Source organism: Diospyros lotus, chromosome 7 (assembly GCF_014633365.1).
Source record: "Diospyros lotus cultivar Yz01 chromosome 7, ASM1463336v1, whole genome shotgun sequence".
Classification (NCBI taxonomy): domain Eukaryota; kingdom Viridiplantae; phylum Streptophyta; class Magnoliopsida; order Ericales; family Ebenaceae; genus Diospyros; species Diospyros lotus.
The window spans coordinates 30699471-30843649 of NC_068344.1; the positions used below are offsets into that span (position 1 = coordinate 30699471).

At 36.5% G+C, this 144179-nt stretch overlaps 11 protein-coding genes across 18 annotated transcripts; 4 read left to right on the forward strand and 7 right to left on the reverse strand.

Moving 5' to 3' along the window:
- Positions 1-4426: 4426 nt before the first annotated feature.
- On the forward strand, positions 4427-31812 carry LOC127806633 (1-acyl-sn-glycerol-3-phosphate acyltransferase BAT2, chloroplastic). Of its 4 annotated transcripts, XM_052344043.1 has the most exons (9): positions 4427-4441; positions 4976-5175; positions 5259-5305; positions 25358-25436; positions 28637-28831; positions 28932-29338; positions 29497-29598; positions 30140-30428; positions 31024-31812. In XM_052344043.1, the coding sequence occupies exons 2-8, from the start codon at positions 5109-5111 to the stop codon at positions 30350-30352; spliced, it is 1110 nt and encodes a 369-aa protein (XP_052200003.1). In that variant the 5' UTR covers positions 4427-4441; positions 4976-5108; the 3' UTR covers positions 30353-30428; positions 31024-31812. The 4 variants fall into 4 exon arrangements, with proteins under 4 accessions (XP_052200003.1, XP_052200001.1, XP_052200004.1 ...); XM_052344041.1 differs by lacking the exon at positions 4427-4441 and having other exon boundaries at positions 30137-30428; XM_052344044.1 differs by lacking the exon at positions 4427-4441 and having other exon boundaries at positions 25370-25436; positions 30137-30428.
- Positions 31813-33275: 1463 nt separating this feature from the next.
- LOC127806409 (transmembrane 9 superfamily member 9-like) lies at positions 33276-45745 on the reverse strand. The gene is made up of 7 exons (XM_052343675.1): positions 45386-45745; positions 36044-36208; positions 35846-35955; positions 35645-35750; positions 35387-35499; positions 35134-35284; positions 33276-34773 (listed from the first exon to the last, which is right to left on the reverse strand). The coding sequence occupies exons 1-7, from the start codon at positions 45530-45532 to the stop codon at positions 33616-33618; spliced, it is 1950 nt and encodes a 649-aa protein (XP_052199635.1). The 5' UTR covers positions 45533-45745; the 3' UTR covers positions 33276-33615.
- A 2611-nt stretch (positions 45746-48356) lies between these two features.
- On the reverse strand, positions 48357-56115 carry LOC127805508 (uncharacterized). Its single transcript, XM_052342269.1, has 7 exons — positions 55726-56115; positions 55423-55464; positions 53613-53695; positions 53407-53509; positions 53088-53301; positions 49013-49107; positions 48357-48924 (listed from the first exon to the last, which is right to left on the reverse strand). The coding sequence occupies exons 1-7, from the start codon at positions 55865-55867 to the stop codon at positions 48668-48670; spliced, it is 936 nt and encodes a 311-aa protein (XP_052198229.1). The 5' UTR covers positions 55868-56115; the 3' UTR covers positions 48357-48667.
- Positions 56116-57993: 1878 nt separating this feature from the next.
- LOC127806166 (leucine aminopeptidase 2, chloroplastic-like) lies at positions 57994-67274 on the reverse strand. Of its 4 annotated transcripts, XM_052343261.1 has the most exons (11): positions 67256-67274; positions 63505-63606; positions 62536-62950; positions 62231-62425; positions 61800-62025; positions 61413-61539; positions 61163-61258; positions 60003-60080; positions 59773-59833; positions 59015-59202; positions 57994-58469 (listed from the first exon to the last, which is right to left on the reverse strand). In XM_052343261.1, the coding sequence occupies exons 2-11, from the start codon at positions 63568-63570 to the stop codon at positions 58341-58343; spliced, it is 1581 nt and encodes a 526-aa protein (XP_052199221.1). In that variant the 5' UTR covers positions 63571-63606; positions 67256-67274; the 3' UTR covers positions 57994-58340. The 4 variants fall into 4 exon arrangements, with proteins under 4 accessions (XP_052199221.1, XP_052199220.1, XP_052199222.1 ...); XM_052343260.1 differs by lacking the exon at positions 67256-67274 and having other exon boundaries at positions 63505-63671; XM_052343262.1 differs by lacking the exons at positions 63505-63606; positions 67256-67274 and adding an exon at positions 63346-63405.
- Positions 67275-77394: 10120 nt separating this feature from the next.
- On the reverse strand, positions 77395-83222 carry LOC127806165 (leucine aminopeptidase 1-like). Its single transcript, XM_052343259.1, has 10 exons — positions 82910-83222; positions 81935-82349; positions 81633-81827; positions 81203-81428; positions 80818-80944; positions 80569-80664; positions 79414-79491; positions 79183-79243; positions 78419-78606; positions 77395-77873 (listed from the first exon to the last, which is right to left on the reverse strand). Exons 1-10 carry the CDS (start codon positions 83114-83116, stop codon positions 77745-77747), a joined length of 1722 nt encoding a protein of 573 aa, XP_052199219.1. The 5' UTR covers positions 83117-83222; the 3' UTR covers positions 77395-77744.
- Positions 83223-89457: 6235 nt separating this feature from the next.
- On the forward strand, positions 89458-95901 carry LOC127806802 (uncharacterized). Its single transcript, XM_052344320.1, has 5 exons — positions 89458-89675; positions 89923-89983; positions 90588-90692; positions 94600-94948; positions 95629-95901. The coding sequence occupies exons 1-5, from the start codon at positions 89535-89537 to the stop codon at positions 95648-95650; spliced, it is 678 nt and encodes a 225-aa protein (XP_052200280.1). The 5' UTR covers positions 89458-89534; the 3' UTR covers positions 95651-95901.
- A 2994-nt stretch (positions 95902-98895) lies between these two features.
- Positions 98896-103767, forward strand: LOC127806847 (uncharacterized). Of its 2 annotated transcripts, none has more exons than XM_052344385.1 (5): positions 98896-99972; positions 101721-101778; positions 101876-101959; positions 102092-102233; positions 102851-103009. In XM_052344385.1, the coding sequence occupies exons 1-5, from the start codon at positions 99504-99506 to the stop codon at positions 102875-102877; spliced, it is 780 nt and encodes a 259-aa protein (XP_052200345.1). In that variant the 5' UTR covers positions 98896-99503; the 3' UTR covers positions 102878-103009. The 2 variants fall into 2 exon arrangements, with proteins under 2 accessions (XP_052200345.1, XP_052200344.1); XM_052344384.1 differs by having other exon boundaries at positions 98901-99972; positions 102867-103767.
- A 1558-nt stretch (positions 103768-105325) lies between these two features.
- Positions 105326-115262, reverse strand: LOC127806497 (probable WRKY transcription factor 32). Its single transcript, XM_052343839.1, has 5 exons — positions 114947-115262; positions 114736-114800; positions 112250-112947; positions 111964-112122; positions 105326-105929 (listed from the first exon to the last, which is right to left on the reverse strand). The coding sequence occupies exons 1-5, from the start codon at positions 115203-115205 to the stop codon at positions 105590-105592; spliced, it is 1521 nt and encodes a 506-aa protein (XP_052199799.1). The 5' UTR covers positions 115206-115262; the 3' UTR covers positions 105326-105589.
- A 7754-nt stretch (positions 115263-123016) lies between these two features.
- Positions 123017-127261, forward strand: LOC127806417 (probable purine permease 5). Its single transcript, XM_052343700.1, has 2 exons — positions 123017-123278; positions 125971-127261. The coding sequence occupies exons 1-2, from the start codon at positions 123254-123256 to the stop codon at positions 127023-127025; spliced, it is 1080 nt and encodes a 359-aa protein (XP_052199660.1). The 5' UTR covers positions 123017-123253; the 3' UTR covers positions 127026-127261.
- Positions 127262-130275: 3014 nt separating this feature from the next.
- On the reverse strand, positions 130276-133753 carry LOC127806418 (eukaryotic translation initiation factor 5A-2-like). The gene is made up of 5 exons (XM_052343701.1): positions 133580-133753; positions 132245-132367; positions 132040-132096; positions 130895-130969; positions 130276-130752 (listed from the first exon to the last, which is right to left on the reverse strand). Exons 1-5 carry the CDS (start codon positions 133700-133702, stop codon positions 130648-130650), a joined length of 483 nt encoding a protein of 160 aa, XP_052199661.1. The 5' UTR covers positions 133703-133753; the 3' UTR covers positions 130276-130647.
- A 3610-nt stretch (positions 133754-137363) lies between these two features.
- On the reverse strand, positions 137364-140831 carry LOC127806742 (probable LRR receptor-like serine/threonine-protein kinase At2g24230). Its single transcript, XM_052344225.1, has 2 exons — positions 140539-140831; positions 137364-140435 (listed from the first exon to the last, which is right to left on the reverse strand). Exon 2 carries the CDS (start codon positions 140145-140147, stop codon positions 137577-137579), a length of 2571 nt encoding a protein of 856 aa, XP_052200185.1. The 5' UTR covers positions 140148-140435; positions 140539-140831; the 3' UTR covers positions 137364-137576.
- Between the last annotated feature and the right edge of the window lie 3348 nt (positions 140832-144179).

A 144179-nucleotide genomic window follows, 5' to 3' on the forward strand; every position in this document is an offset into this window, starting at 1 on the left:
TTAAGAAATAATTTTTTAAAATAACAAAAAAAATGTGTTTTTAAAAATTTTAAAATAAACACTCAAAATATAAAATTAAAAATTAAAACATGAAAAAAGACCATCACTCTCTCGCAAGCACACGCACACAAGAATTAAGAGTTTTAAATGGGTACAAGGCCTATAGGAAACAAAAGTATACAAATAGCTTTCTGTGATGAATGAATTTTTATTTTGTTGGGCATTGTTGAAAGGGTTATGCTATTTGTACATTATTTATATATATTTTGGAATATATAATACACATAAATTACATAAATAACTCAAGGTGTACACAATGATATAACAATAGCATTTTTCTTGTTGAAATATGATTCACAATTTAGACTCTTTTATTTGTTCGAGTGTAAGATGTTTTTTTTTAAATATATTTTTTAGCATTTAGCTGACAAAAGAGATAAGAAAATGTTTTTATAATGAAAATATTTTAATTACATCAAAGTTAATAAATTATTTTTTATTAAAACATTTTTTGTGTATTTAAAATTATATTATATACACATACAATATGTGCACATATATGCATATACATATATATAAATACTTACATATGTATGTAAGGTTGCAAATGAGCCGAGTAAGTCATAAGTGGCTTAGTGCTTTACTCATTAAAAACTCATTTGAGTTTTTTCGTTAAGATGGTAAATGAGTTGACGTTAAGTTTAATTTAAAAACTTGATTTATAAATGAATCGAATTTAAATTTAGTAAAACTCAACTCAATAACTTGCGAACTGACTTAAATAGAGACTTGTCAATTGGCTCAATTATAGACTCACGAGCAACCTTGATAAGAGATTTGCAAGCATGTTTGATTATACGAGCTGAATCGTTTAGAGGTTCGTGAGCAGACTCGATTATTGGCTCATGAATATGGGTGAGCATAAAATCGGTTTAACCAATTAAACCGAATCGAATCGACCGGGTGGTTATCCATAAAATCAGTTTGATCGGTTCGGTTTGGTTATCCATGGTGGGCGGTTCGGGTTCGATTAGTGCTTTGCAAAAATTTCAGGTAATTGGTTCGGTTCAATTATTTGGGCAAAAATACCCGAAAAAATAAACCGATCTGCGCTAATCGACCCTTGCTGACTCGCGCTGTTGCTGCTCAATTCTGTCGGTCCATTCAACTTTCATAGCATTTCTTCTTCCTTGAGAGCATCACACCCTATAGCCAAGCCGAGAGAGAGAGAGAGAGAGAGAGACCGACCGCCTCACAGACTCCCCCACCTGTCGTCAACCTTCACATCCCCGTCGCCGTCGAAGCCGAACGCCTTCGTCGTCAGTTTCTCCCCCACCCGACCCAACACCCAGCCCCCCTCACTCATCGTCGAAGCATCAACCTTAGCCTTAGGTCTTTGACGGCTAACCCTCACCTCGCCATTGATGCATCGTCATCCTCGTCAAACCCAAACGAGCCCTTCATCGTTGGCGTCGAAGGCTCGAAGTATCAACCCTAGCCCCACCCCCCACCCTGTCGAACGTGACAACAAACCCTAATCCATTTCACCTTCCTTATCGTCAACATCAACAATTTGGTTGGTTTCGCCAACTTGGGAGTGAACGATCTTGTGGGTATCGTCGTCATCGATTTGAGAACGTAATACGATTTCGGCAACTTAATTGGTGTGTGGTTTTGATTGTCATGTCTGATCTAGTTGGTAATACAATTTGGTTCATTGATGCTTTGACTTTTGCGAATTCGTTGTGATTTGGTTCGTTGTTTCTCTTTTGCGAATTCGTTGGTATCACTAATCTTAATCGTCGTGTGGTTCAGATTTGCTTAATCAAAAGAGTAAACAAACAACTTAATCGTCATGTGATTTGTTTCGTTGATGCTTTGACTTGGCTTTGCGAAGTCGTCGTTTCTCTTTTAATTTGTAAGTGTATTTTTGTTTTGTGTTTTGTGATTTGATTTCACATTTGGTTCTGTTTTGTGATTTGCTGTTTGTTTAGCCTATAGATACATCATAATACATTCCATGTACCTATTGGTTTTCTTCTGTTTTTTGAGCAATCAAAACAGAAAAACCCAAGAAAGGGAAAAACATGACCGGGTATTATTGCTATTTTTAAGCATTGTTCTTCGATTGTGACTACGACACTATGTTTTGTTTTTCTAATATTAGTGATTGTAATGGAACAGGACACTATGACTTCATTCAAAATGGCGTTAACGTTCTCATCTTGCAATGTAAGTAAATCAAATCATATAGGATTCCTATATGATTTGATTTTCTACAAGTTTTATTAGCAAACTGAAGTTTTTTAAAATGAAATTAAAGGCTGAAAGAGAATGTTACTTAATTGTTAAGATCTTACTTAGATTATCATATATGTTTCATTTATGATTGTGTTGTGTTTATTGTTTGGACGTGTTTAAATTAGATTTGGAATTAGGTTTATATGTGTTTTGGATTTGAGACAAATTTGTTAGGTTTAACGACTTAGATACTATTTCCAACTATGTGTCATCATTCTTTAAATATAAATTAATTACTTATAATTGTATTAAATTTAGATGGCTAGAGAAGCAGACACTTGTCCCACCACAAACATCCCTATGAATGATGATGATAGTTTAAGGCATACACCAATAGTATCATCAAGCCAACCTCAAGATGATAAAGGTGCAACATCACTAGAAAAGTCTAAGAGAAAAGCAATAAGATCTAGGTCAGATATATGGGATCACTTTACCAAATTTGTAAATGATGAGGGTCAGATTAAAGGAAAATGCAACTATTGTTCTAGGAACTTCAACTGTGATCCAAAAAAAAAATGGGACAACAGTTTTAAGGAATCATATGAGAACTTGTAAGAAACACCCTCATGTTATAGAATCTCATCAAATGGAATTACATTTGCAATCAACTACAATTGGGGGTGAGAAAGAGGGTAGTGATAGTATTGGTGCAGTGGTGAATTGAAAATTTGATCAAGTGTTCGCAAGAAAGGCTTTAGGTCGTATATTGATAGTAGATGAGCTGCCTTTGAAGTTTGTTGAGCGTGAGGGATTTAGACACTTCGTGAATATTATTTGTCCAAAATTTCGGTTTCCTTCACGTTGAACTATGGCTCATGATTGTTTTGAGTTATTCAATGAAAAAGGGTTGAACATGATAAATGAGTTAAGAAATTCTTGTCAAAGAGTTTGCTTAATCAATGACACGTGGATCTCCATTCAAATGATGAATTATATGTGTTTGATAGCATACTATATTGACAATACTTGGACGTTAAAGAAAAAAATCATAAATTTTTGTCTAATATGTAGTCATAAGAGTGATGCCATTGCTATGGCCATTGAGAGATGTCTGATGGGATGGAAACTCGATAGAGTTTTTACTTTGACAATGGATAATGCTAGTTCAAATGATGTTGTTGTGGGTAACTTCAAGAAAAAAAATGGCAAAATGGGATCTTAACAGTATGAATGGACAATATTTGCATATGAGGTGTGTGACTCACATAATCTAGTTGTACAACATGGGTTGAAAAATCTAAATGATTCAATAACAAGAGTTAGGGATGCAGTGAGATATGTTAGACAATCCCCAATAAGATTGAAAAAAATTCAAACAATGTGCTGAATTGAAAAAAATTGAATATAAGGGCTTGTTATCGTTGGATGTTGCAACTAGATGGAATTCCACCTACTTGATGTTAGAGACTGCTCAAAAGTTTGAGAGGACTTTTGAGAGATTTGATGAGAAAGATCCATGTTTTCAGCTTGATCTTAGTACAAGTAATTGGAATAATGATTCGCATCAAATTATTACTATAGATACGAGACCCAAGACAAAAGATTGGACGAAGGTCATAATGTTTGTCAAAGTGTTGAAACAGTTTTATGAGCTAACTTTGCGAGTATCGGGTAACAAATATGTCACCTCCAACACAGCTATTGAAATCACTCATCTTGAACCCTTGGCTTAACATGAATGTGTTGAATTTCTTGTACCACTATGTATGTGTATTTTTTCATTTAACTAAATTTTTCTCTTGAGCACCTTAATATGATGTTATAATCATTGTTCTTGGTTATTGTTATCTTTTTTGAAGAAAAAATTATAGAATAAAAAATATTTTAAAAGTGAAATAAATAGGAAATATGTAAAAAATAGTTAAAATTATAAAGGTTGGAATAAAATAAATAAAGGTGTATGCTAAATTACTTTATAATTTATATAATATAAATAGTATTATAAGTGGCTTGGATTGAGGCATTTCAATTTGAATTGCAAATTTGTAAAGCAATTTCAGCCTGCCAAAGATTTGGAACAGTTAGAGAAAGACTCATTGTCGTCATCGCCTCGCATCTCTCATCGCTGCATCCTTCGCTCTAGCCATCGTTTCTTCTCTTGTCGCCAACAGTTGTTGCATCCTCTACTCTCAACAAGGTATGATTGTGCTATTTTGAGACTTTTTAATTATATGTGATATCTATTATTTTGGAACTTGAGCTCGGACTATTTTAACTAAGCTCGAGCTAAAGCCCAAGTCGAACTTTCAGGCTTGACTCGATTGCAAGCCTTTCTCTTTTTTGTTTTTTTCTTCATTATTCCATCATGTCTTATTCTTGAGATGATCGCCCTTGCGCACCTCCCGCAACTCGTACTCTCAATTCTTGTAAAAGAGATAAATCACAAGTATGAAGCTTTGTCTCACTACACATGGCGAAGATCAAATTCACAACCCATTGGTGCAAGCACGACATATTGCTTGCCCGACAACTTGACTTGTGCCCCGGAGCCATCTCGTCTTATTCTTTTTATATATATATATAGATATATATATTGTGGAAGGCAATGGGGGCAATTTTGTCATTTACCATATAACCCGAAATAATTCATTACCCCCAAATAATATAATATTTATCAAATATAATATAAAATACTAATATATTCCGTCACTAATTTAATCCGTTCACATAGTTCACACAACCGGAATCAAAGGCTGGTACGCCGGCTCGCCGTCTTTATTTCAACTGTGGAGAGCGTTGGCAAACGCACCGACTGATAAGTTCCATGAGAGTCTAGGGGCCCAAGCTCTTGTACATTTACTCCGATGGAAGTCTCTTCTCCGTTGAAACCCTACCACTTCTTCTCCCGTCCGTTGAATCCACTTCGTCTCTGTAAGTCTCTCTCTCTCTCTCTCTCTCTCTCTCTCTCCCCCCAAACTGCGTTGTCTTAGCTTTGTTTTGCGCTCATTTTTCAGGTAGGCAAAAGGAAGCGAGGCTTCACTTCCCTATTTCTATTCAGCCGGTAATATGTAGATTTTTTTTCTTTACCTTCTTCGATTATTTGCTCTAATACCACTCTGTCCGTCGGTAATTCATTAGACTCATTCTTAGGGCAAACATTTTATTGTTTATCGATTTCACAATTCAAATGTGTCTGCGCACACACGTTGGTGTATGTTGATTAGCTGAATATAACGAGTTTAGAAGGAAAAGAAAGGGAAGCACAATCATATAATTGTCGATTACGAACTTCCATGCTTACACCTCAAATATGAATTCCAGTATCAGAATTTGGGAGTCATCTGATGTTTGGTTTGTTTTGTAAATATGAAACTAAGATACATGCTAGCAATGGGTTCCTATCAAAGGATTGGATTAACTTGATAACAGTTATTTACATACTTATCAAGTTATTTACATACTGATACTTAATTGATGAACATGTTTGCAATAATGATTTTGGAATATTGTTGTGTGTATAATTACTGCCTAATGCGGATAGCCAATGATGTGTTAAACTGATTGGCAGCGACAGCATAAGTAGTTGCTTGCTGAGAAAACTAGCTTGAGATAAATTCAATAATATGTTATTCATGTACTTATGATGAACTCTATCTATATTCTTGAGTGAGGGTATTTAATTTCTTAAGAATACATTATAGCTGATTAAGAAAATTTAGTTTGAAATAGTGCGTTAGTAATTAGTTTAAAACTTTTCAAGAGATATAATATAATGGAAACCGCATACATTGATATATTTTGAATTCTTGAAGAACAAGAAGGAAGATGCTCCCAAATAAGAGTATGGAAAGACGAAAACATAATATTTTACATTCAACGTATTTGTAATTTGTATTTGTTAGTTTCTTCTCTTATAGAGGTGCTTTTGACCACTCCTGGTTCCCCTATCTTCAGCCCATGTCTAACCTGCAAACTCTGAAGCTAATCCGTTATTATTTTTTTTTTTTTTCTGTAAATCAAGCTAATCTATTAAGTGTGGGAACAGATACTAAGCCATGAAACAACCTGTTAAAGCATACTCTGGAGACACTATCCCAGTTATTTTGACTTTGTGTTACAGGAATACTTATTTTCCAGTAGACAGAACAGATTGCAGTGCATGTTAGGCCACATAGTCTAAATATGACAAGGTAGGAATAGCATAACACTGTTGGGGATGTGTTGAGGTAGTTTAATAATGTGTTTTTAGAACCTGGAGAAGTGACTACACACAAGCAGTCAAATTATCTTTAGAAGGTTATACTTCTCAATTTAAAAGTTGTATTAGAAGTAGCCAAGTAAAGGAATTGAATCGTCATATATGTCGAGTCTCAACATGTGATTCCCATTGTATTCATTATTCTCAATGAAAAAGCTTCTTGTTAGAATTGGGAGCACTGACAGTTTGTTAATTCACCCAAGAAGTCAACAAATAACACTCTTCACTCTTTCAACTCACCAGTACTATCATACGACATAAACATAAATTAAAGAATTATAAAGAATAGAGTTAGAACAATCAAACCACACAATAGGTACTGAGAATTTATCCCGGTTCGAACTGATAAATCAGTCCTACATCCAGCCTTCAACAAAGAGAGCAATCCACTAATTTCTTGATAAAAACAATACAAGACTTTCACTCGCACAATCCCTTCCCTCACTATTACATGAGAACACTCATTGCAAGATTACAAGACTATCTCTCACACTAGCTTTCTCTCACAATCAAGCCCTCACACTTAACAATGAGAATGATCAGAAAAAAAAAAAAAAAAAAAAGATAATCGGCAGTCTCCTTCTCCCCCTTATTTATAGACATAAGGGCAAGATTTATAGAGAGAACTAACTGGGATAATTCTCCATATACCCCTCACTTAATAACATATTCACAATTAGCCTATTTACCTAATTGTCACTGCAGCATTCAAATACCTAACAACTGATATGTCTAAGTCCCTCTAGTTTTCCAGCCACTCAAACAAAACTGAATAACAATTCTCCACTATTTTGATTGAGTTTATGCTTCAAACCTGTCATCATCAAACTGCTCATCATCTGGACTTGCATACACAAGATCATTTACACAAGATAACCTGCAATAGTCTTAAACAATGGTGTAATTTAGCCTTAGGTACTACCTTAGTGAATATATCAGCTGCATGTCACAGCCTAAGGGGTAAACTTGTAATTAGTCCTCCAGTTAGTTGGGTAGTTACCCGGATGTAGGAGCTACTGTTTGTAGAGAAGCATAGCTAGCTGCACATGGCCACTTGGCTGGCAACTTGGCCAATGTAATAATCGTTTCTCTTATAAATAATGAAGGCTACCGAGGATGAGGATCATGTGAGAATTATGCACGGATCTTTTCCCTCCACTTTCCCTCCCAGGTTCTGCCTCTATCTCTCTCTCTCTCTCTCTCTCTCTCTCTCTTTCTCTCTTTCCCCTCCCTCAATTCCCTTTCCTGCCTAACCTTCCTTCTCTCAATTACGAGAAGGACCCTAAGCAGATCGAGGGTCTGACAATTGGTATTAGAGCCAGCGACCTGAGCGCGGAGGATGGCTGAAGGCACCAAGGCGAAGCAGACGGAGTCCAGATTGGATGCGGTGGAGGGTGGAATGCTGCAGTATCGGGAGCAGGTAGAGGACTGACTGGATCTATTGGAGCTGGGCATTCGTAACACCGAGGAGGAGATTAATCGTAGTCGATCGGAATACGCCACTAATTTGGATAGGACAGTGGACCGAGCGGTGACGGGGTTACAAGAGGAGATCGCAGGGCTCAGCCAACAGCTTAATCAACAATTGAGTGCTGCCTTAAGTCTCTTTGCTCAACACCCGCACGCCAGCTTACCCACCGATTTTCCCCCCAGAGCGTCTTCGGCGCCAATTCTCATGATGCCAAGAGAGAGTCGGAGATACCCGGGACATGGGGGGACAGACGAAGGAATGGAAACTGATCAACCTAACTTGAACCGTGGAGGAGGGGGAAATCACTTCACGTTACAAGGACCCAGAATGGACATCCCTTTGTTCGAAAGGGATAGGCCCCGATGGTGGATCAGGCGGTGCGAGAGAGTCTTTTACTAGTATCGGGTGGCTGAAGGAGAGAAGGTGAACACCGCAGCCGCGTACTTGGACGATGTAGCGGACGCTTGGTTCCAGAATTGGAGCCGAGACAGGATTGAATGGAGTTGGCCGGAGTTCGTTAATGGGCTCTGCAATCGGTTCGGGGAGAAGACCAGGACGGACGTTATTGAAGAATTCAATAAGCTGAAACAAAAGGGAACGATGGAGGAGTACCAGATACGGTTCGAGGAGCTATGATCACTACTGTCGCTAGCTCACCTGTCCCTGGATGAAGGATACTTTGTATCTAGCTTCATCAACGGGTTGGATGACTTGATCCGACCAACGATCAAAATGCTGTACCCCACATCAGTGGGGCAAGCTGCGGAACAGGCCAGACTCCACGAACTGTCCCTAGAAACCTTTGCTAAGAGGCATCGCCTGCCAACGAAAGGCGTGAAGGAGGATACCTCTTACACAGGGGTGAATAGAGGCAGCAACCAATCCTGGCCAAGAAACGGTACATCAGGAAGAAATCCACCGGCCCAATTACCCGCCAGGTCCCTATCCATAGAACAGAAGAGACAACTGGGACTTTGTTTTAGATGCGGGGAAAAGTATGGAGCGGGCCACCAATGTAAAAGGATGATGTTGACAATGGAAGGGCCGGGAGAGGAAGATAGGGATGAAGCTGAGGAGGAGGAACCAGAGGAATTGTCTATGCATGCGCTGCAAGGCCAGACCTCGGGCAAGGTGCTCAAAGTGCAGGGACTAGCAGGGAAGAGGGCGTTGGTAGTTCTCATAGACAGTGGTAGCACCCATAGTTTCCTGGATGAGGAAACAGCCGCTGCGTTACACTGCCCTCTACAGGTGACTGCCCCATTCTCTGTATTGATCACCAACGGCAGCCGGATGGTGAGTCAATCAAAATGCGTGGGGTTCAGATGGGTGATGAATGGGCATGAATTCACTGCTAATCTGCGAATTCTGAGGTTAGGGGGATGTCATGTGGTCCTAGGGGTGGACTGGATGCGAACGGTAAGTCCTTTGGTCTTTGACTTCAATACATTAGAGGTCACCTTTGACAGGGAAGGTCAGAAGATAACTCTGGAAGGATGCCAAGGAACAGGGGATTGCAAGGCAGTAACGGGAAAGAGATTGCAAAGGCTGTTGGAATAAGGGGGGACGGCCATAGGCCAGTTACATTCCCTGTATGCTAGAGAAGTGGATCTCGGTGAAGAGGAGGAGGTTGCACCAGGCCAAGGGAACAGTGGGAAGCAACACTGGGACAGATCTCCACTCACAACAGAAAATCAGGTACATTCTAATGGCTCAATTCACACATTGCTAATGGAGTTTGAGGATTTATTTGCCACACCTACCACACTCCCTCCATTCCGTTTCTTTGACCATTCCATACACCTTAAACCAAATAGTGCACCCATAAACCTCCTAGCCTACCGTTACTCCCCTCTACAGAAAGCTGAAATCGAAAAACTAATTAAGGAAATGCTGTCCAAATCCTTAATTCAACCCAACCAAAGTCCATTTGCATCTCCGATTTTGTTAGTAAAGAAAAAAGACGGGTCATGGAGGTTTTGTGTGGATTACCGCCAACTTAACTCCATCACCGTCAAAAACAAATTTCCCATTCCCATTATCGAAGATCTCCTTGACGAGCTAGCAGGAGCATCTATTTTTTCCAAACTCGACCTCACTTCAGGGTACCATCAAATCCGAATGAACCCAAAAGACTATCACAAAACAGCCTTCCGCACACACCAAGGACACTATGAGTTCTTGGTTATGCCCTTCGGCCTCACAAACGCACCGACAACCTTCCAAGCCCTCATGAACCATATCTTTGCCCCCCACCTTCAGAAATTTGTGTTGGTCTTTTTTGATGACATTCTAGTATATAGTACCAACCTCAACCAACATCTAACCCACCTACAGATGGCCTTTGAAATCCTCAAACACCATCAGCTCTATGTGAAGAGATCCAAGTGTACCTTCGCAGAAGCACAGGTGGAATATCTTGGCCATATTATCTCAGGGCAAGGGGTAAGTACCAACCCACAGAAAATTGCAGCTATGTCCCAATGGCCCAAACCCAAGACCCTCAAGGAATTGAGGGGATTCTTAGGCCTTACGGGCTACTATCGAAGATTCATACAAGGCTATGGAATGATCAGTAAACCCCTCACCAGTTTATTAAAGAAGAACAGTTTCTTATGGGGAGTGGAGGCTGACCATGCTTTTGTCTCTCTTAAAGAAGCCATGACCAAGGCACCCATTCTGGCACTGCCGGATTTCTCTAAGGAGTTTATATTAGAAACGGACGCCTGTGATTCAGGGGTAGGGGCGGTCCTAATACAGGAAGGTAGGCCGATTTCATACTTGAGTCAAGCTCTAGCTCCAAGGCATGAAGGCCTAAGTATCTACGACAAGGAACTGTTAGCTGTCCTCATGGCAGTGGAAAAATGGAGATACTACTTGGAAGGCAGATCTTTCACTATTTGGACCGACCATGAGAGCCTTAAATTCCTATCCCAATAAAGGGCTCACAATCAACTACAACGGAAGGGGATATCTAAGCTCATGGGATTTGATTATATCATCCAGTACAGGAAGGGGCGCGAAAATGTAGTCGCGAATGCTTTATCAAGAAGAGAAGCCCAGGGCAGTGCCCATGCCATCTCAGCGTTGATCCCAGACTGGGTGCAGGGCATAACCGCCAGCTATGAAAAGTTTAACTGGATTCAAAATTTACTGGTTCAATTGGCGGTACAGTCCCCAGGAGACTCAAAGTATACGTTAAAGGAAGGCTTGCTCCGATACAACGGTCGGGTAGTCATTGGGGAGGATGAGCAACTGAAGAAAAAAATCCTACAATCTCTACATGACTCCCCTATAGGGGGACATTCGGGACTGAATGTAACATATCACCGGGTGAAACAACTCTTCTATTGGCCAGGGCTCAAGAAGGATGTAATTCAGCATGTCATCAGATGTACCACTTGTCAACGATGTAAACATGAGCAAGTGCCCTACCCCGGCCTCCTCCAGCCCTTGGAGATACCCTCCCAAGTGTGGGAGCAGATAACCATGGACTTTATCAAAGGCCTGCCCAAGTCTGAAGGCTTTGACACCATAATGGTGGTGGTCGATCGGGTCACCAAGTTTGGTCACTTCATTACTCTAGCACATCCCTTCACGGCTATTGAGGTAGCCCGAAAACTTATGGACCATGTGTTCAAGCTCCATGGCGTGCCACGAGCCATCATATCTGATAGAGACAAGATTTTCACTAGCCAATTTTGGAAGACCCTACTGCATGGACTGGGCATTGGGTTACGGTTGTCATCAGCTTATCATCCGGAGACCGACGGCCAAATAGAGCGGGTGAATCAATGCCTCGAAACATACCTACGATGCCTATGCTTTAACCGACCAAGAAGCTGGAATAGGTGGATAGCTTTGGCCCAATGGTGGTACAACACCAATTACCACACTGCCTATAAGCGGACTCCTTTTGAAGCCCTCTTTGGATATCCACCTCCCATAATTCCCGCGATCATACATTACAGCCCTGCAGAAACTACAGCGGATCAATACTTACAGGCCAAACAAGCAGCCTTGCAAGTTATTAAACAAGAGCTTACTTCAGCCCAACATCGCATGAAACAGCTGGCAGATAGGCACCGCACGGACCTCAACTTCGAGGTAGGTGCCGAAGTCTTTCTGAAGGTTAAGCGGTTCCAACAACATCTGTTTACCAAGGGGCCTATATCTAAAATCAGTCCTAAGTATTATGGACCCTTCAAGATTGTCGAAAAGATCGGACCAGTGGCATACCGCCTACTCCTTCCAGAGGGTGTGGGATTGCACCCAGTCTTCCATGTCTCTTTATTAAAGAAAGTGACGGGCACCACAGCTGACGTCCACCAAGAGCTACCAGAATTCCAGGACGATCTCATTGTTGAAGCAGAGCCTAAAGCCATACTGGAGAAGCGGGTGACCTACACAAACTCGGTGCCACTTACACAAGTTCTAGTGCAGTGGATACATTTGCATCCTGACCACACAACTTGGGAATACCTCCCTGATCTCCTACAGCGGTTTCCACGGGTCGCTAGTCTCCTGTAATTTCTTGGGGACAAGAAATAATTCAAGGGAGGGGGAGTTGTCACAGCCTAAGGGGTAAACTTGTAATTAGTCCTCCAGTTAGTTGCGTAGTTACCCTGATGTAGGAGCTACTGTTTGTAGAGAAGCATAGCTAGCTGCACATGGCCACTTGGCTGGCAACTTGGCCAATGTAATAACCGTTTCTCTTATAAATAATGAAGGCTATCGAGGATGAGGATCATGTGAGAATTATGCACGGATCTTTTCCCTCCACTTTCCCTCCCAAGTTTTGCCTCTATCTTTCTCTAATTCTCTCTCTCTCTCTTTCTCTCTTTCCCCTCCCTCAATTCCCTTTCCCGCCTAACCTTCCTTCTCTCAATTACGAGAAGGACCGTAAGCAGACCGAGGGTCTGACACTGCATTATCCTCACCAGCCACCTTAATTAGGTCTATTTCCTTTCTTTCAAGTATCTTTCTAATAAAGTGGTACCTCACATCAATATGCTTTGTTCTCTCATGAAAAGCTTGATTCTTAGCTAAGTGTATTAACACTTTGGCTGTCACATATTATGGTAGCCTTAACATCTTTCCCTAGGAGTTCACCTACTATACCCTTCAATCATAAGCCTTCTTTTATAGCTTCAATAACAGCTATATACTTGACCTCAGTGGTGGAGAGAGCCACTACAAATTGTAAATTGGTTTTCCAACTAATGGTTGAATTCCATAGTTTAAACACATATCCTATAGAGGATCTCCTCTTATCTATATTCGCTGCATAATCAACGTCAATGAACCAACAATGGTACAAGAAATTCAACACATTCATGTTAAGCCAAGGGTTCAAGAGGAGTGATTTCAATAGCTGCATTTATTATAGGCATATTTCATCTAAGATCTCCATATATCTCCTCTTGACATGTTGATTGTAAGCTAATCACATGTGGAAGTCCAAAGTTTAAAGCTGAAGTTGAAATTAGCCTTTGAAATGAAGGAGTTAGGATAGGCTAGGAAGATTCTAGGAATTGAAATCTCTAGAAATAGGTAGCTAAGGAAGGTCCAGCTATCACAAAAGTCCTATCTTGAGAAGCTCATTAGGAAGTTCCATATGCTCGAGGCAAAGGAAGTCAATGTTCCTTTTGCTCAACATTTTAAGTTGTCCCACATGCTATCACCGAGTGATGAAGAGAGAATGAGATAGATGAAGAAGATTCCCTATTCAAGTGTTGTAGGTAGTCTTATGTATTGCATGGTGCGTACAAGGCCAGATTTAGCCCATGCCATGAGTGTTACAAGTAGGTTCATGGCTAATCCGGGGAAAAACCATTGGACCATCGTTAAGTGGATATTTAGGAACCTAAAAAGAACAATCAATGTGGCATTAGTTTATGGTGGAGTTAGTTTAGATGAAGAGCCTAACATTCTAGGGTTCATTGATGTTGATTATGTAGCGGATATAAATAAGAGGAGATCCTCTACATGATATGTGTTTAAGCTATGGAACTCAACCATTAGCTGGAAAACCAATTTACAATCTGTAGTGGCTCTCTCCACCACTGAGGCTGAGTATATAACTATTACTGAAACTATAAAAGAAGCCTTATGGTTGCAGGGTATAGTAGGTGAACTCCTAGAGAAAGATGTTAAGGCTACCATAATGTGTGATAGCCAAAGTGCTATACACTTAGCTAAAAATCAAGCTCACCATAAGAGAACAAAGCATATTGGTATGAGGTACCACTTTATTAGAGAGATACTTGAAAGAAAAGAAGTAGACCTAATTAAGGTGGCTGGTGAGGATATGCAGCCGATATATTCACTAAGGCAGTACCTATGACTAAGTTACACCATTGTTTAAGACTATTGCAGGTTATTTTGTATAAATGATCTTGTGTATGCAGGTCCGGATGATGAGCAATTTGATGATGACAGGTTTGAGGCAGAAACTCAATCAAAATGGTGAAGAATTGTTATTGTGGCTGGAAGACTAGAGGGATTCGAACATATCAGCTGTTAGGTATTTGAATGCGGCAATGATAGTTAGGTAAATAGGCTAATTGTGAATATGTTATTGAGTGAGAAGTATATGGGGAATTATCTTAGTTAGTTCTCTCTATGTAAATCTCGCCCTTATGTCTATAAATAAGGGGGAGAAGGAGATTGCCAATTACCTTTTTTTTTTTTTTCCTGATTATTCTCATTGTTAAGTGTGAGGGTTGGATTGTGAGAGAAAGCTAGTGTGAGAGATAGTCTTGTAATCTTGCAGTGGGTGTACGAGTGATATTGCTGTAAGAAAAGAGAAAAGGCTTGTGAGAGAGAAAATCATTTGTAATCTCTATGAGCAGTGAATTCGTGTGAAAGAAAGGGATATGTTGTATTGTTCGAAGTTGGTTTCTAGTGGAATTGCTCTCGTTTTGGTGGCTGGATGTAAGGTTGTTCTTGTGGCCTGAACCAAGATATATCGCCTGTCTTCTTGATTGGTTTGGTTGTTTCTTTCTCTATTTTTCATTCCTTTAATTTTGTTCTTTCAATTTCTTATTTCTGTTGATTGGGTTGATTTTGGGTGAGGAGTGTGAGAGACTAGCATTTGTAAACATTGATTGAGTTGTCTAAAGCGCGCTCCTAATCCTAACACTTTTGTTTTGTAAATTTCATTTTTAAAAAAGATGAATTTCTTGTAAGGTTTTGTTGTCAATTAAATTCAAGTCCCATGGATTTTGACAAATTGTGTCATTTGGATTTTCCTACATTTGATCTCCTCTTTATCAATTTTCACATCCCTCTTTGACTAAGATATAATGCAAGAAATTGAAAATAATTGTAAGGTGTCCTCAACATAGTGTGATGATCTCATGTCTTAAAAACAATCGCTATAAGGTGTGATTCACCCAAGATCTTATATACCCATATAGCACTCGTCTCTAATTCATGCGGGATGTGATATTTTTTTCCACCTGATCATGTAATGCCCTTGCTACTCCAACTCCTGCTTTCTCTAAGGAATGGAATGGCCTACAATAGCTTGTGTGTACCTTAATTTTGGTGTCTTTATTGGGCCCATAATAGTAGTAGACAAATAATGCATCGAAGTCTTACTCAAACACCACTTTGTCATGGGCCACATTTCAGAAACAATTACTTTTTTGTGACACTTGAATGTCAAATGGGGACTTAAGCTATGTGCTACGTGGCTCACTTGAGGTTGAGGGAGTAATAGGGTGGTAACAATTGGTATACAAGCTTTTGGTTATAAGGGTTGTGTGGCTTCTACAAAGTGTAAGCAAGCTAGGGTGCATTGTCATTAAGGGCACTATGTCAAACAAGAAGAAAATCTTACACCACTGTGGTCCAAGAGCAAGACCTTTTGAGTGGGAGGAATCTACACACCTGATCCAAAAAGGGTAGCAATAATTCTTTAAATGTTATTGGTGCTTGGAAAACTCAACTTTTAATGGTGGAAATGGTTACAGGAGATCAGTGAACTAAAACGCAGCCTAGGCGGTGCTGAGGCGCTAGGCGGTCGCTGGCCTCCGTGATTATGGCCAAATTGGCCACCTTAGGCATCAGCTCGGCTAATCGGTACCGAGCGGCACCTAGGCAGCCAAGGCGGACGCCTAGCCGCGTGAACTGCCTGGTTGATTATGGCCTAATCGGCTGCGTGAATCGCTTGGGCTGCGTGAATCGATTTAGTATAAATTTATTAAGGTTTTTGTTTCCCCTTACCCGTTACCCCTTCTCTCTCGTCGATTTCCCCTTCTCTCTCGCGCGCAACGCCATCGACTGTCTATTGCAGAGTCGTCGTCGCCTCTATCAGATCTCGTTGTCGCCGTCGCCTCTGCCACCGCTTGACAAGGATGGGAAAAGCCTTTGAGCTTACCTGTGGTAGCACAACGAACAGGGGGCAGCGATGGGATTGAAAGAGGCAAGTGACCATCGCTGTGATCGAAGGAGGCAGGTTTGAGAGAGAGAGAGAGAGAGAGAGAGTGCTGAAATTTGGGGGACGGGGGGTGGGGTGGGGGAGTGAGAGAGAGGGAGAGAGAGAGAGAGAGAAAATTTGCCCAAGGGGGAGTGAGAGAGAATATATTAAGAAAAAAAATTAAAAAAATAAAAAATATTAAATTTTCTAGGTGCCGCCTAGTCCCTGCCTAGGCGCTAGGCGCCAGGCGCCAGTTTGCCACCTGACTAGCGCCTAGCGCTTTTTAGAACACTGGGAGATGCTACAGAATAACTTGATATCCTTGAGAAAGACACTGAACATCATGTAGAAGGGCTCATAGAATTCAAGGAAGTTATTACTTTTATGGCACAGGAGGTTATCAACATAGGGCATCAAAAGCATTGGGCTTTTAAAGAGTGATGCTGATCAGTGAGGAGGCCTTCAGAAGTGTCACTATGACTATGGTAATGTTATCCTTCCAATGCAGACCTAGAATTTATGTAGCCAACCGCACCTAGTGGGATTAAAGCTCATGATTGTTGCTGTTGTGAGCCTTGACTGATTATGGTAGTAAACAGGAAGGCACAATGAAGAATTGTTAATATTGCCTGTTGGAATGAGATAACTCCATTTTTGGGGCTTGCATAGTAATATATAGGCTGCCAGGATAATTGTAACATCCCGCATTGAGCGATAGGAAGGATTAGAACAACTTACCCTGATGGGCTTATTCGAACTTCCCAGAGATCACCTATCCTTAAGCTTCCCCAGTTCAAGCACACTTAACCCAGGAGTTTTTTGCCTACATTCAGCCCAAAAGATATCCAGCTGGTGTTGTTTCATTTCTTACTTATCCTCGATATATACTATCATTCTCTGGGCTCTTTGGGTATTACATTCAACCCCCCTTGAGCACATGACGTTCTCGTCATGCGACCTTATAACTAGTCACAGATCTTCTCTCCTTTGGAAGCTGCTATCCTAGAAGCCTGCCAGGAGCCGCTCCTTGTTTAAGCCCTCGCGCCCCAGCGCCACTCCCCGCCCTCATCGGACCGCCTTCTCCAAGGGTCAGTTCTAATACAAAAATTGTCACGACCCCAAATTTTTTAGGCCGCAACTAAAGAATTTAAAATTAAAATACCTTACCTTACATTCTTCCTCACCATTCTTTTACATCATAAGAGCATAGCGAATACAACATCACTTCACATATACCCAACTCAATCAAAACTCCTAGTGAGGATTACAACATTAGATCCCTTGGCCCAGCACATCCCCAAAATCTTCACGGTCAGGATGACCCTGTACGCAACATCTATACATCGACTCCTTTAGGCCTCATGGCTCCATGGCTCGGCCACACATGAACCTAGAATGATGCAATAGCAAAGGTGAGTCACAAGACTCATCAAGCATATTGAAAATAAAAGGGCATCATAAGAAATTATATCCCGAAAGAATCACACGACTAGCCATAACAAGGATTCCCACATTTGCTCCCACGCCATGTCACAAGTTATTGCATATATTCATTATACTTCACGTTATATACCCATGTCAGGTTCCACGGGTTTGTATGTCACATATTCATAATTATCCAGATGGCTATTCGGACTAAGTTCATATTATATGCTGTGCACTGTCATGCACGTTCACACTCACCTTGCTTTTTACATCATATACGCCCTTGAAAGATTTCATATTATAATGCATCACATGCGCATGCTCAACAAAATATAAATAGCCCTTAGGCTTACGCTTGTCAATATGCTTAACAATATGATATACAACATCAAGACTCATAACATTCATCAATCATACGTCACCTTCTTTTGGCATGGTAGCACACACTTAACCTGCCCAGACATCACCGGCACAGCGATAACAGTGCCCTCGCTCAGAGACCGAGGGGACAAATACCCATCCCCATCATAAACCTCACTTGATAATCATATATACAATATCATGCATGCTCATGTGCAACTCACACTGTCATGTATATGCAAAGGTCTTTACATAGTTGTTATGGGAATATTTATTTAGTTAGTTCAATGCAAAAGCTCACATGTTCCACGTTATGCAAATCACGTTATTGAACACATATTTGTATGTTTCCAACACATTTATGACACAAGGCATTAACCCCATATTCATAAGTTAACATGTTGATATTTGACATGATTATATTCTAAAATACAATTATAGATCCCCTGTATGGGTAAATATTTACACCACCTCACCTTCAAGATTAGGGATACCTCCCGTTGTTACTCACATTATTGGCAAATCCAGCATATTTGACAATATTGAAGATTAGATGGAGGCTAGTCATTGACAGCCAATAGCTTTGTACCCCACACCCTTAATGACATACAAACAATATTAAACTTATGTATCTTAACTTAGTATCCCATAATCCTTCTTGTAACTTTTCATGCACGTTACCATTATGACCATTCACATAACTCAATAAACTCATCCAACGGACTCTTCTCTTACTTGAACCCCCATTTTTACATTAACCCCTAAGTTAATACTAGATAACCTCAACCACCCAACAAAAACTCAAGAACAAGACCAAACCCTTACACTACCTTCCCACAAGATGTCACAAAATCTTGCATGCATCTGAACCTAGTCAAGAAAGCATCATTCCCAATGGATAATAGGGTGAAACAAATCCTATTTTCATGCTGAAAGAGGGATTATAACAAAGCCAAGAACAGAAAATAAACTCATGGTTCATTACAGTACTTCTTTGCAAAAGAAAGGGAAAGGAAGCTTGCAAAAAAAGAAAGTAAAAGGAATGGGAGCTTGCCTTAAATTCCTCAACTTCTTCCTTTCTCCCTGCAACTTGCTAACTTCCTCTTCTTCAAATTTCTAGCCACCAACGTAGAGGCTTCTTTTTCACTTTCCAGCCACAGCCCAAGCTTCTTCTTCCCTTTCTCTTCTTCTTATTCCTTTAATTCTAGCTATTGCCGAGACTCCTTTTGTTCTCCCCCTTTGGCCAAGCTTCTCTCTCTATTTAAATTCTCCCAAGCCTCCTCACAATCACATCCTCATCATTTTGCACACCATTCCCATAATTAATACATGCAGAGGTTAGGTGCACTAACTTGCCCCCCCAGCCATGCCTTTCTCTGATAAACCCCATGCCACATTAAAACATAAGTCATTCCCAGCCACAGACATTAGGTAGCACCTCATTAAAGCATTTATTGGCCGTAAAGCAAGCGTGGAGGCAAGACACGTGGCTAGTCATCCGTATATCAACCCTTGCATTCGGATCTCTCCTTACCCACCCGTCCAAATATATCTTGACTCATCTAGATAGGGCTCCCACACATCTGAATGACCATTTACTTCCTTATTTGAATGCATCTTACACATATGCTTAATTTGAATTAAGAAAAGCCTTAATCAACTCAAACCATAACCAAAGTATGCAATATTATATATCAAATCGAAGCTCTTGACGTCTAGCTTATGACACTTCAAACGGATCTCAATTCGGACTAAAATATCAAAAGTTATGGACAAAACAGTGCAAGGTGCGCAGTGTTCTGTTGAGAAAGTTTCGAAATATAAGGGCCATGTTTTGAAATAAAAGTTTCTGTTTTGTATGTTTCGAAATATAGAAGGCAGGTTTCGAAATATAGGTTTCTGCTTGGCTATTTTGAAATTTTTAGCTCACGGACTCGACTAAACTCACACAAAACCGAAAACCTATGAACAAAAAACTCCCAAAACACTCACGACATTCCTTTAAACCCCTCACAAGTCCACCTTGCTCACTAACCCAAAAACTTGGGTCGTTACAATCTCTTCCCCTTAATAGAATTTCATCCTCGAAATTCGCATCGGGATACTCAAGTATCGAGGGATATCTACCTCCTATAACCACTTGACTCTCTTACGCAACACTTAAGCAGACTTCCATCACTTACTAAGATATCGGGCTCAGTTAGGACAATCGATAGACTAAAGGATACGGGCGACCGTTCGTGACCGGTCGGCTGTTCCTTACCATCGCTCGCCAGCCCACTATGCCTTCTTACCATTACTTTCCCTTCTAACCTCAATTCAATTTTGAAACCATTCATGGATATCTTGAAACTCTCTTGAATTCAAATCTATTGAGATAACGCTACTCTCATATCCTATCACTTTTCACTTGGAAACTATGTTAGGAAGCATCCACCATTCATATCCAAACTCTCATATCATTTCACATATATAATTCACATAGACTTACTATTCACCAGCCACATATATTACACATACCCTCATTTCTTTCTACATAGAACTTAGCCATAGCCCTTATTTTACAATATTGTCTTACGACCCAAAACACCACCCTCCTATGCAACGCTTCCCTCGTCCCCTTTAGCCCGGGACGTAGCTTCGCTTTCAAAGCCGGCAAGTTCTTCGTTATCCCCGACACTAGAGCGAGTTGATTCTATACCACGATCCTCGAACTCCCAAGCCACTAACACGGATGATAGTTTCTCAGAGAAACGCCCGATTCTTGTCATGTCCTTTTGGAACCTCCAGCTAGGCTCACAAAATTTCGCTTACTACTCCAAAGCCTGAATAAACTTACCGTATTGGAACAGGAGATTCACATCTTCCAAAACCATCTCCGCCACATGCCTCCAGAAGTTGTTCATAAACTTCTTAGTGAACAAGACCTGCTTCTGAGAAAGGCCCCAGAACTGCTCACCTATAGTAGATCTGAATACCTAGTTAACTCAACACAAGTAATTGATCACCATTTCATCTTGGTGTTGGGCACCTCCCATGCGACTGAGCAACTCATGCTCCCAGCTGTGCCACAACAATTCCAAGGCTCCCAAACCAACGTCTTGCATTCTGCGGCTCAACTCGTCGGGTTCCATACTAATCCTGAATCTACACACTAGGCCATTCGACAAATCATTAGGGAAAGAAACTACTTTTCCTAACCCGAGGGTTCCTATACTTCTTAGCCAAAACTAGCACCCAACGGCTAGACATCCCTAGAAATTCGCCGACACCTATGCATACAAGATCTTACTACTCCCCAGCCTCCGCTCTGATACCAAAATTGTCAGTTCTGGGGCTTTTTCAGAAGCAGATCATGTTCACTAAGAAGTTTATAAACGACTTTTGGAGGCATGTGACGGAGATACTTTTGGAAGATGTGAATCTCCTGTTCCAATATGGTAAGTTTATTCAGGCTTTAGAGCAACAAGCGAAATTTTGGGAGCCCAGTTGAAGGTTCCAAAAGGACCCGATAGGAATCAAGCGTTTTCCTGAGAAACTACCGTCTGTGTTAGTGGCTTGGGAGTTCGAGGATCGTGGTGTAGAATCAACTCGCTCCAGTGTCGGGGATAACGAAGAACTTGCCGGCTTTGAAAGCGAAGTTACGTCCCGGGCTAAAGGGGACGAGGGAAGCGTTGCATAGGAGGGTGGTGTTTTGGGTGGTAAGACAATATTGTAAAATAAGGGCTATGGCTAAGTTCTATGTAGGAAGAAATGAGGGTATGTGTAATATATGTGGCTGGTGAACAGTAAGTCTATGTAAATTATGTATGTGAAATGATATGAGAGTTTGGATATGAATGGTGGATGCTTCCTAGCATAGTTTCCAAGTGAAAAGTGACAAGATATGAGAGTAGCGTTATCTCAATGGATTTGAATTCAAGAGAGTTTCAAGATATCCGTTAATGGTTTCAAAATTGAACTGAGATTAGAAGGGAAAGTAATGGTAAGAAGGCATAGTGGGCTGGCGAGCGATGGTAAGGAACAGTCGACCGATCGCGAACGGTCGCCCGTATCCTTTAGTCTATCGACTGTCCTAACTAAGCCCAATTTCCTAAGATCCCTATCTAAGTGATGGAAGTCTACTTGATGCTTAAGTGTTGTGTAAGATAGTCAAGTGGTTATAAGAGACAGATATCCCTCGGTACTTGAGTATCTCGATGCGAATTTCAAGAACAAAATTCTATTAAGGGGGGGGGGGGGAGATTGTAAGAATCCAAGTTTTCAAGTTAGTGAGCAAGATGGACTTGTAAGGGGTTTAAAGGAATGTCGTGGGTGTTTTGGGAGTTTGTTCTTCATAGGTTTTTGGTTTTGTGTGAGTTTAGTTGAGTCCGTGAGCTAAAAATTTCAAAATAGCCAAGCAGAAACCTATATTTCGAAACCTGCATTCTATATTTTGAAACATACAAAACAGAGACTTTTATTTCAAAACATGGCCCTTATATTTCGAAACTTTCTCAATAAAATACTGTGCATCTTGCACTGTTTTGTCCATAACTTTTGATATAGAAGTCCGAATTGAGATCCGTTTGAAGTGTCATAATCTAGATGTCGAGAATTTCGATTTGATATATAATATTGCATACTTTGGTTATGGTTTGAGTCTGTTAAAGCTTTTCTTAATCCAAATTAAGCATATGTGTAAGGTGCATTTGGACAAGGAAGTAAATGGCCATTTAGATGTGTGGGTAAGGAGAGATCCGAATGCAAGGGTTGATATCCGGATGACTAGCCACGTGTCTCGCCTCTACGCTTGCTTTGCGGCCAAGAAATGCTTTAATGAGGTGCTACCTAATGTCTGTAGCTGGGAACGACTTATGCTTTAATATGGTATGGGGTTTATCGGAGAAAGGCATGGCTAGGGGGCAAGTTAGTGCACCTAACCTCTGCATGTATTAATTATAGGGATGGTGTGCAAAATGATGAGGATGTGATTGTGAGGAGGCTTGGGAGTATTTAAATAGAGAGAGAAGCTTGGCCAGAGGGGGAGAACAAAAGGAGTCTCGGCAATAGCTAGAATTAAAGGAAGAAGATGAGAAAGGGAAGAAGAAGCTTGGGCAGTGGCTGGTAAAGTTGCAAGTCTTAAAAGAAAATCATTTGAGGGATTTTAGGTATAAAAAGTTAACTATGAGAGAGAGTTTTAGAAATGTTTCAACTGAAAAGGTAATTATAAACCAAAAAGCAGTCTTAAAGACTTAGGGAAATGTGAAAAAAATCTATAAAAATAGTAAATATGTCATTTTAGAGCTGCTGACAAAGTTTCATAGCGATAGAGAATGAGGATATACACTTAGGTAGGTCTTTGTAAGGTGGCAATAAGTTAATTTTATAGCTAACCATATGTAGGTTTTTGTAATTATCCCTTACATTTTTCTACTTTGAACAGACTGAATCTATCTAGTCCAAGCAGCAAACCAAGAGCTCCTCTTAGTTCTAGTCTTGGACTATATCTTTTATCCTCATTTATTTGGATCTTTAGACAACTATCTAAAGCAGTTTGTATAACCCACACGAAATGTTTACTGTCCCCTAACCAAAGGGAAATTTCCTTGTACCATTCTAGCAAATAGCAATTTAGGGAACCCAACTAGATAAGAAATGCGTTCACATAATGTAATGCAACCCTAAGGAATTGTATCTGACAAGTCGATATTGGTGAATGATCATGAACTATCCATACCTTACTTAAAGAGAATGTGAAGGTCCTTCATTTTTCATAACTAGGACCAATGGTAAAGCCCAACGGAGCCAGTATTTTGTAGTGTAAAATAAGCACAGGTTTTTGGAAATCTTTTACAAAGAATAAAAAACCTGAAATCATCCTTAAATGAGAAAACTTCCCAAATAGAAAAAAAAAAAAAAATCTCTTTTCTAGTTTTTCATATTTAAACTGATTATTATAACACATATTTAGGATTTTTTTTTCTGTTTTCTCACAAAAATGAGGTGTTTTCTCATGTTTTCCAAATTAAAATCTTGAGTTTTCACCCCATTCAAAATTAATATAATTTTACTATTTTAATGTCTATATAAATAGTAAAAAAATGTATTTTAAAACTCATAAATAGCTAAAAATATTATAATATAAAATATTAATTAATAAAAATGAAGAAATAAATAATATTATAACATTTTCAAAATCAACAACATTAGTGTTATAAATAATAAAAATATTAATAAATAGTAAAATTGACTAATAAATATTTAAAATATTAATAATAAAAATATCAGTATTATAAAACAATAATTATTGATGAATATTGTTAATGGTTATCATTAATATTACTAATATCATGAATATTGTATTGATACTTTTAAACTTATAACAATAATAGATTAATATTTAATATTATAATATTATTATTATTAACAATGTGATATTGCATAATATAACAATTGAATACTTATTTTTTATAGCAAATTTGAACATTTTGTTTTTCAATTTTCAAGATAAAGAAGTAGTTATCTATATTTAATTTCAAATTTCTCTGGAAAAGAAAATTTATAGATAGATAAGGGGTAAATTGCTGCCACACCCCCTATGGTTTAGGCTTTTTACTTTTTGTAACTAAATAGCCCCTAAAGCTATGCTAATTAGATATAAGAATATTCTTCATGAGGTTGTCGTGTAATGAATTTTTGGGTGCCTTTTTGACTAATGAACTAGTAGCAATAAAATTGATGAATTGAGAGGAAGGTTGACAATGTTTTCAATTTGTAGTTTTGGTTTTCAATTTTTTGGGTTCAGATTTTTTTTTTTTTAGTTAAAAAAAATAAAAAATAAAAGAACTTACATGTTGTTTGATAGCTTTATTTTGTTTTTTTCTTTTTTTTCTTTCTTCTTTCTAACATCAATGGGAGTTGCCATCCTTTGGCAACTCGCAAACCAAAACTAAAGAGAGGTTGTCAGATAGAAAATGAAATGGAGGAAATCAGAGAGGTGACTGAAAGGTGGCTAAGGCCTATCATGAAAGGAGACAACAAATATATGGTTAGGTTAGGATAAACAAAATGAAACAAAACAAAATTTGTGAACTTTTCAGTCAATTCACAGATTTGTTGAGGACATTGCTAACACAAATCATTTTTTCTTATAGACATTCAATTGCCATTAATCTACTTAATGACTTTGCTATAGCGTGACCTGCAGTTATGCATTGGACTACATTTGGGTTCATTTCCAGTCAAACAGGCAATTTCCAGAAAGACAATTAATTGTAAGATTATGTCATTTATACATATAAATTTGCAATGTCTTTCGCCCTCTTGAATCCTGATATGCCTTGACCTTTTCACATTTATGATTTATGTATCGTACTCCCTTTTTTGTTTCTTTTTTTCTGCTAAGACATATGTAATGTTGGAAAACCATCCATTTCTTGCCCTTACTCTATCCCTGATTCCTTCATCTTCTTGATGAAATCAACCCTGAATCCATCTAGTTTTTTTGCTTTGGTTTTCATTTATTGTTTTTGTTTGTCTTTATTCTTGTTATTCTTTTTATTTTTTTCAGGGGGAGGATGAGAATGTTATGGTGGGTATGCAGCTATATTAGAAAAAAATATAAATAAAATTATTCATAATTAGGTTGTGGCAGCACCAATTGAAAATAAGATACTCAATTAAAATGGTTTGGAGCTGTGACAATAAAGACCAATAGACGCAATTGTGAAAACAGTGTATGGAATGGAACAAGTTTATAGGAAAGGAGGTGAAGGAGGAAGTCCAAAGAAAATTTGGTGGTGAACCTTGTGGGAAATCCTTGAACATGCCACAGGACATAATGGCCTTATAGAAGATATGGCCATGGATAGAGATGATTGAAAGAATTCATGTAACCAACTGCACCTAGTTGGAAAAAGGCTTGTGATGATGATGATGGAGGGGGGCACAGAGGAGTAAGGAAAGGAACAAAATAATTCCTTTGGTCAAGTCTTTAGATTTTTTTTTTTTAAATTTTGCTGACTAGAAATGCTTTAGGATCAAATTTCCATTTTCAGATTTACAAAAACTGTATAGGGCAATTTGTTTTTGAGCTTTCAAAGAACATGCTCATGATAATTAATTTCTGAAAATTGTTATTCCTAGGGTCACTAGATCAGATTTCTTAGACAAGAATTCAGCCACTTTCAACCGCACACCCTCACGAACATAATAAATAGAACAAAAATGGAATTGAAAGAATAAGAATGCACAAACCAAACATCTACAAGAACTCCAAGATTATCCTAGTTCAGATTGCCCCTTAGGACAACCCTACATCCAGCCTGAGAACCCTCCAAGAGCAGCCTTCTTTGATTCAGAAAGAATGATCATAGTACACCAGTTGCACCCCCCGATTTCAAGCCTTCTCTCAAGATTACAAAAGCTATTCTAAAATCACAGCCTTTCCTCTTTCTCGAGAAACAACTGCATTATGCGTTGTTGATGCCTAGCCCCCCTTCCCTATTTATAGAATATTAGGGTGATAATTCCTGGGCTATTACAAGGTATGGATATTACCGGTTTACCCCCAACTTAACATTTAATTACAAGTGGGGCCACCGCCTATCTCTACCCTCCAAAACCGCATAATAAACTATAATAATAACACTGCTATCGCTGCCATCAATACTCTAGACAAAACTCTTAACAATTATTGAACATGCCCAAAAAAACTGATGAAGCATGTGTTAAAGAATTAAATAACAGCTGCTTGCAGTTGAGCCAAATGGAGTCTGAGTAATAGAGAACTTGTAGTTTTTTAGGGCTTTAATTAATGGGTAAAAGAAAGGACCATAGGCCTGAGAATTGAAAAAAAAGGAAAGTTGTTTTGATCTCTGAACAAATGGGTGACTGGATTTTTCATAATACATCGCCAAACATTTTCCAAATAAATTGGTGCAGCGGCTTTGGTTGCTAAAGCATGTAAGCAAAATATGCAGGAAGGACTTGGTGTGATGTATGCTTGTTTAGTTAGTTTTAGGGTAGGGATCTGGTTGAGACACCATATTTAGTAGCATGAGTGGGAGAAGAATGCAAGAACCCTCAACTGTGCATCATGCGTGACATCAATTTCTAAAAGTATCAACTTCATTTAATTAAAAGTTGTTACATGTTCTATGGGTCATTGGATGACAGGCAAGTACCTGAAATAAAAAATTAAGAGATGTTGGCTGAGAAAATATTCTAGACTAGATATGGATTGCATGTGACACCAAAATATAACTCAACCCACAATAAATCCTGAGGCCATTAATTGAGCCATAATACTGTTAACTTTTAAAACATAAGAAACTGTGCTGCCAGTTCTCATAGTTGTTAAATTGACATTTGAGTTGTGAATTGATTTATTCATTTTGCTAATTGAGAATCGGGAATCAAATCGTAAATTTAGTATATATATTTTAAACTAATAAATATATAAAATTTAAGCATAAATCTCATATTACTCAACAAAAAATTAGAAATATTCATATAAAATATATAATATCCTCAAAATATATCTTTTAAGTACTAAATAAGTAAATAAAAACACATCAATTATTAAGATCATCATCTTCTAAGTTCTAATTAATCATCCTCAATATAAAAGTCATCATCAATGTCATCTTCTCCTTCAGTATTATATTGAGTATAAGCATATCCTCTTGCTTAGTTGTTCTTATTCTTTTCTTTTCTTTTTTGTCTTCTTTCTCCTTAGTATCAATCAATTTACTTTTTTCATCTTCAACGGCTTTATCATTTATTATTCTGTCAATCATTAAGTTCCTTGAACATACATAAAGCATAAATATCATTAGAAGATGAATGGGTGTTCAGATTTTTCTGGTTTTATTTCTAAATTTTGGTTTAATAAGATTCTACTTCACTTCCTATTCACCGATTCTTTTCAGTTTTTGATTCTCCTATAGATCCAAATTGGTTTAGTTCAAAATTGAATTGAACCGAATTGTATGATTCGAATTGTGAATCGTGTGATTCTAGCAACTATGCCAACACTTATGACCTTAAAATCAAGCTTGAAACTCAAGTTGGTAACTACCAGTGCTCTTCCTTGTTTTCATTGGATTAGAACTATCTTCACTCTATTCCTCTATAGCCATGATATAGGAATGGGATGTGTATACAGGTATTGTAAGATACTTTTGTGGTATCCCTCATGTTTCCATCGAGGGACTACTTGGTAATGAAATTGTTTGTGGGACTTGTGCCCTCACACCTAATAAATGTTTGACTTTTTTTTTTTTCAATTTTAATCATCCTGCTATGAACTTTTGAAATCACATTGTTGTTTGATTGTTGGTCTAGAATTGGATATCCGTTAATCTGTTTACTTCATGGTTTCTTCTATGGACATGCTGTAATCTGTTTACTCTACATGGTTTCTTCTATGGACATGCTGTAATCTGTTTCCTCTACATGGTTTCTTCTATAGACATGCCTGATAGCACCATATTTAGTCCAAGGAACTGCACAAAAGCAACTTGGTGCTCTTTTAACCCAGAGGACAAGGTTGCTAGATTCTATCATGATTCCAAATTACATAACCGTGATAGATTTGCAAGACGCATGGTTGTAAAATCTGAGCTTGTTGGAACCGGGACTCCTGACGCTGCTTACTCATTATCAGGTTCCTCATAAAAGGCTTTCATTCAATTTTCTGTTCCAGTGTCAACCTTGAAATTCTAATCATTTTCCTTATTCCACTCTTCTTTTTTCTGTATGTGCAGAACCTCATGTACTTTCAAAAATTAGAGGAATTTGCTTTTATGGAATTACAGCTGTGGTTGCCATTATTCTGTTCGTGCTGATGCTGGTGGCACACCCATTCGTACTCTTGTTTGACCAATATCATAGAAAAGCTCATCATCTTGTTGCCAAAATTTGGGCCCTTGCAACTGTCACTCCATTTTTCAATATCAAGTTTGAGGGGCTGGAAAATATACCTGTATCAGATGCCCCTGCTGTATATGTGTCCAACCACCAGAGCTTTTTAGATATATATACTCTTCTCACTCTTGGAAGAACCTTCAAGTTCATTAGCAAGACATCAATTTTTCTTTTCCCTGTTGTTGGCTGGGCTATGTATTTAATGGGTCTTATTCCTCTAAAGCGCATGGACAGCAGAAGCCAACTGGTTAGTCTTATTTTCCCCTCTTGATTTTTTTTTCGTAATAAAAATAGTTTGTTCTAGCAAGGTTCAATCTTTTTCCTCTTTTTTTCATAATTTCCTTTTCCAGTTTGCCAGACTTATGATGTTACTTTTCCATGTATTTTGTTCCCTCTCTGACACAGGAATGTCTGAAAAGATGTATGGATCTTGTTAAGAAGGGAGGATCTGTGTTTTTCTTCCCAGAGGGCACTCGAAGTAAAGATGGAAAGCTAGGTGCATTCAAGGTAAGATTAGTTCCTGATTCTCATTCCATCTTGCACATGTATACCGTCTAGGAATTCAGTCAAAATAAGAAAAATTTGATTTCATTGAAGAAACCTGACTTATAGCTTAGCAATCTTTTGGTATTTAAGAGACATGGAGGAAACTAGGTTCTCAACAGCATAATGAAGTAGGCCTTAAAACTTTTCTACAATCACAACTGCCATTTGTACTTTCAGCTAGCCAATGTTAATTTCATTCTTGCACCTTATTATCACTTCCTGTGTTTGTGTCTACTTTATTTGACAGATCAAGGCTGAGAAAAGAGCCTGACTTTTTGCAAGATTATGTACCACAAGGACTCATCTTTTAGGGTTATTTAAGGGAATGTAGAATTTGTTTTCTGTTTTCTTTTTTCTCATTACTCCCTATTATTTTCCTGTTTGATTCCATTCTTTCTTAATGAATAATTAGGGTTTTTTTTTTCTGTAACTTGGGCAATCTGTGAAATCATATTGTTTCTGCTAATTTGTCATTTTATCCTGCCGTTTTTTTTTGTAGAAGGGAGCATTCAGTATTGCGGTCAAAACTGGATTGCCAGTGGTCCCAATCACTCTAATTGGAACTGGTAAAATCATGCCCGCTGGAAGGGAGGGTATAATAAACAATGGATCTGTTAAAGTTGTTATCCACAGACCAATACAAGGAAATAATCCAGAAGAACTGTGCAACGAAGCTAGGAGCATTATAGCAGAGACGCTTACTCTTCATGGATAAGGGATGTGCTCCAGCTGTATAAAATTTGTCCTTTCAATAGAATATACAACAATTGTGGACAAAGCAAAAATATAAGGTATACCTTCTCTTTTCCCATTGTCCTGCACTGCTTGGTGTTTTCACTTTATCTTGATCCCTGTCATCATCTAACCTATATACTTCCCTCTTCCCTTGGGAACATATTCTTGTATGAACTGTTATACCTGAATCTGCACTTTTTTGTGGGTGGTAGGGAGAGGTAGAGTAATAATTTGCATTTTTTGTTTTGTTTTGTTATGGTAGCAGTCTGATAGGGAACCATTTGGTCATAACGGTATGGTTACTCTTTTGAGATCAGAACAGCCTCTTTACTTACCTACAAATATGACCCTCAGCAAGGCAAGGAGCCGCTTGCACTGGGAATGCCCTTTATAGTAGGAGTCTAGAAAAGATGCTCAAGAGCCTGAGAAAAGAAACTTGATATTTACAACTAATCAAATAGGTTACTGTGTGATATGTATTAAGGCTCTCTAGTAAAAATGGTTGTGGAACTGAACTTTTCTCCCCATTTTTGTTTCCTTAATGAAATATTTGTTTGTTTTCTTATCATCAACTCAATAGCAGTTTCTTTCGGGGCTTGACATCTTGTAAATTTTGTCCTGACACATAAAATGGCCTTCCTTTTTCTGCAGATTGTGCAACATTTCTAACAGTTATAGAGGATATCAGATTCTTTCTTTTTCCCTTTCTGTGGTGTCGAGGGAAAACTTAAACCTAAGATCACGGAATTTTGACACTGCTCCTATTAGTTTGGAATGACAAATTTTATCACCCACGTCAGAAAGAAATATATAAGCGGCATGGTCGTAGCTCAGGCTGAAATTGCTATCGAAATCAAAGTGTGGCCACAATTATGCTTTAGAGTGCTCTGACCGCATGGGCTTTGCTGATACCCTATTATGCCATCAAAGATGTTTTATAATAAGAAGGCTATTTGTAAAGATATTGATCCCTTTGGCTGCAATTAATGTACTTCATTACTCGCGCACTCCAAGCTTTTTTAGAAAGGGGAGAGGGGAGAAGAGTTGATGTCTGGCCAGAATCCAGTGTGATGATGGGAGAGGGAAAGAAGAGTTCTTATGATCTTACTGTTTGAATGGTACGGGATAGTGTAGCATTTTTATATTGTGTATAGATCATCCGAGTACCCAAATTAACTTTTTTCTTCAGCCACGCCAGCAGGTTGAAAATCTCATTTCCACCCGGACACTTGTTATTCTGAGTAGGATTCTCATTGGATCTAGGCCGGATTGTTCTAGATTCCATCCAATTCGAATTTGTCAAGGCAGTGATTTGATATTTGTAGGGATCAGTTTGAAAATGGTGTAAAAAATTTCCATTTCATTCCATCTTGTTATTTTCATTCCAATCCATTAATTCCATTTTTGATAGGAAAAATAAAAATTAAAAACATTGTTTGATTTTGTTATGAGCTGTTAAAAAATGAAAATAAAAACTAAAAAATAGTGTTTATTTTACTTGATGTATGGTCAACATTAAATTCATGTTTCGTGTCGTTGGAAACCCTTTAGACTAGGTGCAATAGTTGTCGAATTTCTGTTGGAAGAGCTTGAATCTACTGAATTCGTCACCAAATTTGCCTCAGTTCGTTGATCTACTCAAGTTCACAAGGACTTTAATTCGTCCTACCTGTTGAAGATAACTGGGTCTATTCTAATTGTCATCAAATCTGCTATGTATAGCTTGAAATTTGCTAAATCTGGTGAGTTCATTGTTGGATTTATTTTAGAATTCACTAATTTGGCAAATTCGATTTTACTTGAGTTCATTAAAAAAACTTTCAATTCTCTAGATCTATTATGGACAAACGATTTTGTTCTAGAGTAATTTGATCTAATGGAGTTTATTAGAAGAACGACTGAATCTAGTTGAGTTTATCAAAAAAGTAAAAAAATTATTCGAGTTCATCAAAATTATTACAGTTGTTAGCCGACTAGTGGTGAGGAAAAGAGAAGATGGCGAAGAAAACAAAGGCCACTTCTATTGTTTTCATTCTAAAATTTTGAAATAGAATGGAGATTTTGAAAACTACATCATTTTCAAATAAGTCCTAAGATATTTAAGAATATCAATGTCTAAAATTATTTCGAATAATGTGAATAATATTTTATATATCATAAAAGGTATAGGTATAACACAAATAATTTTTGTATAATATATCTTTTCTGTTGTATATTCTTTTATATTATACCAAACACTTCTTAAATATCAATGTCTTTGAATACCTTTTTTTTTTTTTTTTTTTTCAAATTTTCAATTGCTTTTTATTAAATTCAAATGTTCAATCAATCATTCACGCCCATTTAAAAAAAAATGAAGAAAAAGTGGGAGATTAGAACAAATAGTAATGTTACACAATTTTTGCTTAAAAAACTGACAAAAAAATTATAAAATATATTATTTCAAAAGAAAAAATTACAAAACCAAATGGAAAACTGGATCAATTCTTGTCAAGATAGATAAATGATGCCAAGCCAAAAGTAAAGAAGAATGCAAGAACTCTCATTAGAACATAATGGAATCAAAAGTCCTAGCCGGTAATGAAATTAGGAAGAAGTAGAAGTGCATGTTTAATTTTTTGGCAAGAGAGTCGGGTAGCAGTGCAGAAGAAGTCCTTGTAGTATAAATGGATCTAATTTAATACTGAATCTAATTAGGTTGATCCAAATACAAGCCCATTATGAATTGAATTAAATACGCATGTACATGTACAGAATTTTGCGGCTCAAATCCAAATCAAACATCTGAGTCGAGATTAGTTTAATATGTCTTCAAATTTAGTGCGAGCGAAGGAGAGAGCTACCTGAATTACTACAAGTACTAAACAAGTTAGCTGCATTAAGAATTTAAGAAGAAAAAGAGATTGTCTATCAAAGAGAAGAAGATTTCCTTTCATCACTTGAGGAGGGGGAATTTGCTTCCACCTCCTCTCATAATGTCTGAATACAGAAGAGAACAACAGTTGGAGGAAATAAGATGTGACCTAAAAAGCAAACCAAAAAAACAAAAATGAAGAACTACTAGGGCCAACGAGCCTGTATTGGGAGGGAAGAAGATTAAAAAGAACAAAATGAAAAGGAAAATCTAAAGATTAAAACCGAAATTACAGGGACATTTTTTGGGGGTGGGCTGAATGTCCAGCTTACGTGCATCCTGAAGATGATATATATTAAATTCAGCAATTTACCTTCAGGAAGCACCGCTTAATCAATCTTCACAGAAGAATAGATGAGCCTCGTAAACCAGAAACATGCGTAGAAACCAATCGTACCGGTGAGCACGAAAAAGGCATAGGAGGCGATCAACATGTAGCCGAAGTACAAGATCCCGGACACTGGCTTCGTGATCTGAAGCTTCGTGAAGAAATAGAAGGCGGCATAAAGGAAGAGGTAAAGCGCCGAGGATCCTGAAGTGAGGTACGACCTCCACCACCAAAGGTAGTCCTCGCTGCAGAGCTGGAAATAGCAGAGCACGATTGTGATCTCGGCACAAGTGACAACCAGGATGCCAAAGACGATGAAGAGGAAACCGAATATGTAATAGAATTGCTGCAACCAGATGGAGGTCAGGATGAAGAATAGCTCGATGAATACAGCTCCAAATGGGAGGATGCCACCAATGAGGATGGAGAAGACTGGGTTCATGTACCAGGCCTGTTCGGGTATCTGTCTAGGGATTTTGTTGGTTTTCACTGGATCTTCCAATGCAGGCTTCCTGAAGCCCACATAACCGCCAACAAAAACAAGAGGTACGGAGATTCCAAACCATAAGACTACGAGAGCAAACATAGTGCCGAATGGCACAGCCCCTGAAGATTTTTGACCCCAAATTAGAGCATTCAACACAAAGAAGATGGCGAAGACAATGGCAGGGAAGGTGACAGCTGTCCTGAGAGCAATATTCTTCCATTCCGCTCCTTTAAACGTCTTGTAGAGACGGGCAGCAGCATATCCAGCAAAAAGGCCCATGAAGACCCACAGAAGAAGCATGGCGGTCATCAAGCCACCTCTGTTTGAAGGTGAGAGAAACCCAAGAACTGCAAACATCATGGTGACAAGTATCATCCCAAAGAACTGAACGCCTGTACCAGCATAAACACAGAGGAGATCTGAGTTTACAGGAGGTCTAAAAACATCTCCATGAACCAGCTTCCATCCTGTCTCTTCTTGGGCTTCTTCCTGGGTCTCCAACTGATTGTACTTGGATATATCACGGTACAGTGTCCGCAGCATGATCATGGCCACCATGCCCGAAAGGAAAAGGACAATCATCAATGAATTGACAATTGAAAACCAGTGAATTTGATCATCAGCCATCAGAAGATAGGTATCCCATCTGTACGCCCACTTCACATCACTCTCCTGCATGGTTGAAGAGGCACAAGAATGAAGAATAATTAGAATGCTACTGGATGTTAGAGGGGAAGTGGGTAGACTGATCTTCTCTCCTTTCTCCTTAATTTCACACTTTTCTGCAAGATTGATCTTCTCTTCTTAATCTCACCTTTCCCTCTTCAAAAATATTTTTAAAAAAAAAAGTACTTTGATACGTTTTTAAACATCTCATATTTCTCACATAGAAATAGTGAAAAAACTGAAAAGTTAGCTTGATATGTTTTATTCTGTATTTACTTCCAAGGCAATAACTACAATTTCCGGGGACATATCTGACATCTAAAAATGTTACAAAGGTCCAATATAACAACAGATATAGGAGCTTACTTGAAACTCAACATCATATGTGAAGATAATTTCTTTCTTATCTTCGACCTCTTGCGGTGATTCTGAATTGATAACTGTCCGTTTTGCATGGGGATCACAAGTTGTCAAACGGGTATTGTCACTCCATTTGCCTTCATAATCATGTTTAACACTATAGGCACCAAAATACACCAATGTTATAACCCAAGCAACCAACCATTAAAGAAGATAACAAATCCAGGTGGCACAGTGAGAGGAGAAACTTGTGATGCACCTGAATGGTTTGACTTCAAATCCTACAATCCTTGCAGTTTCTGTCTGTGGGTCCTTATGAAACTTAACTGTGAAAGTCAAGTGATTATGAATAAAATACTTCTCCTCCTTGGTCTGGAAAAAAGTGTTAAAATGAGAATAAGAACTCCTGGCTAACATGATCCAGTCGTTGTAATAATATAAGTGGACAAATGGTGATTCTTGAAGTTATAGCAACAAATTGGAGAACAAGTGGAAATTCAATTCATTTGGTACTTACCCCAGCATACAATCCTTTCAGACCAACATGGTATCCATGTTGATACACAACAGAGTCCTGATCCAGTCTTTTCAAAGGAACAACCAGAGGAAGGTTATCCAAAATCCTGAAAGATAAACAAACATAAATGAAAGAGAATTTTAAAACTTGAAAAACTGCAATTTAATTCATATTCAAGATTCCCCCAAGAAGGTGCCTCACATGTTCACCCGATACTCATCATCTATCTTTTCCTTAAATTCCTTTGCAGTTTTTGCATTAAGAGTTACACGACAAACAACATTGCACATTTGAGGCTCTCTCATTTTAAACTGCAAGAAATTAACTCTTGTAAGAAGTCTCAGTGATGCAAAAGAAGGTAAGTAAAACAAACATAATCACTTTTGAGTAGAAACTGACCACATAAGGAGAGTTTTCAATGCGATCACCACGAAGAACTTCACCAAGATTTTCTGCACTGTCAACTATCTTATTTGGCTTGCAGTAAGGAATGGAGTAGTAAGAGTATGGAAGCTGTGTCTTTGTAGACGTGAGCTTGTTAACTTTCACCTTCAAAAGATCCCCCTGTAACAAAATGTGCATAAAACTTGTTATAGAGTTATAGAGTTGAAGAAAGAAGTTACTGCACTTTTTTATATGTAAAATATATTAAGAACTGCCAAAAGTGAGCAACCTGCAAATGTGAAGTAGACAGTGCAAAAGGTAGCAACAGCTGCAATGCCTAAATATCTACAAGATAGGAAATTCTCACCAAAAACTCAAAAAAGAAAAATACAAAGTGAAAAAATAACTTATTGTGAAAAGACCCCAACATGTACTTCTGTGTTAAGCTTGCCATTATAATTTGCATAGGGATGTCATAGATTTAATTTATAATTCTTTGAGTTGCCTTTTTGTGAGTTGCTGTGATCGTTGCTTGCAGTATCAAAGCCAATAAAAAAACAGGCTTAGAGGCCCTGCAGCATGCAGAGATATAAAAGTGAAGAGATTGTAATGCGCCCTGCAGCATGCAGAGATATAAAAGTGAAGAGATTGTAATGCACCCTACTCACATTGGCCTATGCAGGGTTCCACAGTGGAAGTTGTAAGAGTAGTTCCAGGTACATAAGAATGAGAGCTTTTTTGGGTGAGTTCCTGTGGTGCCATCCCCATAGTCAAAACCAAGGAGACTAGCATCAAGCTTTTCAGGCTGGATATGTACACTTCATTCAAGAAGAACAAAAGCATACATTCAAAGTATTAATTTTTTTTATTCAGTTGGCACATTGTCTAAATTATGGACTCGAGATAAGGAGGTATTTTCCTGCATAAAAATATTCATTGCTTTATAAATAAAGTGCATTTTATTTTTATTTAATGTTATTATGTTATATTTAGATCCCAACAGTTTCATACATTTTGGTATAGGAGAGGATTGGCTCACTGTTTACGGGCTTTCCTACAAATGGGCCTGAATTTTATTTAGAACCTCAATAATTGATATACTTGGGTCACTGTGTCATGCAACCAAGGGTAGTTTGGTCAAGGCCTTAAAATTATATATTTCATTTATGTATTTTTGCAAGCAATTAGGCGTCAGCAGCCGTTAGAAGGCTGTACTATGGTGGGGCCACCTTCCAGGAGGACCCCAACCGCTTATATATATGCAAGGGCCACACCCACACCAGGCATGCAATGAGGATATTCTAAATTTCTCTCTGTCTCTCTCTCTGATGACCCAAGAATTCATCTTGAAATTCTGCCAAATAGCCTTGTCAGTGCCTCTAGTACTGACAATTGGTATCAGAGCCACCAATCACTGGCTGAAAAACATGGTGGAAGGAACCCTGCAAGAAGTAGATAGAGTTGAGGTTGGACGTTATCAAAGCTAGTTTGAGGTAGAGCCACGAACAAGCAGACGAGAAACTATCAAAGTGGGAGTCCGAAATTCCTAAGAGGATGTGAGCCACATCCGAGCTGACGTATTGGAGGTTGAAAGAAGCATCAGGGAGGACTTCTCACATCTAAGAGAAGAATTCTCCCGACTAAGCCAACAGTTAAATCCTACACTAGCCATTTTCTCTAGGCAACCAAATGCCAACTTGCCAGTGGATTTCCCACCAAGGGCAGCTACGGTGCCGATCATTCCCAGAGTGAGGGGACGACAAGAGAGGGAAGAACGGGTGGAGCTTGCAGCAGAAGCAACGCTGAGAGGCAATGTGGTTAATTAGTCCAATACTCCCATGCTAAAGCTAGAGATTCCAGTGTTCAAAGGGGAGAAATCCAAATGGTGGATCAGAAGATGCAAACGCTTCTTCTACCACTACAGGGTGGCAGAGGATAACAAGGTGAATATGGTGGCTGCTTACCTCAATGATGTGGCAGATTCCTAGTTCCAGAGTTGGAGCGAGAGGAGGAATGAGTGGAGGTGGCCGGAGTTTGTGGAGGAATTTTGTGCCCGATTTGGTGAAAGCAATTTGATAGATGTGGTGGAGCAATTCAATAAGTTAAAGCAAGAAGGAATGGTGGAAGAATACCAAACCCGCTTTGAGGAGCTCAAATCGACACTTAGTCATGCTCATCCAACCTTAGATGAGCAATACTTTGTATCGAGCTTCCTCAGCAGATTGAATGACGAGCTTAGGCCAATGGTGAATATGTTGCAGCTTGCTACAGTGAGGCAAGCAACAGGGAAGGCATGGCTCCATGAGTTGTCTTTGGAGGCCTTTGTGAAGAAGCACAAGATCTCTCAAAAGGGATCGAGAAGGGGTTGGCATAGCTCTACGAGAGAAGGGTATAGAGGAAACAACCTGTAGGTGAATAGAGGAGGTTACGCACCAAGAGCTCCAATCCAGGCCACCCCAGTAAGGTCCCTCCCTCACCCTAGACCAAAAAAGGCAAATGGGACTTTGCTTCAAGTGTGGTGAGAAGTACACCTCAGGACACCAATGCCGGAAACACCTGATGCAAATGGAAGGGGAAGAGGATGAGGAAAAGGACGAAGCAGAAGAGAACTTAAAGGAGAATGAAGCAGAGGGTGAGGTCGATGAAGGAGAGGAAGAGGGACAAATTTCCCTCCATGCTCTAGAAGGGCAACCCTCAGAGAAGGTGATCAAGATTAAAGGAATTGTGGGAAGGAAGAGGCTGGTTGTGCTCATCGATAGTGGGAGCACACATAATTTCTTGGATGAAAACACAGCCAAGGAACTTGAATGTGTGTTACAAGCCACTATACCCCTATCAGTGATCGTTGCCAACGACCACAAAATGATCAGCAGGTATAGATGCCAAGGATTCACTTGGAGAATGCAAGGGTATGAGTTCTCTACAGGCCTAAGGATTCTACAGCTTGGGGGTGTCATGTAATGCTAGGTGTTGACTAAATGAGGATTGTGAGTCCTCTAATATTTGATTTCAACACTTTAGAGGTGACTTTTGAAAAAGGAGGAAAGACGTTAGCGTTGGCCGATTGCATGGAAGGAGGGGAGTGCAAGGCCATTTCAGGGGGTCACCTGCAGAGACTATTCAAACAAGAAAAGGAAGCCATAGCTCACTCGCACTTGGTGTATGCAGTGGAGGTGGAGGAAGGGTGTGCAAGAAGCGAGGAAAATTCAAGGGAGAGGATCATCAGTGGTTCAAGATAGAAGCCCTCACTAATTCTTTGCAAACTCTCTTGGTTCAAATTGAGGACTTGTTCATTGAACCTTCATCTTTGCCCCCTAATCGTCCCCTAGAGCACTCTACTTTAAACCTAATACAGAGCCAGTGAATGTCCATTCTTACAGATACTCTCCTTTCTAAAAGGTAGAGATTGAACATTTAGTTAAGGACATGCTTTCCAAAAACATCATCCAACCAAGTCAATGCCCTTTTGCATCCCCTGTTCTTCTCGTTAAGAAGAAGGATGGGAGCTGGAGATTCTATATAGACTATAGGCAGCTCAATTCCCACACCATTAAAAAACAAATTTCCTATCCCAATCGCCAATCATAGACGATTTGTTAGATGAATTAACTGGTGCAACTATATTTTCAAAGTTGGACCTCAAATCCGAATGGGTTGCCCAGATATACCTAAAACCGCATTTCGCACCCATCAAAGGCTATACAAATTATTGGTTATGCCCTTCGGCCTAACTAATGCTCCTGCGACCTTTCAGGCACTAATGAACCATGCTTTTAGTCCCTACCTCAGAAAATTCATTTTAGTCTTCTTCGATCACATCTTGGTATATAGTCCTACCATGGAACAACACCTAACCCATCTCCAAATCACCTTTCAAGTCCGCAGGTCTAACAAGTTGTTTGTAAAGAAATCTAAGTGTACCTTTGCTGAAAGAAAGGTGGAATACTTTGGGCACATAATAACAGGAGAGAGAGTCACTACAGACCCCAAGAAGATCATGGCAATGGTGGAGTGGCCAACACCCAAAACCATCAAGGAGCTCAGGGGATTTCTTGGTTTGATAGGGTACTATAAGAAATTTGTTAAAGGATATGGGGTGATTAGCAAACCTTTGACAAAGCTGTTTAAGAAGAACGGATTTGAATGGAGTGATAGGTCTGAAACAACCTTCAATGCTTTCAATGAGGCAATGACCCAAGCACCCATATTAGCCCTACTGGATTTCACCAAGCCTTTCATCTTGGAAACAAACGCATGTGACACAAAAGTGGGGGCAGAGTCCTAGTCCAGGAGGGGAGACCAATTGCTTTCCTCAACCAAGCCTTAGCTCCCAAACACTTGGGACTAAGACAAGGAGTTGATAGCAGTCCTCATGGCCATAGAGAAATGGCGATATTATTTGGAGGAAAGTCCATTTATTATCAAAACTGATCATGAGAGCCTCAAGTTCCTAGGAGAGCAGAGGTTGCACACTTAGCTACAGAGAAAAGGAGTGACAAAGTTGTTGGGATTGGATTATACAATCCAATATAAGAAGGGGAAGGAGAATATCGTGGCTAACGCACTATCAACAAGGGAGGAAAAGGGGGAGTGCCAAGCAATATCAGTGATAGTTCCAAATTGGGTCAAGGAGGTGTCTGGTAATTATGAACAAACACCATGGGCTAGACCTGATAACTCAACTGACAGTTGGACCATCGGAACACAAGGATTATACCTTGAAGGCAGGGCTCTTAAGGTACAAGGGGGGTTTGGTAATTGGGGAGGACAACCAGCTCAGAACAAGGATCCTACAAGCTCTACACTCATCACCTATTGGAGGACACTTCGGCTTGAACGTTACCTACAACAAGGTCAAACAACTATTTCATTGGCTAGGAATGAAAAAGGATGTTACTTCTTTTGTGTTGGGATGTACTATTTGCTAGAAATGCAAGCATGAACAAGTTCCATACGCTAGCTTGCATCAACCCCTAGAAATACCGAAGCAAGCATGGCAACAAATCTCAATGGACTTTGTGGAGAGGCTTTCGAGGTCTGAAGAGAAGAGCACTATCCTAGTGGTGGTGGACAGGCTGACTAAATTTAGCTACTTCTTAAGTTTAGCTCACCCCTTTACAACCCAAGAGGTGACTCGACTATTGTTGGATTTTGTGGTTAGGGTGCATGGTTTACCAATGTCCATCACCTCGAATAGGGATAAGGTGTTCGCCAGCAACTTTTGGAGGGAACTGTTCAAACAATTGGGGTTAGGGATGCACATGTCTTCAGCATATTGAGACGGATGGGCAAACCAAATGTATTAACCAGTGTCTTGAGACCTACCTAAGGTGTGTATGTTTCTCCAAACCCAAGAGTTGGAACCAATAGCTGCCCTTAGCCCAGTGGTGCTACAATTCTAATTACCATAGCTCCCTCAAAAGATCCCCTTTTGAGGCGCTATTCGGTTACAAACCCCCACTGATCCCAGCAATGATGCACTACTCACATGTGGAGTTATTAGTAGACTAGCATCTAAGGCAAAGACAAGAAGCCCTGCATATCAAAAGGAAGGAGTAGACAGTTGCACAAAAAAGAATGAAACAGATGAAAGATTGGAAAAGAAGCGAGAGGAGTTTTGAGGAAGGGGATATGGTGTATTTGAAGGTGAGAACAATCCAACAGCAGCTATTCGCTGGACAAACCCCATCCAAACTAGGCCCAAAGTATTTTGGGTCATTTAGAGTGCTGGCCAAGATAGGCAGGGTTGCTTACAGATTGCAACTCCCAGAAGGGGTGGGAATCCACCATGTCTTCCATGTGTCGCTACTGAAATGGTCAATAGGACCCCATGATTCAGTTAGCTCAAATCTACCAGTGTTAGAGGAAGACCCCCCAAGGGAGGCAGAACCCTTGGTCGTGCTAGACAAGAGGGTACTTCATCATAATTCTGTGTCAATCACACGGGTATCAATACAGTGGACCAACCGCCACCCGGACAACACTTCATGGGAATACCAAGTTGCTGTAAATTTCTTGTGGACAAGAAATGTCTTTAAGGGGAGGGGTATTGTCATGCAACCAAGGGTAGTTTGGTGAAGGCCCTTAAAATTTTATATTTCATTTATGTATTTTTGCATGCAATTAGGCGTTAGTAGCCGTTAGAAGGTTGTACCAGTGGGGCCACCTTCTAGAAGGACCCCAACTGTTTATATATATGTAAGGGCCACGCCCACAGAAGGCATGCAATGAGAATATTCTGAATTTCTCTCTCTCCTTTCTGTTACTCTCTCTCTCTCTCTCTTCTCTTTCTCTGATAACCCAAGAATTCCTCCCCGAATTCTGTCAAATAGCCTTGTCAGTGCCTCCGGTACTGACACACTGAAACGTAATTCTTCCATGTGAAACAATTATTAGTCAATAGAAGTTTACTGGATGTCTTTGCAAATATCTTAATGGAGGTCTTTGCAAATATTTTGGTGAATAAAGCCTGGATTTGGGTTTTTTCTGGGATTTATTTCTTTTTCTTTTTTTGTTGCACTTCTGAGGGGTTGTTTTTAACTCCCATAGCAAAGAGATGATACATTTACCAGACTACATCATCAATCTTTATTCAGCAGCTTATATTTAATATTTCCCTCCAAGCATCGTACAGGAACACCTTACTAACTTAAGTTGCATTTCACCAATCAAGAGACTCAAATTTGAGCCCCATGAAGTACTTACTACTTTTATCCTTTTGTTAGTAGCATATATCTACTCTTAACACAGCTTGAGATGTTAGAATTTGTTTAGTATAGCTGTAAGTTTCTGTAAAATGGCAAATATGTTTGTAAGGAAATGTTTCACTCTTATGTTTTATGTGTTTAAAATGTAACGGAAATGCCTCTTGGGTTATTTCCGGTTAAGTCATGTATTTTCCTTATATTTACATATTAGTCCTTTTAAGTTGTAACCGCCTCTATCTTTTATAAATAGAGGCGGGTAGGTTCTGTGAGGGAGAGCAGCAAGAGAGAGAATTCATATGTTGTATTCGCACATAGGAGTTGGAGAATAGAGAGAGAGCTAGTGCTCGGTCCTTTGTTTTCTTGAGAGAGGCTATAGATTAATAGCCTAAGTGTGTGCGAGGAAGAGATCAAAGAAGAAGTGTTGTAATCTTGTTCTTTGATAGTGGATTCTGTCGGCATCATCTGGCAGTCTGGATGTAGGGCAATTTCTTGCCTGAACCAGGATAAGTCTTCTTGTTCTTCATTGTTTCTGTTTTGCATTTTAATCTGTTTTACTTTTCTTTTAGTTTCTATCTCTATCAGGTGAGCATTTGGGTGAGAGAGAGGTTTTAATTGTGTGAGGATTAGATCCAAAACTCAACATGAGATATGTACAGAGAATTTTCAGCCTTCAACTCTGTAAAGCTGATGCAAATGTTTCTTCCATTAAGACAACGCTACACTCACGTTATTAACTACACTTAGAAAACAAAAGCCCATGCAACAAAACAAGACAAGATATAAAGGACTCGTTCTCTATGGGGAAGAACTCAAGAGGGAAAAGGTTCTGGTTTTCTCCCAAGAATACTCCACATATTCCTTAACATTAAAAGCCATTACCAAAAATCAACCACCTACAAACCATTTATCATATTATCAGAACACCAATGCAGGAATACCAGCAATGACACAATCTAGGATATCTTAGACAAAGATTTCACACACCAAGAAGCATCATTTCCACAGCATAAAATCTACTACAGTGTTATTACCTTTAACTAAGGGGCCATCTGACAGAGCTTTCAGTTTTCAATTTTAATTTTTAGGGTTCAATTTTGGTTTTCAATTAAAGAAACTGACATGTTATTTGACAACATTTTTTTTTTTTTAGTTTTAATCTTTCAGTTTTTTAAGGTTCATGTAACTGACACCAGGAATACCATCAGCCAGTGGCCATCAGCAACCTCAGAGGGGAAACACATGCTCGGGAAGAAGCCACTGTCACGAACCTAGGGCTCATGATAGGTTAAAAGAGGAATTGGGGAAGAAATCAGAATTGAAGGGAGGGGGAAATCAGTAGAAAGAGGGAGAGATATTAAGAGGAAAGGGGGGAGAAATAGTAGAGAGAAACAAGAGGGAGAATGGAGAGAGACGTAGAGGGAAATCAGATTTAAGAATTCATTCAATTCCAGCACATCCCCTTCCTACGGCAATATATATATAGCCTCACTTAGCTACTAAATAAGGCTCTCTAACCACCTAAGCTACAAGACAAAAGGGGAAAATAACAGAATAACAACACCCATGTTCTGTAACCGAATTACAAAAATACCCCCTAACTGTAATTGTAACTCAATTACAGCTTTGCCCCTATAATACCCAAGGTCTTGACAGCCTCTACCTCTTCTCTTCTTCCTTTCCAACATCATTATCAAGAAACTGAAACTAGGCCAGGTAGTGCTGCTGTGGATGCCACTTCTACCGTGTGCGCTTGAGGCTTTATGCAGCTCCCTCAACAGTGCCTATCATACCTGTGAAAGTACCTGACTTCCTTCGTGCCAAGTGATGCAACAGTGCCTTGAGTTCCCATCTCAACTGGGGCTGCTGCAGCCATTTTTTCAGGGAGCTTGGCAGTGGTGACGGTAGCAGCGCCAGCAGTTTTACACGGCAGTTTTCACTTCAGTGGAAGCAAGCCTGGTGACTCCCATGGGTATTTAAAAAAAAACAAAAAAACTCCCGTGGGAGTCGCCGGCGACTGACACCGTAGCTCGTAGGGTCACCAACTATCCTCCAGCAATTTTCTGGGGAGATCGAGTCGGCAGCGGCGGGAGTGTGAGAGGGAAGAAATGAAAATTGTGAAAGCACCTTTTTGGAATTTTTTCAAATTCTGAGAACGAAACACCATTTTCTATTTTTTGTCAAAATAGTGAAAACGACCACTGAAACCTTAAAAACCAACATCCTACCACACGGGCCCTAAGTAAACATCAAGATCAGAATAGTCACAATACAATGTCAAGAACAATATAAATTAATCACCATCATTAACCATTTTGGTAAAGCCAATATTAATAACGACATACTAATCAGGCCAATGGATCGATCTATCAATTTCAGAGGATGGATCCAGAGAGCTGCACAGGAAAACCACAACTTTTCCATAGAACAAGTAAATCCATTTCTCAGACCTAAAACGCGAGAAGCGAACAGATCTGATACTAAAGCGCCCTCGGGCAACGAAATCACAAGGTACCTGCACTAAGGCCAACCACAGAATCCAAAGATCCAACACCACGTCGGACCAAACACATCTTACCACACACATAGATCCACAAACACATTCATACATAAAAAACGTATACATGCATGAGTCTGTGCGGGGAGGACTTGCCTTCTGGAAATCTTCAGGCGCGACGCCAGGAAGGTAGAAGGAATGACCGAGGCGGAGGAAGAAGAAGAGGAGAGATACGGAGATCCAAACGTGAAATTGACGAGGAGCCCGTGCTCGACCGGCCATATTCGTCGTCACCGATCGCATTCAGGAGGCGCGTTGAGGAGATCTAGATCCAGATAATATAGATACAGCTATATATATATATGTTTGTGTGTTTCTGCTCGCTCCTTTGCTCTCTCCCTCTCCCTCTGTCTCTCTCTCTGTAGAAATGTTTCTGTCTCTATATAACTCCTGTTGATCTGTCTGTATATAAATACGAAATCTCAGTCTCTCTCTCTGTCTCTCTCTCTCTCTCTCTCCTTCTGGTTTCGGGGGATTCTATTAATAATAAAGGGGAGAAAGGGCGAGCTCAAAGAATGGGAAGGAGAGCTGATCCTGGCCGTTGATCAGTTGACGGTGCTCCCGCAACGGTGCGGATTAAATCAGGAATTTGGAACAGTTTACCGGGGCAAAATTATTACCAAAAAAAAAAAAGCGTTTCTGAATAAATGTAATCTTGAAATTAGAATGTTTTTACATACACTTTTAATTACTTACCTTTAATACTTTGAATCTTATGGTTCTTTTTTAAATACGTTAGAAACCAATTTAAGCGACTCCCATTACTAAAATTCAAATTATAAAAGATTGGAATAAAATTCATCCTTTTTAAATATTTAAATTTAAAATAAATTTACAATTAATGAGAAATAAACAAAAGAAACGTATTTTAAAATTTTTATCATTTTTTCTCTCTTTTTAAATTTATATTTGTATTATATTTTATATCGAATCAATACACCTAAAAGAGGCAAAATATTTCAAAACAATGAGTATTTTCTTCACTATTATTATATTAAATTTTTTTTCCTTGTTTGTTATTGTTTCTTTATTTTATTTTTCCTAAATTTCAATTTATGGGCAAAGTAGAGGAATTTGAATTTGGAAACCTATAAAATGTTCTAAAAGACCATCTTAGAACAAAAATAATGTGCCATGATTAGGTATGGATCTTTGCATAAGCATCATACAAGTGATCATTAAGATATTATATGTAAAGCCAATCCAAAACAACCCTAGTGCTAATGATGGGGGAGGATAATCTGTATTTTTTTTTTTTCTTTCAAGTAGAAGAAAGATATGGTGATTAAGGACACAATGTGAATGTGTTATTTTTAAGTTAAATTGTAAAGAATATTTTTGAAATTAGGTGAAATTATAAGGATTATTTTTAATGTTTAAACAGTAGCAATAATCTTATTTGTTGTTAAACAAAGCAATAAAAGACTATTTTATCTTTAATTTTGTTTATTTTCTAATTTTGAAAAATATAAAAATAGTGGTCAATGGTAGTCAACGACCACCGCTAAAGAGAGGGAAGGAATAAGTCTTAAATGGATTCGTTGCATCTACATCTGTGTTCATCTCTCAAGCCTCTAATAAAAGCAAATCTCATATTTTTGTTGATCTATGGTAAGAGGATAAAAAGAGAACAAAAAAATAATAATTTTATCTATGTTTGAATTTAAATGTAGGATCCAATTTTAACCGTTTAAATCTCAATTATTTTTATCTTAATTTGAATCAAATCCAAATGAGGCGACAATTGCAAAAAGACAATTCAATTGTCAAGGATGTGAAAGTTATATAAAGACAGTTTACATAAAATGAAAGAAGAAAACAAAAAAGAGACGCATCGAAAGAGAAAAAAAGTGATTGGTAGCATCAAGAGTGGTGATTCAATCACTAAAAAAAAGGGTGAAAAGAGAGAAGTTTTTAAATATAAAAATATTTTAATCATTCATAAATATTTAACTTGAGTTAACTAACCATAAGAAAAATAAATTGTAACATAATATTAAACTTCAAGAGTACCCCCATTATATTTTCTCAAACATCAAAATATTTGTTGCCATTATCTCAAATCTCAGGGCACCTTGTGTAAGTTAGAGAGGAAAGATTGGAAAGTTACATTTGATTGTAATAAAGCTGTGGAAAGAACAGTTCACATGCATGCCTCAAGATGTTTAATAAAAATCTGTTAAATCATTTAAAATCAATCAAATTGTGTTGACTCCGAGAAGTAGAATGAATAAAATAGTGGCATTACATGTATACAAACTATTTGCTTATTTTTTAATGTTTAAATAGCCAAAATTGAGAAACATTTTATATACAAACGGAGCTTAGAGTCTGGAAACATAAATACAAGAGACCCACCAACTGTTGCAAAGTGGGAAGCACATCCAAACAAAATATGATGCTTGCAAGTCACAGTACCATAGATAATAATTTTTATTTTATGCTGAATTTTCTACCAGTTTGGTGAGCCCTAGACATCTAAGTCAACTGTTAAATGGTCACTTAATGATCCACTTAAGAGTTGGAGGGTCCTAGTCATGTGGTTTGCACATCCCATCAATTCAAAGTGCCAAAATAGAGTGACGTTGAAGTATCAAGGCAACTAGCTAGTCCATTGTGCATGTGGAGCAACATCACCCAATGAAGAAGATTACTAGTTTGACATCATTGATTGAAGTATTGACTGCTCATCTTTCAATCCAAATATCTTTTGTTTTAGTTCAACCAACGGGAGAAGCTTGGAACAAATTCTTAATGATGCAATGAGAAACAGAGATCACAATTCATGTTGCTTCCATGACATCACAACAGTTCTTAAATGTACAAAATTTCCCAGCTTTCGTATTTATATATAACATTCCTCTTACTTTTGCATTGCACTGGCTATCTACATGGAATCAGTATGTTCAACATTTTTTCTTTTTTGACAATAAATGAACCTTGATAACTTACTTTTTATGACAAACCAGGAAAGACATCCAATAACATGTGCTGATATAACCCAGAAATTCATGAACTGGAATATATATGGGCCAGCAAAATTAAAGCATAAAATTGACAAAAATCCTGCAAAAATAAACTATTTATATTTCCACAACTGTTACCAATGGACAAATCACCCATTATCAATATTCTCAGAGACCGCCATGCATGCCTACATTACCAATGAAAATGATTGGACAAGAAATAGCTCATGAGCTTCCCTGCAAAGAACCCCCACTTAAAAAAGAAAAGAAAAGAAAAAAAGCAAGAAGAACGAAGGGGAAATGGGAGGAAAGAAGCTGCAGATTACCAGATCCATAATATTGGCCAAGGAGAGATAGGAAAAGGAAGAAGAGGGGGGGTAGGGGCAGAAGGATGGATGAATGAAATATATGATCAATTTCCAACTTGAGCAGGTGATTCAAGCAATCTCACTGTACGAGGAAGCATAAACTCAGCAAATATCGGATAATGAGATGATGGGTAATGCCCATCAATGTTGTCATTCACCACTTCACAGGATGCAACTGGCATTAGTGATCTGCCTCTGAAAAGAATCCAATCTATATGTAGATCCTGGGTTTGGCGATCCCAGCAAAGGCAAAGAGCTCTAAAAATTAACTTGAGGAATTCAAGAACTCCCTGTTTATTACCTGACATAATCAGAGGGAAAAATTTACTCACATTGCTAAAGTAATCCATTATGCATTTCAAAGAACAATGCAGAGATGAGATGTGTACCTTTAAATCCGTGATACGTGTGTATGAGAGATGCATTTTTTCTCACACGAGCATTGGGCCATGCATCCCTCATATCACCTACAACTCCATGCTCCCTGTACACAGGTGGTGAGAACCGATAATCATGTATTAGTTACATAGGAGGAAGCATGTACAACTTGTATTCCTTATAAAATTAAGGTTTCGTTTGGTCCTAGGACAAAAAACTTGAGGGAAGTAATATAAGAGAATCCCAGCTATTCTTCTAATGGACATCGTAACAGACTTTTTAGTCCAGAGAACTGAAAGTGAAACTTTTAACCAATTTGTTTTTTGATGTATCATCATGCTTGATATTTAAGCAGCCCCTAACAAAAACATATTATAGTTAATCAGCCAAACACTTCATGATGCAGTACTCATTCCATGGCTGTCGCCTAAGGCAGCATCTAGAGCAGAAAAAAGTATAAAGTTGGTAAGATTCTGATGTTTGGCAAACAATATAAAATCTTGTCCATGGAGAGCAGAAAATCAATCTATGGCTCCCATTGAGAATGAAGCCTCATGGAGATTAAAAGGCTGCCCCCAATGCACAAGGCTCCTCGCTTTGTGAGGGTCAATTTGTACGCACCTGTAACCTTCCGGTCACAAAGGGTAACCTTACTATGATTAGAAATTCTCCCACAAAATATAGGTGTAGGCAAGCAAGCATATCCTTGAAATTGTAAATTTCAACAGCATATCATCAATGCTCTTCATCCATGGCACTAGTTCCCCTTAGAAAGTCAAAATCGTTTTAGGGATGAATTATTGATACATGGTGATAAATGATATTATAGGCATTTGCAACTCAAGCAATAATCTAACTATTAGGTGACTTTATGGAATTTCTGATTCCCATTATATCATCTAGGAAAGCATCAAATGGTTGGCCAACATTGTCCCTAGTTAATTTTGACTATGGCAGTTGAGAATTGCTTCTTTTGTTGCACAAGTAAATGACATTGAGAATGATTTGAGATGGATACAGGATCATTATTAGTCAAGAGTGATGAGAAATAAGGATTTTAAGACTTAAATTTTTAGCCCCTGTTTTCCAACTCCAAATTTGTAACTAAAGATGTCCTAACATTTTATGCTTCAAAAAGTCAGAGCATTCATTTTTAGAAAATTTAGAAAAATATCAAAACAGATGTTTTCTAATTCATTGGTATAAAGTTGAAAAATTAGAAAACTGAGTTTTCTATTTTCAAATGGGAGATTCAATTATTCAATAGAAAATTGGAGTTGGAAAACAGAAAATGTTTTCTACAACTGAACAGACCCTTAATGTTTCATAGTGTTAGAATTATTAGTATTATTGTAATTATAGTATGTGTGTTTTATTTGTAATTAGATTAAGCCCATAGGTTAAGCCCGTAGATTTAAGGTCCATTATGCCTATTACAAATAACAACATAAGAGAGGCTAGTCTCTTAAGTTTTTCTCTCATAATTATTTTTTCACATGGTATCAAAGCCACCGGTGAGAAAAACCCTAGCCGTCGCTGTGTATCTTTTTCCAGCGACCTTCAAACCCTATCATTAGAACCACAGGTGAAGCTCTGTCCCATCCTGATTGGTGTCAGGCTATGTTATATGAAATTAACGCCTTACATTCGAATGGTACTTGGAATTTAGTGCCTTTACCACCAAGAAAGACTCATGTTGGTTGCAGGTGGGTATTCACTCCCAAAGTAGGTCCTAATGGCCAGGTGGAACATCTTAAAGCTCGCTTGGTTACCAAAGGCTTTACACAGATCTACGGCCTGGATTACAGTGATACTTTCTCTCCTGTTGCGAAAATAGCCTCTGTTCGCCTCTTGCTCTCTCTGGCTACCACGAGTCATTAGCCACTCTATCAGCTTGATATTAAAAATGCTTTTCTTCATGGTGATTTGCAAGAAGAGGTATATATGGAGCAACCACCTGGTTTTGTTACTCAGGAGAAGTCCAATATAGTTTGCAAACTCAAGAAGTCTCTCTATGGTCTGAAACAATCTCCATATACATGGTTTAGTAAGTTCAACATTGTGGTTCAAGCCTTTGGTCTCACTTGAAGTGAAGCTGATCATTCGATTTTCTATCACCATTCTTCTCCCTTATGTATCTACCTTGTTGTTTATGTAGATGACATTGTTATCACCGGGAGTGATCAAGTTGGAATACAAAAATTGAAGGAACATCTACATCAACACTTTCAGACCAAAGACCTAGGCCGACTTCGATATTTCTTGGATATTGAAGTTGCTCAATCAGGAGATGGTATCTCAATTTCTCAGAGGAAGTATGTCCTTGACATCTTAGAAGAAACTAGTATGATGAATTGTAAACCAATTGACACCCCAATGGATCTGAATGCCCGATTCTTACCGAGACAGAGGGAGCTTTATTCAGATCCTGAAAGATATAGGAGACTGGTGGGTAAGTTAAACTATCTCACAGTCACTCATCTCGACATTGCTTTTGTTGTGAGTGTGGTTAGTCAGTTCCTTAGTTCTCCACGTGATTCTCATTAGAATGTTATTATCCAGATTTTGAGATATATCAAAAGAGCGCCAGGTAAAGGGCTACTCTATGAGGATAAAGGACATAGATATTTATTGTTAGGCAGATGCAGATTGGGCAGGATCTCTTTTTGATCGTCGGTCAACATCTGGGTATTGTATTCTTGTGGGAGGAAATCTGGTTTCGTGGAAAAGTAAGAAACAGAATGTAGTAGCTGAATCTAGTGCAGAGGCAGAGTATCGGGCTATGGCTAACGCAACTTGTGAGCTCATCTAGCTTAAACAACTCCTACAGGAACTCAAGTTTTATGAAGTGTTCCCTATGAAACTTATTTGTAATAATCAGGCTGTCTTACATATTGCTTCCAATCTAGTGTTCCATGAGCAGACTAAGCATATTGAAATTGACTGTCACTTTATTAGAGAAAAACTGGTTGAAGACGTTATTGTTACAAAGTTTGTTAACTCCAATGATCAACTTGCAGATGTCTTCACCAAGTCTCTAAAGGATCCTCGAGTGGAATATATTTATAACAAGTTTGGTGCATATGATATCTATGCTCTAACTTGAGGGGGAGTGTTAGAATTATTAGTATTATTGTAATTATAGTATGTGTGTTTTATTTGTAATTAGATTAAACCATAGGTTAAGCCCGTATTATGCTTATTATAAATAACAAGCTAAAAGAGGCTAGTCTCTTAGGTTTTTCTCTCATAATTATTTTCTTACACATAGGATATTTACAATTTAGATTTATTTTATTGTGATTATCTTTTAGATTGTTATCTTTTGGTAGGTTCTATCTCTTATCGAGATGAGTATAGTTAGGATAGGATCTCATAATTATGTTATAGTTAAGAATGGTTTTTGTCTATAAATAGGCATACGATGCATTCAGAAAAAATACTGGTTTTGATTATTTAATACAGAGTTATTGATTTCCCTCCCACCCTTCTCCCTCATCTGACTTATAAGACAACTTCCTAAAACCCATATAAACTGTTATAGATCATGAGAAGTTAAGTTGAGGGCCAAATACACAAAGGAAGAAGTTTGAGAAGAGAAGCAAACAGGTTTCTCATCATATATTGTCAAAAAGCATCATTAATGATGCATATATTTTCCTGGCACCTCTAGTAAAAATGACCAAGCTACCATTTGTCCAGAAGAAGATAGGATTGGAGTGAAATGATAATATGAATACCATCACACAAGTTCTTTACCAAGTATAGTTGCTGCAGTCCAAATGAATCACAATAGAAGAAGCAAAAAAAAAAATGGGATAAACAGGCAGGCATTGGCCAAGCTGAGGAAATATCTTCAGGTTATACACGTACACAAACCAATAACAAAATCTCAAACATGAGATTAGTTTCAAGAAACCATTTCCCAAGCAATATTTATAAACTAAAGGATATATATAATTTATATTTTCTTTCAGGTTATCATAAAACATAAAATTGAATGCCACATTAGAACACAATTTCTGATATGCACCAATATAACAAGCACAGCCTCTTACAAACAATACCGCATGTTGCACATCATACCTTGATCGCCCAAGAAGAAAACGTCCAGTAGTTGATTCCTTTTGTGCGTTAAAGCCTCCACAGTATACCACAGGTAAGCTAGGAGGCAAAGACGCAATATGCTGCCATGTGAGTAAAGCACTTCGCCTGCGGGCGCGGGGACTGAACTCATCCATGTTTGTATTAACTATCTGAAATGAAAATCCTGGTGGCTCAACTCCTTTTAGTTGAAATGTGTAAATATTTTGTCAAGGAAAAAATGATTAAATATCATGTTCGCAAAGATGAGGAAATATTAAAACATGGTTTTAAGATATGAAGACACACTAGAAAAAGGATATTGCCCATGTGGCAATACATGGAACTTCAGCACCCCATGATATGCTTCCAGGGACTGAAGGTGACTCTGACAACCAAAAAGTTCCACCTTCCAGCAGCTCCACCTTCGTTAAATGAAAGGGAAAAATGTATTAAACACAAAAACATCCTTTCAACGTAGCAAAATTGTACAGTTTAAGCATGTTTAGAAAGGAATGGATCTGCTACCTTCTCCTTGTCATAAAAGATTGTGCAATGCTGATCTGAAGGTTCTTCAGATCCCTTTCTTGAGATCCCAAATTGATCATAACCTAGTGGAAATCAGCACCATCAATAGAAGAATTAATTTGAATATTAGGGCACTTTTAGACAATCGTGGAGGAAAATTTTCATTCCTTTTCAGTCACTCAAAAGTTCATGAAATAGGATTAAGATATTGTAAAATATTAGAATTACCTAAAAAAAGAAGCTAAACCTTAAATTAATATTACACAGCACCCTCAAAAAATTATTTGGAATGCCATGAGAAAAGAACACAACAAAATTGTTTCTTTTAAGGGTTCACAAACGTTTAGCTTTATGAACATATGCGAGCTCATAACGAATTCTATGAAAGATAAATATATTTATATGAACGTCATAAAATAAACTGTGAAACTGTAACATCAAAAGCCCTGACCAAAAGTGCTAAATGAAGTTAGCATTTGGGCTTATGAAACCAAGTAATAAACTCAAGACCTCCCCAGTAGACTATTGAGATGATCTGGATAATAACAAGCTCTTGGTCCTCACTAGGCCAAAAAATGTCATATCTCAATCTAACCCAAGTTAGTCTTAAACACTCTCCTGGCCCACTTCTTACTCAATAGTAGTCTTGGGTTAGCTATAATACTAATTTTAACATCAAAAGTTTAAGTTCTAACTGAAGTAAACATTTAGGCTCATGGTACTAAACAATATGCCCAACCCCTCTCCAATAGGAGTACCAATGTGAGACAGGTTTCCTGACAGAAATACAGAAGTAGTAATTATAAAAATTATTCAACACCGCTGTATGATGTCAACAACAATCACTGGAAACTATTTAACCCAAAAACAGTCCAAGATATTTGCACTAAAATTTATTACTAACATCTGCTTAACTCAATCCTGCAGAATCTTCAAAGCAATAAGTTGAGGTTGACATGTGATGGTTGCTTTGTCATTAACCATAGCACTTATGGAATCAATTTGTCCCCCATAACTGAATGGAGCTACAACTTAAAAAGTAACTATCACCATAATTTTCTAGGGAAGTGACAAATGAACTTAGGAGTCTGTCTAGTCACAAGTGTTATATCATGTATCATATCCTTAGTGGCACACTAAAATACACCAACTTTTGAGATAAATTTTATAAGTAACATAAATTTTCAAGCAATTGGATCACATACAATATACTCATTCAAAGCACCATAGTACCTCACGTTGTGAGAGAAGGAGAATGTTGCATAAGAGGAAGAAAATAAGAGCATGGAGAGAAATCATTACTATCCACTTTCCTTATTTGAACTTATGCTTTTACATTGGATTTCCTTTATTACACAGTTGTCCTTATTTCAACGCAGGTAATTTTAAAAAACTTGGAAGCACTCATTTTTAAACATTATTTTTCCTCAATTTCCAACTAAGTGTTAGTTGGATTTTCAGTAATTACTCAAGGTTTCACATCTTTCCTGCAAAAGTTTACTGATAGGTTTCCGCCATATTTTTGGCTCAACACTTGTTCATTTCCCACCTTCCCATTTCCCCTTATTTCTGGCCATTTCCCATTGCCATTTACCCTATCGTCTCCCATTTACCCATTCTGCTACCTCTGTTTCACTAGTTGAAATCACAAATATCATACAAGGTCAATAATTTTTCAAAGCAAGTAAACCGGAACCAAATTATGTTAAAATAACTCTACATTTCCAACAAAAAGAAAGGAATGCACCATTTTACATCTTTTGCATATTTACATTCACTGTGACCAAACAAAAAGCAATTAGGAAATTACCAGGCAAACCCTGCTGAAGATAGTCCAACTGAGACTTCACACCTAAAGCCCAACAAATCACAGACAAAATTATATGAAAAACAAATCAAATCATCAAATATAGAAAACCAATGACCAAGCATCATAAAGCAATAAGAAACAACCCAATAAACTTGTGATGAAACCCAGATTTCCCATTCAAGAGACGAACCAACGAAATAAAACCCATCTCAAAAACAAAAATAAAAGCAAACCCAGATCAACCATTGCAAGATTAAAGCAAAACTGCACAAGCAAGATCCCTAGAGAGCAAGCAGCAAATACCTTGTTGGGTACAGAGAATCATTGGAGAATAACTGGTTATAACGCTTAAACAAATATCCCTCCTTTTTTCCCATGAATTTGGGCTGTCTTCCGGCTGATCATCCAGAAGATTGAAAGCCATTACAGTGAGAGAAACACTCATTTTTACCCCCTCTTTATCTTCGTCTGGCGTATCCGTTTACATGATCAAATTTAGCAAATGATGATATAAACTCGCAAGGAAACAGAAGAGAGAACCAGCTTTTCGCTTGCTTTTTTCTCACTATTGCGATCTGGAATGTGAACTCTGTATTGGATTTGTTTGATTCAACGTTGTACAGCTTGGGTCCAAGTTTCGAAGCTCAAACAGCAAGGCAAGTAAACAGTAGCAATTTTCTAAAACGGAGAACTAACGCCGTGTTTGGAACTTGTTGAAGACATGTAACTCGGTAAGACTTAATAAAAAATTAAAAATTTCAAATATTTTTCAGTTTTTTATCCTTATTTTTTTATAAAAAATTATTTTTTAATTTTATAAAATATTTAAAAAATATATTCAAAAGTTAAAAGTTCCTAAAAATATTTTTTAATCTAAAAAAATATTACATGTATTCAAAAGAGAAGAGACGTGAAGATTTTTCTTTATATTTAATTTTGATTTGGGTTAGATAATAATGATATGGAAGTGATCTGAAAATTGTTGTGGAAAATTGTCATTTCCTAAATATTAAAATTAGTAAGAAAATTTTAAAATACTTATTTTAAGAGTTTTTCAAATTCAGTTCAATTTTAGAGAATTTTCTTTTCTAATCTCTATTTTATGTTTAAAAATTTTATATTTTAATTATTTAGTTTCAAATTCAATATTCTATTACCATTAAATTTATGTTAAAATCATGTTTCAACCATTGGTCATGTATTTTCACTAAGTTTTTAATAATCAATAATAACAATCATTTGAAAATTAGACAGCATAGTAATAACCTTGCCCATTTGCATGAGGAAGTGTATGGCTATGGCACAGCACAAATGGCTTTTAACCAAAGCAAATAGGGCATTGATTCCCCTTGTTTTGGCAATGGTTGCTCAGAGTGTACTTCGCTTTCCTATTTGAGCACCATCTCCACCAAAGCAATTTTCAAGATAAAATGCCAAAACTTCCCCCCTTATGCTGCTGCAACTACTTGTGTTGAAATCCAAAATGGTCTGTTCCTCTATCTTTAGTTTCAGTCTTCACAAGAGACTAAGACATTGAAGGATGAATCCCAGACAAGACAATAACATTACTTGGTCCAATTTTTATTGACGCCCCCACACCCGGCCCGACAGGACGTGAGAGGAGGTTAATCATGGTGACCTAGCAGGACACAGTGGCTAGATCCGAACTCATCGCTCACAAAGAGCCCCCCTCACTTTAGAGAAAGGTACCCCCACACTGCCGCTTGCGAGATTCAATCTTTGGTCTTGATCCAAGATTCACCACGGAAGACACTTTGTGCCCCCTTCTTGACCAACTAGGCTGTCTATGCGGGCAAGACAATAACATTTCTTAGATCAACTCCAAGCGAAGTGTCATCTAAGATGTTAATTCCATAATTATCGAGATGGCATCTCAAATTCAAAAATTTTTATTTTAGCAGATGTGGCATCCAAGGTTGTAAAATGATAGTAATATTCTTGAGGTGATAATTTTTCAAACTCTTTAGAGAGAAAAGGGAGAAGTGTCATTGAACCGTAATGTCATTTTTCTTTCAATAGTTACAATTCAATGAATTTATTTCAATTAAAAAGTTTTATAAATACATGATTTTGTGAAGAGAAAACTTACCAAAGTTTGAAAAGTCATTTAAAAATCGTTGTAAGTTTTAAGAATTATAGAAATTAACACTACTGACATTAACCCAATTTCTGTAACATAATAAAAAAACTTGAAGATAAAGATTATGAAAAAACAAGATTTTAATTTTTAGTCATTATTTATTATATTATTATTATTTTTGAAAAACTATGCATTAAGTTTGATTATATCTTTTAGTAAAAAATATTAAAATAACACTAATGTTTTGTCACCTATCATTGGAACAGAATTATAATTCAAGGATCCCATAACACTATTTAAAGTTGCAAATGAATGATTTGACATCCCAAAATGAATGATTTGATAACACTATTTAAAGTTGCAAATGAATGATTTGACATCCCAAAATGGCAACTCCCTTTGGAGTTGCTCTTACTTTACCACAGTAAACAGAAAAGAAGAAAACAAAAGAACCAAATTGCAAAAGGATATAGAGATTCAGAAGCTTGCCCACCAAATCCTTTCACCATAGATCCAACAACCCAGAAACAGTTCATCACTTGTATAGTTGTATCCAGAAACAATATCTTTCCATCACAGTGAAAGAGAAGCTTATAAAAAGAGAACACCAAACAATTCATAATTTACTTAAGTGACCCGCGAAGGGTTTAGCTGATGCCTCAGCTCATCACTGTCGAACTTTTCCTTTTGTAACTGTTTTTATTCATATAATTCAGGATCTTACAGCACCAAATCTGGCCCATTTAAGACTTTCTTTTACTGCGTGTCCATTTGCCGAGATGTCGTTGGCCACAGAGAACTGGATTTTACATCGTAACTATGACGAGTTTCTTAGAACCCATTCAACCAGGGTAGAAATACCAAATCCTGTGGCGGTTTTCTTTTTGTCGTTCCAGACAGGACCAGCCATGTCAATATGCATCCATTGAACCTTCTCATCAACAAACTGTAAAACAACAATTCAATCATTCCAAATTGCTCAAACAAGCGTCAAAGAAGAAGAAGAAGAAGAAGAAAGTTCTTAGTGCATTGCCATATAACGTCACACAGTTCAATAGATCTTGATGTCATTTCAGTTTCTTAATTGCATCTTCACTTTTTTGGGGAATAAAGAAACAGAAACCAACATTGGGTGCGGCGTTTTCATTTTCAGAGAAAAAAAAACACCACCACAATAGAGTTTTTGCTCATATCTTTGTTTATTCATCCGCTTCATCAACTCTTAACATCTGACAACAAACTAGCCACAGCCATCAACCCAGTATCTGGCAACCAACCATTTTTTTCACACATATTTAATAGTTTGATAAGTACATAATATTTCTTCTTGTCAAACATCATTTTAAGTTTTTATTTTTAAAATTTTGGAAAACGATGACATTGTCAAATGCAATGTTTGGTTTCTATTTTTGACAGAAAATGAAAACGAACACCGAAAAACTGACAGCAAAATCAAACCATTTAGAAGCAGAATAATAATTGAGCCTGTACCTGTTTCAAGAAAAGAGCTGCTGTAATGGCACCACCCTGACGGTCACCTGTGTTGACCATATCAGCCACTCCCGACTTCATACAGTCCCAATAACTTTCCTCCAAAGGCATCCTCCAAAGTTTTTCCCCACTGACTTCTGAAGCTACAAGTACCTCCTTTGCTAGGTCATCAGAAGGTGTAAAGACACCTGATTTTTAAACATAAGATTTCCATCAAGAAAGTTCTAGGACTGTCTATCAAGCAGTGCATTTGCCTCATATAAAAGTTACTGTATCATGGCCTCGTCTAGCTAAAAATCTCAAAAAGAACCCAAAATATTTCAGCCTTGTTCCAGATGTACCATTCACCTAAAATCTGAAACTCCTGCTTGCATGTACAGTTAAGTAAATATGCAAACCAATCATCAGAATCCCATTTACTGGGTCCAATTCTACTTTAATCAATTATAAAATTATTTGCATTCATCAAAGGTGCATCACATTTAGAGATATTGGAATCACCACAAGAGTTTTCCCAGCAAGTCTAACATGTTCTTGAATTAAGCTATCATGAAAACAATTTGTGGGACTTTGTACCACAAGCCCATTTGACTCTAAATAGTTACATGATGACATCACGTGCTTTCACCATAACAAGGATCACTTTTAACTACTATTGGTATTCACAGTTGTTTAATTTTTGTGTCATGCTCTGGCACAATACCCAAACTTGGCTGATTCCCACAAATGAGTCACCAAATTAATGTTTATATGCATACCTGCAATAGAAGGTCCAAGGGCAACTCTACATGCCCCAGTTAATGTTGCCAGATCAATTATCTGCAACACAATTGAACAAGGTCAACACCTTACTGAAATTAAAACTGAATAAACAAGGAGCAACTCATATGAAAAAGGTGAAAATATGGGACTATGTATTATGTGAAATATACAATTGTAAAATGGAAGGTCACTCGAAGTAGTGGAACACATATAAATAATTTCATACCTTCTCTACACCTTGGTTGCAGGCATATACCAGAGCATCTGCAAGTGTAAGTCTGCCTTCAGCATCAGTGTTGTTAACCTGGAAGCCAAACAACAATAATAACACCAAACCTTAATTCCACTGGAAGCAGTTGATTGAAATTTTATTAGTCGCCAACGGAATACAATATGGTCTACTTAGGAAAATAAGAAAGTACAAAAGCAATAAGAAAACCCATGAAACTTTCATCTGCTGATTCCGTTCATTGAGACTTTGTGCAGTGTATATAATGAAATCAAAAGGTGGTGATGAAAGCTGTGTATTTAACATGCTTGCTTGGAGGCCAGTATGGCTGGAGAATGAACAATTTGTCATCATATTATTAGATTGTCTTCTTAAATTGGCTCACAAAGGTGAAACTCGCCAACAAAAAAGAAACTCATCCTCAAATCTCTTTGGTAATATATCCTATTTTACCATTATTCTTTCTTCCCACACACTTTCTCTCTCCCCTTATCTCTCTGTGCTAACTCAATGTTTAACCAGACCTAATGGCCATAACAACAGTAAAAAAAAAGAAATTCAGATTTGAATATATTAAATCCCTCCTGCAGATAACAACAAAGGCAAAACTGAAAATCTCAAAGAAACCTTTTCTTTTTAACGACAATGGGCATCCCCAAAGTAAGCCATGTTGAAGAGTAAACCCTGGGTCACATGCACCAACCCACAACAGACACAGACCAAATAACCCAGGCTAACCACTCTGCTGGTGATCCGCTGATGCTAGAATTGGAATTGATAGTGTTGAGGTAATCACCCAAGACCTCCACCATTTATCCCACTTGCTGCTTTGATATCTCCAGGAAACTTCACTTCAACACACGGTAGTGGTACAAACTAGCTAGGCTTCATGCCAACTTGCCCTCAAATCATCTCATTCTCTAATAATTACACTATAGATAGTCATAAGCAATGATGCATATGGTATAGAATAAATGGTTGTATTCATCATTTTTAACCAAACAGAATATCATCAAATCAGACAACACATCCAAGTACAGATTCCTGCATTGAAATAAAACCTACAATTCCCAGGAAAAACATAAAAATAAAACATATATTGAACATGCATCCCCAAAGAAAAAGAGTTTCCCTGTTCTGGGAATGAAAGAAACTACCTCAATTGTCTTTCCATTTGAAGCTGTGACAATATCTCCAGGTCGCATACCAGTTCCGCTTATCATATTTTCACAAGCTGCAGCAATGAAATGAACCTGCAAGCAAAGGGTTCATAAGTCAAAATCAGTGCAAGTCATTAGATTTAGTTTTGCGGAAAAATGAAGTTAAGGACACAAATGGGAAGGAAAATGGATTTTTTTTTAAAAATGAAATTCAATGACAATATCACGCATTTAAGAAATAATTAACCTCTACTCCTTCTGGTTTAATTTGACCAATAGCTTTAGCTGCACCCAGAACTGCAGCTGAACCACCCATATCAAATTTCATGAGCTCAATGGAACAGACAGGTCCGGTCTTGATGTTGTAGCCACCACTAAAATTATACAATAATACAACAGATTTAGCCAGCAGATGCAGGAAATTAATAAATGCAATTGAGGAAGAGAGAAATCAGAAATATCTTATCACCCAGGCAACAGACAATGAAAATAAAAAAATATTATTCCTAATCTGTGTGCCAGGCTCATTCTGCATTCCTCGGTTTAAGTGGCACTTACCACGAGAGGAATCACACTCTCTTTGTGCAAGAGATGACTCAATAGAAAATATATTTTTAAATAATTATATAATTACCTGTCAAAGGTCAATCCCTTCCCTACCAAAGCTAGCTTAGCTTTTACAGGCACACTTGGAGGCTTGTAACACAGATGAATAAAATGAGGAGGATTTACTGAAGCAGCAGCAACACCTAGGTAGGAACCCATTTTCAACTCTTTGCACTGATCTGCATTCAAAATGGTTGCAGAAAGAACATCGCTGTACATGGAGGCGATCTTTGAAGCCTCTTCGGCCAATACCCCTGAGGTATAAGATTCATCCAAAGCAACATGGGTTATCTTACTCCAACCCAAACATCAACATATTCAAGGCCCTTTAAGATACTATCTTGGCAGGAAAAAAGATAACACGGAAGTGCACCTCATGCACACCATAAAGGGCATTCCACATAATTGTTGAAAAGTATAAAGCAGAAAACTGGCCAGCAAACAAAGATGATCACAAACCTGGGGTGAGTACATTCGCGGGCGCATTTACAAGCTCTCTCCCAAAAATTATCCCAGAGCAAAGATCTTCTGTGTATTTGAGCTTCTTTTCTAACTCGGGTCCAGTTCCAAAACCAAGAATATCCACAGATTTAAGTGTTGCCTTCTTTGACTCTGACTTAAACCTGTTATCTTCAAAGGTCCCCAGCGCAGTCCCTACAACATTTTGTCCATTCCAACAAATTCAAAGAAATTAGATGCCCAATCACGTGTACTGTATAAAATTCATAATTATCAAATTGATAGAGAAAAGAGTATAAAATCACCAGATGCTATAGCTGAAGCACTGCTGAGTTTTGATTCGGCAGAGAGCTCCTCAGGAGAGGCAAGCGCAATAGCCACATTACTTGCCTGGGTAGACTTTGCTGCCACTGCCACAGCCTCACCGAGACCACGATAGGCAAGAGCAGTTGAAGCAGACTGTCCAAGCCCAATTAACCCTATCCTTTTTGAGCCAAGACCAGGAAGCCTAAGAACAGTTGACTGTCCAGCTTTTCCCGTGAAATCCTCCTCCAAAGAAGCTTCAGCCAACAAACCGCCCAACTGGGAATCCAGCTTCTTCAGGATCGAGTTCTGGAATTTCAAGTTTTCATCTTTGACCATGTCTTTCTCGGTAACACCCACTGCAAGTATATCTCCTTTCCATTCCACCAAATCAATCTCTTTCGCTGAAAACGAGATCTTCAGGGATTTTCAAAAACACAAAATCACATATCTTGTATTTCAATTGTCCGCATAACGAAGTCTAGAAACAACATGAACGGAAACACATATCCATCCAATGACATTATAACAGGTGCCGAAAAGGTAAAATCAATTTCTTCCATAGGAAATGCCATAAATAGATGTCAACTAATTAACGATCAATCGAGGAGAGAATAATAAAAAGTATCAAGTCCGCGTCACTGACACAAAAATCAAATTGGGTTTTGTATGAGAGTAAACCCCATGTACAAAGATCATGTCTTCTTATAGGTCTACACCCCAAATCAACCAATCAAGGTAGCTAAAAACCAAAAACTTCAGCTTTTAAAGACCCAAATATATGAAACCACTAATAGCTCACATGCACACACATAAAAGCAAGCAGATAGAAAGACCCACAGACAGAATTCCACCATCTGTCGACTCAAGTCCAGGATAAACAGACGAGATTATCAGAATTCAGAAACGAACGCCGAAAAAACACAGGATTTATCAGATTCAGAATTTGTGCGCGTGTATAGATATTATACCTTGGGCGGTTCGATGTGAGCGGGCTGAGTGAGGCCGAGAGTGGCCCGGACGAGAGTGTGAGCCATGCGCCTCCCTCTGCGAGAACACTGTTGAAGTCTAAGGTTTCGTAGAATTGGTTTTTCTATGTATTCTTCTCGCTAGGAGGAAATCTTTACATATACTAATATACATGTTTGTTACAGAGATACTATATTAAAGGATTACATCAAGGCATATCAATCATGAATCCAAAATTTATTCCCTTCCATACATATCTCCTACCCATATGCATCTCTTATAATTTTGCTAATCATAAGGAATTCTTATACTCACACTAACATTCCCCCTCAAGTTGGTGCGAAGGTATCTTCTAAGCTTAACTTGTCCAGTGATTTACGAAGAACTTCAGCAGGAATTGCATGCGTTAGAATGTCTGCTAACTGCTCACTCAATCATATGAATGGGATGTCCACCAACTTCAGATTCAACTTCTCCTTGATGAAGTGACGGTCCGCCTTAATGTGTTTAGTTCGATCATGTTGCACCGAATTATTAGCTATTTCTCTAACTGCCTGATTGTCACAATATAATAGCATAGGTTCCTTAGGTTTGAAACCTATTTCAGTAAGCAAGATCCTAAGCCATAAAAGTTCACATATCCCATGAACCATGCCCCTATATTCTGCTTCTGCTGAAGATCTTGCTGTTACATTTTGTTTCTTGCTCCGCCATGTGACAAGATTTCCAGCAACAAATGTAAAGTAGCCAGAGGTGGACCGTCAATCAGTGATGTTCCCTGCCCAATCCGCGTCGGTATATCCCTTCACTTCCATATGTCCATGTCTCTTAAAGGTCAACCCTTTTCCTGGAGCCCCATTTAGATAACTCAAAACTCTCATTACTGCAGCCATATGGTCTTCACTTAGGGCATGCATAAACTGACTTACCACACTAACTGCATAGGCAATGTTTGGTCGTGTGTGGAACAGATAAATTAATCTCCCTACCAACCGTTGGTATCTATCCTTGTTTGTTGGTATTTAATCTGGGTAAATGGAAAGACGGTGATTTTGAATAATAGGGGTCTTCGTTGGTTTACATTCTAGCATACCCGTTTCAGATAAGAGGTCCAGTACATACTTTCGTTGTGATAAGTATATACCATCCTTGGACCTTGCAACTTCAATTCTCAAAAAATATTTCAGTCTTTCTAAATCTTTCATTTCAAATTCAAAAGATCAATCCAATTGTAGGCATCACATTGTAGCTCCCCTTGAGGACTAAAGGTGGATTGATTAGTACAGAAAAAATATTCTATTTCGGACAAGGTAACATCCATGCTAACATACATGCGGCAAGTAGAATGGTGGTAACACCTGTAACCCTTTTGGTGAGGATGGAAGCCAAGAAACACACAATGCACCGTACAAGGATCCAGTTTGGTGCGTTGATCCTTTTGGAGATGAACATATGCTACACACCCAAAAACTCGTGGATCTAAATGTAATGAAGATGGAATTGGAACATGTTTAGCAAGGACCTCTAGGGGAGTACGAAAAGAGAGAGCTCGTGATGGCATTCGGTTCATGAGGTAAACAACATAGGTAACGGCATCAACCCAATAATTCTGAGGAACACTAGCACCAATAAGAAGAGCTCTGGTGGTTTCAAGTATATGCCTATTCTTTCGCTCTGCAACATCATTTTGTTGCAGAGTGCGGGGGTAAGTAGTTTCATGGAGAATACCATTGTCCTGGAAAAACTTTGAGAGTTCAGAGTTAAGATATTCTCCACCATTGTTCGAATGATTTTAACAGGGAGAGAGTACTGGGTGCGAACCATGTGGTAAAAAATTGGAAATATTGCACGTACATCACTCTTGTGTCGTATAGTATACAACCACATCATTCGAGTGCAATCATCTACAAAAGTAATAAACCACCAAATTCTAGATTGAGTAGTAATTGGGGCAGGTCCCCACACATAAGAGTGGATCAACTCAAATAGGACTGTTCTTTTATTAAGACTTAAAGGATATGAAGTACGGTGGCTCTTAACCAAAATACAAACATTACACTAAGAGAAGATTCTGAAATATCACCAAATAAAGATGGAAACAATTTCTTCAAATAACCAAAGGAGGCGTGACCCAATCGATGATGCCACAAGTAGATATCCTTCAAGGTATTGCCATTGTGACTCTGAACTTGATGAACATGACTTAAAGCAACATCATCCACATAGTACAGCCCCCTCATCTTAGTACCATGCCCAATGATTGCTTGAGTTCGGATATCCTTAAGCAAGCAAAAAATGGGAAACATTAGCACAACACAATCTAATTGCTCTGTAATTTGACTAATTGACAATAAGTGATTTGATAGTGCAGGAACGAGTAAGCAATTATGTAGTGAAAGAGTGGGGTAAGAGCTATGGATCATGTGCCAATGATTGGGGTTGATTCCCCATTTGCAGTCACAACACTAGCCTTGGAAGGTGAAGTCATGTACTGAAAGAGAGTTTTGTTATAAGTCATATGATCCGTGGCCCCAAAATCAATGATCCAATCTGTATCTTGAGTAGTAGATGCAGAAAAAACCATGCCTGTTTTACCTGAGGTAGTAGGAGAATCATCCAAGGATATGCGGTTAATTAGAGAGAGTAATTCACTAGGTTCTGTGTGGTCGTTTTAGCCCTTTGCCATAGCAGCCATACTAGGGACAATATCAGTTGTATTGGCTACTTTTGCTTGGGCTGGACGTTTGTTGTTTCGTGCTTTATTCTGCTTTCGTTTTTCTAGAAACCAGTCGGGATAGCCATGTATTTCAAAACAAATATCTTTGGTGTGGCGAGTCCCATTGCAGTGACTGCAACAACTTATCTTTTTTTGCTTCCTCAACAGCTCGAAGGGTGCGAAAGTTGGATGGGGTGGTTTTGGAGACCATTGCCATGGATGATCCTTCACCAGCATCCATTTTTCTGAGCATTGTGACTTGATGTTGAGCCTCTCGCCGAACAATATTGAAGCATTCTTCGATACCTGGGACATGTTTCATTCGGAGAAGATCACTTCAGACATAATCAAACACCTCGTCCAATCCTGCAAGAAAGTCATACATCCGATCTTTCTGAATTTCCTCTTGCATAGTCCAGAGATCTGTGGCACATATCATATTGATTGGGCGTCACTTATCGATTTCTTGCCATACACTGTTCAACTCGGCATAATAAAGGTTGACTAGACGTCCATTCTGCTTTGTTCTCGTGGCCTTGCAACGTAGTTCATAATATTGGGGCTCATCAACCCTATCATAGAAAGTTTGGGTGACACTATCCCAGATTTCCTTAGCTGTTGATAGATCAATAAACAAGGCAATGAGATGTGGTTCCATGGTTTTCAACAGCCATCCTCTCACAATTGCATCTTCAGTACACCACTTTGAATAGCCAGAATTTTTCTCATCCACCTTTGAAGTCTGTCCATTCAAATAGCCAAGTTTATTCAGACCTGCAGCATGAACTTCGATCATACGTGACCAGATTTTGAAGTTTGTATCATTCAAGCTAAACCCAAATGGTAAGCTGTTGAGATTGGGTGATTCAATTGAGGTTGGAGTTTGGTTTACAGTGGTAATAACAGTATTTTCATCAGTCATGGTTGGCCCCTTGTTTCAAGACCAATCGAAATAGAGGTTTTGGTTAGCCTATGGTGGCAGTTAGGGTTTATGAAAAAAGTTTGAGATAGGCTCTGATACCATGTTGAAGTCTAAGGTTTGGTAGAATTGGTTTTTCTGTGTATTTCTCTCATTAGGAGGAAATCTTTATATATACTAATATACATGTTTGTTACAGAGATACTATATTAAAGGATCACATCAAGGCATATCAATCATGAATCCTAAACTTATTCCCTTCCATACATATCTCCTACCCATATGCATCTCCTATAATTTTGCTAATCACAAGGAATTCTTATACTCACGCTAACAAACATAAGGGCGTGACTGCAAAAGATAGGCCCAGAACAAAGGTGGAACGAAATTTTGTGAAAAAGAAGGTGGAAGACGAAGTTGAAGCAAGCGATGAAGCCAAAGACGCTACAATGGCGGCCATTTTAGGGTGTGTTAGTATCTATCTATTTATAATAACACAACTTGCCCACAGATTGAGTTAAAATAAGAGAGTGTGAGAAAGAAGTATCTTAACATCATCGGCTTACGCCTCTATATCCCTTTAACCTTCTAGTTGTTCTTGTCACGCACTCTCTAGAGGCATGCTTTGGTTAGAGCAACTGCAAGGGAGTGTTATTTTGGAGTACTAAATTGTTTATTTTTAATTTTAAACAATATTATAATATTTTTAAATTATAAATCTATTTTAGTAGTGGATGTCAAAATAGAGGTGTTATTTTGATATTTTAATATTTTTTATTAAATCAAACTAAAAAATTTAAATTAAATTACAAAAAACTAAAATACAATTATTTATTTTAAATTTAAATTAATTATATATATATACTCATATCTCTTTCCCCTTCTCATTTCCTTTCTGCTCCTCTCTATTTCTCTATAATTTCCTTCCCCTCGATAGCTCGCCCTCAATCGATCGTTTCTCGCAACTCGCCCTTGTCGGTCGCCATCTTGTCCCCGTTGATCGCCGCCTCACCCTCGCCGACTCTCCCATTGGTCGCTAGTCTTGCTCTTGCTTGTTGCCTTTCTTGACTCTCTCGCTCCGTCGCTCGCCTCTCCATCACTTGTTGGTCAATAGTTGTCTCTCTGGCTCTCTCTCGCTCTGTTGCTCACCTTGCCTAAAAACCCATATTTCAAATAATATAACCATTGAATTTTACCGTTATAAATGACACATCTCATTTTTCTTCTCTTTAGAGGTTGAAAAAATGGCACATCAATAAGATTGTTGTCATTTTACAATCCCATTTGCTATCCTTTTTGGAGTGGAGAATTTTTAATCCAAGGTGTCATTTCGACAGTTATGGGGTTGGCATCCCATATGGCACTCCTCCTTGGAGTTACTCTTAGGTGTTGGCAAACTTGGCATCTTTTGGCTTGGCACCTACAACAATTGGTGTAGTTTTCACATGTTATTGCCTCCAACAATTGATATATAAGCTCACTTAGAGAGTGTTTGTGTAAGAACCCATATTTTCGTAAGCTTGTCACGTAATTTAAGCAAGTTTAAAATGTTGAAAAATTGGCTTGATAGAAGTTATAAGTACCGAATCGATTGCAGGGAATGGCTCGGCGTGAAATTGTTTAAGGAAAATGATATGGTCTCGATGAGTGTTCCAAGATAAGATTTATGGTATTAAAAGAAATCAAAATCGAGATAGTTTTCGATACAGCTAAAATGCAGCTGCCATTTAAGCTCCAAAATTGAATCATTGTAAGAGACTTCTGGAAAGTCAACGGAAGCTTGAGATGGCTCTGTTTTTTCGTAATGAGCAACCCTTTAGTGGTTTCGAGATGAAACAATAGCCTAGTGAGGACACTGGGGCAAAATCGTCATTTTCAAGTAAAATTTAAGTTATTAATTTTGCGTTTTCGGTATTGTAATGCAAATTAATTTGAGGTTTAAGAGCATAGTTGCAATAAAGAAATTTTCAAGTGATATTATGATAAAATTGGGGATTAATGTGCAATTTTTTATATATATTAATATGATATATAGTATGTGTATATATATATATATAAATATGGGCGGGCGTGAGGCCATTCATTGGCCATGCCCTGCAACTTTCACCTATTCCCTGCAAATCTAAATCTTCACGCCCTGTAAGATTGAAGCCACGCCTCTGCAAGATTTATGGAGTAATTCTCACGCCAAGAGGGATAGGCAAGGTGGTGGCTTTGGCTATAAATAAGCAGGGAGCTTAGCCGAATGAGAAGCAACAAGGGAAATCGAGAGAGAGAGAGAGAGAGAAATTGGATGAGTGAAAGTTAGAGAGCTTGTGAGAGAGAGAGAGAGAGTGCTGGAGCCGAGAGGGCCGCCTGGGGTGGCCGAAATCGGCCATGGCAGTAGCAGTAAAACTGTTGTTCGGTAGCCATGGTCGCACGAAAGAAGACAAGCTAGTAAGCAAGGGGTAGCTGCGGTGTTGGCCGCAGGTTTGACGATGTTCAGCGAGGTTGAAGGGCTTGGTGGAGGCCGGGAGGTGGCTGGAGAAGTAAGGGGTGCGGCCATGGCAGCCATGGCTGCAACCCGCAGCAGCCAACTACGGCCGTGGGTAGTAGCTCGTGGCGGTGCGTGCATGGCACCGAGGTCCAACGAGGCTGAGGCAGCGATCGCGAGCTGGTGCACAGGAGTTGCAGGTCGCGTGGGGAGGAAGAAGAAGGAGAAGAAGAAGAAAAGAAAAGAAAAAGGAAAAGGAAAAAAAAATGAAAGAAAATGGAGAAAAATAGAGAAAATATGGGAAAAATTTTGAAAAATAGGATGTGGATATCTATTAACATTCCAGAGATTTTGGACAAGAAAATGGTTCAGGCACTCGTTTCAAAAATATGACACGCATACCGAGAAAGCCTGAGATGCTAAGTTAAGGTAAATAAAATTTCTTAAAAATTTTAAAAATTAAGGAATATTATTTTATGAATTGTTACTGTGAAATATTTGAGAAAATATTTGAAAAATATTTAGTTTGGATTTATTAAGGAAAAATAGGAAGAAATAGAAAGAAAAATAATGAAAATACAAGAAATTATGAAAAATAGGTTTTAATGCTTATTTAAAGAAATATGGTGCTTAGGATGCTTTGAGACTTAAAGTTGAAGTGACTATCCGAATTTTGAGGTTAGCACACAAATCGAGGCAATGCACGTATTTCGATGCAAGGCGCGAATATCGAGGTAGCCCGATAAGTTTGACAAGGTAAGTGGTACTTCCTAACTGGATTTAGTTTTATAGAAAATACTTGGTTTGTAAGTGATTTATGTTTAAAAACCCGATCCTCGAGAATGTTTTCATCATATTGACATGACATCATATGTATCCATCACGTAGACTGCATACATGACATGACTATGAAATGCATATGTACACGTTGAAATTATTGATCAAATGCATGTTGTCCGTTGGGAGTATGAACCAACGTCGCTACTTTACCAAGGGTGCACCCATACACCCCGGCTTCAAAAGAGGTGGCCGTAAAAATAAGAGTAGCAAGAAGGGCGCAGTTGATCTCTACGATGAAGTAAGACATTACATACATAGATGATAAAACATTTTGTGTCCTTACTTAGATGATTTATCATCTAACTTAGGCTTTGCTCCTGGAATATTCAAACGTTCCAAATAGAGATTGTAGCATACACTCGGATGAATGAGGCATGAAATTGAACTTAGCAGAGTGCATGAGGAATGAAATGTATATTATGTAGTCCATTTATTTAAATTCTACTACTTTGAATTCTGAACATTTTGAGAAACGATGATGTAAGAACTAAATTTCGATTAATGTTAAGATATCAGGTTCGATCCTTCCTTCCGCATTTGATGTGTATAATGATTCTCTTTCGAGAAAAAATGATTGGAAGTTCTGGGATGGATATGAGGAATGATGTGATTTAGGATTACTTTGAAAAGAAAAAATTTATTGTCCCAAAATTGTCCCAATTTATGACGCGACCAAAAAGCAGGGCGTTACAATTGGTATCAAAGCTTAAGTTTAATGGAAGACTTAAGTGACTTTGATGTAGTTGATATTGGAGTTAAATCCTATTTGAAGATTAGGGAATAACAGCTTGGAGAGTTAAGAGGATCCGATGTTGATAAAACCAGTTAGTAGGAACCCTAAGTAAAGGCTTAGGGGGAAAAAGACTAAGGGTTCGTAAGACGAAATCCATATTTGGAGATTCAGGGATTGTTGGTGGAAGGTTTAGAGGTTATTGGATTTAAGTGTTATGTAGTGGAAGTGCATGTCTAGGAAAGTTCTGGCTAAGGAAATAGTTGGTATTTAAGTGTGTCTATTTGTGACCCACCTCTCTTTCTTGGAACTTACCTAGTGTACTATTCACGTACAAACACTATTTCAGTATACAGTTACTATTCTCGGTGAATAGTGAAAGCCTGATGGAAGCTAGTACAAGTAGAATGGTCTAGTTATTAAAGTTAAGAACCTATGATATGATTCGGGTGTAAGGTTGACTCGGTAACCATGATTATGGATTCAAGAGATTTGGAGACTGTTGATTTTAGATCATTAGTCGAAATCATTGCAAGAAATGATACGATAACTGTGGTTATCGATGATGATCGAATCATGGATGATTAGTCTAATGTGACATGGTCGAGCTGTTGAATTAGGATCGAATGATAAGTATTTTTTAGGATCATTTAGTGTCTCAGAAATAGGATGTGTAGATCAGGGATCTAACGGATTAAGTCAAGCAAGAGGCCGAAGATGGCTAAATGATGGCATGTTAGTGCGGCAATTGATGAGGCAATGGTGGTGCAACCGATGTGACTCGCAGAGACGGGATAAAAACCCTAATAGCGTGACGATATTACTGGTTCGATGTTTGCAGTGACAAATTTGGATCTAGGGACCCACGTGCAAATGGCTGATTGATGGCTTGTAATAAGGTACGAGAAGCCCGTCGATTGAAGCATCATAGCAGACTGCATGGAAGATGATCAGATGCTGAAGATCTGGGACAACCTAGTAGGATTTGAACCTTATGTGGGTCTAAGTCCCAATGATCTAAGATGCGAGGTGTGCCACTAGCTGTGATTGATCAAAGCTGGAAGCCTAGGGAATCAACCCAAAATGAGATAGATTGAATATGGATTGAGTGTTCTATTTAAAGAATTGTATTGGGGTTCGCAGTCATCTTGGGAGTGGGCGACACGACGAATAATGCGAGGCTCGAGGAGTAGAATACCTCGGTATCTATTATGGCAATAAGATCATGAGAGAGTCGTGTTTCCAATTGCCTCAAAGAAAGAGATGGGTGACACAAAGGAAAAGCTACTCAACGTATGAAATGAACATGGTAGATGAATGCTCATGAGCCGTCTAGGCGCTACCTATGAGGTGATGTAGGAATAAGCTTACTGTGTGATCGGGGTGATGATGACAGCTTGTGTGCTGGCTGACGGTAAGTGTAGTACCTAGAAAGAACTAATTTAATAGTCATGTGCCGATAGTTAACTGGATTTGAAGAACAGTAGATTCTCGATAAAAGAGATTTCAGGTACTAGAGCATGGCTAGTCTAAAACTTTGACGATGAGTAGTGAGATGGAAACCTCGGTTCAAAGTAGAGTTCGGGTACTGAAAAATGAAAGAGTTGCTTGATAGGTCATATCGACCCTAAAGAAATGATAAGGAGACCTAGTCAACGGAGGTTGTGACTACGGTTTAGTGTGCCAAATAGACTTGTGGAATCAAGTAAAGTTGTCGGTGGTCAACCCGACGAGGAGAACTCGAAAATGCCATGATAAATGGTAGAATGAGAGCAATAGTTGTAGGGAAATAAAAGATGATTGAAACCAGACATCGCGATCTGATTCGAGATTTTTGGAGATAAATCGGTTTGGGATTCATGAGGAATCTTTTGGAAGAATTGATCGAGGATCTAAGAATTCGTGATGAAGCTTTAGAGTTATTAGGATGAAATCCAGCGAAGATTGGAGTACCGTAAGTGACGTAAGTACTTACCTGCTCTAGCTAGCAGTATAGTTATGGATTGTCGCCTGGAAGATTGTGCGAATCTTAGATGTGATCGAGAGAATCAAGTGATGGCAGATGTGCCAAGATAATGGGTCGCAGTAGAAAAAGTTACAAACTTAGATCGATTAGAAACTTGAGATTTTCGATTTTGGAGAATAAAACTCTCATATGACTAGACGATTAATCTAGGTAGCCTAGTAGGCAAATTAAGAGATGTATCGCTGAGTAATGTCAGTAAGTTATGGAAATAAGGAGCCTACTAAGATATGATACATGCACTTGAAGTAAGAAAAATGGAAAATACTAGGATATATTCTCGAAAGATTTGTCAAGATTATTTTAATGATGATTGCCAATTATAGCTTGAGGATATTGGATGCTAAGTTATGTATGACTCGATCGAGGGTAAGATAAGGAAATAAGGTATTCGAAAATCGATATTTTGATGATAGGGAGATTAAGACAAGGATCTCGGAAGTGATGATTATTAGTGTACTTCTCGAATAGGGAGATGCATGAGGAACATTAAGGATAATGTTAGGGAACATCAAAATAGATGTTGAGACAGAGATTGGCTTGCTAAGTCGTAAGCAAATCGAGAAAGAAATGATGAAAGCATAAGGCTCTGTGTCAATAAACGTGAGATCAAAGTTGATTGTCGTAAGCATTGTAAGCTTAGGAAGTTCCGAAAGCCAAATGTCTTGATAGATTTTGGGAGACAAATCAAAAGTTTTGAAAATAGGTTGGTTCGAGCAAATGTTGGTAACCTGAGTAAGTGTAGTTCTAAGAAGGATCGAGGATCCGTGAGATTTGGAGATTTAGGCTGGTATTGAGAAAAGTATCAAAAGGGACGAGAGTCAGGTCAATTACAACTCTCGGAGACGGAACAAGGAGGCTCTAGAATAACGATAACACCATGGGTGTGTAGCCTGTTAACAACGGATTTGAGCCTAGGGACCAAGGCAGAAGGCATGCAAATGTACTTGTCTAGAGATTGGTGAGTATGATCAACCCAGGGTTTTAATTTAAGATGCAATCGCATTCTCAAGTTTTAAATAGGATATACGTGCCAAAGATCTTATGATTAAGAGAGAATTATAGTCGGTATAAATTTTTCCTGGGATATGTGATTCCTGTGAAGAGCTACAGCAAGATTATTTGAAATAAGGTATTGAGGTATGTTCTTTCTTAGTTATTTGATCAATCAGGTGCTAATTTCGAGGATGAAATTTTCAGATTTAGAACATATGACAAATTTCGAGGACGAAATTTTTGTAAGGAGGGGAGAATGTAAAAACCCATATTTTCGTGAGCTTATCACATAATTTAAGCAAGTTTAAAATATCGAAAAATTGGCTTGATAGTAGTTATAAGTACCGAATCGACTGCAGGGAATGCCTCGATGTGAAATTGTCTAAGGAAAATGATATGGTCTCGATGAACGTTCTAGGATAAGATTTATGATATTGAAAGAGATCAGAACCAAAACAATTTTCGATACAGCTAAAATGCAGTTGTCATTTAGGCTGCAAAATCGAATCATTATAGGAGACTTCTGGGAAGTCAATGGAAGCTTGAGGGGGCTCTATTTTTTCATAATGAGTAACTCTTCAGTGGTTTTGAGATAAAACAATAGCCCGATGAGAACACTGGGGCAAAATTGTCATTATCGAGTAAAATTTAAGTTATTAATTTTGCATTTTCGATATTGTAATGCAAATTTATTTGAGGTTTAAGGGCATAGTTGCAATAAGGGAATTTCCAAGTGATATTATGATAAAATTGGGGATTAATATGCAATTTTTTGTATATATTAATGTGATATATAGTGTATATATATATATAAATGTGGGCGTGCATGAGGCCATTCATTGGCCATGCCTTGCAACTTTCACCCATTCCCTGCAAATCTAAATCTTCACGCCCTGCAAGATTGAAGCCACACCTCTGTAAGATTTATGGAGTAATTCTCATGCCAAGAGAGATAAGCAAGGTGGTGGATTCAGCTATAAATAGGCAGGGAGCTTAGCCGAATGAGAAGCAGCAAGAGAAATTCGAGAGAGAGAAAGAGATCGGATGAGAGAAAGCAAGAGAGCTCGTGAGAGAAAGAAAATGAGAGTGCTGGAGCCTAGAAAGCCGCCAGGGATGGTCGAAATCGGTCATGGCAGCAGCGGCAAAGCTGTTGTTCGGCAGCCATGGCCGCGTGGAAGAAGACAAGCCAGCGAGCAGGGGGCAACCGCGGAGTTGGCCACAAGTTCGGCGATGTTCAGCGAGGTTGGAGGGCTCGGTGGAGGCCGGGAGGTAGCCGGAGAAGTAAGGGGTGCGGCCATGGCAGCCATGGTTGCAACCGATTGAAGCGAGCTGCAACCCGCCGCAGCCAATGGCTGCTGCGGGCAACAGCTCACGGCAGTGCGTGCGTAGCACTGGGTCTAGCGAGGCCGAGGCGGCCGGTGAAGGGCTGAGTGGCGGCGGCCTCGAGCTGGTGCGTGGGAGTTGCAGGTCGCGCGGGGAGGAAGAAGAATAAGGAGAAGATAAGAAGAAGAAAAAAAAAAGAAAGAAAATGGAGAAAAATAGAGAAAATGTGAGAAAAAATCCGAAAAAAATAGGATATGGATATGTATTAATATTCCAGAGATATTTGGCAAGAAAATGGGTAGGGCACGTGTTTCGAGAATATGATACGCATACCAAAAAAGCCTAAGATGCTAAGTTAAGAAAGCCTAATATGCTAAGTTAAAGTACGTAAAATTCTCTAGAAAATTTTAAAAATTTAGGAATATTATTTTATGAATTGTTACAGTGAAATATTTGAGAAATGTTTAGTTTGGATTTATTGAGGAAAAATAGGAAGAAATAGAAAAAAAATAAAAAAATGCAAGAAATTATAGAAAATAAGTTTTAATGCTTATTTAAATAAATATAGTGCTTAGGATGCTTTGAGACTTAAAGTTGAAGTGACTATTTGAATTTTGAGGTTGGCACACAAATTGAGGCAATGCACATATTTCAAGGCAATGCGCGAATATCAAGGTAGCCCAATAAGTTTGAGAAGGTAAGTGGTACTTTCCAACTGGATTTAATTTTATGGGAAATGTTTAGTTTGTAAGTGATTTATGTTTAAAAACGGGATCCTCGAGAATGTTTTCATCATATTGACATGCCTTGATATGTATCTATCACGTAGACTACATACATGACATGACTATAAAACGCATATGTACACGTTGAAATTATTGATCACATGCTTGTTATCCGTTGGGAGTACGAACTAGCACCGCTACTTTGCCAATGGTGCACTCATACACTCCGGCTTCGAAAGAGGTGGCTGTAAAAATGGGAGCAGCAGGAAAGGCGTAGTTGACCCCTACAATGAAGTAAAACATTGCATACATACATGATAAAACATTTTGTGCCCTTACTTAGATGATTCATCATCTAACTTGAGATTTGCCCCTAGAATATTCAAACGTTTCAGATGGAGATTGTAGCAGACACGAGGATGAATGAAGCATGAAATGGCACTTAACAGAGTGCATGAGAAATTAAATGTATGTTATGTAGCCCATGTATTTAAGTTCTACTACTTTGAATTCTGAACGTTTTGAGAAATAATGATGTATAACCTTATTTAGGATTAATGTTAGTTGAAAACTTATACTTTGTGTTATAGGAACTTATTTAATATTAAAATAAGAATTGATTTATGATCAATATTAAGATACCAAGTTCGATCCTTGCTTCCGTATTTGATGTGTATAATTACTCTTTTTCGAGAAAAATGAATGAGAATTCTAGAATAGAAACAATGAATGATGTAATTTAGAATTAATTATTGTCCCAAATTATGACATACCCGAGAAAGCAGGGTGTTACAATTTGGCTTATCAATTTAACCACTTAAAAATTATCGATTTAACTTATAAACTGTATAATTTATTTTTTGAAGTGTTTGGCAACATTGAGTAGCTAGAAGGCTGCTAAGGTTAAAAGTTCCTTCGCCAATATTTGACAAAAACTCTTATCATTTTTCCAAAAATGCTACAATGAGCTTTTTGCGTTAATCAATTAAACACGTGACTTTAATTATTAAATAATTATCAATTATTTCAAATCAAACACATAACTATTAATTGAGAGTTTAAAAAAATATTTATCCAATAACGTCATCAATTTAAACGCTATCCAATTTTTAAATTTTACATAACTTAAAAATTGCTGGAAAAAGGGTAAGGCAAAGAGTGTTTTAGTAGATGATTGGATTGTCTCGGAAACAATATCTTTCCATCACAGTGAAAGAGAAGCTTCTAATGCAAATTAAAAGAAAGCAACAGAGAACAGTTTTTTTGGGAAATAAAAAGAGAACGCCAAACAATTCATAATTTACTGAAGTGTGACCCCCGAAGAGTTTAGCCGATACCTCAGCTCATCGCTGTCGACCTTTTCCTTTTCTAACTGCTTTTATTTCATATAATTCAGGATCTTACCGCACCAAATCTGGCCCATTTAAGACTTTCTTTTACTGTGTGTCCATTTGCCGAGATGTCGTTGGCCATTGAGAACAGGATTTTACATCGTAACTATGACGAGTTTCTTAGAACCCATTCAACCAGGGTAGAAATACCAAATCCTGTGGCGGTTTTCTTTTTGTCGTTCCAGACAGGGCCAGCCATGTCAATATGCATCCATTGAACCTTCTCATCAACAAACTGTAAAACAACAGTTCAATCATTCCAAATTGCTCAAACAAGCGTCAAAGAAGAAGAAGAAGAAGAAGAAAGTTCTTAGTGCATTGCCATATAACGTCACACAGCTCAACAGATCTTGATGTCATTTCAGTTTCCTAATTTCGTCTTCACATTTTTGGGGAATAAAGAAACAGAAACCAACATTGGGTGCGGCGTTTTCATTTTCAGAGAAAAAAAAACACCACCACAATAGAGTTTTTGCTCATATTTTTGTTTATTCATCCGCTTCATCAACTCTTAACATCTGACAACAAACTAGCCACACCCATCAACCCAATATCTGGCAACCAACCATTTTTTTCACACATATTTAATAGTTTGATAAGTACATAATATTTCTTCTTGTCAAACATCATTTTCAGTTTTTATTTTTAAAATTTTGGAAAACGATGACATTGTCAAATGCAATGTTTGGTTTCTATTTTTGACAGAAAATGAAAACGAACACCGAAAAACTGACAGCAAAATCAAACCTTTTAGAAGCAGAGTAATAATTGAGCCTGTACCTGTTTCAAGAAAAGAGCTGCTGTAATGGCACCACCTTGACGGGCACCTGTGTTGACCATATCAGCAACTCCCGACTTCATTGAGTCCCAATAACTTTCCTCCAAAGGCATCCTCCAAAGTTTTTCTCCACTGACTTCTGAAGCTACAAGTACCTCCTTTGCTAGGTCATCAGAAGGTGTAAAGACGCCTGATTTTTAAACATAAGATAAGATTTCCATCAAGAAATCTGTAGGACTGTCCATCAAGCAGTGCATTTGCCTCATATAAAAGTTACTGTATCATGGCCTCGTCTAGCTAAAAATCTCAAAAAGAACCCAAAATATTTCAGCCTTGTTCCAGATGTACCATTCACCTAAAATCTGAAACTCCTGCTTGCATGTACAGTTAAGTAAATATGCAAACCAATCATCAGAATCCCATTTACTGGGTCCAATTCTACTTTAATTAATTATAAAATTATTTGCTTTCATCAATGGTGCATCACATTTAGAGATATTGGAATCACCACAAGAGTTTTCCCAGTAAGTCTAACATGTTCTTGAATTAAGCTATCATGCAAACAATTTGTGGGACTTTGTACCACAAGCCCATTTGACTCTAAATAGTTACATGATGACATCACGTGCTTTCATCCATAACAAGGATCACTTTAACTACTATTGGTATTCACAGTTGTTTAATTTTTGTGTCATGTTCTGACACAATACTCCAAACTTGGCTGATTCCCACAAATGAGTCACCAAATTAATGTTTGTATGCATACCTGCAATAGAAGGTCCAAGGGCAACTATACATGCTCCAGTTAATGTTGCCAGATCAATTATCTGCAACACAATTGAACAAGGTCAACACCTTACTGAAATTAAAACTGAATAAACAAGGAGCAACTCATATGAAAAAAGGTGCAAATATGGGACTATGTATTATGTGAAATATACAATCGCAAAATGGAAGGTCACTTGAAGTAGTGGAACACATATAAATAATTTCATACCTTCTCTACACCTTGGTTGCAGGCATATACCAGAGCATCTGCAAGTGTAAGTCTGCCTTCAGCATCAGTGTTGTTAACCTGGAATCCAAACAACAATAATAACACCAAACCTTAATTCCACTGGAAGCAGTTGATTGAAATTTTATTAGTCGCCAACAGAATACAATATGGTCTACTTAGGAAAATAAGAAAGTATAAAAGCAAAAAGAAAACCCATGAAACTTTCATCTGCTGATTCCGTTCATTGAGACTTTGTGCAGTGTATATAATGAAATCAAAAGGTGGTGATGAAAGCTGTGTATTTAACATGCTTGCTTGGAGGCCAGTATGGCTGGAGAATGAACAATTTGTCATCATATTATTAGATTGTCTTCCTAAATTGACTCACAAAGGTGAGACTCGCCAACAAAAAAGAAACTTATCCTCAAATCTCTTTGGTAATATATCCTATTTTACCATTATTCTTTCTTCCCACACACTCTCTCTCTCCCCTTATCTCTCTGTGCTAACTCAATGTTTAACCAGACCTAATGGCCATAACAACAGTAAAAAAAAATCAGATTTGACTATATTAAATCCCTCCTGCAGATAACAACAAAGGCAGAACTGAAAATCTCAAAGAAACCTTTCCTTTTTAATGAAAATGAGCATCCCCAAAGTAAGCCATGTTGAAGAGTAAACCCTGGGTCACATGCACCAACCCACAATAGACACAGACCAAATAACCCAGGCTAACCACTCTGCTGGTGATCCGCTGATGCTAGAATTGAAATTGATAGTGTTGAGGTAATCACCCAAGACCTCCACCATTTATCCCACTTGCTGCTTTGATATCTCCAGGAAACTTCACTTCAACACACGGTAGTGGTACAAACTAGCCAGGCTTCATGCCAACTTGCCCTCAAATCATCTCATTCTCTAATAATTACACTATAGATAGTCAATAGCAATGATGCATATGGTGTAGAATAAATGGTTGTGTTCATCATTTTTAGCCAAACAGAATATCATCAAATCAGACAACACATCCAAGTACAGATTCCTGCATTGAAATAAAACCTACAATTCCCAGGAAAAAAATAAAAATAAAACATATATTGAACATGCATCCCCAAAGAAAAAGAGTTTCCCTTTTCTGGGAATGAAAGAAACTACCTCAATTGTCTTTCCATTTGAAGCTGTGACAATATCTCCAGGTCGCATACCAGTTCCGCTTATCATATTTTCACAAGCAGCAACAATGAAATGAACCTGCAAGCAAAGGGTTCATAAGTCAAAATCAGTGCAAGTCATTAGATTTAGTTTTGCGGAAAAATTAAGTTAAGGACACAAATGGGAAGGAAAATGGATTTTTTTAAAAAATGAAATTCAATGACAATATCACGCATTTAAGAAATAATTAACCTCTACTCCTTCTGGTTTAATTTGACCAATAGCTTTAGCTGCACCCAGAACTGCAGCTGAACCACCCATATCAAATTTCATGAGCTCAATGGAACAGCCAGGTCCGGTCTTGATGTTGTAGCCACCACTAAAATTATACAATAATACAACAGATTTAGCCAGTAGATGCAGGAAATCAATAAATGCTATTGAGGAAGAGAGAAATCAGAAATATCTTATCACCCAGGCAACAGACAATGAAAATGAAAAAATATTATTCCTAATCTGTGTGCCAGGCTCATTCTGCATTCCTCGGTTTAAGTGGCACTTACCACTAGAGGAATCACACTCTTTGTGCAAGAGATGACTCAATAGAAAATATATTTTTAAATAATTATATAATTACCTGTCAAAGGTCAATCCCTTCCCTACCAAAGCTAGCTTAGCTTTGACAGGCCCACTTGGAGGCTTGTAACACAGATGAATAAAATGAGGAGGATTTGCTGAAGCAGCAGCAACACCTAGGTAGGAACCCATTTTCAACTCTTTGCACTGATCTGCATTCAAAATGGTTGCAGAAAGAACATCGCTGTACATGGAGGCGATCTTTGAAGCCTCTTCGGCCAATACCCCTGAGGTATAAGATTCATCCAAAGCAACATGGGTTATCTTACTCCAACCCAAACATCAACATATTCAAGGCCCTTTAAGATACTATCTTGGCAGGAAAAAGAAAACACGGAAGTGCACCTCATGCACACCATAAAGGGCATTCCACATAATTGTTGAAAAGTATAAAGCAGAAAACTAGCCAGGAAACATAGATGATCACAAACCTGGGGTGAGTACATTCGCGGGCGCATTTACAAGCTCTCTCCCAAAAATTATCCCAGAGCAAAGATCTTCTGTGTATTTGAGCTTCTTTTCTAACTCGGGTCCAGTTCCAAAACCAAGAATATCCACAGATTTAAGTGTTGCCTTCTTTGACTCTGACTTAAACCTGTTATCTTCAAAGGTCCCCAGCACAGTCCCTACAACATTTTGTCCATTCCAACAAATTCAAAGAAATTAGATGCCCAATCACGTGTACTGTATAAAATTCATAATTATCAAATTAGAGAAAAGAGTATAAAATCACCAGATGCTATAGCTGAAGCACTGCTGAGTTTTGATTCGGCAGAGAGCTCCTCAGGAGAGGCAAGCACAATAGCCACATTACTTGCCTGGGTAGACTTTGCTGCCACTGCCACAGCCTCACCGAGACCACGATAGGCAAGAGCAGTTGAAGCAGACTGTCCAAGCCCAATTAACCCTATCCTTTTTGAGCCAAGACCAGGAAGCCTAAGAACAGTTGACTGTCCAGCTTTTCCCGTGAAATCCTCCTCCAAAGAAGCTTCAGCCAACAAACCGCCCAACTGGGAATCCAGTTTCTTCAGGATCGAGTTCTGGAATTTCAAGTTTTCATCTTTGACCATGTCTTTCTCGGTAACACCCACTGCAAGTATATCTCCTTTCCATCCCACCAAATCAATCTCTTTCGCTGTAAACGAGATCTTCAGGGATTTTCAAAAACACAAAATCACATATCTTGTATTTCAATTGCCGGCATAACGAAGTCTAGAAACAACACGAACGGAAACACATATCCATCCAATGACATTATAACAGGTGCCGAAAAGGTGAAATCAATTTCTTCCATAGGAAATGCCATAAATAGATGTCAACTAATTAACGATCAATCGAGGAGAGAATAATAAAAAGTATCAAGACCAGGTCACTGACACAAAAATCAAACTGGGTTTTGTATGTGTAAACCCCATGTACAAAGATCATGTCTTCTTATAGGTCTACACCCCAAATCAACCAATCAAGGTAGCAAAAAACCAAAAACTTCACCTTATAAAGACCCAAATATATGAAACCACTAATAGCTCATATGCACACACATAAAATCAAGCAGATAGAGAGACCCACAAACAGAATTCCACCATCTGTCGACTCAAGTCCAGGATAAACAGACGAGATTATCAGAATTCAGAAACGAACACAGAAAAAACACAGGATTTATCAGATTCAGAGTTTGTGCGCGTGTATAGATTAATAGATATTATACCTTGGGCGGTTCGATGTGAGCGGGCTGAGTGAGGCCGAGAGTGGCCCGGACGAGAGTGTGAGCCATGCGCCTCCCTCTGCGAGAACACAAGGGCGTGACTGCAAAAGATAGGCCCAGAACAGGGGTGGAACGGAATTTTGTGAAAAGGAAGGTGGAAGACGAAGTTGAAGCAAGCGATGAAGCCAAAGACGCTACAATGGCGGCCATTTTAGGGTGTGTTAGTATCTATCTATTTATAATAACACGACTTGCCCACAGATTGAGTTAAAATGAGAGAGAGTGAGAAAGAGGTATCTTGACATCATCGGCTTACGCACCTCCTCCATATCCCTTTGCCCACAGATTGAGGTATCTATCTGTTCTTGTCACGCACCTCTAGAGGCATGCTTTGGTTAGAGCAAGGGAGTGTTATTTTGGATTATTAAATAACTTTTTTTTAATTTTAAATAATATTATAATATTTTAAAATTATAAATATATTTTAGTAGTGGGTGTCAAAATATAGGTGTTATTTTGATATTTTAATATTTTTTTTATTAAATCAAACTAAAAAATTTAAATTAAATTATAAAAACTAAAATAAAAATATTTATTTTAAATTAAAATTAATTATATATATAATTATATATATATATACTCATATCTCTTTTCCCTTCTCATTTCTTTTTTGCTCTTTTCTCTATATTTTCTTTCCCCTCAACAGCTTGCCCTTATCGGTCGTCACCTCGTCTTCATCGATCGCTATTTCACCCTCGTCAACTCTCTCATTAGTCGCTCGCCTTGCTCTCGTTTGTTGTCTTTCTTGATTCTGTCGCTGGCCTTGTCGTCACTCATTGGTCGATAGCTGCCTTTTTGGCTTTCTCTCACTCCGTCGCTCACCTCGCCTAAAAACCCATATTTTAAGTAATATAATCATTGAATTTTACCGTTATAAATGACACATCTCATTTTCCCTCTCTTTAGAGATTGAAAAAATGGCACCGCAATAAGATTGTTGTCATTTTGTAATCTTATTTGCTATCCCTATTGGAGTGGAGAATTTTTAATCTGATGTGTCATTTTGACAGTTATAGGGTTGGCATCCCAGATGGCACTCCCCTTAGGAGTTGCTCTTAAATGTTGGTAAACTTAGCATTTTTTGACTAGGCGCCTGTGACAATTAGTGTAGTTTTCACATGTTATTGCCTACAACAATTGATATATAAGCTCACTTAGAAGGTGTTTGGCTTATCGATTTAACCACTTATAAATTATTGATTTGACTTATAAGTTGTATAATTTATTTTTTGAAATGTTTGGCAACATTCAGTAGCTAAAACGCTACTAAGGTTAAAAATTCCTTCACCAACATTTGACAAAAGCTCCCATCATTTTTCCAAAAATGCTACTATGAGCTTCTTGCGTTAATCGATTAAACACTTGACTTTAATTATTAAATAATTATCAATTATTTTAAATCAAACATATAACTATTAATTGAGAGTTTAAAAATATATTTATCCAATAACATCATTAATTTAAACGCTATCCAATTTTTAAATTTTCCATAACTTAAAAATTGCTGAAAAAAGGGTAAGCCAAACAGTGTTTTAGTAGATGATTGGATTGGCTCGGATATGAGTATCTTTTTACTTTGTTTGTTAATGAAATTAAACGAAAATGAGTGCAATTGTGATAGAAGAAGTTTTTGCTTATGGTATTTGCATATAGACAGGTGATGTATAGAAACAAAAACACTAATTTTATTTTTTAAAAATATGTTGTCTTGTATTAAATTTTTATAAAAATAAAGTTAAAAGCTAATTTATTTTAATTGTACTATAAAAAATATTTAGTTAATCTATACTATATTATATAAATAAAATCATGTTTTGATATTACGAGACTCTATTAATAAATATTTTCTCAACAAAAAAATTATGTATCTTGAAGAAAAAATATAAATTAATTGTGTTAATAAATTTTAACTCCTGATTTTTAAATAATAATTAATTTATCAAATAATTTTATCACAATACCAAGATTCATTTTATTTCAAATTTTACTTAAAAATTTAAAAAAATAAATTATAACTCTCAAATATTATTAGAAAGTGTTTGGTACAAGAGAAATTTTAAGATTTCTAGAAATGTTATGGTGAAAATCTATATTCTCACGTTTAGTATAATTTTTTTATAAAAAAAATCATGAGAAATAGAATTCCCATAAATGATTTTTAAGCAACTTTTTCATAAAAAAAAATTTCATGGAGGTTGGGAATCCAAATTTCTCATGAACTTTTGAATGTTTTTAACAAATAAAAAGACTAAAACATCATTTACCCTTTTATAACCCCATATAAACATATTATATATAATATATTAAATATAAAAATATTTATTATAAAATATTATATATATATATTAAAATAGATATTCACACAAACATATATATTATGTTTATATATTATATATATACACATGCATATATATATAATGTGTAAAAAAAAGATATTTTTTTATTTCTTAAAAATGTTGTGGGTCCCAATATTTTTTATAGTAGAAGGAATTTATTATTTTTAAATAAAAAATTAAATAAGGGTAATTTTGACAACATGAATTTTCAAAAATATTATATTTAAATCAAACATAAGAGTGTAACATTCTCATAAAAGAATACTTAATATTACTGAGAATATTTAAATTTAACCAAATATAGAATTACATAAATCGTAGGAATTAAATATTTCCAAGAGCATTCCCAATAATCATAAATTACAAGAATTTAAAAATTTATCCCATACCAAACGCCTCTTTAATGAATTTTTATTTAAATTCATTATTACCTAAGCTTAACACCAAGGTATCATTGACCACTCCTCTAATATAAAAATAAATAAATTTATCACAAAAACAATATTTAGATATACTTTCCGTTTTAGAAAATTATATCAAATGAATTTCGTAGTTAATTCTTATTTTAGGAACAATGATATGATATTTCTCTATAACTTCTTTTAGATAAGATATTTTTATTATGTTTTATTTTTAATATTCAAATAATTTTATTGACTAACATAAATATATAGTGTTTCGAACTATTTAATCAATTAGATATGGTCTTGGTTTTAAAATTTTATTTTTTAAATAAAGATACATACATATATACATATGTATTAAGAAATCTACTACGTAAATCAACACATAATTAAGAACTACCGTAGTACCAACGATCCAAGAAATCCAAACAAAACGAAAATGAAAGTAAGCGCAACACACACAACACAACAGAAACTGAAACAATGAACACCGCATGTACGTGTTCGGATCAAAAGATCCTACTCACGACAGAGGCTCCGCCTCTAGTCAATCCACTATAATGATAATAAAGGGATTTACAGCAATATACGCACAAGATCATCACGGCCTTCACAAATCAGAAACCAAACCAGAAAAATACAAGACAACTATACAGAGTACAACGCTCAAAATTCCTGAGCAATCCCAGCACTCCACCTTCAATCACTCCCACAAAGAAACACCCCAAGTGATACACACTTACTATGAGACGAGATCAAAAACGCCTTGCAGTCTTCGTTCTTTCTAATCGTCGAGCGCCTTCCTCCGATTTTGCTGCGACCTAGCTCTTTGCATGCACTGTTCTTCTTGTCCGATTAGGGCTTTTGATTGAGTGTGTGTGTCAAAGTGCTACTCATCTAATTTTCTCAAATTCATCTATATATATATATATATGTGGGCCAAGGATATGAATGTGATAAATGGGTCTGACACAATAAGCTTGGGTTTGTTGGACTGCAGACACCAATGGCCCAACCCAGCTTATTTATATATAACCCAATTTAATTATTAGACCCAAATAAAACATATGATAAAATCAGCATAAACTTTGTTAATATATTTAATATCAAAATATAATGCCATGTGCTACATACATGAATTAATCAAATAACATATATCATATAAATCTATTTTGAATCACAATATTAACAATATGCATATATTTATCTTATATAAATTTTCATATTAAAATGTGTAAGATCTTTTTATATGATTTAGGTAATTATTTTGTGTAAGTTTGGTGAGATTTGACTAAATTGCACTAACAACTCATTTGTATTGAGAAATAGCATAAATTCCCCTTTAAGTTTTATAAACATGGATCATTTAACTCCTCGTTTAATAAATACTTATTAATTTTCTTTTAAATTCTCAAAAACTGCCTATGTCTCCATGGTTAATATAAAAAGATATTATACATAGTTAATGATAGCATTATTGACCAATTGCTTTGAACTCATATTTGAAGCAAAACTCATAAACTCATATTTGAATGTTAATAGTATTCTATGAGTTATCCACTCATTTAGAAAATAATTTATCTTTTTTTATAAATTTTAATATCACAAATGAAAAATTTGTTTTAAAACTTTTAATTCTAAAAATAAATCTAAACTATCAATATTAGATAACATGTCATATTTTATAAAATTTGTAAGATTTAAACAACTTTTCTTCAAATTATGAAAATATTTTAACTAGATTGAGTGTTACATGGATATTATGTTTAGCTCTATGGGTATATTATATTTATTTGCATTAGAAGTCAAATTAGACCTGTCATTATCTGACGGATGAAGTATATAAATTGAAATTTGTTAAAAATTATATATCTTATCTTATTCATTTTCAGGGAAAGAAAATATATTATAATAAATTTAACATAATAATAATTTATTTATTAATTTATATTGTTCACATCACCAATGATCATGGCTATCCATTTTCATTTTTAATTTTATATTGTTCTAGATTAGGTACGAAATCTTTTGCATTAATCAAAATTAATGTCAAAATTATATTATTCGATGTATTTCTCACGAAATATACTATTTGATATAACTTCTATCAATTTGTCTTTATTTGCTTGTTTTTTTAATTTTGTTTGGGCCCCACCTTTTTTTTTGGACCCTAAACATAGGTCTTAGTGGTGAATTTGGATTCGAATCAATCAATCGTAAGAACCAACAAAGTCATATTGGACTCATTTTTTGAGTTTTTGGTTCCACAATATCTAGACAAACTAGGTTGAAAATTATGGGTTTGATGGTTCATAAGTTGAAAAAAATGAAAAGATTGAGAGAGAGAAAAAAAAAATTATTAACTACATAATTTTCATTATTTGTTACCATAAATTTGGGTTTGATGGAAACTTGATCAAGAATGAAAAAATAAAGAAAAAAAAAATAGATTAACTCAACAATTATAGATAATCTCTCCATGCGTAATATTGTGCATAATGGATGCACAAGACAAAGAATGAGAGACAATGCTTGTGTTTGGCTTAAGGGTACAAATAGGAAGGGAAGGAAAAATGAATATAATTATAATTTTATTTTGTTAGTTATTTCACTCTTTTTCGTTACTTATTTAAATAAAATAAAATTATATTACATTTATTTACATTTCATTATTATCAAAAATAAAATGGTAACAAACTTTACATTATAATTTGTATCTTTCTGTTCCATCCTATTATGGTATCATTCAATTTTCTATGTCACATGTCGTCCAAACACTAGGTAAGGAAAGGGGATACAACACAGTAAGAGAAAAGAATTAATTTAAATATAAAGATAAAATTACAAATTCTTAAAAATTGTTACAGTTAAGAAATACGTGTTTTTAGGTAATTAGTGCAATTTTATTGAACCTCGTGGATGTGAAATTTAGATTGATATTTTTATTAAAAAATTATATATTTCTATGTTCAAATAGACAAGATTTAATTAAAAATTTATAGAATATTTTAAATTCCTACTCATATATATATACACTTTATTTTAATCATCAAAAACCGGTAAGCATATCAGGGTGTTAGTTTAAAAAATTTGTTTTTTTTAAATATATAGATATACTTTAAAAAATATGAAAATATAAGTATAGGTATAATGTTGTTTTAAAAAATTTATTTATAGATAAAAAGAAAATATAAAAATAATTTAATTGTTTTTAAGGTAATATTGATGGCAAAATATATATTTTAGTGATTTGAACTTTTTTTTATTTAAATATTTGTTTTTTTAATTATTTTAATTATACGTTTGAACTATATCTAATTTATTATTTTTAATAAATTTGTTGGGTTCAGAACAATGAATTAAGTATAGTTTAAATATATAATTAAAATAATAAAAAATTAAAAATTATAATTAATTTAAAATAATAAAAAATCAATTATCTAAATAAAAAAATCATGTAATTACAGGTTATTTTGCCTAATGTTGTCCCCCTCTAGATCCAACCAAACCCCTCAAGGGAAAGGAAGCAACAATTTATCTCTCACGATTAATGTTATTTGTATATTATTTATGTGTATCTTAAACTATATAAGATACCTAAATAACATACATAATCCTTACTTTATTACGCCTCAACATCTCAAGTGAGGGCATTTTAAACAGTGACAAATTATTATGCAAGTCAATATGTACATATACTTAATAGCATTCTCCCTCCCCGATATAGACAATGATCCCCCCCCCCCCCCCCCCCCCAATATCTATAGCCTTCTCTTTGCAACACAAGGAGCGAAGCAGGGAGGAAAGCATAAACCCTAGAAAGCCGAGATGGTGGGGACAAATCTGAAAGCGGATACGATGTCTCTGATGGACAAGCGTAGCGCTTTGGAGGCCGAGATGAACGTTATCATCGAACGCCTCTCTCAGCCCGGCGGCCCCGGCCTCTCCGGCAACCTCCTCGATTCCGAGGCAAGCCACAACTATTCATCTTTACTTTACACCCGTATTCATGTTTCTGCCTATGTATCTGTTTGGTCGTAGTTGTATGACTTGGCTTTCTGGAGTCGACCGTGTTTGATTGCTGAGACATTGAGGGTAAAGGAATTGATGATGTGGCTTTGAGCTGTGTGTTTTTCAATCAACAAAAATTGAGCGTTTTTTAGAGGTTTCTGTGCGTGATGGTGTAATTTGGAGTAGGTGATTGATTTATTTTCAGGGGTTCCCTAGGGCAGATATTGACATTCATGCCGTTCGAGCAGACCGGAATCGTCTTGCTGGTGCGTTTCTCTACAGTGTCCTCCTTTGTCTTGTTTATAATTGTACATTGCTCAAAATTGTACTGACCAAGTGCTTTTTTCCTTGTTATATGTTCTATAAAGGTACTGGCATTTTGTACTGTGTACTGAACGATTCATTTTGAAGAGAATTTGTCCAAGTGTTTCTGTTAAAGTTCAATCGTAATATGTACATTAGTTTTTAGCTTAACTGTCAGTCATCCCGTATCCCATCCGTAGTTAGAAGCATGTCAATGCTTTATCAATTTATTAGTTAAATTCGTTTAGCTTGAAATTTCACCAAAAGTAGTTCTGATGATTTATTCTTGTTTATGAAATAAGGCTATTGCCCATAGAGAGTCACGTATTCTCTAAGTCTTTTAGAATTTCCATAGTTGAGGTATTTTTGTTTTATGGACAAATACAAAACATTAATTGTGCACCAAGGGCACTGTTTAATGGACCGAAATACTTGCCATTTACTGCATGTGTTCTTATTTCTGTAGTTAATGCTATTATATTAACTACTGGTCATGGTAGAAAGTCTCTAGCAACTTTGATATTTTTGGATAGCAATGTTTCTATGCTCATTTCTCGTTTTCTGCAGTGCTGCGGAATGATCACAGGGATATAACTGAGCAAATAAATCAGAATATACAACTTTTGCATTCAGTAAGGCTGGCTTCAAAATCTCTGCCAGTGGGAGAATCGGGTATGCAGTAGAAATCCATTTATTATTGTAGCTGTCTGTGAGGTTGAAATATGTGAAGTTTTATGTAATATATCTTCTGGTAGAAGCTTATTTCCTTCAAAAAATTATTTTCCCCTTTTGAATACCCTGAAATAAATTTAATAATTGACGATCATGTACACATACTTGCCCTATCAGTAGATAATATTTGTTGACTTTACATGACGAACTCGAATTGTTCAAATCTTTTTGGTAAATCCTACACACGGTACAAATCTAACCTCTACTTGGATTTTGTGCTAGCAACCACTTTCAAATGCAAAAGTGTACTTCTATTATAATAGGACATTACAGTGCATGAGACTCCTTGCTTTTCAATTGCTAAGGGAGGGCCGCTATTGTTTTTGTTTGTTTTTAAAGAGGCTGTTTGTACAACTTAAAAATCTTATAGTTCCATTATAATAGTTTGGAAATTTTTATAATGAAATTGGATAAGGTCCTTTTTGATGTTCTGTTGTTTGTTAGCATATTTCTGTGGATTTATTGATTCTCAAGTTTGGATTAGATGAAGCTCTCGGTAGCCAGTAATTTGAAGTAGTGTTACATGTTGCTTCGTAGTTGTTTATAACAGCTTTGATAATCCTACAACCTTTTTGAGTACCTTCAAACCTCAGCCCAATCCAACACTGGTGGATATGCATGTGCCAATTTAGACAGCAGGGAAGTGATATTCTTATAAGGTTCTTATAGAGAAATGCCACAAGAATGACTTGGAAGGAATAATTGTAACTTGGCATTGATAATTTTGCAATTATTAGCAACTCTCTCTGGTTTTTTCCTTCTTAGAGGGCGTTTGTTAATCAAGATATGAGGTGGAAAGGCCAAGATATGGAATGCATCCTGGACTTCTATCATTTCCAACATGTTTGTCAAGATTATCTGACCATTATTGGGAAAACCATTTTGTGACCTCTTATTTTGATTTTTCAAGATATGCATATTTCTCTTTCCCTTCAAGATAAGCATATCATGATCCCTACATATAAGAAAAAAATGACGCATGTGTCCTCTAATCCATTTCAAAGAATTTAACAAACAGTTTGATAAAAATATTGGAATATTTCCCAATCTTATCTTGACCATTCTATATCTTGGTCCGAAAATCATTCCAAACTTATCTTGATACTCTTTTATCTTGCTCATTTTATCAAACGCTACCTTAATATGGATGTTAATGAGCTATATTATTTTGTGTGGGAATTCTGTTTGTTCATCATTACTCTAGACAGTATTGGTAGTGATTTAGAACAAGGAGTTTAGAATAAAATTTACCAAGTGCAAAGAGCGCATCCCGAGAGAAGAAAGATAAAATAGACCTGAAACTCAGCCTAAAGTGACTGGTTCTTCAGCCGAATAGGGGCTGGCATCTGGTTAAACAACCAGGAACGAAGAAGACAATTTCTCCTATAGTAAACTGCCGGAAAAAGTTAACCCCTAGGGAAACATTACAACTGTTTAAATAGTCCTCCTAATTAACCCACAAGGATAATGTTTAATTTTCCTAATTCTGTTGGGGTAGACACCTTCTACTACTCCTAGGCCCATAAGGAAAACACAGGCTTTAAAATAAGACCCTAAAAATCATAACAACATAATCTGAACCCAAATAAAAATAACATGACCAGAAAGCTGCGAAAATAATAAAATATACGAAATAACAATAATAACCCTGCTAATAATAATTTTTTATTGCTCCTGCATCAGGTAGTCCTCTCATCCTTTAAATTATTATTTATTTATTAAAATGACAAGTATCTCTCTCTCTCTCTCATTCAATGAGTGATGTGACCTATCTATAAATATAATTATCATGTCTTCAAATCAAGCTGGTACTTGGAAGTACTGTTTTTCCATTTGACTACTCAAGGGAGTTCTCCAATCAACTCACAGTTTAGTTTTTACCCTTGTTTGGTGTGTATTCTGGTGCTGTTATCAATCTCTCCATATTCAATTTGATTATGAGAGATGTCATTAAGTGGCACATCATTTGAATTGGGATGATGAAATTGGTTCCTCTTTGAGATGGGGGAAATGGTGTAAAATTTTTCTCAGATGATGTTCAATTTTAGTAGTACTGTGATACAAGTTTTGTTTCTTAAGGAGGGATGTCTTCTATGCAAATGTTTTAATATTTCTTTTAAGTGGAGTGTAGCTAGTCTAGGCTTGAAACAATTGATGACTAAGGCCTTGTTCTCTTTGCTGTTTTCAACCCGTTTTGAGTTTTCAATTTTTCAAAACATTGAAGACATGTTTATTTTGCTATTTTCAAAAACTCAATTTCGATACAAAGAAAAATTTTGTAAATAAAACCTAAAACAACATTTTTTGTTTTGAATGTTTTCAGCCAAAACTAACTGAAAACACCAAAATGTGGAAAACGACCACCCCCCCCCCCCCAAAAAAAAAATAAAATAAAAAATAAAATAAAAATAAAAAAATAAAAAATATCGCAAAACCCATCATTTCTCTCTCTCTCCTCTCTTTTCTCTTCTCTTCCCTTCCTTCTCAAGCTGCTGTCGACCTCGCCCACCATCATCAACTCCTCTTTTCTCCTTCATCCTCCATTGCAGGCGGCCACATGAAGCTGGCGATGATGGCTTGATGATGCTGATGACCAAGTAACATCCAAATGACGACCATGGCAGAGCAATAAAGACCAATGGGTTCTGTGTGCTGGTCGGCCAAGCAACATCCAAACGACGACCATGAAATCATCGGCCATGGTGGCTAGTGGAGACTGACTGCGTTTTTTAGTTTTGGCTGAAAATTAAAAATCAGATCTATGAAAATCCAGTCGTTAAATTTGACCAATTTTTATGTATGTTAACCCCCTTAGTTTGGCCTTTCTAATGGCAAGCTTTGATCATGTGAATCTCCGGCCGGAGGTGGTTGCCGGCGACAGAGAAGATGTAGCCGTTAGAGAGAATAGAAAAAGAAAAAAAGAAAAGAAGGAAAAAAGAGGAAAATTTGTTCTCAAATTTAGAAAATAAAATTATATATGTCACAGTTGCGCTGTGACCGCTGTCAACTTTCTGTTTCAGTGAGTATTTGAATCCGCTAGAAAATCGTAAGAGAAGAGAAAGGTTTAGAGAAGAAGAAAGAGAGAAGGAATAGTTGAGAGGTAGAGAGAATTCAGAGAGTAGGAATCTGGAATTGGTTAATTGATACTCGATACCAACTTACAAGAGCTGTTTGGGCTTATATAGCTGTCCTAGGTGCTGTCACAGCAAATTGTAGCCCTCATAACCAACTATTTTGTCTTATCCCAAACACCTTTACAGATGGACATTCTCTTTAACTAACTAACAGCTGGAACAGAAGAGAATTACTATGGAATAATAAAGAAACATAGCAATAATAAAGAGACATAGCAGGTAAATAAATCCACAGCAAAATTTGGCCTTGGTTCCGTGACAATATATTTATTTAAAATTTTAAAAATGTAGTATATATATATTATAATTAAAAATATAGGATAACATATAGTATATTATTAAGTGTATTACACATATTATGTATAATAATATTTAATATAAAATGTTATATTAAAAGAATTAATTTTATTATTTAATAATCAAATTTATTAAATAAAATATCATAACATAATTTTTTTTTTCAAAAATTTAAAACAAACGCGTTTTCTAGTTGTTTTAAAAAACAGTTTTTCAGAATAACAAAAAGAATGCGTTTTTAAAAATTTCAAAATAGATACTCAAAACACAAAACTGAAAATGAATTCAAAACTAAAAACTGAAACACGAAGAGAACACCACCTAAGTTTTTAATTGTTTTGGATGTGGTTATAAATTTAATTTTATTTTTTTTATATATGTAATGAATTTAATGTGTTTTTATTTATATTTGCAAGGTAATGTTGAAGGCTCAAATGCTCAAGACACATCTGTTGTCAATGTTGGCCACAATGTTCTTATGGGAAATACTGTTAGTGCCATGGATGTTGATGTAAATGTCAGCATCCCATTTGCATTGGTTGATGAAATAAATGAGGCTTCTCCAGCAGCAGAGGATGGCTTACAACTTGGTGATCAGATTGTGAAATTTGGGAATGTGGAATATGGTGATGTTTCGTTGCCAAAGCTTGCTTCTGAAGCTCAAACAAATCAAGGCCAAGGAGTATCTGTTATAGTTTTGAGGCAAGGTGCACTTATCAACTTAACAGTCACACCTAGAGTATGGCAGGGGCGTGGCTTACTGGGGTATGTTTAATATTCTTCTTCTTGGTGCTTGCTTCTCTGTTTATAATAAATCTTTATACTGTCATTTGTGGCTGGATTGTTTCTTAATTATTGTGAAATACTATGCATGCTGGAAACAACCAGAGGAAATTGGACACAGAGCTATGGAATATTTTATTTTTGATGTATGTACCCTTTTTTCCCCTGCTGAATTGGCGCTGAGGCACCTTTCTTGGGGACATGTCCCCATATATTTGTCAATGTGCAATTCAAGTTGGTTGATTAGTGCTTGAGAATGTTGTTGCAAATTCATCATAGTTGGTATCTGCTTTTGAGGAGCAAATTCAGTGGGCTTGCTCAGACAATCTTACATCTGTGTTATACATTCTTAAATCCTTTAGTTTTGGTAAAATCCACATTATCATAACAGCTAACAGAGCCTCTACATGTTCAATCTGTTAACCTACTCTTTCGCCCTTTAAATTGGCTGTCCATTCAACTGATGTAGAAAATGCTGGATGCTCCTTCTTCTGTCTTTCTCTGTCTTCCCCTCGTTTGTTTATTATCTCAGAAGTGATCTGTAAGTGAATCAACAGCAAATGCTTTGGATGTTCGCCAAGGGAATGCAATATCCTAATGGCTACTGGAAGTGTTCATATTGTAATATTATTAACTACTATAATTTATGTGATTTCTTGCAGATGCCATTTCCGAATCCTATGAACATCCAAATATTCATGTCAATTAACGAAAGGCCACTCGATTTTGCTGAGCTGGAAGGCAGTGCTCCGTCATGTGTTCCCAAACCCTCCATAGGGAAGGAGTGTACACTTTTGCATTGGTAAAAAATTTAGATTTGTCTTAAAAAGTATGTGAACTTACCTCTTTACTTTCTTATCTCTTGTGGGTTGCCAACTCAAAAGTGCAATTGGACATAAGAAGGAAATATATGGATCTGTATGGTTTTTAATAAAGCATGTTTGTGATTTGACTTCAAGTCTAATGATCTGTGACGAAAGCAAGCAAAGGGGGGGAGTGTTCTAGAACTGGTAAGCATTCATCTGTCACGAAGAAGGAACATCCTATATATAATAGGCTACCCGCTAGACTTCAAACGTTGAAGTGACATATATATATATATCAAAAAAGAGACTTGTAGAGCCCACTTTGCTTTACCAGGTAAGTAAACCTAGTCATCTACTAAGAAATTAAGCAAGGCAGAAAAGCAAGAAATGGGATTTTGCCAAATAAGCATAAAGATTGATGCTTTATTTCTTGTCAAGTTTAATTAGCTGCAATTTGGGTGAAGGTAAGCCATGTTTACCTTTCATTATTTGTTGCAAATTTAGCTCTACATGGTCCTAGGAAATAGGAAGGGGAATGGAATAATGGGAGGATTAGGCCCAAATTTAGTATGTATTGTTTGATTTATGGCTTTTGATAGAATAAAAATAAATATGAACAAATAAACACTGATAACAAAAACATAAAAAAATTAAAATTAGAAATCAAACCCACCTAATGAGTCATCATAAACTAATTCATCAAAGCAAACACTTTTAATTAGTGACATCTATTAACTTTTCTTCACCTTAGGATTCTTTTTTTAGGTTAGGTTAATGAGATGGACAAGCATGATTCTTCAACCATTGTATTCAACAATTTAAGTAATGAAATGCAATAATGCATCCTTGTTGAGTAGGTAATCCCCACGTGCACTTAGATGTGGTTAAAATTCATTAAAATTGTTGAAATTTATAATTTGGGATATTTGACTCTTTTATAGTTATTAGTTTTATTTTTACTAATCTCTTTTGACATTATTTTTGGGCAGTTAGATGTATATATTAGAAAAAGAAAATAATCACAATATCCTAATTAATTTTAAACAATTATGCACAATTCTATTATTATAAATTCATTAAGATAGTATTTGTTAATTAAGATATAAACTGAAAAATGTAAGATATAGAAAACATTCTATATTTTTGTCATTTTTAATATATTTGTTAAATTTATTTGACGACATTTGAAAAAGAAATCATGTGATTTTTTATTTAATATTTTACAGATATACTTATCTCTCTCCCTTTTAAGATAAGTATATCTTAAACTTTACAGATAAAAAAAATAACATACGTGTTTTCTAATGTATTTTAAAAAAATAATAAATAATTTAATAAAAATTTTGAAATATTTTTTAGTTTTATTTTGATCATTTCATATTTTAGTATGAAAAATATTTAAATATTATTTTAATACAATTTTATCTTATTCATTTTAACAAACACTACTTAAAAAGTAAAAATACTAAACTTATCTTTAAGTAGAGGAAAATAGATGATTTGAGAATTAAAAATAGAGAAAAAATAAAAAAAGTAACCACTAACTCTACCTAAATCTTAATTTATCTTTTAAAAAGTATAAAAATCAATTAGTCTATAATTTCACTTGAATCCAATTCATTTTTGAAAAATGAAAGTAAATAATATCTGAATAATTGAATTTTCTTATTTTCATTAATAAATAAACATTTTAATTAAATTTTTAAACATATTAAGTTGTGTTTTTTTTGCTGTTTTCAAATTATTTTTAGAGTTTTTTTTTGCTGTTTTCAAATTATTTTTAGTTTTCGATTTTCTAAAGTAATGAAAACGCGTTCTCTTTACTATTTTTAAAAATATATTTTTGAAAACAAAAAATAAATTGTAAAAAAAACTCGAAACAACAAAAAGTTGTTTTGAATATTTTCATCCAAAATAAACTCTAAACTTAAAATATATTTATTTATTTATATTTTATTATTGTAATGGGAAAAAATATTACAAAATTTATTAACTTTAAAAAAAATATATATTAATAATATATTAATATTAAATATTTATAATTTAGTGAATAATCAAATTTATTGAATAAACTATCATTAAAAATTTATTTTTAAAATTTCAAAAAGAACGCGTTTTTTAATTTTCTGTTTTGAGAAATAATTTTTCAAAATGATAAAGAGAACGCGTTTTTAATTTTCTAAAAATAAACTACCAAAACAGAAAATTGAAAATGAATTCAAAATTCAAAATAAAAAATTAAAAAATAAAGAGAACGCAATCTAATGATTTGTATTTTTTTGTTTTTTCTCAATAAATTAAATCTTTATTGAATTTTCAAACATTGTATTTGTAATTTTAATTTTATACCTATTTTGGACATTTTCTCACTTTTTTTTATACCTATTTTTCCCTCTTAAATAATCATTGACAGCATTGTCCTCAGCATAATGGTAAGTTTAGTAATTTTATTTTTAATTAATTTATAATAATAAAATTATATATAATTATATAATTGATATTTTTATTTTTCTCTCAAATTCTCGCTGTCGAAATTTCTTATTCTATAAAATAACTTCTTGAATGCTTTTGTAATTATATTCGTATTTCATGTCTTAAAATGGAAAGACCAAAAAGGAGGGGTCCATGATGATAGTAAGAAGAGGGTCGGTCAATGAGAGCTACAAAAAGAAAAATAACGAGAGTGACGGGTCGAAGAAGATAGAACAAAAAGATTGAACAATAAAAATTAATTTGATCTTTAGTCATTATGTGATTCTAATTATTATTTTTTTTATAGTACACTCAAAACGATATTATTTTGTAATTTTGATTAGTTTAATTTATTTAATTAAATCATTAACAATAATCAAATCGATAAAATTAACTAAAATATTTATAAAAAATAACTTAATCGCTAATAAATTATAAGAAAATTAAAGTGAATCGACGAGTTAAATCAATGTAACGGAAATTATGCCCCAGCCCTAATTGATGGACGTCAGATGTTCGTCTCTCTGCCGATCGATCAATTCCATCTTTCACAGCGTAGGACAGACCACTTTCCTCCACTCTAAAAAAAAAAAAATCATGAGAATTGTCATTATTGTCCCCATGGTGTCAGCCTTTTTTCTCTGTAAACCAAACCACTGAAAAGACAAAAGTCCCTCTCACTCACTTGGGTGGTTCACGCACAGAAAGCCCCATTTTTCTTAAACAATGCACGATGGAATCTCTATGTTCCGAGGCTCCCCTCGGAGCCCCTCTTACAGCTGTCCGTATGTAGATGTACATTTGTGTGATACTGTATATGACGTTATATAAGCCCTAGATTTGGTCAAAAGGTGGTTTGCCATGTTTCGCGGATTCTGGTGTGTGTAGTGTATGTTTATATTTTCTAGGGTTTTGGGTGGGATTGGAGCTTGAGTTCCCTGGAAATGGCGCTTTCCGTGGTATGTCGGTGGTGGATTGAGGTTATTTCTAGGGTTTTATTTGGGGATTTCGGGAGTCAGAGTATGAAATCTGCGTTGGAGAGGTTTGAGATTGGGGTGGATGAATAGGGGTAAATTTGGGCGGTTTCAAGGGCTTAAGCATTTGACCTTTGAGATGGGGGTGTTTTCGAGATTCAAACAAAATAAGCCTGTGAATTAGTGGAAGTGGAAGATTTGGGGAATTTTTTGACTATCAAAGTCGAGATTTGTGGAGAATTTAAGGGGTTTCTTTAGATATCAGGTGCTCCAAGAGTGAGATCAATGAATGTGGCTGATTCAGAGTCCAGGCCTGTCCTTGGACCTGCCGGAAACAAGTCACAGAAGTCGGTGGGTGGCCGGAAACCGTTGACAAAGCCACTGAGAAATGTCGAGAAATCGCGGAATGAGGTTGAGGCATTGGCAGACAGGAAGAGTAGGCTTCCACCTTCCACTGATATTGTGCCATTGACAAATTCTTTACATTCAGTTAGCATTCCATCTATACTTCGTAAGCAAGAGCACTTGCTGCATATGAATTTATCGCTTGATGTCTCATGTTCATCTGATGCATCCTCGGAGTCTTTTCGTAGTCGTGCATCAACTGGTAGGATATATAGAACAAATAGGACGACAATCCGCAGGAGGCAGTTGGCTTTGAAGTCAAAAATTAGTGCACCGGATGGCCTTTCAGAGCCTCTACCAGATAGCTTACAGTCCAAGAAAAGGTGTGCCTGGGTGACACCGAATGCCGGTGGGTGTTTGGGTTTGATTCCCTTAATACATGCATTATGTATTACATGTTTTCTCTTGAGAAAATCATCAATGGTAATAATGACTGGTTAAGCATGGGCTTCTCTCAGTAACCAAGCAACATGATTTTGGTTTTTCTGTTTGATATATCAAATTGAAAGTACTATTTGAAATCTGTTGAATTATGCATGGGAACTTAATTGATCTGTTTTCAGAATTAAGCTATGTGTAGCTACACTTTGCATGGAATTTAGTTGTTTCTGCATTCACCTTAGAGAATCTAGGAAGTAATGCTTGTTAGTGATTAATTTAGACTTGGTTTAATTAGTCTTGAGCCAATATGAGTCCATAACCGAGAGATGGATATTATTTTATGCAACGGTGGGATGGGTATGTCAACACGAACCCATAACCAAAAGATGAATAGAATCTTATGTGACGGTGTGATGAATATGTTAATAATGGTCTATGTTATTACTTTTGTTTGACTAAATTATATTTCCAATTTTTTCTCAGTGCTAAATTAGATTTCATTTGTTCTAATATTTTGTAATATGATTTTCATGTTAGAATCTCTAAGAAAAAGCTTTCTCCTTCATTTTAAATCTACTTAGGTAGGTAGCTACTAAGTGCATGGAGATATCTTGGCCTATTGTTCTGTGGTCAATGTGTATGTTGACTTCTCTGAACCTATCATCTCCTATGACATATGGTATATTTGCAAGCAGACTTGTGGTTAAATTTCCTTGTTTCTCTCTCTCATGCATAAAGTTCTAATTTTTACTTGTCAAAGAAAGAAAAAGGAAAATATCTGATTAAGGAGTCTGAATTTATTTTGACCGATACATCTTTTACTACCCATGTCATGAAAGAACTTAATCTTTTACGGCCCTTGGTTTTAAAGGGCCGTGGCTTGTACTGCATTCCATGGAAATTTCAATTTTGTGGCAACAGAAATTGCTGCAAAATTTTGAAGAATTATGTAATATATTTAGTCATGACAAAAAGATTCTTTGTACTATTTGGTAAAGCTAAAGGGTTAGTGAGGCAGTGTCCCTAGTCTTATTCACATTATCCTGGGTTTTGCTTGTAGGCTGTGTTAATAGGTAGATAGTTTGAACTTCAACAAGTTGTATCCTAGCACATATATTTCTTGATACTTCTTAAAAGGTTTTGCTAATTAACTACAATAGTGATCAAATAAGCCAAAATGATATATTCATTCTCAACCATTTTACTGTTTTTGTTTTTCCTGCCTTTTTTCCAATTCGGATTTTCTTTCTTCCGTACTTTCACGTTAATTATCTTCTTACCCATCTACATTTTTGTTATTTTAGATTTTGAGTTTTGGATTATCAAACCCTGTTTGTTGATTGTATGGGTATAAATAATCAATATCTTTTAATGATTATCAAGATATTATTGATTTGGGTTCACCATAAGTTGCATTAAACTTGCATCTAATGACTTGTGAATTGTAGTTCTAGGATTTGTTGCCTTTTTAGGATTTGAGTCTTTATATCCTTCACATGCACAAGCACCTGATGTGTAAAAATATAGATTTACTGTCTATTTGCTTAGTATTCTTTTAAATTTTTTGATCATTTTTCTTGGATTGGCGTATTTTCATTGTGGTAAACAAGTATAGCCATGCATTGTTGTCACTTACCATGTTTTAGGCTCACTTTGAATTATACCCAAGCATTATGCTAACCTATTTTGTCATTGATTTTCACTTTTTCAAATCAGATGCAAATTACGCTGCTTTCCATGATGAAGAATGGGGACTTCCTGTGCATGATGACAAGTAAGCAAAGTTTTCTGCAATTACCAGGAGTATAGCTCCTTCAATGATATTTGTTTTGACAGTTTTCCTGGTTTGCTTCATATTTGTTGCTGAATAGGAAATTGTTTGAGCTTCTTGTCTTTTCCGGGGCTTTGGCTGAACTTACATGGCCGGCCATTCTCTGTAAAAGACACACCTTCAGGTATTGTTCCCGTAAAGTTGCAATCTTGCTTAATTGACAGAATCAAATTTCATATCTTAATACTTCCAACTCCCAACACTTAAGCTGGCAGGCCCTGCTCTGCATTTTCTTATGACAAGTTCCTTTATGCAGAGAAGTCTTTGCAGATTTTGATCCTGTTGCTGTGGCAAAATTTAATGAGAAGAAGATAACAGCATCTGGAAGTACTGCAAGCTCACTGTTGTCGGAGCTGAAACTGCGTGCCGTTATTGAGAATGCACGCCAAATATCCAAGGTAAATTTCTTAATTCTTCCCTGTCCCCTGCAAACTTATATGGCAAGGTGTATATAAATGGCTTCAAAATATATCATTTATATATCTTTGTGAAATTGTGGGAAGATCCTATGGGCAGGTCTGAGTGGTTGGATTAAGCCTCCACAAGTTTTCTTGGAAAATAATTGCAAGACTGTTTCCATATTTAAACCACATGTTCCACTATTCTCAAATCACCTAAGTTCAACTCGGATTGAAGTTTAGAAAGGAAATTTCCAAGAATAGCATAATTAGGCAAGATGCCTCCTCCGTAATGGACCACTTCCTTTATTTCTATTGTTGAATGGTGGATTGTTTTAGGTGGAAAGTAGTTGGATCTTGGTAATAATCATTCAAGGATGGATATGCTTTATATCAGAGAAATAGTGGGTTTATTTTCGAAATGAATCTACTTTATTGGTCTATGATTTCATAAATCATTCTTTTAAACTAATTATTCCTCTTATTGAATATGCTAAGTTGGAAGTTAATTTACCCACTCATAAGTGCTAAATTCTGCTTGGGAAAGAAGCTGAATAGATAACATAATATCATTATTCACATTTATGCTATGATTATGCTGAACTAACCTTTTGTAGGTTTTACTGATGTTAGGTCATAGATGAATTTGGGTCATTTGACAAATATATCTGGAGCTTTGTGAACTACAAGCCTATAGTTAGCAGGTTCCGCTATCCTCGTCAGATCCCAGTGAAGACCCCAAAGGCAGATGTGATAAGCAAAGACCTAGTACGTAGGGGTTTCCGGAGTGTGGGTCCCACAGTCGTCTACTCATTTATGCAAGCGGCGGGCATAACAAATGACCACCTAATTAGCTGCTTCAGATTCGAGGAGTGCGTAGCTGCAGCAGAGCCAAAGGAAGTTGGTGTCATCTTGGCAGGGTTGGAAGAGAAGACCACCACAAAAGCGATGGAATCAGAAGTATGCAAGGGTATGGATGATTTGAGTTTTGCTTCAGAATGATAGATCAGTTGGCTTGAGCTGATGTCAGTTAGGTGTCCGACATCTGACAATCAGTTTACTTCAGTTCCTCCTGCTGGCCCTGGTGGTAGTTGTGTATAAATACTTAATGAAGTTCAATGCATTATAGATTCCTAGATTGTAGATTTGTAATAGTGAACTTTAACTCGGGCTGAGCCCTGGCGAAGGGGATCAATGAAAGGGCCTTCAATGTCGGTGTACAACTTTTTGTACAGTAGAATAGGTGTTAGTAGCTGGAGCTTTCTTTCTAAAATCAGTTGTTTGAAACCAGGGAACAGAAAAACCATATTTTAATGCTGTATCTGTATTATAGCTGCAAGTGGGGATTGGAAGGAATCCGTCTCTGCATTTCAACTGTGTTAGGCAGCTAGAACTTGAATTGACTGGTCAGGTGTAGCTTTTGATTATTAACTGTGCATCAGAGAGTTTTAAGTTTCTGTCCCCTTGTCTGGGACAATGATATATAGATCTGCCAGTTGGCCGATTAGGTCAGTTGAGTTAGTAAAATTCTTAAATCACTCTCTCTGAGTTCAATTCTATCCAAATCTTTTCAATTATTCAAAAGTTAGTTTGATGATGAGAGATTACACTAGTTTCTTGCGCTCATGATTTAAAATTTCTTGAGAACTAACTCGCATATAAATCTTTTTACCTACAAAACATAATTTGTATGCTATTGTGAGAGTTTGGTGAATTTATTTAATATACACTTTAAAAGGTTACATGATTATTTTAAAATTATGAATCACTAATAATCATTAACGATTCACGCAATCTTACATAACTTTTTTAGGGGTACTGTTTGTCTATCATAGTGGGTTAGGTCATGGTTGAAGGTTGCTTATACTTGGAATAGGTCGAGTCATTGAGTAGAGTATCCTAAACGAGTGCTTTCTGGTGGCTCTCACATTAATCTGATGGCTCCTGTGGTGTCTCCTCCTGTGGTCTCTTGCCTTTAAAAAATTGGATTGGAGCCCAGCTACCTATCTACCTGTCATTTTAAGCATTCAATCAATGTTTCTTTGATGTGGCCCTTCGGGGTTTCTGGTAAGAGTTAGGTATTTTTGCTTGATATATTAGTATTAGAGAGTGGTACTTGTAGTTGTAGATGCAGTTTCTTTGTAACATTTCAGAAGAGAACTGCATGGGTTTGATCGTTGGCAGTCTGCAGGACCATGAATTTGCTTTTAACGTGGTGGGGAACTTCGTATATCTATCACATGAATTTATACAGTGTGTAAATAAATTTCATTTTCCTCTCGTCAAAAAATCCTAATTGCAAACATAGCATTGTAAAATTCTTATTTATTTTTTAAATAAGTTGTCATTTGAAATCATTTCAAATTACAATATTTTAAAATAGCATTGTCGGACAAATTTTCTAGCCAAATGCAACCTAAGATTAAGATTATTTTTGTTGTATAGATTAGAATGTTGAGTAGTCACAATTAAAATAGAGTAAACAATGGAAAGAAAATAAATCCATATTCTCTCGATACAAGTGAATAAAATAGAAAACTAATGACAAATGAGAATTAGATAGACCAAACTGCATAAAATAGAAAAACTAGTGACAAATGAGAATTAGATAGACCAAACCGAACTTTGTGAAGGAACCTTACAAAGATATGATTATAGATAAAAGAACACTAGAAGTATAAAATTTATACAGCCCATGAACACAGCTCAAGCATTTCAAACTTGTTCATGAGAATCAGATATCTTTTTTTAGTTTTATTTTTTTTCCCCCAGGTGGGTGGTTTAGTCGCACTCAAACTTGAGTCTCTGCGAACTGCAAATCGCATTTGCAGAATTCTAAAATGAGTGGGAACAGAATGGAAGAAATTGGTGTCTGCCTTTAACAAGAAGATACTGAAGGCCCACATCCAATTCTCAACCCACCCAGTGAGAATACCTACGCCTATGGCATTTCCCACAAGATTTCTACAGGCAAATCCAAGACCAATTTTAACAAACACAGCTACTAATTACATCAGCAGTTCATCTTTTTGGGTGTCCCCTAAACTCTTCTAGCAGCAGCCCTGCATGTACTTATCTTGTGTCTATTTCAACCAATAAAACAGAAAAAAGCTTTACCAACCAATACTAGAAACCTGTTTCATCCGCGCCAGTCGAATTTACTTAACAAATATACACTGCTGTTTCTTAAAAACTACAACATGGCTAAGAAACATACAGGGAGAAGAAAACCACCAAACTCACAAATTTAATAATTTATATGGCGATAGGCAATGAACACTGCTGTTTCTGGGTTCCCTCTCTTGCCTCCTCCAATGAACTTGTGCATTCCCTCTGTTGGGTATTCGATCAGACTTTCAGCATTGCTTGATTTCAAAACCAATACTCAAAAGAGTTCGAGCAGATTCCATTGCCTTCTCCTCTCCAGCATCCATCGTCTCACCTGTTAGCTCACCTTCCCTGTCCACTGACCACTGGGTCGTGGATTCTGTTTTCTTGAATTGCGAGCTGTTCATGGAAGCAGGAGCAGCCGCAGCAACAAGGGGAGCACTTGGTAGGCCATGCCGCTTCTTAGGTACGGGCATATCATGATCATGTATTCCCTTGTATGTAATTATCACTACACTAGTGTTATCAACTGCCCTCTCAATGTGCTTCCGGACAGGACATCCAGCTGAGGTGCATCTGTAGTAGTTCCTGAAATAAAAAATTACAGAAAGATGTCAGAAATAAGAGAGAAACCACAGATGGTTGCTGAAAATATATTTAGGTAGCATGTATCTGGTCAAAGAATGCACTAACTAGTAACTTCAAATACTTGTCCTTGAAACAAGAAAAGATAAAAAGAAAAATTTAAAGGAAGGAAGAAGAGTTCATTGACATCTGCAGAACACATTCCTATACACACCATACTTACTTTACTCTCACACAGGCATAGTAACTCGCCTATGGTTGCTTTGGAGAAATGGCCAAAGCACCATTTAGAAAGTTCCCAAGTCAAGGCATCCAAGCTAGCTTGCCAAGATGGTTGCATCTAAATCTTAGAGTTTGCTACACTAGGCCCCATCTAACACTAGAGAATTAGCTCAGAATTGTGAAGTAGCTAAATAACCTCTTGTCAAGGAAATCAAGATGATGCCTCTATCTGGCTAAAGAAAGTCCAAATCTACCATTAAAGGTGGAGGGAGAAGAGTCACATTTTTCCTAAATAGATATGAATTAATGGAATCTATGGGTCTTAAATACTTTAGAGAAGATGTTGGCTTTAAAATAATATTTAAACAATTGGAATTAGAAAGAATAAAGTGGCAACATACGGCATGCCCCCACAAGAATGGCTTTGAATGTTTGGGCTTTAAGCAACTGTCTCCACATTCTGTGTGATAATTGTTGTGGCAGGTCTGACCTGAATAATGATATGTACAGCTAAGACCTAAGGGTGGTTAAACTATTATTATATTATGGAGCACAATCATGCTCTTTGGGGTCACTAATCATTACATGGATGTTAGAAGGGCTACTAACTTCATGCACATACACAGTGGGGAAGCTTGTAGGTGGAGCAATGAAAAAAGAAATTGGCCACAACAACCAACTAGGAAAAATTACTTCATGCACATACACAGTGGGGAAGCTTGTAGGTGGAGTAATGAAAAAAGAAATTGGCCACAGCAACAACAAACTAGGAAAAATTACCTAGTGGAATTTGTAAAAATTTCAAACTTGAAAACAGAAGATAAGACATGAACAAGAGGGAGTGAGGGGATAATCCTTACCCTACCATAATGTTTTATTCCTTTCTGAGATGGGCAATAAACAGCCCTCACTAATCATTATATGGATGTTAGAAGGGTTACTAATTATGCACATCTGTATAATGGGGAAGCTTGCAGGTGGGGTGATGATAAAAGAAAATGAATGCAATAACAACAATCACAAGTCTTAATCCTACTAAGTGGGGTTGACTATATGAATTTATAGACCTCCAAATCTCTATTCATGGCCATATTCTCTGTAAATCTAGGAAAAAAACATGCGCACACGCACAAGAACAATGACAACAAGCTTTAATCCCACTCGATGAGGTCAACTACATGAATTCTAGACCTCTAGCTATCTCCGTCCATGACCATATCCCCATCCAAAAACACCCCCTAGAACTTGCTTTTCTTCCCCTAAAGTTCCAAAGAATGAGGGAAGTATAACCTTTTTTGTCCTTTAGCACTTCTAGAACACGTAGCATGGACAAACCCACCAAGACACAAGTATAACAATCTCTAATGTGACCAGTTGAATGAGGTTTTCATAATTTCAAAATACTAACTCACAATTTATCAATGTACCTCACTTCAAGGGGAATTTATTTTGATCATATTAGACGATTGGGCACACAGGAAACCAAATTTTTTTATACGAAACAAAGTTTATTATCAAACTCAAAGGGTAAGAGAAAAAAGTGGAAGGAGTCATATCAGATGTGTACGTGTAATCATTCATTTATGAAGCCCATACTTGGAATCACCATAAACATAGTAACTTAACATGTACACTTCACTAAGTGTTAGTGCAGTAGTAAGTGGCAGCCCCATCAATGCACTAGGTGATTGGTTCAACTCAACTTCCTCCTAGGATTTGGCCCTCCAAAGTATGAAAACTAAACGAACTTTTTATTTTGTCACGTGGCCATTATGTATAACATAATGTCTTCAGTGATTCAAACTTAGCATTTGCTCAATGTTATATAACTTTAACATATACACTTCCTTAAGGGTTAGTGCAGTAGTGAGTGTTAGCCCCATTCATGCACAGGTAATTGGTTCAACTCAACTTCCTCCGAGGAATTGGCCCTCCAAGGTACCAAAAATAAATGAACTTTTTTATTTTGTCACATTACCACTATGTATGTGAAGAAGTTTGGACTGTAAAACTCCTTGATTTATTACTCAGATTGGACACATATATATATTATAAATGGTAACTGCCCTTATAGAGACATTTAAACACAGAAAAAACTGCCTAACTTAGGGAAACAAATAACTGTATAATGAATCAATTAAACTATCCCTATTATTTTTCTTAACTGCCTAATTGTTCCTATATTTTTGCACATGATTTTCTACACGCCCCCTCAAGCTGGGTTATAAATATAAAGTAAGCCCAACTTAGATCTTCACATCTTCAAACTAAGTCTTTGGTAGGTAGTCTCCAGTAGATCCTTATTATGTAGGAAATCCACCTTTAATTTTTCTTTTTATAAAGTGTATGTCTGTTTAGGTCACTTTGAACATGTTGAGTTGTTAACAATGTCTAGTTAAACACTGAGAGGTCTACTTGACAACGCATCTGCTATATCTTTAGTGTCGGAATACGTCTCATTTGCGACATCCCAAATTTCTTGTGCCATTTCGTGGAGGATGAGATTTTCTCCGACTTCGTTAGTCGTGGAATTGACAAGCCATGACATTACCATATTGTTTTTTGCCTTCTATGCCTTGTACTTCGAATTTGTTGAATTTGGTTTAGGGGCTCCACCAGTAAGATAGTCATCTTTTCCTTCACCGCACATGAACATCATAACTGAATAGGACCATTGAAGATAGTTGTGCCCATTCAATTAGTGTCCTGTAATGAGAAGAGCAGAGGAATCTGATCCTCCATTAGAACTAGGAACAATAGGAACTTGAGAGGAAGAAGAAGAGACTGTTGTGGTGAAGGATGCCATTGGGACAATGGAGGAATTTTCTAATCAGATATGCTTTGATACCATGAAGAAGTTTGGACTATAAAACTCCTCGATCTATTATTCGAATTGGACACACACATATATATATTACAAATGGCAATTGTCCCTATGAAGACAGATAAACACAAAAAAAATTACCCAACTTAAGAAAACAAATAACTGTATAATAAATCAATTAAACTATCCTTATTATTTTACCTAACTGCCTAATTGTTCCTATATTTTTGCACATAAGTTTCTACAGTATGTTTTTGCGTTTGTTGCCAAGTTGACATGCCTATGTGATCATAATAAACATGCATCACATGATAAAGATAAATGAACAAATATCTCTTTTTTTGAAAAAAAAAAAGAAAAGAAAAGAGAAGACATGTACAAAGCATGTGAAGATATATATATTTAACAGAAGGAGTAGATGGTATAGATTCACAATGTTTGTATTCTATCATTGGATCTCAAGTTATTTCTTCAACATAATATAGGATTAGAGGTATAGATTCACAATGTTATACAAGATATTAGAGGTTCTACGGGAATGCTAATCAGACATGCTGAAGCCTCATCTCAACAGCTTATAGCATAAACTCTCGGTCCCTTAGAACCAATTAAATCAGTAACCTGCAAATAGAGACGTTAAAAAGTGGATGTTGCATTTATTATCCCCCGCCTAAAAGTAGCCAGCATAACTCTTTTAATTAATTTCAGTTGATAATGCTTTTATTTTGGAAACTGTAACCCATGAACAAAACCTAACAATAAACTTCAGCTTCGGACATATATTTCACTTCTGCAATTTGTGCAAAAATGTGGCTCAAGAAAGTCATTCAATTTCCTCTTGGTAGGGACCAAAGAAACTAAGAGTAAGAACCAATATTAACAATTCCATTAATATTTCTTGGACAATTTATTTCTCTTAGTGATGTTTTCATTTATGCTAAAATCAAGTCAATCAATGACTAAGCTTTCTCATTCACACAACATTCTAGTTTGGAGTTAGATGCTTATGTTTTTTTAAAGAGAAACATGTGTTAATAATTAAACACTGACTCAAGAACAATCAAGTGCACTAGGAGCATGAAAAAAGCATCTACTTCAAGTGCAAGCTTGATGGTATGAGAAGTTGTTCATTGTCATCTTCATTGTCATAGTCACAAGAGTTAATCCCTCTAGGTCAAGTCAGCTTCATAAATTCTAGCTCGCCAATCATCCCGATCCACAGCCATTCCTTCTATAAGGCCATCCCATTCCATGAAAAGTTGTTAAAAGGGTAAAAAAAAAAAAAAAAAGTGTTTCATGCATGCAATTGCTTATTTTGTTTTAACCAAAAATGATTAATACATGTGACCTACAAATAGTTACTTTTGAGTAAAGGGATGGCATAATCAGAGAAATCACAGGTATAGCAATCAGCATTGTTAAGATAATCATCATATCAGAATCAAATCAGATCATATCAAATTGTATCAGTTTTACGTCTAATTTTAGATTAGATTTATCTTCATTCCAGTTAGGTCTTATCTTGTTAATTGTCTATAAATACTCTCACTGCCAACAATATTATCATCAAATTCAACACAGTATATTTTCCATATTTTCTTTTAACATGGTATCAAAGCCCCGCTGATTTGTGTGTTGAGTCTCATGTTAACATGAGACTGACTGTGTTTAAGCAAATCTCCAATTATTCAGTTTAAGTCTTCATTTACTTTTGATTTTTCCAGATACCCTAGATAGTTTAGAAGCAGAAGCAGAAGCAGAAACCACTGCTGTCATCCATCACAGCCGTTGTCACTGGCCTTGTCTCAGCCATTGGCCATCGCAGCTGCCGCCATCGCTGTCAGTCAATGGCCCTGTCTCTGTTGCTGGCTGTCCTTGTGCAACTCCAGATCATGCATCCTTGCACGACTTGTCAGATCACCCTGTTAGTCTTGTTGGCTGTCTGGCGTGACTCCAGATGGTGTGTCTCCTTTGCATGACTGCATCAGGTTCTCCCCCTTATCACCATCATTGTTGGGCCATGCCAACTGTGCTTCTCTCTGCCTCTGCCATGTCTAAACATTGAAGCAGGAGGCACAAGCAGTCTCGCTGGAGCCCAGTTCTCATCGTTGATTTCAGTCTCGAAGCCTTTGCCCAGATTCCGGCTATTTCGCAGAGATTAGTCCAGATCTGCTCTCATCTAACCATTCATTCCAGTCCTGGATGGTTCTCCACCATCAGCTCCCTCTTGTCGCTGCCAATCATCTCTTCTTTGTTGCTCAGATTGAGATGCCCGCCTCACCACCAACCGGTCATCGCCATAAGCCAGATCTGAGGAAGAAGGATGGTTGCAGCCACCCACCGCTGCTGCTATAAGAATTGCTGCCACTGCAGCACGGATCACTGAAGAAGAAGACTCTTGCCACCACCAACAGCAGCTCTCTGCTCAATGCTTTACGGCAGTGTGTCTTTCCAGCAGTGCCTCCATTCAATCATGGGTCTTTCTGGTCGTGCCTTTTATCAGCCACATTGTTTCTGCTTTCTCCAGCCAGAGCCACCATCCGTCAGGATGTCTAAATCAGTGTGTAGCTATTACTTCATCAACCCAGGTGCTTTATTGAATTGAATTCAAACTCAATTTAGCTAATTTCTTAGCTTCTTGAGTTTGAGGGGGGGTGTTAAGATAATCATCATATCAGAATCAAATCAGATCATATCAGTTTAAGTTTATTTTAGATTACATTTGTCTTTATTCTGGTTAGGTCATATCTTGTTAATTGTCTATAAATACTACACTGTCAACAATATTATCATCAAATTCAATACAGTATGCTTCCCATATTTTCTTTTAACAAGCATCAATAGGACAATTTGGATGATCATATAACAATATAGAAATTACAACTAAAAGTAAGGAGGAGGTTTGCGGTAATTTTTAAATCTTTTCTGAAAGCCTGAGCAACACAAATCAAGTAAAAAATTGAAAGGCTAAACTGAAAGATAGGCATGCACCTGGGGTGAGGATTTCCTTTTACCATTTTTTGTCCGTACTTACGCCACCTGTAGCCATCTCCTGAAATTCCCACATCACCAGCCGCACGCACAACAAATTTAGGTTTCTTTCCCGGCTTCAATACAGAGCCTGAAAATGCCGTGTCGTTTTTCTTCAATCTGGTTGCTCACGGCAAATGAGGTTTGATTTTTATTAGGTTCAAAATTATATTCCAATCACTACTGCCAATGCAAACAAGAAGAATATCAAATAAGAACCAAAAACAGAACCAAAAAAGCAACTTGCCTTCGTTTTGGTTCTGGTTCATCAACATGTTCTTCCTTAATATCAACTTCAGCAGCCTGTTTGGACACTTTTGGGCTTTCTTGTTTTGTTTCATGCAGTGAAGGTGTTTCTTGTATCGGTTCTCTTGAAGAAGTAGATGGATCTGAATCATTAAGCAATGACAATGGAGGCACTCTACTACCAGGTGCAGCAGAAACTGCAAACCTACTTTCCCTTGTGCAATTTATTCTCTGAGGTGGATCGTGAGTGTGCTGACCTCTGGAAATGACCTCAATGACACGGTTCAAGTGATCGCAGCACTCAATCTTTTTAGCTTGACAGTCAGAATATGTACATTTGTAGTAACTTCGGGAACCCTGAGGACTTTTCACCTGCTTCTGACCATATTTCCGCCAACTGTAGACACTGGTTAGTGGTGTTTTTAGAACAAGTGCAGCAGATGTAGTTTTAGCATCACCAGAATTCTGCTGTTCTACTTGTGGTCTACATCCACCATTGGCATTCGCTACAGGTGAAATTTTCTGGTCTAGAAGAGTGGGGCTTGGAGTGGATGAAATGGACTGTGTAACAGAAGTTGGAGATAATTCTGATGAAGAAGTTGGACAACCAGCTGACTGAAATTGATTCCTTGACTGCACCTGAGTGGACTCTGTTGTTACACTTACCAGAGCTTGTTGATGGGACAACCCAACTGTATTCTGCAGCAAAGAAAACAATCCAAGCAGAACAGATGTTACTTTCTTAAAATAGTGGATGTGTGTGTGGGGAAAACATGGACTTAGCAATCCTCATTTTAAAATAGAAAAGGCCTCAGTAGGATAAAACTGAGAAAAAGAGAAACAAATAAATGACTAAAACATGTAATATACTAGATTTAGCAGAACAAGAAAAAAAATTGTGAAAACAGTCCACCAAGCTATAATTTGGTCATGTATTATTCTTTGATCTTTCTTTAGGGAACTGTGAGGCATAGTCTATGGGATAAACGGACGGGCAATTGTATCTACCTGAGTAAATTTTAACTATAAATCAATCCTTTTTAGATAATTAAGATGCATAATAAGAAACTTGGGAGAATTAAGATGCATAATAAGAAACTTGGGAGACTCCAAATAAATTTATACATTTTCAATTTGCTCCATGTTTTTTGAATATAGATGTTGTGTAGTACTTTGTGAAAAGTGTAAACAAGAAAATTTAACTCTGGGGGACCAAATTCCTTGGTTGCCTCTGGCTGCAAGCCTGCAACAAAGAGAAAATTTAACAAATAGGAACTTCCACCCCACACCCACATGAACAAAGGATTAGGTAATAGAATAAGTCAAACAGAAATTTAACCTCTGAAAGTTTGTCATTGAATATTCAAGCATATTGCAAATTTCAGCAAAATAGTTTTAACCTCAAATGACCAAAAGTGAACTGTTCAAAACATGGCATACTTGAATCAAAGAGGTCATCCTCCATGCATGACTATCTTTTACAATTAGTCAATTAGAACCAACAATGATGGAACATCAAAGATTTTGAAAAGGAAACTATCACCCGAAAGGTTATTATTAAATACTACAGCACATTGTAAATCTGTTAAAAAGTAGTTCCAACTTCAAATAACCAATTACCAGAAAAGCACTCAAACAACCAAAATGAAATTGAAAGCAAGATTCAAAGCATGGCTTACACATATATTTCTAATATTAATGTTCCGTACAGGAATGCCTAACAATACAGGTATCTACTTAGATGAGACTGGACCAATATGCAATTGGACAAGATTTGCCCTTTTAAATGACCACATTTTATCTGCAAAAGCACTTCAAATTACTAAAAAATCAAATAGAGAGCAATGTTCAAATCATAGAATACTCGTTTCCCTCTTAGATTAATCTTTTAGATAATAACGCCTCAATGTAAAACACCAATACGAAGTTTATAATGATCGCTGACGTTAGTACATCTAGCCTGATAACTCCAGCAATGTTATGTATTATGCATGCAATGATCACGGTAGGTCCCATCAATTTTAGATCCGTTAGTTGGATAAATGACAAAGATGTGACTTCGAAGCAGGAATCCTTTATCACAACTATCAAACAAAGCTCCAGTCCTTCTAGTGAGCTCACGTGCTATAGTTACAAGAAAAAATAAGAACGAACAAAAAAAATGGACACCAAAACTAATTCAAGAAAAAAAATCCAAGATGCAAATAACTACTGCAACAATATACCATTCCAACGGAAAAGCTAATTCGCGTAAACCATCCAAAATTCAAAACTTTGGGCAATCAAAAGCGCATCCACAACACATACCATAAAAATCACTCATGGAAGTGTACCAATTAATAAAAACAGAATCCAAAGATCCCAAGCTCAAATACCGTCCCAAATAAATATACATATATATATATATGTATGCATCAAATAGAAATTCCGGAAATGAACAACTCAAAAGAACAGTAGAAGAGTGGGCGGGCACTCCTGTGTCCTAACCTTGAATTCCTCCGATTCCAGGGGCCTTAAGAAAGCATAATCCACCGGCACCTCCGTCAGATCACCTTCCAAAGAAAAACCGTCAGTTTCACATCAAATTCACACACACATGCATATCCACATCCATAAACTCAGGTACACAACTTACAGAAAAAAAACTCAGGTACACACAGGTTTGAATATAGAGGCAGAGGAAAATCAGTGATTGTACCTGAGAGTTGGTAATCGCTGTCGAACAATTGGAGGGACGACGAAGCAGCGGCTAGGGTTTCGGATTGAGGACCTCCGGACTCGGCTTCGATCGGCGGTAGCTCACTGAATTCCCGCCTCTCTTCACCGCCAACTTCCGCCACGCCATATCCACAGTCACCATCGTCACCAACTCCGTCCAATTCTTTGTGTTCGTCTTCTGTCGTCTTTTCTGCTTCTTCCTCTTGGAAAGCTTCCGAGCTCTGCTCTCTCTTGTCCATGGCCGATTTGTAGTCGCGGAGAGAGTAAAGGTTTTGGAACGGTTTTGTTCGTACAAGATATATTCATCCTTATTTATATGGCATTTGTTTCATTAATGTAAATTTTATTTCCGGTTCGAGTCCGAACCGGGAACTTGCACTTTCTTTTTTTTTACACATCCGGGCTAGGTTAAGAATGGCAGTAGGTTTGGGTTTGGGTTCGGGTTCGGGTTCGGGCCAGGAAGTGCCATGCCATCTTCCTTCCCCAATAAATAAATTTTCATTTCATTGAAAGATAAAAGTAACTTTAAAATGTTAATATATAATTAATGCATGTAATTAATACATACATTTCTATATTGGTTCAAGTTTGAAGCAAGACTACTATTGGTTACAGAAAATTATTTTGATGGACACGAATTTGGATTGTGTTTTTACTCGAATATAATAATAAATTTATTAATTAAAAATATCATCGTCAATCTTCTTGGACTATGTAAGAAAAAGAACAATTAGAGAGCATATGACAATTCGAGCATAAACACTCTGATACTTAGATTAGACACTAAATACTTAAATATCATATTAAAATTAGTATTAGAGACGTATATTTTTTTGGAGTAAGGGTTTATCTATTTATAAAAGAGTGTAGAGTTTTTCGAGATATATTAGAATTAAGATTTTTCTAAATAATGTCTATCCTAATACTCCAAGGTCCACTGAAATTAAAATTCTTATAGATAATATATATCTTTTTTGTAGAACTCTTAGAGGAATTTTTGGATGTCGGAGTTATCATATTTACGTTTCGTGAGGGACCCCTTATCGATTAAAGAAAAATTATGTGGTGGCTTATAATGTCTAGGGGATAGAAATAGCCCCCCGGTATAAGTCTCCCAACTTTTGGTAGTTGGGCGATCTCTAGAACGCTATAGGTCTTCAGATCTTTGGTCGTTGAGAGAACTTGTTCTCTTGACTTAAGATCTCTGAGAGACCTTGTGGTCTCCCAATTTGCAGTCTATTGGTTTAAGATTTTCGAGAGATTGGAATGTTAAAGATCTTCAGAAGACGTTGTGGTCTCCTAACTCCCAATTTCTAGGAGACAATAAAGGTCTCCTAGCTTGGCCTTTCACATGTTTCTCCAAAAAGCTCCAAAGCTTTTTGGGCTTTTTTGATCTTTTGATGGGCTCTTGCTTATGATACATCAATTGCTCTCTATTCTTTTATTCGAGTTTCTCGAAAGGAATAGTAAACTATGTTATGGCTTGCCCTTATTATTTCTATTTCTTTTGACAATTGTAATTTTTCTAGGATTGCTTCGTTGGGCAATTTGTTTTATTGATTATGTTATCCATTTGTCTTTTGAGTTTTTGTATGTAGAATACCTCAGTTAATTTGTCAATAAGTTTACCATTTAGGGCCATAAGGTTGATACTGTTGTTCCAATTTGGAGCTCTTTCCCAATTTTTAGTGTGGGGATTTTTCCAGCTCAGTTGAGTAAGCTTTTTAGGGCTCTTTTACTCTCTTGTGTCCTTTCCTTCTCAAGTTAGGGTTTGCTCCCCAATCTTTTGAAAGGACTTCGTTTTGTCAATAGATTCTTGTAATTTATTTTTTTTTGGTGGGTTCTCATTGATCGTTTGCATTTTCCCAAGGTAAATCACAAATGACCCTTGAAGATCTTAGCAAGTATTTGTTTTCATTCGTGTTTACCTAGGGAAAATCTTTGGTTCGCAAGTGTCATTTAAGCATTTTAGTCGACATTCATTATTCTAGATTATTCTTACACATTTATTGTTTTTGTGGGTTATCCTAAATCGTTCTTGCGCTTTTGTGTTTTTTATTTTTTAATTTTGTCTTATGCATTTTGCACTTCTGATGCTCGATTTTCTCTCTATCATTCTCTTAATCTTTGTGTTACTAGTTTTTGTTCTAGACCATTCCTACGCTTTTTGCATTTCTAATTTTGAATTATTTTCTTGTTTTCTATGTTTTTTATTCCAGATCTTTTTCATGCTTTCTATGTTTTTGATTCTAGGTTTGTTTGCTGAGGCTCTAGCCTTTTTCATGAAATCATTGTGTTGAGAAAGAAAAGACGTAGAAAGGAAAATGCAATAGGTTAAAAGTTATTTTATTCATGCATTATATATTGAATGACAAATATAACTGTTAACGCTCTTAATCTCGTTTATGATACTACCCTGTAGTGTGTTTAAGTATATTAATTTATTTTGAGGGTTTTAGACTTTTGAATGGCGAAACATGTTTCTCGGTCTCTATGTTCCATTGGATTAATAAGAATTTTTATTCTCTTCTTGTACTTTTTGTCTTGAGTTATGACCTTTGCCTTCAAGGTAGTTTGTTTGTTTATCCCTTTAGGCTTTTGTGTCCACAAATTCTCCGGGTTCCCCTTTCTTAATCAAAGTAATTTGATTATTCAACTCACGACATTTGTTCATAAAATGCCTATGAGTGTTGTGGAACTGACAAAAAACATTCTTTTTCTTTCCTAGAGGTTTACTAATCTTCTTAGGATAATTAATAAGTTCAAACCCCTCATTGGCCACTAATATAATAAATAGGGGCTCTATAAATGGAGTATAGTTTCTAAATTAGAGTTGTGGATGATCCTTAGATTTTCTGAATTTTTTCACTTTTCCACTCGTCTCTTTGTCGGGATCCATTCCTTTCTGTTTCCTATATTTTTCCTCTTGTTTGTTGATTATTTGCATTATTTTGGCAAGTAATATGTACTCATTGCCCATATGACTAAATTGAGTAATGATGTTGGTTGTTTTGTTTTAAGGCAAGGGATTCTTGTAAGGGTATGAACTCAATGCTTTAAAGAATAGTTGTGATTGCCATGCCTACATGCAAATCTCAAATTTCTAACATGGAATTTCTGAAACAATCCACATATTATCTTAAAATTTCTTTATTTTCCTATTGAATATTGAGTAAATAAGTAGCATATTTCTTGCGTTGAGAATTTATGATAGATGTTTTTATAAATTAGTTCATCAATTGTTTAAAGGAGGAAATAGACCCTTCATTAAGGTTGTTAAACCAAATACAAGCATGATTTGTAAAAGTTAACAAGAAAGCTCGACATATAATAGCATCTTCCCAACCATGTAGCATCATAACAGACTCATAGTTTTGTATGTAATCATGAGGATCTATCTTGCCAGAGTAAGAATTAATCTAGGGCATTTTGAATTTCAGAGGAAGTGGTTTTCCATAATTTTTGTGGTGAAAGGGGTTTTCATTCCATTCGGTTCTTCTTTTGTGGTTACTAATTTCCTTTGTTCCAAGACTTGCTCGACTATTCTTTTAATGTTTTTAGCATCTCAAGTAATGAGATTAGATTGATTTGGCTACGACTTAATGTTGGAATAACATAGATCTTATCATATGTGTAACGGAATTAAAATTTAATTTACAGGTATCCCGTTTTTTAGAAATTATGATTTAATAAATTGAAAGCAAAAATGAAAGGTTATCTCTTTGATGAAATTCAATTTCACCGTTAGGTTTCTCACCGTTTAATCCTCCAAGTGTAGGATGCCGAGTCGGTCCACCTGAAACCACTTCTATCCAAGAATATCAAAGAGAGTGGTAAGTAGAATAAATTTTTCACAAAAAATTTCTAACTTACATTTTGGATTCACACAACTTCTTCAAAACTCTCTCAACTTCTCAAGTGATTCAAGAATATCAAGTGAATCAAGTGAAGAGTTAAGAGCTTTTATATATAGGGTTTCATTAACCCTACTCATTAAATGGATTGGGCTTCTCAAGACCAATCCATTTAATGCTATTGGACCAAGCCTAAACCAATTGTGTTAGATTGAATCCAATAATGCTATTGAGCAAAACTTAATGTGCTAGCAAAAGGCCCAACCCAATTAATGATTAAATAATTATATTCATAATATAATTATTTAATTATTCTTATTTATCCAATAAATAAATACACTATTATTAGTAATTATAAAATTACTAATTTATCTATTTTCTCTTTGAAAGTGATTTCTTTTGGGTGAGACTTTCTAGATTCGCAAATAAATTGGCAACGAGAATAATCAATAATTAATTCTCGTAAATCATGAGTGACATCTAGCAATATGTCATGATTACCCAATTATTGTGAAGCGGGCATTGTGAACATTTTACTACCTTACCGTGCAATACGGTCCGTCTATCATCCTATATATCGATAATATATGAGATCATGGTCAGTAGGTCGAATCTCTTAATCTTGTCATATGACCAAATCTAAAATCAATCTTGACTAATTATGACATAACCCTTATGGAACAAATTCTATCGTCATATTACCTCGGCTAAGGATTTATCGTCAAGTGATTATTGATTCGCATAAGATATCTTCCTCATAGATCTCGAGATGATAGATTTCATATCTGATGCACACATACCTCATGTATCACTGAATTAGGCACATAGATACGTATCGATTATCCTTGATTAGAACAACTATATAATATCGCTAATATCATAATCCACCAATACATAGATATCCATGTCATCTCAGGTCTAAGGACTAGTTGCACAATCGCAACTAATATTAAATCATTGACCCATGATAAATAACCCATGTGATTTAATGTTAAGAGTCTCATTCAGTGAACTCGTTCTTGAAACGATCACCCACTCATCTTCCTTCTATATTTCATATAGAATGGCACGAGACTTACCAACATTATCTTTCAGTATCTCATACTGAATAAGGAAGAAGACGATGTATTGGTCTTTATGAGTTGTTATTATCTAGATTATGAATTCTACGGTTAGGAACATGTTTATAGTATAACGAACTGTGGATTATCCGTAACTCGTATTCTTAACTCTTAAGAATGGTATCCACACTTTATTATACTAACATATATATGTTTTATAATTTAAACCATATTGCAATTTAAATAAAACATAAACTTGCCATTTAAATAATATTTAAAGAATTACAAGATCGAGTCCTTTTGTGTCACTAGAATTGGTCTTCAGGGCTCTTGTCTAACACTTAAATGCTAATCCACTTGTCATACTTTTGACCACTTCATGATATTTTTTCCCCCGAATGTGGGATGACTCTTTTATTTAGGATTGGAGCCACCCAAGGTTGATCCAAATGTTCTCGTGACATGATTTCCTGAAGACTCTCTTGGCGAGTAGTCTCCCGCGGAGGTTTTCATTTCTCAAGAAAAGTTCTCATAGAGACCTCTTTCCAAGATAGTTTCCTAATTTTCTTCTTGTGGAATTCTTAGATGGACATTCTCCTGCAACCCTTTTTCGATCTCCTGTAACCCTCTTTCAATCTCATGGAGACATGTTTTACTTTATTTTCTTGGGGTTGAGATACATTGTTTTGTAGTATGAGAGGTAATGGAGTGTGCAAAATAGCATTTTGAAGTAATGTAGCAATCTCCCTAAGAGCGTTGTGCTTTCTTCATGACGTTATTTTAAAACTTCATACTCACTGAGTGGGACAGTTTGAGAAACTGTTCCAAAGGCTTCAAGGACTTCAAATAGAGTAATATCGCATACTCTAGGATTAAAAAGGTTATCAACATTAGGACCCTCTTCGTCATGTCTGTTACCTATAACATAGGATCGTGTAAGAATCACTTTAGTAATCTTAGGCTTTTTGAACATTTCCCATAAAGAATGCTAATTATTGTCGCTCAAACACAACAATGAATTTATTAATTAGAATATCGTTGTCAAGTCTCTTGGACTGTGTAAGAAAAAAAAAAATCAAAGGGTATAGAGCAATCTCCGTATAAATAATTTGATACTTAAGTCAGACACTGAAGACTTAAATGTTATGTTAAAACCAATATCAGATACGTATGTTTTTTGGAACGATAGTTTATTTATTTATAGAAGAGCATGGAGCTTTCTAAAATCTACTAGAATTAGAATTCTTCCAAATAATATCTATCATAATATTCCGAGATTCACTTGGATTAGCATTCTTATGGATAATGTCTATTATTTTCGCAGAGCTCTTGAATGAATTTCGAAATGTTGGAGTTATTCAATTTATGTTTTGTTTAGGGCCCCTCCCCAATTAAGAAAAAATTTGCATGATAGCTAACAGTTTTCAGGGGACAAAAATATTCCCTCGATATAGATCTCTTGACGTTCAATAGCTGAGTGGTCTCTGAGAGACTTCCTTAATTGGTTTCTCGGCGATTTCCATGTTTAAGATTTTTGGGAGACTACAAGGTTTAAGATATCCGAGAGACATTGTAGTCTCTTGGCTCCCAGTTTTCGAGAGACCGTAAAGGTCTCCTAGACTTTAGTTCTCTAAGGCTAGATTTTCGCATGATTCTTCAAAAAGCTCCAAATTTGTTTTGGGACTTTTAAACTTTCTTTGCTATTTTGATGGGCTTTTGCTCATGATAATCAGATTAAAATTCATGAGTCATGTAAATATTGTCATTTCTAACTTAGAAGGATAGAGAGGTTGACTTTACAAAGTTGATACTAAATTATATTTGTATATACAGATCTATTTTGGAAGAATAAGATGTTATATACACTCATCCCTACACTTTGAGTTATACCTAAGCGCACAAATAACCAAAATGCTCTCATAAAAATTATAAATTTGTTTCTCGTACCCCTAATTGTCTCCTCTCTCTCCCCTTATTTCCACACTTGCTGCAATTGTCGGTCACCACCCCACCTCGTCTTGCGTCAACCATCACGGAGAGGCAATTACAGCGAGCAACATGGGAAGAAAGGAAAAGAGGAGACGATCAAGGGCATGAAAAGTAAATTTATAATTTTTGTATGGATATTTTGATCATTTATGCACCCAAGGACATAGAAGATAAATTTGTAACTTTTGTAAAAACATTTTAATTATTTGTACATCTAAATGTAACTCAAAAGTGTATCCCTAAGTGTATAAGAAGCATTTCCCTAGATAAAAAATACTATTTAGTTTAACTGTGCTCATTTAACATTTTATTATATTATATTAATTAAGATAGCAAATTAAAGTCAGCAGCGCCATCCTTGTATAATAATGATGTACCATTGAATCGCGCATTTATGTCTCCTCTTTAACTATCGTTGACTGAAATGGCTTGAAGAGGGCTTGGTAGCGGCGCCGTTGACGAGCCCCAATGCTACCTATGCATCGCCGGCTCCGCTCCACGGATCGTGGAGTATTGGTCAGAGGCAGAGCATTGCAGAAAAAAAGCAACAACCACGGCCACGGCCACAGCATGCACTGGACTTGACGCGTGCTCATAAATCTGTTCAGCGTCAATCTCTCGTGACCTAAATAACATGACACAACGCCAAATACTCGAGTGAGGCTTAAATTAGTGTAAATTTCATGCAATTCCTAATAATAACGAGTCATAATAATATAACTAATCTCGATTAATATATTGCTTAATTAAAGACATTAAATTTCAATAACAACATCATATCCTAAATTTGTTTAAACGAATAACCTAACCAAATTTCAATTAAAAAATATATAACATTAGCCCTCAATAGACATAAGTGGTAAATGAGGAAATTGTAAAGTCATATTGATGTGGGATCAATTCTCGGAGGAAACAAAAAATTTGTTTTTTTATGGAGTGATTCTTGGTAAATGTTATGAACGTAATTTTAAAAAAAATAAAAAAAATTCTAATTATTTAGGCACATTCTTGATTTGTCTCTTTTGTGATCGGTTTCACAAATGCATAAGTAAACCTGCATAATCTAAATATATATATATATATATATATAACATTATGAAAAGAGATTCCTTGAGAAGAAAATCTCCCAACGTCCAATTGAAACCACGTCCAGGACGACACCTCGGTGGTTAATAAATATTCTCTTTTGATCTAAGGAAATGAAAAGAAAAGTTGTGGCTCCCTCTATGGTCTCAGTCTGTACGGCGATTGTTTCTTTCTCCAACCTAACCCACCATTTGTTGTGGCGATAAACAAACTCCGTGATCATCTGTCGGAGGTAGGATTCTTTGTCAGGTTCAACGCAAGTGGGAGTTTCCCAGTTCCACTACCGTCTCTGCCTTCATGAAACAGCCACTGCTTGAACCAGGTCAACCCAATTCTTAACAAGTGTTTGATATGTGTTCTCAACTGCTGTTTTGTATTCTGTGATTCATTGTGGTTTTGGGTTTGGTCTGTTTTCTGTGCTTTATGCATATGTGTGAGTGCAAGCAGCTGATTTTTGGTATTTTGGTATGTTGGTGTTTCTGAGTGCTGTTTGATGGGTGGTAATTTGCAAATTGGGAGCAATTTTGCTGTGTTGTCTTGTGTTTAGTTTTGGGTACAAACCCTTCAAAGGCTTTCGGTTGGTTAGCTTGTGTTTCACATGCCCATACACAAAATTGTTCAGATTTGCAGTTGCAAAACTTGGATGTATTGGTAATGTGCGGGAAACCCATACCGGATTCCTTTTTAAAGCTGACCCCTGCCTCCTCGTGTTGGGACGAGAGGATCCCACATTGAGTGCGAATTATGGAGATCGGTGGCATATAAGCAATGGGCAACTCCCCTTCTCTATGACTAAGAGAGCTTTTTTCAGGATAAAACTGTGCAACCAAGCCCATGTGTTTCTAGTCAAAGGGATAATATAATACATCGTGCGGGAGCAGCCTAAAACTTTGACCTCATCAGTTGAATTTGGAAATTGATTGGAAGGTCAGAGAGAACAATAGACTGATTGGTGTGATGACAAATATGTTGGGGGGGGGGGGGGGGGGGGGGTATGGAACCTTAATTTAATTAGGCTGACAACTCTGATTGCAGGCTAGTTATGGATTTATCACAGTATTGAGTAATTTTGGGAGTTTCCAGGTAGTCATTATAGATTTTCTATTTGTTTGTCAGATTTGTATTAGTTATATTACCTTCAAAATTTTGAATTGATGTTACTAGTTTGAGTTCAGTTTATATGTTTTAAGGACTAAACTTCTGTTGTTTTGGGAATAATACCTCTTGTAACACCTTCATGTGTCCTGAGATTGGTGGGAAGTAGGAAACTATCAAGGAGTGAAGCTTCGGAATTTGTTTATGCATGTTGGTGGGTGGATGTGTAGTGTAAATCAATTCGGAATCTCTTGTTATTTCGCCTCACTGACAAAAACCATGTCCTGGTAAACTGTGAACTTGTTGCTAATTTCCTAGATCAGCTGAACATTTTGATACTCTGACATAGAAGACAACCATGGCCCATGAGGAATAACAAGAATATTGGATCTGTTTCATTGAGCTCTTCCCCAAATTTATGTTTTAATCAAAGGAAGGATGGACAGATCTATAAGGAGTCTTACCAGGAGTTTTTCTGAAAACTACTTGCCTCTCTGAAACTATTTCGGAATCTACTTGCCTCCATAAATTATTTCTGAACCTACTACCCTCAGTGCCACATCACCACCCTAGTTGGGCAAGGTAACGACATGGAGTACCGAAGACCTGCCAACTCTGGCTCACATGATACATGAATCTCCTCATCTTAAACAGGCTACTAGGCCTGCTGCTCATGGCTGCATAGCCAGGAGCATTTGGCTCAAAAAATACCCCCCCATTATGTGAGCGGGTATTATTCTTTTAGGCAGTGTTTGCTAAAATAAGTAAGATAAAATTGTATTAAGATAAGGTTGGAATGGTTTCCAGACCAAGATATAGAATGATCAAAATAAGACTGAGAAGCATTTCAAGATTTTTATTAAACTGTTTGTTAAATTTTTTTGAATGCACTAGAAGATATGTGCATCATTTTTTTTTTATCTGTAAGGTCCAAAATAAATTTATCTGGAGGGGGGGAGAGATAAATTTATCTAGAAAATGCCAAATAAGAAGTCACGTGACTTCTTTTCCAACGGTCACCAAATAAATTTAACAAACACAATGGAAAATATTTTTGTCTAGAATGCTTTTTATATTCCATTTTTTCTGATCTATATCTTAATTAACAAACACTACCTTATTAGGCAAAACCACTGCCCCTGCATCTGGACGATGGCCTAGGGGCTTGCTAGAGCTAGATGCTCCTGCGAACATCTGGCTTAAAAAAGGCTCACTAACTCTATGAGCGGGTCTTATTTGAAATGTTGTCAGGATAGATACGCCCAATGAGTTGGCAGGTATTTGGTGCTTCAGATCATCACCTTGCCCAGTTGGCATGGTGATATGGCACTGAGTGCAGTACTTTTGGAAATAATTTTGAGAGACAAGTAGATTTCTAAATAGTTTGTGGGATTTCAGTACTTCTAAAAAGAATTCTCTTAGCAGTGGGTTCTTGGCGCATCTTGGGCTTTTGCCACATGTGAGGCAGGGTCATTTTTTACTTAAGCACAAGGTTTATGGAATTATATATTACTGGATGTTGTGACATTTTCAATTGCCTGCCTTAGATTGAGGTAGAGGTCTAGAAAAGGCAATCTTATGCATAACGGGATGTGTCAATCTTATCCCAAGACAAAGGCAGACCCACACAGGATTCTTTTGCTATCTGATCACCATTTTGACAGAGGAAAGTACCTGTTGGCATTATATGCTCCACACAATAGAAGGAGAATATTAGAATTTCACATATCATTTTGACTTTATACAACAATGCTCAAAATTTTTTGTAATATTTGAATTTCACATATCATTTTGACTTTATACAGCAATGCTCAAAATTTTTGATTGTTCATCATTTTGTGTTCATGGATTTCAATGAATACAACCTGGCCCTGATTTGGTTCTGGTTGGTTCGTGTTATGGTCTTTGATACTTGATAGAGAAGGACATGGAAGAGGTACCGCCAGGGCCATCTGCTTCATTGATGGACAAGATTGTCATGTATAGGACCATGGCTTGGGAAACATATAAAACGCAGCCAGTTTCATATTGGGTTCTGCTACTACTGAGCAGTGCAGCAATGCTTGTTGCTTTCCCTGCCTCTTCCCTCCTGTCTCGTGTCTATTATTCTGATGGGGGAAACAGCAAATGGATTATTTCATGGGTGGCTGTTGCCGGGTGGCCTCTGACTGCTCTAGTCCTGGTTCCAACATACTTCTTTCTTGGAGTTTCTCCCACTACACCGACAATTAAACTCACCCTTTCGTATGGCCTACTGGGTTTCTTAAGTGCTGCGGATAACCTGATGTATGCATACGCATATGCTTACCTCCCAGCATCAACAGCTTCTCTTTTGGCATCATCATCCCTAGTGTTTTCTGCCCTATTTGGATATCTTATTGTGAAGAACAAAATCAATGCTTGGACAATCAACTCTCTTGTGATCATTACTGCTGCTATGGCCATCATTGCTTTGGATTCCGATTCAGACAGATACGGGAATGTCACTGACAGCCAATACATCCTGGGCTTTGTGTGGGATATCTTGGGCTCTGCTCTCCATGGCCTCATTTTTGCGCTTTCAGAGCTTGTCTTTGTGAAATTACTGGGAAGACGATCCTTCCACGTCGTGTTGGAGCAACAAGTGATGGTCTCTTTCTTTGGCTTCATCTTTACTACGATTGGGCTCATCGTGAGTAACGATTTCCAGGCTATGAGTTCCGAGGCTAGAAATTTCAAGGGCGGTAAAGTTTCGTATTACAATGTTCTCATCTGGGGTGTCATTACCTTTCAGTTGGGGATCCTGGGAGGCACTGCTGTACTCTTCTTGTCCTCAACTGTGCTAGCTGGTGTCCTCAATGCAGTGAGGGTGCCGATCACAAGCGTTGCTGCAGTTATATTGTTGCATGATCCTATGAGTGGCTTCAAAATCCTGTCTCTGATCGTTACATTTTGGGGGTTCAGCTGCTACATTTACGGTAATTATTCTGACTAAAGACTCTTTGTCTCGGACTCTGCCCTGATCCTCACAAAGTGGGGAGCCTCGTCTATTAGAGAGTGCAGACTATATTATAAGCTGTTTGCAAGTGTTCGCTTTTTTCTTTTTTCAAATTTTGTAAGTATGAAATGTTAGTCAATCGTATGCCTAGTGCCCAGTTAACACAACTTGGTCCCCAGTGTTCATTCGTGAAGGCAGTGCAAAATAAGATCAGGTAATATTTTGTTTGTTCATATGGTACTTCCAAATTTTCATTATTGAAAGTCCCTTCTGTTTGTTGCATTGAAATTGATGGGCTGGCTATAAAGCTGCAGTTTCTGGTTTATTAGAAACGTGTAGTGATATTCAGTTTGAATTCAGACTGAATATTTTAGATTGAATGAAGCAAAAGCCCTATTCAGCTTGAACTTAAATTAAAAATTATTTTTCATTAAAAATATGATTGTCTGAAATAAGTGTTGGGTTGAATTATGTTTGAAGTAGGGCCCTCCAGAGATGGTCAGTTTAGCCCTCCAATCCTTTGAAATAGAACAGTTCTGCTGCACATTTATCACTCAATTTTCAGTGCCAAAATGGTGGGTTTTTATTTTTATTTAACCAACTGGGCATAAGCCGAGAATGGCGTAAATTACAAGCATTGGCACATAAGCCTTTGCCTAACAGTGCCTAGTGCAGGGGATAGAAATGAATGGAATGAGTCTTGAACACCAATTTTAGTGACACAAAAAGGATTTGATTTTGTAATTTTTAAAATATTATTTAAATAATAAATTTATATTTTTATTTAAATTATAATCTAATTTAAAATAAAAAATATATATATTTATTAGTATAATAATGAGTGAATATTGTTTTTAAGTGTTAAAGAGTACGAATTTTGGATAATTTATAATTTATTATATTATAAACATATTCCTAGATATAAGATTCCTAATTTGAGAAGTAACAACTCACAAATGCCAATATATTATTTTATTCCTTATTCAATATAAGATATTGAAAGATAAAGATTGGTGAGTCACATGTTATTTTGTATGAGATATATAAAGAAGATGAGTAGATGCTCGTTACAAGAATGAGTTAATTGAATGTGACTATTAACATTGAATTATATGAATTGTATCTCACGGGTCAATGATTCAATATTAGTTGCGGATGTACAATTAGTTTTTAGACCTGATATGATATGGATTTCTATGTTTCGATTGATTAGGATATCAACGATATTATATGCTTGTTCTAATAAAAAACAATCATGTGAATCTATGTGTCTAATTCAGTAAACGATCATGAGCTATGTGTGTATCAGATATGAAATCTATTACTTTAAGATTTATGAGGAGGATATCATATGAGATCCAATAATCACTTGACGATAAATCATTGATCGAGGTAATATGACGATATAATGTGTTTCATAAGGTTGTGTCATAATTAGTCAAGAATGATTTTGGATTTGGTCATATGATAAGATTAAAAGATTTAACCTGTTGATCATGATTTCATATCTTATCGAGATATAAGATGATAGAAAAATCGTATTGCATAATATTGTAGTAAGAGATTCACAATACTTACTTTATAATAAATTGCATAGTATTGTAGTTAGACAATCTCCAACCACACTTCTTATTATATTATAAATTATTCGCTCTCTATTCTAATTTTGCCTAGAAATTTGTGTGTGCTCTAACTACACTCTCTATCACATTTCCTATCCCACTCCCTATCTCACTTATTTATTAATAAATTTTAATTCTATTTATTTTATTTCACTTATAATTTTTATTATAATAAAATTTATTAGTTATTTAATAATAAATATGATGGTATTTGATTTTTATAATATTTAATATATTTGTAAATAAATTTACTAATATTTTTTAAGAACAATTATTTAAAAAAATTATTTGAAATATGTTATAATTAAAAAAATAATATTTTAATATGTTAAAATTAAAATTTTAATTACCATATAAATAATAAAATTTAAATAACTCAAAATTGATTTAATTAATACAAAACTTATTGGTTGTGTGCGTTGAAGATGGCGCAAACCTAGAAGGAAGAAAGAGCCCTCGCCGATGCTGGAGAAAGGAAGCGTCGCCACTGGTAGACGGATTTGGTGACTGTTGCTCCGTCTTCTTCGTGTGCCGCCGCTATGCCTTCTTCTCTGCACGTCGTTGTCGACTCTTTCTTCTTCGCGCATCGCTGTTGCTCCTTTTTTTTCGCGCACTGCCGTCGCCACCAATGTTGCTGGTTTTCTTCGTTGTTGCTGCTCTTCTTCAAATCTAAGATTGAATGTAGAGCTGTTGAGCTTCAAATTTTAGAAGTCAAATAGAGCTGTTGAGAAATGTAGGGAGCAAAACATAGCAATGAACTATTTCAAGCTCCACAAAAATGTGAGAAGTGACTTGAGAGATAGGGAGTAGCATTAGAGCAAAAATTTTGAGAACTGCTCTCCAAATTTTGACTTAGGGAAGATGTTAGCTCTGCATTGGAGATGGCCTTAAATCTCTTGAATCTAAGTGATTTCGAATAGACCAACTTAACATCTTACACTTAAAATTATACAACAAAGAACCTAACAGTAAAATTAAATTTTATCAAGAAGTATAGTTATGACTAGTTTACAATTTTTGTAAATTGTAATTTTTAAAATTTAATTTTATTGCACATGAGATCTAATATAAACCAACATAAATAATATAATAAAATAAAAATATTTTTCATCAATTTTCATTTAAAACCCTAATATTTCTTCTCTCTTTTAATTTGGGGGAGAATTGATAGCAATTGACCCTCGTGTTTTAACAATGTTATCCAACTGTCATAATTTTTTAGAAGTTCAAACTTACTTTTGATTTTAGTCAAACTCCAGTTTTTCATTAATTTTAGTATTTCCATTTTTCATTACTCTATATTCACGCTTTATTCCATTCCAAACAAAGCGTAAATGCTGTTCTGGGAGGCTCAATCTAACCATACTGTGTTCTAAGACAAAATCCAAACCAGTAGGCAAAATAAGCATGAAGATTAGCTTCCATTAACACCACCACCTGTAAAGCCATCCTGCAATCAGTTCCTTGATGAAATCATATACAAGATCACCCACAATTCTCTTCAAACTGATTCATCATCGAGTATCTCAAAAAGAACTTTATGCCTTAAAAGCCAGTCAGGAAGAAATAGTAGCTAATCAAGGCATTCTCCTGTGTAATCGCCATCGGTAGCAGAGGAATTAAAATACCTTCAAGTTGGACTCTCTGCCCAAAATAGACGACATCTTATTTCTGAATGCTGTAAGAACAGTTCAATATATTTTAGACCCTTCCTATTGGGAATAAGATCAATGTTACTATAGTCAGGTTTTTGGGCAATGTTGAACAAGGAGAAGAAAATGTCATAGAGATGGTGAACACAATATATTTTCTCCAGCTACAGGAGGAAGGTACCCCCCGGGGGGGCCCAAAAGCACGTTTAGCAACGTGGCTATAGTCCTTAGTAATAAGAATAATAAGAAGTACCCTAGTTTAGTCGATAAAAACTCCTGGTTTGGACATAGGATTCCTTCCCCCCTTTGGTTTCGTGTAACCATACTCCTGCTAGATAGCCACACTCAATTTTTAGGACCAATGTCCTTCAAGGCACAGATCTGCTCTTCTCCCATTGCAGACATGACAGTCACCACAAGGTCCTTCCCTTCGGCAAACCCTTCTTTTATCTACAAATAATCACACACAATCAGGCCCAAAAAATCCCATTTATTGTAAACAAAACAAATAAAGATAAAAAACATTTAGGGGAAAAGAAATCCCAAAGGTTAAATAAAATTAAAAAAAAAAAGTTTGTTCTACTTGATATACCTGGGTGAGCAGAGCCTCGTCAGTAGGGAGCCTCAGATCATCCTTAGTGTTTCCATTATCGGTCAGAAGACTCACCTAAAAGAAATGTGAAATCCGGTATTTTAGTATCATAGGATTCTTTCAAAGCAAGAAGTAAGTTCACTGCATATTAAATGTCATACAGGGAGAAACTATAGTAGCAGAAAATGACAGGACCAAGAGCAACCCCCCTCCCCCCTTCCTGGCAGAGGAAAAAAACAAACAAAAAAGACCTGCTGCTAGCAAATTCTATTTCAATTTACATCCGGTATTTAAATCATTGTTCCTATTCCATTCTCTCTCTTGGCTTAAACACTACTTCATAGACATTTTGTCAAACAAGATGATAATGAAGGAAACAGAAAGCATTTATGTGTTTACCAAGGTAGTGTTTGCTAAAATGAGTAAGATAAGACTCTATCAAGATAACTTGTCTGCCTAAAGTTCAAAATAAGTTATCCGAATGGGAAAAATGAAATTTAACAAACACAATGAAAAGCACTTTTATCTGGGATACTTTCCATATCCCACATTTTTTAGTTTATATCTTAGTTAACAAACACTACCTAAGAACATATAACAGGATCCACTGCACCATACTACAAGTTCTTAATATATTTAGAATCCAGTCTGTAGGAGTCATAAATGCTGCATGTACAACATCCTACTCTTGGACAAGTTTGGAGGTATATATTTAATATTTTTGGTAATCCAACAGTCATAATCTGTTTCAGAGTCACATAATATCTGCCATACACCTCCCAGTGAAGTTTAGTTTTCCCAGCAGTAGCACGGACAATATGCAGATTTGTTTTTTCATAACTACTACTATTTATAAAAAAAAAAAAAAAGTTAGCCACGGCACTTCTTACAGAAGAATAGTAAGAGACCATTGGTTCAACCAATGGTTGCTACTTGGAAATTAATTTGGTTTGGATAGTAGTTTAGCAATTTTTTTTGTAGATAGTAATAATTTTGAGAAAACTCCAAATACATGAGTCCCTTATTTAATGATTTTTCTTAGCAAAAAAAGAATTTTTTTCTTTTAAAGATCTCTGTCACATGGACAAGTTGCCAGGGCCATCATTTAACACACTACGCTGGTTGAATCATAAAAGAATACTTACAAAACCATCTTCAGAAATATCAATCAGCTGATAGTCAGTACGATTAACATGGGGAACCTGGAAAAAGGACAAAGTAAGTCTAACCAATTTTAATGAAGGAGAGAGAACTGATGGTGGAATTGCATTTGGCGGTCATGCAAGAATAAAAGTTAATATACAGACAGTAAATAAAAATAGCAAACCAGTAGCAGAAGCATAACATTACATCACAGTTGTGGGATGAAGGGACAATATCTTCAAGTTTCTTGCCATTATAGATGTCAATTCCCACAAAGTGGCACTTTGCATGCCCATGTTTGCCAGTTTTTGAGGTGGAGACCTCCACAACCTGTTTGGACAACAAGACCAGGAAAGAGGTTACAATTCTTGAAGGAAAAGAAAGCTTCACCTCGTTTTTGTATCTAAAGCAGTGCCACATAACAAAAAATAATGAGAAAGAAAATAGTACATTGTCTTGCTAGGTCCTAGACAAATAACAGAGTGCTATAAATTAGCAAAAATGCTATCAGTACTCCACAACATAGATTCACCATAGAAAGGTGTAATAAAAAATCAAAATCCTTGCAAAGAAGCTATATTTGCAAACCTCAAATTGTTTAACTAAATTCACACACAGCTTGAGATCCCCATTCTTGAGGATCTAGCTTGTGTTCCTTGCGATCCAGAGCCGCAAAAGAACTACGATCAGGGCCCCATTCTAAGAGGAAGGAGCAAACTTGGTAACCATAACTTGAATACAACATGTTAGCCACAAAAGGTGCACACTGGTTTTATTAATTAGGTTGCAGTGCCTTCTTAAGTTGATAAGACTGTTTGCTACGACTTAATGTTTTACCTTTTCAGAATGGTATATTTTTTTGGGCAACATGGAGAACGTGGATTGCTTCTTTTTTTGGTTTGGTAACATGGATTGATTATTTTTTCACCTATATGAAGTTTTAATTGTTCTGCAGTAACTGAAGGTTTCTTTGCCAGCTCAAAATCAACTGGGAAAAGAAAATCCACTTTTTTCCATTCCTTTTCATTATGGTCATGGGAATCCTATTCACTTCATTGGTAGAGGTTCATCAGAAGGAGAGTTCAAATGGAGAATATGTTTTGCTATGTTCTGAATCAGTCATCAGATTATTCCACTTGCAGTGATGGAGAATATGAACATATTTGATGTCTAGCCTTTCTTCACTTTTATACATCATGGGTCGGGCTGACACTTTCCAATTAATCTTATACTATAAAAAAATAATGACGATCAACATCAGGGGAGTACACAAATTAGGCAATAACAAAAGTAAAAGCATCTCCTGTTGTTCTGTAAGTTTAAAAATTCTCGCAAACCCTAGTGTAATAAAAACCCTAATCATGTCCCCGTGAAATTCCTATATTGACTCATCAAGTGCCAATAAAACAACACAAGCCCAAACATCCATTCAAAAGACAAAAATTGAGCAAGAAACACCCGACGATATGGATCCGAATAATTCAGAAAATCACAAAAGAAGCAAAGTAGAAGGGAGAAATAAGAGGAGAGAAATCAACCGACCTTGCAAGGCCTATTCTTAATGACTATGTGGCCATTCTTGCGGATTGTTCCGGCTTGCTGCGGATAGGTCTTGGAGGCACCGGCGTCGGCCTTCGACTCGAAGTGATGCTCCTCGTCCGACATCTCTCTCTCTCTCTCTCTCTCTCTACATAGGCAGTAGAAGACTCCCGATAGGAGAATTCAGTCCGGCATTACTTATAATCCTCCTCCACAGGCCGCCAAAGGAGATTCAATCTGGACCGTCCATCACATATTCTGTGTCCCGATCGTCTATTGCGAATTTGTGAAAAACAAGAAAAATAAAAAGTTTATGTTATTCGATAGTCATAATTGATTTTCTAATTTTTTTAATTAAAATTTTAAATCAGATGAGCTTTGGTGTAATAATAATATAATTATTTAATAAATAATTTTTATGGGAGGCGTTCAAACAAAAGCTATCGAATAATTTTTATTATAATATATTATTTCGTATAGATTGATTAAGATCAGTCTATCTATGGGCATTAATATTTGGACGGTTCAGATGTGGTGAGGAAGGGAAGGAATTAGATGCCACAGCCCACGGCCGAAAGAGGCCTAGTTGGGCCCAATTTGATTTTATCTTTTGTGGCCTACTTTGTAGGCTTCTTCTAGTAGGAATCAGCATCTTTCCATTGGATTTTATTCTCATGATTATCAAGCCAAGGGAGCCCATGGGCCCTGCCATTCCCATTCATCGTTAGTTGCTCTTTAACACAATTTTGGGTGCATCTCTCTAAATTGGGCTTACCACTTTTATTATAAACAATTATTGCAAAAACTACAATAATAAGTGCTTTAGATATTTATTGGGTTGCCTCCTTTACAAAATTAAATAATTTTGTACCAAACAAACATAGTGGGTGATAATTTAATAAAATGAGTTTAAGAAAGACTTTCGATTCACGTGTATATATCCCTTGGTTGAGCTTAAAATATACAATTATGATCATTTAAAAATTTCAAGTGAAGTAATTAATAAAAGTTTAGACTCTCCGTTTCTAAATCAACTACAATTGTGAGTCTTCCGACAGCAAATTGACTTACACCAATGATGACAACAATTGTGACGATGACCATTATAGAAGGACACCCGTTCTGAGGAGAGATGACAAAGGTTGTGTGGATGAGTTGGATTGTCAATTCTGATAAGGTATTTGGGGTTCGTTATCAAATTATTCAGGCGATTGGACGATGGCAAACGACATTAGACCTGCTGTGAAATCTGACTATCTTCTCCCTAAAAATCTAGCCTCACGAAGGTTTTGGCGAACCGTTGGATACAGCCTTGTAAGGAGATGATGGAGGGAGAGGGCGGCATGCTGCGTATGCTAATGCCAGTCAAACACCGCCACCGAACTCAATAACAGCATATTTTAACAAATATCACCACCAGCTAGCTGTCACGCTGCATTTGGCAGTCTTGACTAAGATGCCTTGACCGGCAAGACCGTGCCAGCCCGGTTGCCTTTATTTATTTATGATTTTGGGGGCCAGAAGAACTTAAAAATTAACTAATCACTATTCTAAGTAAATTCATTAGATACGAATAATAATAATAATTTATAAATCACGACATACTAACTCTGTGGCATAAAAAAAATTTGAATCCTAATTATAAAAAATACTTCGTTGATTATGAAAATTTTTAAGCTTAGACAAAGTAGCATTTGTCATTAAAAATATTAATTAACATGATTGGCCTCCTCACCACTTTATGATTAGGCTGGGACTGTGTAACGGTTAGCTTAATTAAAGCATCCATACCCTTGGAATCTATCTATTATCTAATTAGCTAGCTAGCTACCCCTCTCTCTCTCTCTCTCTCTCTCTCTCCTGTATTATACAAACCATATCTACCTTAAAACATTCGTCAACGCTTGGGCTTTCAACAATAGCTAGCTACCTTAGCTCTGCTCGCATTAATAATATATTGTGGATGCTTTAATTGCTTTTCTTTTCTTTCTTTCCCCTCTATTATTATTATTATTATTATTATTATACTGACTGTATCAATCTCAGTTTGTATTATTATTGTACTGAGTGTATTAATCTGAGTTTGTATTAGGTGAAGGCATTGACAAGATCAGGCAATAAACCAAAGCAGGCACCGAATTTGGGTACTGAAGTGCCAGACAATGATGTGTTTCGCACTCTCTCTCTAGGATTTAATTATACAAAAAGATATTGTGGGATTGTGATGCACTTATAGAGAAAGTCATTTCCATACTTAATTTAGACATAAAATAATAATAAAAAATAAAAAAATTAGAGATGATAGTTGAAAGAGTGTTTATCCCAAATGAGAGTTTCCTCTTTATTTATAGTGTTTTAGATATAATCATTTCCTTAGAATTAAGTTTCTTGTTGAATATCGTTTAGAAATAGTTATTTTAGACAAATTTAGTATTATCTTTGAAGATTCTTTTAAGATTTAGGAGAAGGGAATGGGTTTATCCCAAATTTTTTGAGATTTGGATTGATTGTTAAATTATACAAAGTAACCTTAAATCATAATTGAGTTTGTTGCTTAATCCTAAAAGACAATCTTAATATGAGGAGTTCAATTCTAAATAAAATATGTGAAAAAAAAAAATCCTTTTTGGATTAAGTCAAATCCACATTGGATGTTAAGCCCTAGGGTTAGCTTAGTTAGAGAGATCAAAATCGAGAGTGATCTATTTAAATGAATCGAGATAAAATGTCACATAATTTCATAGATCAATGACACATATCACACAACACACATATATTCTTTGAGCATATCACCAACCCTTCAAAATTATGATGTCTTTATTAAAAGATTGTACATTTAAGTTCTAAAAATAATTTTTTTATAAGCTAATAGTAATTTTATGTATAAAGACAATCCTTGCCCAAAAACATACCCGTGTAATAGGAGATAATAGTCACAATTGTGATCCATAGCATAACTAAAAGCTAAAAACTAGTAAACATCAATATGCCACCCACATTTATGACCGACCTTGTCATCATCGAGTGTCAACAAGACTTATCGATTGATCTTGTCACTTATTTCTAACTAGAATGTCATAATGAGTTTTCAAAATAATTGGTTTATAAAATAAGAGTAGAATTGTATAGAAAGGCATTCTCTCAAATAAGGGAACGGGGGTAAATAATAGTCCCAATTGTGGTTCCATTACATGAACTAAAAGGTACTCAACAACAATATGGAACCCACATTTGCCATACTTGTGGTTTCTCAATCTTGTCATCAACGATAAAGTTTTTCTTTAAAGACTAAAGCATCACAGATTTGAGTTATAAAAACACTAACCTCTCTGCCAAGTATAGACAAAATTGCCTACAGAAACACACCCTAGCAGAGAAGCAACCTCGTGTTACTGGGCAAATAGTAGTGGGAAATTGTGGTCCATGGCACAACGTAAAGCTACAAAACTACCATCAGGTCCACCAAAACAGAGCAATACAAATAAATTTTTAGAATGATGCAGGCACAAGCAAACAAATGGAGCCCATCATTCACTCACCCTCTGCAATTCACAAACAAGCATCAAGGGCTCTGAGAGTTCCAACACCATTAACAATCTGTCACAACCTTTTTGAGCTATTTACAAGGTTGCAAACACAAAAAGAGAAATGGAGCCCATCCCTGCAGATTATCACCATCGATTCTAAAAAAAAGTACCTGCATCTCAAGGGCTTCCAGCACGAGTAAGAAACTGTGTAAGGTTTTATAATGGATGCGGAAGAATTAGAATGAAAAGCAAAGAGAGGCTTTTGAACTTTAAAGGATGAAGCCATGTATATTGGTGCAGCCATAAATGGTGAGGCAGAAAGAAAGAAGCCGGTGTCTGCAACAGAACTGTACATTTTCTTCATGGCAGCGAAGAAGAACTCGAAACTCATAGACTCAAAACAAAGGAACAGGGCGTAAATTAATAAATAGGAAAGAACAAGATGTTAATTTGTTTTCTTTTGTGTTTGTTCTTCATGGATGTGTAACTGGTTCGATATCCTTAAGAAGTCCCACCACCTGCTGCATGCTTGGTCTCTTTGAGGGTAAATCAGCTGTGCATAGGTATCCAATCTTTAAAGCCTCCTCCATTTGTGCCTCTGGTCCCGTTCCACAAATTTTTGGATCAATTGCCGTTGACGTTTGGTTCTTCTTTACTAGTCCTCTTACCCATGCAACCAAGTTGGTTACTTTCTCATCTGGATACTCATCTTCAATAGGCTTTTTCCCGGTAATTAGCTCAAACAGAACCACCCCAAATCCATAAACATCAGATTTTGGCGTGGGGATACTTGGAGAGCCCGCATCTGGCTGGAGAAACTCCGGTGGAATGTACCCAGGTGAACCTCGAGCTATTTCATCTTCCAAGCCATTGCCAAAAATCTTTGAGAGTCCAAAATCAGATAATCTAGGTTCCAAATTGCAGTCGAGGTAGACACTGCTAGCTTTGACGTCCCTGTGAATTATTGGAGGACAGCACCCGTGGTGGAGAAATGCCAGTGCACGGGCAGTGCCAAGTGCGAGCTTGTGCCTGAATCTCCATGTCGTTAACAACCCTTCAGAACCAACATTTTGAATTCCATCAGTGTCACCTTCTTCCCATGTATCAGTGCTCCAATCTTCAGTTGTTTGAACCCCAAGTGGCAAGTCATGAAGCAAGTTCTGCAAATTTCCATTCTCCATGTAGTCATAAATGGCAATCCTTTGGTCACCAGCCAAGCAATATCCCGTAAGTGGAACAAGATTAGGGTGCTTGATTCGACCAAGATGCTCAAGCTCCCTTGCAGCTTCATGGTCGGTCATGGTTGACCCATGGACCAAAACCTTGACAGCTACTTGAATCCCACCAGGTAGAAATCCTCTATAAACAGGGCCAAATCTTCCTTCGGCCAACAAAGTTCCACGGTCAAAGTGTGAAGTTGCAGACAAGAGGTCTGCAAATGTGAAGTTCAGCAATGGTTTCTCAAAAATAATGACTGGAACTGAAGTTGCAATCTTAACATCTGCTACCCAGGTGGTTGAATCAGTCTGGAAAGAGAAGGGACCAGAGAGATATTGTTCTTCTTTGTAGGAGTTCTGTTTCATTGCCCAGTTTCTGGTTTTTCTTCGGCAACCAAAGGCTAGGAACAGCAGCCCCACAAGTAAACAAACCATTGAGATTGTTAAAGCCATAGCAAGCTTGAACCCCCTGTGTTGGGGTGCTTTCCTCCTTTTGAATAGGTCAGGATTTGCGGCAATTGGGCAACTGTTTAGTGACCCGATGAAAGCTGTTTGCAGGATTTCGGAAGAAAATTCTGAAGCACAGAGGGTTAGGTTGTTGAAGGAGAAGTTGTATCTCTCCATCCAGGGGAGTTTCTCCAAGAGTGATGCTGGGATATCTCCACTTAAGTTGTTGTGGGAAACATCAAGAACTTGAAGGTTTTCTATACTTAAAAGGGGAATGTGGCTGCTGAGGTGATTTTTTGAAAGATCTAGAGTTCTCAAACCACTCAAATCTGAAATCTCAGCAGGAATTTGACCGATGAGGTTAGTTCCAGACAAGTTCAAATACTCTAACCGAGGGAGCATACTAATTTCCGGAAATGCTTGTTTCGAGAATCGGTTATATGCAAGATTGAGGTGTCTTAAATTCACTGCATCATTGAGGTTACTTAAAAACTCCCCACTAAGCTGATTCTCAGATAAGTCCAGATAAACTAAATGAGACCAGTCGAAGATAGAATTGAAATGTACCTGAGAAATGTGTCCCTGAAACTGGTTTTGGCTCAAGTCGATAACCTCCAATGCTTCATGAAAAAGACCAATTACAGAACCCTGAAACAGATTCTGCGAAATATTAAGATACACGGCCGATCTCATCCCTGAGAAATCCGAATCCCGGCCACGAATGGCATTGCCAGCAAGGTTCAAGGATTTGAGCATAGGAAATGCAGCGCCAAAACCACCAGGGAGAGTGCCACTCAGTTTATTTGATGAAAGATCAAGCAGAAGCATAGAACGGCAGTTCAGAATTCCTGATGGAATGCTTGATTCAAACTGATTTCGATCGAGCTTAAGAACTTTAAGGCTAAGAAGGGAGCTCATGGCTTCAGGGATGTTACCGGAGAAATTGTTTCTAGAAAAGTCCAAGGTTTCCAGAAGACCAAAATTGCCTATGTTACTTGGAAGGCTCTCAGAAATTTGGTTAGATGAGAGATTGAGGGCCTTGAGTGAACCCAAACTCCAAAAATCAGAAGGCAAGCCAGTGATTTTGTTATTGCTTAGATCCAAGGATTCAAGCTTTGTGAGCTTGCCAATGGTGGTGTCAGGTATCAAACCAGATAGGCCCAAACCAGAAGCCACCAATCCAATGATATTTTCTTCCACACAGAACACAATTTTCCATGAACAAACAGGAGCAGAAAAGTTGAAACCATGAGATGAAGTTAAACTCATCTTTTGCAAGAAATCGGAGAGAAAGTAGCCATCAGTATTGGGTTCTTGACAGACTAAAGGTCTAATGAAAAGTGAGAGAAGAAATACAGAAGAAAAGAACCCAAACCCCATTGTGGGTAAGGTCTAAACACCCAGAAATAAGAAAGAGGAACAGTACCAAAAGATTAAAAACCCTCCAACCACTTCAAAACCCCACCTTTGCCCCCTCTTCAGGCTCCTAAAACCAGTATGTTCGTGTCATAAATGCTCTTTAGGTCCTTAGAACAAACACCTTTCAGGCTGCTGCAACTCCATTAATCCATAACCACCAAAGTTTAATTCCTGTGTTAGACTCAAATCTCTAATATAGAACCACCATTTTCAGCAACTCTGAGATGTGCCCAGAAATATTAAAGCTCACTGGAAAGGAGGCCATAAGTAGAGAAATGAAGTTCAAGAACAAATGGGTTGTGAGCAAACTAAAGAAACTTCAAGGGTTTGAAGAGAAGGAAAGCGAGCTTACCTTCTCAGGCCTTGCAGGTGTGAGCCACATGAGAGCCAACAAAGAAAACAAAACAAATGCAGAACCTTTGTCTGCGTTCAAGAACATGAGGAGCTTAAATTGTTTTGTATGGTTTTCTCCACAAATTTTAAAAACAAGGGAGTGCTGCAGAGAGAGAGAAAGAGAGAGAGAGAGAGATTGGGTTTTGTTGGAAAACAGAAAATTGTCACTGTGAGTGGAGTGGTCAGAATTTGGGGCTTCATAAATGACAAGGATTGAAGGAAATGTCTATTGGGTTGGTGAAGTTATCAGGGGACTGTTGGCTGGAATTCAATGATCCTACATTGAGTGTGTTGATTATTGATCATTCTTTTTCCTCGCTGTTCAAGATGTATTTGTTAATTAAGAATAAATTAAAAAATATGAAATATACTAAATATTTTTTATTATATTTATTATATATATTTTTTTAAAAATTACAAGACTTTTTATCTTAAACTTTCAAAATAAATTTATTTCTTCTTTTTTCAAATAACTTATTTTAAATTTTACTAATAAATCATCTTAATAGACATTTATTTTTCTCCAACACTGCCTATAGAACTCACTAATGACTCTTGCCTTTTAAATCACCCCAAAAAAACATCTCTTCCAGAAAGGCAGAAAAGAGACTGGCACTTCAATAGTGTTTGGTTTTTGGAATCACAGTGAAAAATTGCTTTCCTTTCCAGGCCCATTTATTCTCATGCTTTCTTCTAGAATTTACCTTCAAAAATTCCACCATCTTTCTCTTTTTAGTTATTCTCTCCAATATATTGAAACTCAGAACACTATCATGGCCAAATCAGAATGCAAATCTCAAAAGAATTTCTATCCATGATGGGAAAAGAAAATATTGAATGCAACTATATATGATGCGTTATCATAAGTTAACTATATATTTATACATGACATAATAATAAAATAATTAAATTGTAATATCATGTTTAATATAATAACATATCACCTCATTTATATCAATATTGTGATTTTAATATTGTTGAAAACAACAGTACTTCTCATTTCATAAGACTGGTGTATCATAGTAGTTAGTAGATATTAGTTTTGTTTTGCCCTAAAAAGGCCGTCTGGAAGAATAGAAGCTCAAGTGGGTGGTTGTCTTCTTCTTGACTTTTCTTGGCCATGCACATGTTTCTTTCTGTTTTTTCTTTCTGTATTCTCTTTTGAGGAGGGTGAGTAGCAGTGTGAACGAAGTGAAATCATATGCTTTTCTTCTCTTACCATTTTGTATTGAATCCATGGAGCATGCATGGGTCCATGCTTGCAAATCATCCTTAAATCACCCCACTTGAGCTACTCTCTTTGTGGGCCATTTGTTGAAAATCTAATGTGAAAGTTTAACAATTACAATAATATATTGTTGTGTCACACTAAAAGATAAAAAAAAATCCAAAAGTCTAAATTAAATTTTTTGGGTTAAAAGGGGGCAAATATCATCCTAATTGGGGAGGGAGTTCCACATTAACGCACAAATTAGATAACTCTAACATTCGAAAATCTCTTTGAATATTTTAAAAAAATAATAATTAATTATTCATAAATAATTTTAATTCTAAAGAAAATTTGAAATATTGCGATAAACAACATCCATAAAAATCCTAATATTAATGGATTCTAAAATATAAGAATTTTAATTCTAACAAAATTAAGAAAAGTAGAGATAAACGTTACGTATAAAAATCATAATTCTAATAAGTTTTATAATACCAAGATAGATGTTATCTATATAATCATAATATCGTATTAATTAAGATTATTTCATATTTTTTTATAAATAAACTCATTTTTAAAAAGGTATTTCTTTAATATTGATTTTAATACAATCTTAATAATATTCAATGTTTGAGTTAAATATTAAAGTATTTGCATAGGGATCTCTCTGTACTCTCTGGTTGTTTTCTTTCTTACATATGCAAGTGACTTCATGACGACATTTTCAATCAAATAAATTTATTATTATATCTCGATAACAACATATATTAAATTATCAGCTCATTATATAGTGGATTGTATAAGTTTTAAATCATCAATTTACTCTCAATAAGTTCCTATTACTTGTGATTTCACATATTAATTAAGTCATTTTAATCATATATTAGGTATCTTATTTTTAACAGAAACCATTCAAATATAGTTATAATTAAATGGAGAGGTTTCATATAATTAACGAAACCTAATAAAATTAAGATTGATTGATGACAACAATGATCAACAAATTAGACCCCAAGACTCCATGATCATATGTCATGTGAGTGTTATAATTTCACACACTGTGGATACAGTACCAACCAATCTATAGATTATAAGCTTAAAAAAAAAAATCCAGTGGCTTAGTTTTCATCACAAAGGGTTTGGAGATTTGAAATTAAGCCACCAAATGGTGTTGATCTCAATAATTGAGTTGGGCTGGTCCCCACAGCTCTATGGTTATACTGTGTGTGCATCATCATGAATTCATGGCCATTCCCACAATGAATTATTAGTCTCTGCTTCAATAAAATAACAAAATTCACATATTTCCCACACCCTGTGTACTTCATAATGAGCCCTGGCAATGGCTTTTCAAATGTAAAAATTACTTCTTATTTAAATAATAATAATAATAATAATTTTTTAAAATATTAATCTAATGATAAGAAATTATAGTGAGGATTTTTATCATTAAAATTGAATATATATATATATATATATATCCCTGAATGAATCCACACAGAGACAGACACCTGGAGTGAGGAGGAAGAATCCTATCTTTGCTTGATAATTTGCTTTGATTGTTGCTATTGGTGGGGGAGTGGGAAATTTGGAGGAAGAAGACATCATTAATTAATTAATTAACACGTATTAGTAGGAGCCAACTCAAATATTGGATTATAACATAAGTTTTAATTTTGTGGGAGGCAATTACTCACCCGGGGGCAAATGTAGAGTGGATCCGGTAAAATGGTAGCCTCTAGATTCATAGGTTATTTCAGCTTCCTTTCTCTCAAATGTGTCGAATTGACGGACAGACTTAGAAAAAAATTAAAGTTGACATAGACTACAAGCCCCTTAAATCCACCCCTATACCCACCCTCACATAATTACATGTAATTTCATGAAATTAAAATTTATAAAATTAATTTGGCACTTCAACTCCCTTTCTTTCAAATGGTTCAAATTCGCAAGATAGATTTAAAAAAAAATAAAGATTGACACAGATTATAGATCCCTTAAATTCGCCTCTATACCCACCCTCACATAATTACACATGATTTCATAAAATTAAGATTTATAAAATTAATTGACACTTCATCACTTATAAGGAAAAGTTTAGAAAACTCGATGAGCTTACCGACTGTCTTACTGAAAGGGGGCAAAAAAGATGATTTTACCCCTTTCGATAAGAAATTCGATAAACTTGTTGGACCCTATAGAACGACTCCATTTATAATATACATGAGAACATGTAAAGACTATCACTAACATCATCCTTAACTCATTTACCTTTTAAGCAAAACTAAAACATAATGTACAACTGCACACTTAAATTCAAGCCAATTAATCTCCCTTAAGCCTGACTCTTGATTACTTACAACATCGGGCCAGACAGTACACTCACTCAG

Coding starts and splice junctions, on each gene's coding strand:
- LOC127806409 (XM_052343675.1), bottom strand. CDS start 45,532: ATGCGATCGGTGACGACGAATATGGCCGGTCGAGCACGGGCTCCTCGT. Junction 36,209..45,385: donor CGCCTGAAGATTTCCAGAAG/GCAAGTCCTCCC, acceptor ATTTTGTTACAG/GGGGATCTTTTGAAGGTGAA. Junction 35,500..35,644: donor TGAAAGGATTGTATGCTGGG/GTAAGTACCAAA, acceptor ACTTTTTTCCAG/ACCAAGGAGGAGAAGTATTT.
- LOC127806847 (XM_052344384.1), top strand. CDS start 99,504: ATGAATGTGGCTGATTCAGAGTCCAGGCCTGTCCTTGGACCTGCCGGA. Junction 99,973..101,720: donor CTGGGTGACACCGAATGCCG/GTGGGTGTTTGG, acceptor TTTTCAAATCAG/ATGCAAATTACGCTGCTTTC. Junction 101,779..101,875: donor CTTCCTGTGCATGATGACAA/GTAAGCAAAGTT, acceptor GTTGCTGAATAG/GAAATTGTTTGAGCTTCTTG.
- LOC127806417 (XM_052343700.1), top strand. CDS start 123,254: ATGAAACAGCCACTGCTTGAACCAG. Junction 123,279..125,970: donor ACAGCCACTGCTTGAACCAG/GTCAACCCAATT, acceptor GATACTTGATAG/AGAAGGACATGGAAGAGGTA.
- LOC127806166 (XM_052343261.1), bottom strand. CDS start 63,570: ATGGCTCACACTCTCGTCCGGGCCACTCTCGGCCTCACTCAGCCCGCT. Junction 62,951..63,504: donor CTCACATCGAACCGCCCAAG/GTATAATATCTA, acceptor AAATCCCTGAAG/ATCTCGTTTTCAGCGAAAGA. Junction 58,470..59,014: donor CAGCTCTTTTCTTGAAACAG/GTACAGGCTCAA, acceptor GTTGTTTTACAG/TTTGTTGATGAGAAGGTTCA.
- LOC127806418 (XM_052343701.1), bottom strand. CDS start 133,702: ATGTCGGACGAGGAGCATCACTTCGAGTCGAAGGCCGACGCCGGTGCC. Junction 132,368..133,579: donor TTAAGAATAGGCCTTGCAAG/GTCGGTTGATTT, acceptor TTGTCCAAACAG/GTTGTGGAGGTCTCCACCTC. Junction 130,753..130,894: donor ACGAGGCTCTGCTCACCCAG/GTATATCAAGTA, acceptor GATTATTTGTAG/ATAAAAGAAGGGTTTGCCGA.
- LOC127806742 (XM_052344225.1), bottom strand. CDS start 140,147: ATGGGGTTTGGGTTCTTTTCTTCTGTATTTCTTCTCTCACTTTTCATT.
- LOC127806802 (XM_052344320.1), top strand. CDS start 89,535: ATGGTGGGGACAAATCTGAAAGCGGATACGATGTCTCTGATGGACAAG. Junction 89,676..89,922: donor GCAACCTCCTCGATTCCGAG/GCAAGCCACAAC, acceptor ATTTATTTTCAG/GGGTTCCCTAGGGCAGATAT. Junction 94,949..95,628: donor CAGGGGCGTGGCTTACTGGG/GTATGTTTAATA, acceptor GATTTCTTGCAG/ATGCCATTTCCGAATCCTAT.
- LOC127805508 (XM_052342269.1), bottom strand. CDS start 55,867: ATGAGTGTTTCTCTCACTGTAATGGCTTTCAATCTTCTGGATGATCAG. Junction 53,302..53,406: donor ATGTATTGCCACATGGGCAA/TATCCTTTTTCT, acceptor AAAATATTTACA/CATTTCAACTAAAAGGAGTT. Junction 49,108..53,087: donor TTTCTTCTTGGGCGATCAAG/GTATGATGTGCA, acceptor ACCTGTGTACAG/GGAGCATGGAGTTGTAGGTG.
- LOC127806165 (XM_052343259.1), bottom strand. CDS start 83,116: ATGGCCGCCATTGTAGCGTCTTTGGCTTCATCGCTTGCTTCAACTTCG. Junction 82,350..82,909: donor CTCACATCGAACCGCCCAAG/GTATAATATCTA, acceptor AAATCCCTGAAG/ATCTCGTTTACAGCGAAAGA. Junction 81,828..81,934: donor TGCTTCAGCTATAGCATCTG/GTGATTTTATAC, acceptor AAAATGTTGTAG/GGACTGTGCTGGGGACCTTT.
- LOC127806633 (XM_052344041.1), top strand. CDS start 5,109: ATGGAAGTCTCTTCTCCGTTGAAACCCTACCACTTCTTCTCCCGTCCG. Junction 5,176..5,258: donor GTTGAATCCACTTCGTCTCT/GTAAGTCTCTCT, acceptor CTCATTTTTCAG/GTAGGCAAAAGGAAGCGAGG. Junction 5,306..25,357: donor TCCCTATTTCTATTCAGCCG/GTAATATGTAGA, acceptor ACTTTGCTATAG/CGTGACCTGCAGTTATGCAT.
- LOC127806497 (XM_052343839.1), bottom strand. CDS start 115,205: ATGGACAAGAGAGAGCAGAGCTCGGAAGCTTTCCAAGAGGAAGAAGCA. Junction 112,948..114,735: donor TGGAATCGGAGGAATTCAAG/GTTAGGACACAG, acceptor TCTTTGCTGCAG/AATACAGTTGGGTTGTCCCA. Junction 105,930..111,963: donor AAAGGAAATCCTCACCCCAG/GTGCATGCCTAT, acceptor TTTTTATTTCAG/GAACTACTACAGATGCACCT.